Genomic DNA, 144179 nt, shown 5'->3' on the forward strand with positions numbered 1-144179 from the left:
GGCGCGAGTCACCCTTCACTTAGGTAAGGACGACGGGGAGGATGCCTTGTGCTACTTTGCCCCCCGCGCCCTCCTAGGTGTTGAGTGGCCCGACGCCCTCATGGCCATTTAACCCCTCCCCCTCAGTTCTAGCTTAGGCTGGCTGAGTGGAAGGGGCGCTGTCATGGCGCGGGTCACCCTTCACTTAGGTAAGGACGACGGGGAGGATGCCTTGTGCTACTTTGCCCCCCGCGCCCTCCTAGGTATGGTGTGGCCCGATGCCTTAATGACCATACAACCCCTCCCCCTCAGTCCTAGCTTTGGCTGGCTGAGTGGTAGGGGCGCCGTCATGGCGCGGGTCACCCTTCACTTAGGTAAGGACGACGGGGAGGATGCCTTGTGCTACTTTGCCCCCCGCGCCCTCCTAGGTGTTGAGCGGCCCGATGCCTTCATGACATTTCACCCCTTCCCCTCAGCTCTGGTTTCGGCCGTGAGCCGATGCGTGCGCACAGGGGCTACCGCTGTGCCGTTAAGGTGCACTTCCCCTCCGCCCACGGGTCGACCCACGGTGTATCGGCTGGTACAACCCCGCCCCTCTTACGCACCTTCTACTAGTGTGCAAGTAGGGAGGCGGGGGTGTCCAGCGGTGAAACCAGCACTAACGAGTCCTCGCAGTCTCTTCCGCAGGTGACTGACCCCGCGACTACCACAGCTGCCGAAGAAGAGCGACTAGAGATCCCGTTGCAGCCGACCGACCAATACCAGCCCGTTGGTACGCCTATCCGACCCCGCCCGGAACATGCAGCCGCTGTCCAGGTAAACCCCGTCGCCGGCCTATTTTCTCTCTCTCTCTCTCTGCCCTGGTTCGCGCTCCGTAGCCCACCGCCGCTGCCGTCGCACCGTCGCCCCTCTGGTGCCACCGCTGCTACGACGACCGTTGGCCGTTCGCCATCCTACCGCCGTTGAGCCGCTGTATCCGTCCCGCCGCTGCTACGACGACCGTTGGCCGTTCGCCATCCTACCGCCGTTTAGCCGCTGCATCCGTCACGCCGCTGCTACGACGACCGTTGGCCGCACGCCATCCTACCGCCGTTAAGCCGCTGCACCCGTCACGTCGCTGCTACAACGACCGTTGGCCGCTCGCCATCCTACCGCCGTTAAGCCGCTGCATCACCGTCCATCCAGTTCGCTGGTGCCGTCACTTCGTCTATACCGCTACACCCATCCGTCCGCTAATACTGTCCGCCGTCCAGCCACTGCGCTCATACTACTGTACCAATCCGTCCGCTAATACTGTCCGCCGTCCGGCCGCCGCGCTGATCCCGCCGCTGCTCCCGGACAACCGTACCATCCCGCGTGCTACTGCACCGCCGCTAAACCACCGTACCGACCCCTCCGCTACTACTACGCCTATTAGCCACCGCCTCCATCTTTGCACGGAAAGCTGCTGTCCGCCTAATATCCCCAGCCGTGTGTGCGTGCGTTCGTAACACATAAATATCGTGTATTTATTCAGTAGGGGTTTGTGGGACCTTTACTCGACTCTGGATGGACTGAGTGTTACCCCAGCCTTAGACAAAACCCACCTCATAAATGGCGCCCGAGCAGGGACCCTCCTCCGCATATGACCGTGGAAAAACAACTACAACCACCACCAACACTGCCGGGGCGGGTTCGACGAACGCACCGCTAGAAACAACACACACACACGCTCCGGAAGGCACGCTGCTGAACACCGACTCGCTCAATTGGATCTACCTACTTAGGAAGGAGAAGCTGATCGAGGAGTGTAAGGAACACCGAATCGACGTGGAAGGCCAAACCGTAGCCGAGCTGCGCCGCGCCCTGAGTACTTACGTGCGAGCGAAACGCGCCAGGAAATCCAGTGAAGACCTGTTGAAAGAGTTGGAACGAGAAGTGAACGAGGAAGAGGGGAAGTTCGCTACGCTACCCCAGCCAACAACAAAGCCGATCCCTACAATCCAGATCAACAGCCCACAGCCGCACGGAGGAAAGGGAGAGAACGCACTACCAAAACGAGACGAAATGAGCGACGGTGAACTTATGAATACCGTTCGCCGCTGGGACTTGCACTTTTCGGGGGAGGAGTCACTGCACGAATTTCTTGAGAGGATAGAGGAGCTTGCCGAATGCTACCGCATCCCCGTCGACCGACTCCTCCCAACACTGCCGGAGCTTCTACGTGGGAAAGCACTGCAATGGTACCGCGTCCGTAAGCAACACATACACCGCTGGAGCGATCTGCGGAGGGAGGTGCAAAATTTTTTTCTACCTAAGCGACACATACGACATTTGGAAGTGGCCATCCGACAACGCAAACAGCAAGGCCGAGAGAAGGCCAAGGACTACATCCTCGCACTGGAAACGCTGATCCGCCAACACCCGACGATGTGCGAAGAGAATCACCTCGAACGGATCTATGATGGTCTACGCGTGGAATACCGCCTTTTTGTCAAACGCAGCGAGTTTAGGACGATCGAGGAGCTCCTGGAGCTAACGGAAGAGTATGAGCTGTTAAGAGGCGAGGAAGCGAAACAGGGAAAAATGGTGGCCCACAGCCTATACCACCTACCCATGGAATACGACAGCAAAGAGTGCTGTTGGCGCTGCAAGGAACGCGGACACCACCGCTTCCAATGTAAGGGCCCCTGGAGGAAGTTCTGCTCCCGGTGTGGCCAAGACAACATCCTCTCCAGGGACTGCCCATGCCCTCCGACTAGCCCAACTACCGAGAACGCACCCCGAACGCCGTCCAACGCTATTAAAGGAAGCCGCCAAGCACCGTACGTCCGACCAGAGAAGCCGAAGGAACCACCCGCCAGCAAATCGACCGCAAAACCACCAGTAGATGGCCGATTCTATATACCAGTGCTCATCGAGGACATGAGCGTGCGCGCACTAGTGGACACCGGCGCCACCCTATCCTATGTAGATGACACCGTACGGAAACACCTAGAAAAGAACAACATCAAGGCGCGCCCCAACAAGCGAAGCATCCAGCTGGCAGACCAAACGTGTGTCTTTACCTCGAACTCCTACCCGGCAAGGATTGTGTATCAAGGACGAACCACAGACGCGATGCTATCCGTTATCCCAAACTTGGCCGAACAGGTAATCCTCGGAATGGACTTCCTAAGACAGAGGGGAATCATCCTCACGCTGGATGGTCAGCCGCTAGAGGCCACCGTGACCAAGAGAGCACCCGAATTGGATACGCTATGTGCATTGACGAGCCGAGAACACCTGAGCGACGAACAAAACACGGAACTGGGAAACTTCATCACCAAAAGCGGTTTGGAGAAATCATCGGACCAAGCACTGCAGCCGAGCATACGATTCGTCTCAAACACAACCGACCGCTGAAGCAACGATACTACCCCCGCAACCCGGCCATGCAACAAGTCATCAACGAAGAGGTAGACGAGCTATTAGCAGGAGGAAGGATAGAACCATCGCGAAGCGCGTACAGCTCACCAATCGTGCTAGTCCGCAAAAAACAGGGCACGTGGAGGATGTGCATCGATTACCGTCAACTCAACGCCGTCAGCGAACCAGACGCTTACCCGTTGCCGCAAATTGGAGCCATTCTCGACCAGCTGAAAGAGGCGAAATTCATCTCGACCATTGATTTGAAGAACGGCTACTGGCAAATCCCGCTCGCCAGAGCATCCCGACCATACACCGCATTTACAGTTCCTGGCAGAGGGTTGTTCCAGTGGAAAGTCATGCCATTTGGCCTACACTCTGCTCCGGCTACCTTTCAACGCGCTCTGGATTCGATACTTGGACCCGAACTCCAACCAAAAGTTTTCGCCTACCTGGACGATATCATCGTATTGGGAGATACCTTCGCAGAACACTTGGCGATCTTGAGGGAAGTGTTCGAGCGCCTACAAAGACACAGGATGCAAGTAAACTTCGAAAAATGCAGCTTCGTCCAGCAACAACTCCATTACCTAGGACATATCATCAGTTCGAAAGGAATTCACACCGATCCAGCAAAAGTATCCGCTGTACAGGAGATGCCCGCACCGAAAACGCTCAAAGAGCTCCGCCGTTTTCTTGGACTCGCGTCATGGTACCGCCGCTTCGTGGCAGACTTCTCTACGCTCGCCGCGCCGCTTAACCAACTGCTGAAAAAGGGACAAGTCTGGAAATGGGAGGCGCAACAAAATCACGCTTTCAAAGCACTCAAGGATAAGCTCTCCAGCGCGCCAATACTTTGTTGTCCGAACTTCTCTCGACCGTTTTTTCTCCAGACCGACGCGAGCGGAGAGGGCCTGGGCGTCGTGCTCTATCAACGCCATTCCGACCACGAGAATGTAGTAGCCTACGCCAGCCGAAGCCTAACCCAGCTGGAAAAGCGATACTCGGCCACCGAACAAGAATGCCTCGCCGTGCTATGGGGTATCCGTAAGATGAGATCGTACCTGGAGGGGTATCACTTCACCGTCATCACCGACCACCACACACTAAAATGGCTGCACTCACTCCAAAACCCCTCTGGACGTCTGGCAAGATGGGCACTGGAATTGCAACAATATAATTTCGAGATAGAATACCGAAAAGGAGCACAGAACGTGGTAGCCGACGCACTCTCCCGCTGCCCGCTACGACACGCCGATGACGACATTTTGTACACCATAACCAACGGAACAAACGACTGGCACGAGAGGAAAGCAAGACAGGTGCGGGAAAAACCCCAAGCACATCCAGATTACCAGATCGTCGATAACCGACTCTTCCGCCACATTTCCCCGAGAAATCAACTTTCGCGGTCACCGCAATGGAAGCTGTGCATCCCAGCCGACCGACGAAAGGACGTACTACAGGAAGTCCACGACGCCGCCGCCGCCGGACATCTCGGGGTGAAGAAGACGCTTAAGAGAGCACAACAGAACTATTACTGGCCCGGGATGTTCCGCGATGTCCTCAAACACGTACGGAAGTGTATCAGATGCGCAGAATACAAAGTCGAGCAAAGACGCCCAGCAGGATTGATGGCAACCATGCAATCATCACGACCGTGGGAAATAGTAACCGCTGACTTCGTAGGGCCACTACCCCGTTCCAAGCAAGGAAATACTTGCCTCCTCGTAATGGTGGACAAATTCTCCAAGTGGGTGGAGTTGATCCCAGTGCGCCAAGCGACAACGGCAAGCGTAATCAAAGCACTCCAAGAAAGAGTCATATACCGATTTGGCTGCCCGAAAACCCTCCTCACAGACAATGGCAAACAATTCGTCGGGAAGGCATTAGCAACGTTTTTGAACGACCACCACATCGATCACAAGTTTACGGCATCCTACGCCCCGCACGAAAACCCCACCGAGCGAACCAACCGTGTCGTGAAAACCATGATGGCTCAGCGATGCAAGGACGACCACCGCACCTGGGACCAGGAGATACCGCAAATAGCATTCACGATAAACACGGCCAGCCACGAATCTACAACAGCATCAGCAGCAGAAATCAACTTCGGTAGAGACCTTACAGCACCGCAGCAAGTGCGCACGGAGGGAGCAGTACCAGCAGAGCCACCAACCGTACCACCGTCCATCACCAAGTTGTGGGACGAGATAAAAGGGCATCTAGCCAAAGCTTCAAAGCAACAGAAAAAACACTACAACTTACGCAGACGGCAATGGAAGCCACGTATAGGTGAGCAGGTGATGAAAAGGGACCACCCACTCTCATCCGCGGCAGACAAATTCGCTCAGAAGTTAGCACCAAAATTTTCCGGCCCGTACTTGGTGATGGAATACGTTTCGACGAACACGGTAAAATTAGGCCACCCTGAGCAACCAAAGCGGCAACACGCACACGCACACTTGCAAGACTTAAAGCCGTACGAATCATAAACAACCTGTTTATCTCTCCATTCCAGGAACCAGACCATCCAACATGAGTCAAAAACACCGGCAACCCATACCACCGGACTCACCAAAACCAATACGGCCGTGGCACCCACCGTTTGAGGCAACATTATGGCCGGCAAACAAACCAAGGATACAACGCATACAAATTTTTCATGGGCCGCCAATAAACCACCTAATGGCCATCCGGGAGAAGGAGTCGGCGACAGAGCCGCAAGAACGGCGCGCCCCCGAAACCAACGAAACAACAAAAACAGCGCAAAAAAAAAATTACCGGATCCCGAGGAATTTTTTAGAGAACTAAGGCTAAAACGCCCGGCCAACCAATCCAAGAAAACCTGGACATTCCGGTGGAAAGCACAGCGGGTGAGGGTAGAAGTGATAAATGACAAACACGCAAAGGTGTCACTCATGGGAACGAAACGAATCGTACCAATCGAATAAGGCACTGAAGAAGGAAGACGAGACCAATCAAAATTTTCTATTTTTATATATATATGCACCCTCTGTTAATTTTAAGAGAAAATGAAATGTGAATTATTTTTCAAATTACAACAAAAAAAAAAAAAAAAAAAAAAAAAAACAAAAAATTAATTTTCATATATACATCTACATAACATCAAAAGGGAACGAGAGAAGTATGACAACGGATACAGTTCAGTACAACTCCACCCTCGACAAAAAAAAAAAAAAAAAAAATAATTTTTTTTTAATTAATTAGAATGATGTTTTTTGCAATTGAACCTGAAATAGTAACATTAACTCTGTTAGACTTAAGTAGAATGACTCTGTATATTTTTGGAAAAAATATTTTTTTTAAATAAAGTGCTTCGCCCACACGCACACCGGCATAATACCTAGGCCATGCCTGGAGATCCACCTTTCCCCCACCGCAGCTTTCCGTCAACCGAAGTGGGAGGGGGACTGTAACGTAACGTTACAATAACGTAACTCCCCCTGTATTTCCTTATTCACCTAAACCTGAACCTCCCTGTACTTATTTTGCTATAGCATAGCCAACAACCACTTCTTTTATAGCATATTCAACAACCAACTAAATTGCGAACCAATGAAAATCACAATAATGGTGCGTTGAATTCTCAACCAGTTTGCGTCACCACCCATATAAACACTGAATTTGCATTTTCGCAATTCAGTCCTCGCAGTTGAGCCAGCGGGAGTGGATGTCTTTTTAAAGACATATTTTTCCCTCCTGCTAGCTGGCTGAGTGGAAGGGGCGCCGTCATGGCGCGAGTCACCCTTCACTTAGGTAAGGACGACGGGGAGGATGCCTTGTGCTACTTTGCCCCCCGCGCCCTCCTAGGTGTTGAGTGGCCCGACGCCCTCATGGCCATTTAACCCCTCCCCCTCAGTTCTAGCTTAGGCTGGCTGAGTGGAAGGGGCGCTGTCATGGCGCGGGTCACCCTTCACTTAGGTAAGGACGACGGGGAGGATGCCTTGTGCTACTTTGCCCCCCGCGCCCTCCTAGGTATGGTGTGGCCCAATGCCTTAATGACCATACAACCCCTCCCCCTCAGTCCTAGCTTTGGCTGGCTGAGTGGTAGGGGCGCCGTCATGGCGCGGGTCACCCTTCACTTAGGTAAGGACGACGGGGAGGATGCCTTGTGCTACTTTGCCCCCCGCGCCCTCCTAGGTGTTGAGCGGCCCGATGCCTTCATGACATTTCACCCCTTCCCCTCAGCTCTGGTTTCGGCCGTGAGCCGATGCGTGCGCACAGGGGCTACCGCTGTGCCGTTAAGGTGCACTTCCCCTCCGCCCACGGGTCGACCCACGGTGTATCGGCTGGTACAACCCTGCCCCCCTTACGCACCTTCTACTAGTGTGCAAGTAGGGAGGCGGGGGTGTCCAGCGGTGAAACCAGCACTAACGAGTCCTCGCAGTCTCTTCCGCAGGTGACTGACCCCGCGACTACCACAGCTGCCGAAGAAGAGCGACTAGAGATCCCGTTGCAGCCGACCGACCAATACCAGCCCGTTGGTACGCCTATCCGACCCCGCCCGGAACACGCAGCCGCTGTCCAGGTAAACCCCGTCGCCGGTCTATTTTCTCTCTCTCTCTCTCTGCCCTGGTACGCGCTCCGTAGCCCACCGCCGCTGCCGTCGCACCGTCGCCCCTCTGGTGCCACCGCTGCTACAACGACCGTTGGCCGTTCGCCATCCTACCGCCGTTGAGCCGCTGTATCCGTCCCGCCGCTGCTACGACGACCGTTGGCCGTTCGCCATCCTACCGCCGTTGAGCCGCTGCATCCGTCACGCCGCTGCTACGACGACCGTTGGCCGCACGCCATCCTACCGCCGTTAAGCCGCTGCACGCGTCACGTCGCTGCTACAACGACCGTTGGCCGCTCGCCATCCTACCGCCGTTAAGCCGCTGCATCACCGTCCATCCAGTTCGCTGGTGCCGTCACTTCGTCTATACCGCTACACCCATCCGTCCGCTAATACTGTCCGCCGTCCAGCCACTGCGCTCATACTACTGTACCAATCCATCCGCTAATACTGTCCGCCATCCGGCCGCCGCGCTGATCCCGCCGCTGCTCCCGGACAACCGTACCATCCCGCCCGCTACGGCACCGCCGCTAAACCACCGTACCGACCCCTCCGCTACTACTACGCCTATTAGCCACCGCCTCCATCTTTGCACGGAAAGCTGCTGTCCGCCTAATATCCCCAGCCGTGTGTGCGTGCGTTCGTAACACATAAATATCGTGTATTTATTCAGTAGGGGTTTGTGGGACCTTTACTCGACTCTAGATGGACTGAGTGTTACCCCAGCCTTAGACAAAACCCACCTCATAACCTTTCATTTGATACACATATCGTACAAACAAATTCTAGAGTCACCCCTGGTCCATCTTTATGGCGATATCTCGAAAAGGCGTCCACCTATAGAACTTAGGCCCACTCCCTTTTAAAATTATCATTAACACATTTCATTTGATACACATATCGTACAAACAAATTCTAGAGTCACCCCTGGTCCATCTTTATGGCGATATCTCGAAAAGGCGTCCATCTATAGAACTTAGGCCCACGCCCTTTTAAAATACTTATTAATACCTTTCATGTAATACCCATATCGTACAAAATAAATTCTAGAGTCACCCCTGGTCCACTTTTATGGCGATATCTCGAAAAGGCGTCCACCTATAGAACTTAGGCCCACTCCCCTTTTAAAATTATCATTAACACATTTCATTTGATACACATATCGTACAAACAAATTCTAGAGTCAACCCTGATCCACCTTTATGGCGATATCCCTAAATGGCGTTCACCTCTAGAACTATGGCCCACTCCCTCTTAAAATACTCTTTAATACCTTTCATTTGATACACATGTCATACAAACACATTCCAGGGTTACCCTAGGTTCTTTTTACAACATGGTGATTTTCCCTTTCTTTGTCTCCACAGCTCTCAACTGAGTATGTAATGTTCGGTTACACCCGAACGTATCCTTCCTTACTTGTTTCAATTCAGATTGAAATGATTGAATATTTCTCCCAATATTTACATATTCACATGTACGAGGTGGCTCAGCGATTGCAGATGACTTATCGATTTTGTAGTGACGTTTTCATAAAAACCCAAAAACCACCGAGAACAAATCAATAGCACGCCAAGAAGAAACTGCGATATCATTCCGTTAAATTTACGATATCAACTTGATGAATTTTTTACGACAAATCAATAATTTTTCTGTAACAAATATATAAGTTTAAAATAACCAATCAAATATTTTGGTTAACAAATCGATAACACGCCGATAACGCATTGCTTACACTCCTATGATAACATATCTTTAGCTTTTCGATAGCAAAGCGTTAACTTTTGGAATGCAAGTCGATAACTTTTATATAAATATTCCATAACTGTTCGATGATAAATCGATAACTTTGCGATAATATATCGTTAACTTTTTGAGTACAACTTTTTTTTGACATATAGATAATGTTTCGATATATAATCGATAACAAATTAATAACTGTATAACAAATAAGTAAAAATAAAACGAATGCAAGGCGCAATAACCTCCGAAGCTGCTTAGGTCGAGCTCCCCTTCCAAATTTCGTCGTGCTCCTTTTAAATTTTTCTTCCAAATTGGCGAGACTGTACCGACTTCGAGTGGCATCTGTAAGGCAGATCAGTTTTCACTGAAAAGCTATTCATGGCAGAAATACACTCGGAGGGGCTGAACCCAGAATTTTCGGTGTTGTAGGCGGAGCACGTTAACTTCACACTGGAGTGGCCACCGCTCACACAAAAATCAGTAACTCATTACTTATCTTTGTTATCGATAGTAACACATCGAAACCAAATCGATCATTCGTATACAAATATAAACCAAATTGATGAAATGTCATGCGGGCCCGGCTCCGGCTTCTCTTGCTTTCTTTCTTTCCTTTCCTTCCCTTCCCTTTCCTTTCCTTTCCTTGTCTTGGCTTCGCAAAAGTGACAATAACTGCAAATATTGTTATTTTCTTTAGTCGGTTCACCTTCTTCCTTTACATATATGTAATACTCCTATACTGCTAATAGAAAATGCTCGCAATGTGTTTTGAATTCGAAATCAAAACGAGACAGCCTATACAATTTTTTAATTGTAGCACCATAAGTGTGAAAAGAAAAAATTTAAATTTAAGTGGATTCGATTATTGAATACAAAAACGAAAACGTTTGAACAGCAATATATCGGCACTCTGATGTTTGGGAATGTACCTAGCCGTTTGTAGCAATATACGAGTATTACATATATTTTCCTTTAGCATATAGCACACGTTTTATTGTAAACAGATGCAAATCAAAATTTTTATATTTGCAGATTTTATGATATTCCAATAAAAGCAAGCTGATGAGATTATGATCACATACAAAGAATACTTCAAGAGCCAAACATGACTACAATAGCTGTCTTTGAAGCTGTATGAAAAAAAAAAATTCGTTTGATTTTCAAAAAAATTTTAGTTTTGAACTATTTTTGTTTATAATATAACGTCCGATATCGTCGAAAAAAATAAATTGTTTCAATTGACAGCCCTTAGACGCTCTCAAGTTGGGTTTATCCTCTTTTACGTGTTCGCATTCATAATAGGTGCTTATACCCCATCCGAACCATTCGGTATTTAAGAATGTTAAGTAATCAGCTTAAAATTACGTTTACCACCCGTTTTGCCATCGATTTACAAAGAAACAAAAAAAAAACAAATAAGGAAGGCTAAGTTCGGGTGTAACCGAACCTTACATACTCAGCTGCCAAATTACAGTTTGCAAAACTTTTAAATTACCTTCTTTTAAAAGTAGGTGGTATCACGCCCACTATACAAAATTTTACTAATTTGCTATTCTGCATCATAAGGTGAACCCACCTACCGTCATAAGGTGGCACCGCCCACTAAACAAAATTTTACTAATTTTCTATTCTGCGTCATAAGGTGAACCCACCTACCAAGTTTCATCGCTTTATCCGTCTTTGGTAATGAATTATAGCACTTTTTCGGTTTTTCGAAATTTTCGATATCGAAAAAGTGGGCGTGGTTATAGTCCGACTTCGTTCATTTTAAATAGCGATCTGAGAAATCAAATTTCATTACGCTACCCCAAAATTTGCTTAAGTTATCATGTTTACAGACATACGGACATACGGACGGACGGACGGACAAGGATAAATTAATTTCATTTTTGTCCAGATCATTTTGATATATAGAAGTCTATATCTATCTCGATTAGTTTATGCCGTTACCGGGTACCGTTATGCGAACGAAATTAATATATACTCTGTGAGCACTGCTCAGCTGAGTATAAATATACAAATTCACAGCCAAAAGCATAAGCAGCATTATAGTGGATTAATTATATTTACGGTGAAATATATGATGCGTCTTTCAAAATTCAGAGAAAAGGGTAAAGGCAGAAATTTAAAGCCATTTAAAGCTGCGCAAACCCCAATATCAATAAAGTTGGTTCGCGTTGCTTCAACAGCGGCAGTGAACAAGAAAGAATCCCTCCTAAAGAGTCGTGAGCAGTTCATTGCTGTTTGTGAATATTAAGTGACTGCCCCAATAAAGCCAATACCAAAAATGAACTGAACACCAACAACGTAAATATTTATTTGTTGGTAATAAAATTTACGCTTTGATGAGTTATTCAAGTTTCCAAACACGTTTCGAAGCCGTTAGCATGTCCTGCATACTTTGTGTACATACAACCGTTTAACCACAAAATGTCGGCAAAGCATAACGGTACTTTATTTATTGTGCTCTTATATTTTCCTTGCGTATGCGCGCGTGAGTGTGTATGTGTGTGTGCGTGCAGGTAAAACTGGTTTCTATTTTACGTGATTGCATATAAATTAGTCGACCTGGTACAGCGTTGACACGTTTTGACTATTAATTGCTCCGTCGAGATTTACAAGCAACACAGACGCATCCAGCAACATTGACATTGCTTAATGGCCGCCTGTAGCCGATGAATGTTTACTAATCAGCTCAATTAACGTAGTTAGATGCTCATCCACTTTTATTTCGTCTATCGCATTGGAATAGCAAATGATTGAAATTATTCCTAATTAGGCAATTTTCTTTGGGAAGGTTTCTTTTGATCAGTGATTATTGGGCAAAGCTTCCGATGAGCTACAAACTGGAAGTTGTAGGAGTTAAACCAAGTAGGACCCGGTGAATATACAATACAAACTAAAAAAATTCGAAAGTTCTTCCCCCCCACCCCCCCCCCCCCCCCCCCCCCCCCCTACTTTGTAGAAAAGCTGTAATCGGAAGTATCTATGCATATCGTGACAAACTTTTATCCACGTGACATTGTAGGTGCGAGTTGGTCTCTGAAAATACTCAAGCGATTGTAATTAGATTTTATGAGCGCCTATAATTGAGCAAACTCTCTATACACAATGAATGAGTGAAGTCCGGGAATAATTATTTAGTTCTTTAAAACTTGGGGTCTATTACGTTAAGATAATTTATTGATTTTTCAAATGTGAAAACACTTTCGCTCACAACATTGGAGAGTACAGAATGTGAGCGAAAGGTAGGTGTACGCGTAACCGTAGTCTTTGGGCATGGTATACCTTATGAGGAATTTAGCATGTAAGTGTAGGTGTAGTTCCTACCCTGCAGCGAATTAGTGAATGGAATCAATTCGATTTTGGGTTTAAACTGGGAAGCGTCAGCTATCCACAGCTCAGCTAAAAATGTTTTTAGGCTTGGTTTGGTTAAAATCAAGGCTGAAGGGATGGCTTGACGCTCCACTGTTTGTGAACGTGGGAGGTTGGGCCTGTAGGATAGCTTTTGTTCTCCCAACATGAAGTGACAAATAGTTTTGAAATACATAAAACTGATTTTGTGCCTGGCGTTTAACCAAAAAATTAACATTGTTCAACAATTAATGGGATTTATATATTATAGAATAACGGAGCTACCGTGAATAACGGAGAAACATGTGAAATGAACCGTCAACCTAGAAAGACCGTTTTTCTTGAAAGACCATTTATTTTGATTTTGTACTTGGCGCGGTGGTCATAGAACCCTGCCATTAATCCCAAATCTCAAAAAAAAAAAAAAAAAAAAAAGTGAATGGAAATTAACGAAAGCGGAAAAATTAATCGGCTATAAATTAAGGAGACAGTTTAGCCACAAAAAAGAGAAGAAAATGAGGAAGAAATTGAGCTATTCTGATTATCATTATGGTAAAGAAGTCTAAGCAAGGCCAAAAAGGCAAGGAAGCCGGGACTGAAATCAGCAGACGTGTAATCAAAGTGCTAACTATCGTCCGCGGCACAGTATGCATGCAACAGGATGCTAACATATACATGGGGCCTGTCGTCCAAACTCTCTCATCTTATGTTTACGGCAGTTGTCAAGCCCATACTACACTATTTGGTTCTAGTTTGGTGGCAGCTACACAAGAAAGCCCGTGTATAAAAAAACTAGAGGTGGTATGCAGGTTATCAATGATTAGCATAACGGAAGCCCTAAAAACTTCCCCGCAATTCTGCACATTCTGCCTGCAGATATAATGGCCAGAAATATTGCTTAGGCACTGCAACAAGACTCACGGCCTCGCAGTGTGCAGGGTGCGCAATTAAATTAATGGCGAACGGACTATGTGGTCCATTGTCTGAGCTTGAAAAGAGACATTAAGGCTACAATAGAACCAGAGGGTAGGCGTAAGGTTTAAAAAATTATATAACATACTATACACGTTTATACCGATGGTTCCAAGATAGCAGAAATTGCTACGTCTGCTCTTTACTGTGACGATCTCGAAATAAGTGGAGTTTAAAAGCTGCCTTGAAGAAAGCAACAGAAATTCTGGGGGAAACGTGCTTAACCTGCAGTCACGTCTAAATAGTCAGGCGGCGATGAAGGCAATAATATTATAGAGTAATATCCTGGAATGCAAAAAAGCATTGGAGAGACTTTGACTAAGCCGGACCATACATCTATACCGGGTTTCATAGTTATAAAGAGAAATAAGGTAACGAAAAGAGAGACGAAGGTGCGGCACTCGATGAATCGATGGTAGAATTTTCAATCCGTTTGGGAGAAAATCAAAAGGAGACATATGATCCATCAAGCAGGAAGGGAATGGGCAGAAGCCCGCGGTTGCAATATTTCTAAGATTATCCTCTAGCATTAGACCCACGATGAGCACACTAACTTCACCATGCGTTCCGTTTTCATGTCCTAGGATCGGGAGATTAAGGGTCCAAACCAATGAGGCCAGCAGGGTTGCCATATCACGAGGCAGCAATTAAGTTTGGTTCCGGAAAATTCCTAGTAAATGCCAACAAACGGAGTAATTCTATAACATTTGTCCTGGTACCTAATTAGGGTTTTCCTTCAAAAAAATTATGGTTACGCTATGGACACGTTTAGTCCCTCTGAGGTCTTTATTAAAATAAAAAGCACGTTGTTTTAATGAAAGCTAATTAATCACAATACGGCCGCCGTGGTGTGATGGTAGCGTGCTCCGCCTACTACACCGAAAATCCTGGGTTCACGACCCGGGAACAGCAACATCAAAAACTTTAGAAACAAGTTTTTTCAATCAGAAGAAAATTTGTCTAAGCGGGGTGGCCGCTCGGCAGTGTTCGGCAAGCACTCCAAGTATTTCTGCCACGAAAGGCTCTCAGTGAAAACTCATCTGCCTTGCAGGTGCCGTTCGGAGTCGACATAAAACAATTAGGTCCAATCCCGTCAATTTGTAGGGAAAAAAATAGGAGGACGACGAAAATTGGAAGAGAAGCACGGCTTTAGATCTCTTCGGAGGTTATCGCGCCTTACATTTATTTTATTTAACCAATCACACGTTAACTTGTCCATATTACCTGAGGGGTGCGTATAGGCAGGTAACATTTTCATGTCTTCTCTAAAACTTTTCAAAAACAGATTAAAAGGATTTAACAATTTCTGCAAAACTCCATAAAAAAGCTAAATTCCAATTTCAAAAGAAAAACGGAGAAAAAATGCAAATCTAAGCCTAAGTTCGGGTTAAACCGAACATTATATACCCAGCTGTGCATTTGAAACGCTGCTGTTGTTTGCTTTGGGGGGTTAATAAGAAAAGTGGGCGTGGTCTTTAACCGATTTTGATTATCTTCCCTCAGTTTATATACTTTGGTAGTAGTGTCTCTGCCAAATTTCAATATAATATCTTTAACCCCTCTTGATTTACGACTTGTTAAACTTCCAAATTTTCTTTTTCTTAATGTAGATGGTGCCATGGCCATATTCCAAATTTTTTTGGAATTTATGTTTTGCGTCATAAAACCAATCCATCTACCAAATTTCATTAGCTTAGCGGTATCCGTTTTTAACATATCCCATTTTTTTCTAAATTTTCTATATCGAATATACCTATCTATTCTGCAGACAAACCCGTTTACCGGATTTGGTGAAGATATATCAATATTTGCTAAAGTTATCATGTTAATGGACGGACAGACAGAAAGACGGACGGACATGGCTTAATCAATTTTTTTTTCGATACTGATGATTTTTATACTCAGTTGAGCAGAGCTCTCAGAGTATATTAAGTTTGATTGGATAACGGTTGGTTGTACATATATAAAGGAATCGAGATAGATATAGACTTCCATATATCAAAATAATCAGGATCGAAAAAAAATTTGATTGAGCCATGTCCGTCCGTCCGCCCGTCCGTCCGTCCGTCCGTCCGTCCGTCCGTTAACACGATAACTTGAGTAAATTTTGAGGTATCTTGATGAAATTTGGTATGTAGATTCCTGGGCACTCATCTCAGATCGCTATTTAAAATGAACGATATCGGACTATAACCACGCCCACTTTTTCGATATCGAAAATTTCAAAAAACCGAAAAAATGCGATAATTCATTGCCAAAGGCGGTTAAAGCGATGAAACTTGGCAGATGGGTTGACGTTCTGACACAGAATAGAAAATTAGTAAGATTTTGGACAATGGGAGTGGCACCGTCCACTTTTACAAGAAGGTAATTTAAAAGTTTTGCAAGCTGTAATTTGGCAGTCGTTGAAGATATCATGATGAAATTTGGCAGGAACGCTACTACTATTACTATATATGTGCTAAATAAAAATTAGCGAAATTGGATGAAGAACACGCCCACTTTTTAAAAAATTTTTTTTTTAAATTCAAATTTTAACAAAAAATTTAATATCTTTTCTGTATATAAGTAAATTAAGTCAAAATTCAACTCCTGTAATGATATGATGCAACAAAATACAAAAATAAAAGAAAATTTCAAAATGGGCGTGGCTCCGCCCAGTTTCATTTAGTTTGTCTAGAATACTTTTAATGCCATAAGTCGAACAAAAATTTACCAATCCTTCTCAAATTTGGTAGGGACATAGATTCTATGACGGTAACTGTTCTCTGTGAAAATGGGCGAAATCGGTGGAAGCCACGCCCAGTTTTTATACACAGTCCACCGTCTGTCCTTCCGCTCGGCCGTTAACACAATAACTTGAGCAAACAACGATATATCTTTACTAAACTTAGTCCACCTACTTATCTGAACTCACTTTATCTTGGTATAAAAAATGGCCGAAATCCGACCATAACCACGCCCACTTTATCGATATCGAAAATTACGAAAAATGAAAAAAATGCCATAATTCTATACCAAATACGAAAAAAGGGATGAAACGTGGTAAGTGGATTGGTTTATTGACGCAAAATATAACTTTGGAAAAAACTTTGTAAAATGGGTGTGACACCTACCATATTAAGTAGAAGTAAATGAAAAAGTTCTACAAGGCGAAATCAACAGCCCTTGGAATCTTGGCAGGAATACTGTTAGTGGTATTGCATATATAAATAAATTAGCAGTACCCGACAGATGATTTTCTGGATCACCTGGTCCACATTTTGGTCGATATCGCGAGAACACCTTCACATATACATCTAAGGGCCACTCGCTTTTAAAACCCTCATTAATACCTTTAATTTGATATCCATATCGTACAAACACATTCTAGAGTCACCCCTGGCCCACCCCAATGGCGATATCTCGAAAAGGCGTCCACCTATAGACCTAATGCCCACTCCCTCTTAAAATGCTCAGTAACACCTTTCGTTTGATACCCATATCGTACAAACATTCTAGAGTCACCTCTGGCCCACCCTAATGGCGATATCTCGAAAAGGCGTCCACCTATAGACCTAATGTCCACTCCCTCTTAAAATGCTCAGTAACACCTTTCGTTTGATACCCATATCGTACAAACATTCTAGAGTCTCCCCTGGCCCACCCTATTGGCGATGTCTCGAAAAGGCCTCCACCTATAGACCTAATGCCCACTCCCTCTTAAAATGCTCAGTAACACATTTCGTTTGATACCCATATCGTACAAACATTCTAGAGTCACCCCTGGCCCACCCTAATGGCGATATCTCGAAAAGGCGTCCACCTATAGACCTAATGCCCACTCCATCTTAAAATGCTCAGTAACACCTTTCGTTTGATACCCATATCGTACAAACATTCTAGAGTCACCCTTGGTCCACCTTTATGGCGATATCTCGAAAAGGCGTCCACCTATAGAACTAAGGATTACTCCCTTTTAAAATACTCATTACCACCTTTCATTTAATACCCATATCGTACAAACACATTCTAGAGTCACCCTGGCCCACCCTAATGGCGATATCTCTAAAAGGCGTCCACCTATAGACCTAATGCCCACTCCCTCTTAAAATGCTCAGTAACACTTTCCTTTGATACCCATATCGTACAAACATTCTAGAGTCACCCTTGGTCCACCTTTATGGTGATATCTCGAAAAGGCGTCCACCTCTAGAACTAAGGATTACTCCCTTTTAAAATACTCATTACCACCTTTCATTTAATACCCATATCGTACAAACACATTCTAGAGTCACCCTGGCCCACCCTAATGGCGATATCTCTAAAAGGCGTCCACCTATAGACCTAATGCCCACTCCCTCTTAAAATGCTCAGTAACACCTTTCGTTTGATACCCATATCGTACAAACATTCTAGAGTCACCCTTGGTCCACCTTTATGGCGATATCTCGAAAAGGCGTCCACATATAGAACTAAGGATTACTCCCTTTTAAAATACTCATTACCACCTTTCATTTGATACCCATATCGTACAAACAAATTCTAGAGTCACCCTGGCCCACCCTAATGGCGATATCTCTAAAAGGCGTCCACCTATAGACCTAATGCCCACTCCCTCTTAAAATGCTCAGTAACACATTTCGTTTGATACCCATATCGTACAAACATTCTAGAGTCACCCCTGGCCCACCCTAGTGGCGATATCTCGAAAAGGCGTCCACATAGACCTACTGCCCACTCCCTCTTAAAATGCTCAGTAACACCTTTCGTTTGATACCCATATCGCGCAAACATTCTAGAGTCACCCTTGGTCCACCTTTATGGCGATATCTCGAAAAGGCGTCCACCTATAGAACTAATGCCCACTCCCTCTTAAAATGCTCAGTAACACATTTCGTTTGATACCCATATCGTACAAACATTCTAGAGTCACCCCTGGCCCACCCTAATGGCGATATCTCGAAAAGGCGTCCACCTATAGACCTAATGCCCACTCACTCTTAAAATGCTCAGTAACACCTTTCGTTTGATACCCATATCGTACAAACATTATAGAGTCACCCCTGGCCCACACTAATGGCGATATCTCGAAAAGACGTCCACCAATAGACCTAATGCCCACTCCCTCTTAAAACGCTCAGTAACACCTTTCGTTTGATACCCATATCGTACAAACACATTCTAGAGTCACCCCTGGCCCACCCTAATGACGATATCTCGAAAAGGCGTCCACTTATAGACCTAATGCCCACTCCCTCTTAAAATGCTCAGTAACACCTTTCGTTTGATACCCATATCGTGCAAACATTCTAAAGTCACCCTTGGTCCACCTTTATGGCGATATCTCGAAAAGGCGTCCACCTATAGAACTAAGGATTACTCCCTTTTAAAATACTCATTACAATCTTTCATTTGATACCCATATCATACAAACACATTCTAGAGTCACCCCTGGCCCACCCTAATGGCGACATTTCGAAAAGGCGTCCACCTATAGACCTATTGCCCACTCCCTCTTAAAATGCTCAGTAACACTTTTCGTTTGATACCCATATCGTACAAACAAATTCTAGAGTCAGCCCTGGTCCACCTTTATGGCGATATCCCTAAATGGCGTCCATCCATAGAACTATGGCCTACTCTCTCTTAAAATACTCTTTAATACCTTCCATTTGATACACATGTCATACAACCACATTCCAGGGTTCCCTAGGTTCATTTTCCTACATGGTGATTTTCCTTATTTTGTCTCCATAGCTCTCAACTGAGTATGTAATGTTCGGTTGCACCCGAACTTAGCCTTCCCTACTTGTTATAAATGGAAGTCTATATCTATCTAGATTCGTTTATACCTGTACAACCAACCGTTATCGAATCAAAGTTATAATACCCTGTGTACAAGTACAGTTGGCTATAAAAAGCTAAATGGCAACACAGCTTACGGCAATATTCAAGACGGTCACCATTTTACATACACATCTGCCACAAAACGTTATTCTTGGCATCGAAAAGATACCGGTATTTGGTAACGTAGACTGGGAAGCCTGTTTTTGTTATCTCCATAACTTTTGTCGTGTGTATAATTTGCTAACATTTCAGTGACTGGCGTGTATTGATGTACAATGCAAAAAAAAATATGCAGCAAAAGATAACATCGCAAAAGATGTGTATCCGGGAAATGGGGCAAAAGTATATCAACTTGTAATTTGTACTAAGAGCGCTCTTTTGAGTTCAATGAAAATAATGCTTTGACAAAAAAAAGTAATTTCCTTTGTAAATGGACCATCTTTACAACTTTGATAACATTCTGAGGAAGAACTTTTATTTAACTTAAAAAAAGACATCACTTTGTACATTTTCTAGTTCTCTCAAAGCAGCAACAACAACATTTGTCTATTACTAATACGAAAATAAAAGCTTAAAAGAAGAAATCATAAAATGTGGAACTAGAAGGGTTTTGTGAGTAAAACTGTGTTAGACAAAACTAAAAAAAAGTAATTGCAATTGCAATTTAATGCGAAAGCAACTCATAGGTAATTATAAAGAAACTTAATAAATAAAAAGAAAAAAATTTAATCTTTTTAGTTGCACTGCTTTCACTTTATAAATTGATATATGCATGCCAGAATATATGCAGAACATCGATGAAATTGATTGTCCTTGCGAGTGCGTTTGCTATTTCATTGGCTGCTGATGGCATCGAAGATCCAAAAAAAAAAACAAACATGTTGACTGCATTTTAATTACGGCATAAATTTAAATTAGACCGACAGATGCAAAACGAGAATATTCTCAAAACGCTTGTGTTTGTGGCATCTATCGCTGTTGACAGCTGCCTGATTGCAATATGCACTTTATAGTCGCCCTTTCCCATCCTTCTCATGGCGACAAAGTGATGTAACTAATTTCTTACTTCTGAGTACATTGTTGTTTTTGTTGTCAACACCAACAAGACACTATAAGTGCTCCGATGAAAGATGAACAAACTAAGACAAGAATGTAAATATCAACTAAGTTAATTTATCATACCTACTCTTCGTAAAAGGCAGTGGCGGGGTTGGGGAGGGGTAGAAGATCGAAAAAAAAATGTTTATAATCTTAAAACTGCTTTCTGAGCATTACTGTTATTCGGAGGTTATCGCGCCTTATTCTTATTTATTTATTTATTTTTTATTAAAAGTATAAGGGGCGCACAAAAAATGTATGGCGGTATATGGTTCTACTCGTTAACATAAGACTAAGTCGTCAACTAAAAAACTGTATAATTTCACGAAGCCGCCTATAGAAAGGTGAAAAATTCGTCACAAATTTTTTTAAATCCCCCAAGACCGATATCTCGATAAATATATTTTGCCAAATTTTTTTTAAATACCACTGTGAATTAAGAGATGACTACCGTTCACAGATTCAAAAGGTTCGACATAATCAAATTGTGCGCGAAGTGGTCGGGGCCATTATAATAATGGTGCTAATTCCCGGAAATAACCACATAAATATTTGGCAAAGGACCAAATTTAAATGTTTACTTAAAGAAGGGTTTGCAGCTCTGATTCAATGGAGATGGCGGCTTTACCGATAACAATAAAATCGCGACAAGCTTGATTGCTACACGAATCTTATATAATCGGCATTACAAACGAACATATATTTAAATCAATATATTAGCGGAGAAATAAAAATATAAATAAATGTAAGGCGCGATAACCTCCGAAGAGGTTTTAGGCCGAACTTCTCTTCCAATTTGCGTCGTGATCCTCTTGATTTTGGCCGGACTGGACCTACATGTTTTATGCCGACTCCGAACGGCATCTGCAAGGCAGATGAGTTTTCACTAAGAGCTTTTCATGGCAGAAATACACCCAGAGCGTTTGCCAAACACTACCGAGGGGCGACCCCGCTTAGAAAAATTTTCTCTAATTGAAAAACCTTATTTCTAAAATGTAAACGTATAAACAGTTGATAGGCGGAGCACGATACCATCACACCACGGTGGCCACCGAGCGGAGAAATATGACAATTTATTTGACACCTAAAGGAAAATTAAGAGAACTTTCGTATAAATGAGGTCACTACTTCAATGATTCATTGGTTAATATTGATTTTCATATAGTACCGAATTTTTGGTAATTCTGATTATTATACACATTCAGCCAACGTTCGAATCTCTGAAATGTCGAATAAATAACCCCAATATTCAGTAAGGCAAAACGGTCTTTATTAAGACTACTTTGGGAATAGTAAAATTATCGCGTACTTTACTATTATCGTATTAAAATCAAACTCATTTCTGATTCCTAAGCTTTCTCGGATATCTCGTTCGCGTTTTCTCCTAAGGTCTGGTCGTTGCACGAGCATGCCTTCTCATGCCTTCTTATTTAGCTGTACACATATATATCTGTAGTTTATGTTTTTGTCTTGTCCATATGGTCAAAAACGCGGGAACATGGAACGCGGGATAAAACAATTTTCTTTGAAACACGCCCCAATTCCAATATATTTGGATTACACACATTCTGTAGTATCTAAAAACAAAAGCTTATAGACATTCGATATATTTGGGTTTCACGAGACACGTTCATTTCAGTTGTGTCTCGCGAGCTATCAATATGGAAAAAAACGTCAATCCAAACAAGAAGGCAAATATGTTAATATCTTACTAATTTTTCGATGCTCTGAGCTCGTATTTATATTGAAAAGGCCTTAAAGAATTAAGTATAGTAGAACTCAATGTGATTCGACGCGTTTTTTGTGAGTTTGATCGTTTTAAAATTTTACTTCTATAACTGTGTAACGTTAAAGAGCAAATTAACGAAAATGTTTATTGTGAAATTTTTAAAAAACGGGAAACAACCATAAATGTATTTTTTCGTATAGATTTTAGTCTAGTTTAGAGAGACATAGTGATTGGTATTAAAACCCCTATCGTTTGGCCGCATTTCAGAATTTAGTTTGTGTAACATTAAAGACCTTCTTTCTTCCTTGCTTCGTCCAACGCATTTCTTGGATGGCGGTGATGACAGATTTTGCTTTGACGAGGATTCAACCAGCCGGGCATCTGCACCAATCCCATTTAGGGAGCGGCCGTTCCAGGTGCATGCCCTCAATTCATTGTCCTTCAAACGTTTGCCATGGTGGTCATCAATAGAGAGTGTATTTTTCCGAGGCTTGTTGGTATATTTCATTGGGGTATGGTTTTACGTGGCGAGTCCCAATCCCAACGCACTACCCGCTCAGCGGGCGTGAAAATATTACTTGCACGTTTATATAGCGAGCCGCTTGCTCCAAGACAGACGCCCGCTTGCAGCCGCAACTAGAGGTGTACAGAAGCTGCCGATCAGATCTCCCCGGCTAGCCCTTAAACCGATTATGTTAGAGTGGCCAGCCAGGTTGTCGCCTTCTCACATTAGCTCACCGCTAAACATCCGTTTGGCGACTACCCAGAGGATACTTGGCCGCAAGCGACCGGCAGTAGTGAATTGCTTGAACGGCATTCAAAAGAAACGCTCTGGCCATACCCAGGTGCAGGCATGCTTAACGAACGAAACGATATCATTTCGTTACGATAATCAACGCTAATAAACGAAACGAAGTGACTTCGTGACGTTAAGATCGTCAAATTAACGTTAATTTGACGTTCTTAACGTTAATAAACGAAACGAAATGACTTCGTTTCGTTTATTAACGTTGATTATCGTAACGAAATGATATCGTTTCGTTCGTTAAGCATGCCTGCCCAGGTGAATGGGGTCAGAAGCTTCACCCACTTTCGTGGACTTCTACACACGGCTCTACCCTCCTAAATCAAAAATTGAGACATCTATTGGAGTAGACATATGAATACGCGCAGATTCGGCGGTGGATTCGTGTTGGGAGAGAGAGTTTGTCGCAAAGTTCTGGCGTTCACGCCTGTGGACGAGCGTCTCGCCGCTATCCGAATATAAGCACAATTTTTTAATATATCATTCATCTGCGCCCATGCGCCGACAGAGGAGAAAGACGATGAGGTGGAAGACACTTTTTATGAACAATTAGATCGCACATACGAGCGCTGCCCCCGTCATGATATAAAAGTCGTGCTTGGCGACTTTAACGCCAGGGTGGGCAAAGAAGGTGTTTTTGGCCCTACAGTGGGAAAGTTCAGCCTACACAATGAATCTTCTCCTAACGGACTGAGGCTGATTGACTTTGCCGGTACATAAAAAGAAACATCAAACTACATGGCTGTCTCCTGATCGAAATACTCGCAATCAGATCGATTACGTTGTTATAGACGGGCGGCATGCCTCCAGTGTTTTAGATGTGCGCACGATCCGAGGACCTAACATCGACTCGGACCATTATCTCGTTGCAGCCAAAATACACACCCGCCTCAACGCGACTAAAACCAAGGAACAAAAAACACAAGGAAAGCTAGACGTCGAAAAGCTTCAATCACAACAGACTGCCAATGATTTCGCAACTCGACTCTCACACCTGCTCTCTGAGAGCACAACTCATCATGAAGGAATACAAGCTTCGTACTGCCGCCGAGGAAAGAAATGATTACCGGCGGCCACCAAGAAAACAACTGGTACGATGAAGAATGCCGCGTTGCAACCGAAAGAAAAGAAGCTGCCTACAGAGCTAGGTTAAAAGTGAGCGCGACAAGAGGAGTGTGTGAAAGCTATCGTGAGTTGAAAAGGGAAGCGAGACGCCTTTTCAGGAAGAAAAAAGCAGAAGCAGGAAGGCGTGAGTGCGAGGAGCTTGAGCTGCTAGCCACCAGGAATAACGCCCGAAAATTCTACCAAAAAATACGGCGCCAGCGGAAGGTTTTAAGACCGGGGCAAACTCCCGTAGGAATGAAAACGGCGACCTTGTAACTGATGTCCAGAGAGCGCTTAGATTATGGAGGGAATACTTCTCTGTTCTCCTAAATAGAGGCAGCGATTTACCGCGCAGAGATGATGTGATAGTGTGGTGACATAAGGTCAACGGCCATAAGGTCAATTGGCCTTATTACCACTTTGAATGGCCATAAGTTTGATTAAAACTTTGCATACGTATCAAAGCTCGATGACGATGCATTAATGGGATGGTGTGGTGACATAAGCTCAACGGCCATAAGGTCAATTGGCCTTATTACCACTTTGAATAGCCATAAGTTTGATTGAAACTTTGCACACGTATCAAGGCTCGATGACAATGCAATAATGTGATGGTGGGGTCACATAAGGTTAACGGACATAATGTCAATTGAACTTGTGGCCACCCAAAATGGCAATAGATTTGAAACCTTGCACATAATGCGAAAAACGCATTCCTTTATTAATGATAGGTGTGGATGCATGGTACATCTACGAAAGAGCATACTGGAGCCCTTTTTAACACGCTTTTATTAGCTTGGCCTGTATCTATGTAACGGAATCTTTGAGCTTAATTTTCACCGGTTTCTAGAAGTCTGATTAATTTGAAACTTTGCATACGAATCAAGGACCGATGACAATGCATTAATGTGATGGTGTGGTGACATAAGGTCAACGGTCATAAGGTCAATTGGCCTTACTACCATTTTGAATGGCCATGAGTTTGATTGCAACTTTGCACACGTATCACGGCTCGATGGCAATGCATTATTTTGATTGTGTGGTGACATAAGGTCAACGGCCATAGGATCAATTGGCCTTATTACCACTTTGAATGGCCATAAGTTTGATTGAAACTTTGCACACGTATCAAGACTCGATGACAATGCATTAATGTAATGGTGTGGTGACATAAGGTCAACGGTCATAAAGTCAATTAGCCTTATTACCACTTTGAATGGCCATAAGTTTGATTAAAACTTTGCACACGTATCAAGGCTCAATGACAATGCATTAATGTGATGGTGTGGTGACATAAGCTCAACGGTCATAAGGCCAATTGGCCTTATTATCACTTTGAATGGCCATAAGTTTGATTGAAACTTTGCACACGTATCAAGGCTCGATGACAATGCAATAATGTGATGGTGGGGTCACATAAGGTTAACGGACATAATGTCAATTGAACTTGTGGCCACCCAAAATGGCCATAGATTTGAAACCTTGCACATAATACGAAAAACCCATTCCTTTATTAATGATAGGTGTGGATGCATGGCACATCTACGAAAGAGCATACTGGAGCCCTTTTTAACACGCTTTATTAGCTTGGCCTGTATCTATCTATGTATCTATGTATCCATGATGTATGCAACGGAATCTGGAGTGGAGCCGATATAAGATTTGGTATGGTGGCGGTGTAAGATTTGGTACTTTGTACCTCCTCGTGTAGCGAACAAGCTCGGTTTTATCCGGGTTAACTTCCAAACTTGTGGCGGGTTGTACTCCTGGAGCAGCTCCAGAATGTCAGCTGGGTCCCTTGGCGTCACTGGAACCCAGGCTCTAGCCCTTGGTCGTGAGGGGATATCACGCGCCGCCACTACCTTGAGGCGCGCGCCCGGATATACCACCCCTATCAGCGTGACGGCGACCCTATAGAGGTTGACCGACCTGATGTCGTCACAGGTAATTAGCTTGACATTGCCCTGGAACCACCCTGCATCGGTGTAAGATGGCGGTGGACCAGGGTTGTCTTTTTAACCTAAACGGCCACCGTAGCGAGCGCGGCCTCGATCCACTTCCACTGTTGTTTCGTGATCCTGCCATCTTCGCTGCTCTCGTCTATAATGCCAATGATCTGCCGACCCTTGGCAATTTCGGCAAAAGAACGCGTCGAGCCTCCCTGCGTCTTGGCCCTTTTCGTTGCCGTTGAGTTGGATTCATCCATGGACCTCTGGCGTTTCGAGGTTTCATCACTCTCGACTAAAACTTTTAAAATTACTTGAACTAAAAAATTAAAAGTAAATAATAGTTTAAAAAAACTAAAGAAAACCGCTTTTATAGCAAACCGAACTAAAAAATTAAGAGAATAATTCAATTCACAGTAAAAAGCGTGGGGTGCTTGATATTGAATGTTACAATCATTCTATTGGCAACTATCTGAGAGGAAAGATATGAAATGTAGTCAAATACACCCCACGCTTTTTAATCTGAATTAAATTATTCTGTTAATAACTTAAATTTTATTATTATTTTATTTTGAGGTGATTAACTATAAACGATTTTTTGACCTTCTACTACTGTTATATAAAATCTTTTTAATTGAAAATTGTTTTCCATTTTTTAGTTCGGTTTGCTATAAAAGCGGTTTTCTTTAGTTTTTTTAAACTATTATTTATTGTTGTTGAGATTATTTACTAACAGCATAGTATTGCTAATATTCGCCACAATATAATGAGTATGGTTTAATTAGTAAACTGACCTGGAAAATTTTCTTTTCGCAAAATATTGTCTTAATTTCTGACCGAAATAACGAGACAAACTGGTTTGTCCTTCTTGTGTTATTCTATCTAGAAACCTGCGCCCCCATATATAGTTCCGCCTACACCCATGCTCACGGGTGAACTGCTGTCAATATATGTCGGCTGTTGCTATTAATAATTTGCGGCGATGCTGTAATTGGAGTAGTCAAATATATGTATACATGCATATATCACACTAAACAAATACAACAAAACGATGTGACTTTAAAGATAACATCTGTAATCAATATAAACCTTTAACATTTGCATTTGTCTACATAATGTCATTAGGGGCTTTTAACAACAAAACACATTGAAGCCGAGAAGTTAATAAATACATACAGACCCATAGAAACCTTCACACATATTCAAATATCGAAAAGTTTTACAATACACTCGAGAATTTATCACTTATTTGACCCAGTATACAGCTCTCTTCAACTCCAACGTGTGTTTAAGAAGCCATAGTATGAGAAGAATAACGAGCAATCAAAAGCAATGTCAATTCTTATTCGAATATACTTGGCTTAAGGTAATATATTCCATTGTTGCTCTTTTTGTGTGCCTTTCAAATGACTTTTAGTAAGCTTTACTAATTCTACATACATAAATATGAGTAACCAACAGCCTTTGAAAGGATATATACATAGGAATGTTCAAAAATACACATGTATATATATACATAATTACGATACTGTCCTTTCCTCAATCAATAAAGCCATTGTGTAAGTTTGTTCAACAATCAATGATGTTATTTTCTTGCCGCCTATTTACGATATATCTCTAAAAGTTGTGAAATAAACAACACACTTCGATGTTCAATACCAAAAACAACAAAATTTATGTTCATAAGCATTCTAATGATGCCAATCAGGCAATAAATCATTTCAGAACAAGTTATATAACACTTTTAGTTTAAGTAGAGAATTATAAGTTATTTATTTGCATCAATATTGAGATGTATACACATATATTTACATATTATCTGAACAAAATATTTGGAAAAATGTAATCTGAAATTCAAGGGAAAATCATTCATTAGTAATAATGGAATTTTATGTCAGGAAGAAAATCAAAAGTGACGGTTGAATTTCTATTTGTGGACCAAAAACACTAGAACTTGTGCACAAAACAAGTATGATACCTTATCCGTCAACTGAACGACAGGATGTTTAAGATGTTTTGGCATCATTTTGACAGGATGTTCAATATGGTGACGCACACGGTCGACTATCTTCAGCGGGTGATAAAAAGAGATACGGGATGAGATCACGGTGGTCACTTTAAAATTCAGGTGATCCATTCTATTTGCAATTTTGGCATCCATGACGAAGATATCACACTTGTTTTATTAACAATGATTCGCCCAATGATAGACATCCAATAATCATAACGGTAAACGTACCAGAAACAAAGCACAAAACAACAATAACTTAATCATATCCATAACAAGAAAAGCACAACCTAGGAGAGTGGTTGCCGCACCGAAGCATTTCCGCTTTCGATTAAAATTTTTTCCGATTATACACGAAACACCACACCTAATGCGAAAATGTATTGAATTTGAGCTCAGATAGGTCATTTTGAAACAAAGTCTGAGATAGGGCGTTCTAAAGACGCTTTTGAAGCAATTTCTGATGTGGGGCGCTTCGAAACGGCAGCATAGGGTGATACTCTACTCAGCCGTTGATCTGCTCAGGCTTAATTTGAAATCATAAGTGTATTTCTTGTTGTTTTTTTTTTTCTAGTCGCCTGTAGTATCAATTTTACTTTTCGGTTTTGCTTCCAGATTCGGGTTTGGCTCAGGTTTCAGTAACAATTTCCTCCGATTCCGATTTTGATTTTCAATGAGTTACCGTTGCGACTTCGGTTTCCATTTCAGTTACGTATGCAGATTTTACTTCATTTTCGGATCCATTTTAAGTTTTCAACTCCAGTTTGGGTTCTCGTTTTTGTTCCAGCTTCCTTTGCAGCTTGCATTTCACTTTAAATTAAAGCATTAGTTCTACTTTCGCTTCCAATTTCAGGTTTTGTTTCAATGTCAATCCTTGTTTGTGTTCCCGTTTCGCTTTCACTTTCAGTTCCAATATCAGTTTCAGTTGTGGTTCCACTTCCCCTCCAATTTTTGTTATGTTTCCAGTGTCGGACTCGATTTTGTTTTATTATAAGCTTTTATTTAACATTTTGCTGTCAACTGCCGTTGTACTTTCGGTTTCAGTACTAAATTATTGGTTTCCACTTTGGACTACGTTTCCGCATTTCCTTAAGTATAGCTTCCGAGCTTCCTATAGTTTTTTTTTTTTCGATTCCATTCTTAGCTTCGACTCCGCTTATGATTTCGATTCTATTTACGGCTTCCGTTTCGCTTTTAATATCAGTGACGAGATCGGCACTGCTTTCAGTTCCAGGTGAGATTCCAGGATCGGTTCGATATTCCCTTCGCATATCAGTTTTAGGTTTGATCTCATTTCCGGTGTCGGTTGAACTTTCAGTTGCAATATCGCCTCTTACAGTTAATATCAAGTAACGTATAGCAAAGAGGAAAATTTGACATTGAATAAGCCTTTTTAAAACTGAAACGCGACTAGCTCTGAGACTTTTGTGACATGAGCTTCACCAGATTACAAACGACGGCATTCATGCAAGGAACGGCTTTTAATTTGATTTTAAGTGCGATAAAGTGAAACAATCCAGAATTTACAATGAAGTAAATGTTCGTATTATATTCGTATAGGAAAGTTATTTTATTGTTAGTAGTATTTGAGCAAATTCATTTGAAACTAATACCACGAACCGAAAATAATAAACCCAGCAATTATAAAATATATCACATTATGAACAAAATTTAATTTAAATGCTCTTTAATAGTGTTTTTAACTCATACATTATTTATTAAATATCATTTGAAAAGATATTCAATATCTACAGGAAATAAATTAGGAATTAATATTTTTGAAAGCTCTAAAAATGTTATCTTTTACCTTAAGGGTGTCTACATCAATATATAAAAGCATTAACATATAAATGAATAATACCAACGGTTAGGCCAGGGTGCGTCTGCCCTAAGGCATCCTGCCTAATCACCAACCAATTTAGAATACACACATTCGATCTAAACATAAAAATCATGTATGAATTTTACTTCTCGTCGTAAGTATTAATTAACAACCAGCTTCTAAAGTTGGCACGAGCATATTTGCTTATGTTTTAAAGAATTTTCATTGCAGGGTACGTACTTGCGTATGAAAGCAATCGATAACGAGTTACATCAAATATTAGGTACCGCCGCCGCGGTGTGGTGGTACCGTGCTCCGCCTACCACACCGTAGATCCTGGGTTTATGTCCCAGGCAAAGCAACAGCAGAGTTTTGGAAACAAGTTTTCCAATTAGAAGAAAATTGTTCTAAGCGTGGTCGCCCCTCGGCAGTGTTTGACAAGCACTCCGAGTGTATTTTGGCCATAAAAATCTTCTCAGTGAAAACTCATCTGCCTTGCAGATGCCGTTCGGAGTCGGCGTTAGACAAGTAGGTCCCGTCCCGCCAATTTGTAGGAAAAATGGGAGAGAGAAGCTTGGCCTAAAATATCTTCTGAGGTAATCACGCCTCACATTTATTATTATTATTTTTTTTTAATATTGTATACCTTACAGTAGTGAGCCGGCCTCAGCACAGCCTTCAAATTGTACAAATATTTGCAATTTGCAATTTGTGAATACATAAATAAATTTTGGTTTCATTAAATACTGTGATGACGTATCGGATTCATTAACTGTCCTTGCTTCCTATGGCGGTAATTAAAATATCAACCGTTAACGAGAATATTGAAGATAAACAAAGTTATTTCCTTAAGGTAATAAACATTTGCTTAAGTGGATATGCTCATACTACATATTTCGATGTGTTTGATTAATAATTTTAGTTATAGATTTATTTTAGTTTCACTGGACACTGAACTGAAAATCCTTGCAATTATCATGTTACTCATAAGCTTCGTCACAATCAATATTTGTGCGCTACACGTTTCGGGGTATAAAGATTTCCCAGCATAATGATGACTGATCCCACTTTGAGACCCAAATTATGAGGTGGCATTAAAGGCAAAAAGTTAAAAAAAATTTTACATGTTAATTCACTATTTCGTTTTCATTATTAATATGTTTTTTTGATTTGTATGCCTATACAGAATTTGATTTTGGATAGTTCACTTCAACACGTTTAAATTTGGACAATACTGGGATATATATTACTAATGAGTTTATCTTTGTTAGAGGTAAATTGGCAAATAGCTTGAGAAATCAATAGTTGGACGCTGTAAGTCTTTACCGGAATCTATTCATTTCCGATTCTCAGAATTTCGTTTGTGAAAACTTCTTCTGTTCTATCCTGATGCAAAAACACTCGCATATTCATGCTCAGCGGAATGGTTGTCACGTACTGCTACCAAAACCATGACTTCAGGCATGCATTTAACGTACCCGCCCCCGTTGATTTCAGAATCACGGAAAGTCCTTGTCGAAATTCGCCCTGAAGCAGCACCATTACTCCACCAAAGCTATGGCTTTTGTTGCGCAAATCTATAAACGTTCTATCAAGTGATTCCACGTATCCAATTTGGTGAAATCGTTCTTAAGTTTAAAGCCTTTGTACAACCCCCTACTCAGTAAAAATGAATGTAGGTATATACATGTAGATAAGACAGATATTAAATAAAATTTAATATCTCAAAGAGGTTGTTACCTTCTTCAATAAACTTACAGAAGAACCACTTTCCTGTCACAAATGCAACGGGGTCATATCAATAACTAATTTCAATTTTTTCAGAAGGCTTGCAACTCTCTATATTTTTTGCTAACTGGGAACATTTTAGTACTTCAAGAAAAACATTTTTATTTAATTGAACTTATTTTTTTAAAGGTGGCAACGCTTAATTAAAAATTTTTTAAACCACCACGGAGCAACAAAGAACAAAACCTTAAAAGGAAGTATTTATGTAATTTAGTTCATTTTTGTATACGTATATAGATTTATTTTTAAAGATTTTTAAGAGTTAATGAGCCTATTTTATTCATTATTTATTTTTGTTTGTAAAAACTGAAATGAAGGAAACATTTACTGGCATATTGCGATGGTACCATTTCGAAAGCTGCCACGTCTTCTTCGTCAGGCAATTTCGTAATGTTTTTATTACTTTTTAACAGGTTTCACCGGTGATCGGACCACGGTTCTTCTTTTCAGTTTTTACCAACAAACAAAAATTATAATTTAATAAAAACTATAATTTACCGGTATTAAACTCGTTAACTCTTAAAAATCTTAAATAAATTGAACAGACCATTAAACATACAAATATGTTTCAGAAATTTTTAAAAGCAGCAAACCAAAAAAACTCAAGGCAGTTAATACCAACATTACTACATAATACATTCGCAAACAAAGGGATTGTATGAGCTAAAGTCGAGCACTTAATTTATATTTTTCCTCACAATGCGTGAATAGGCCGCGGATCTAAGCTTACCTGCGCTACACACATATGTACATAGGTAGTGATTTAAGCAGCTATTATGACTCATGTGAACTTCAAAGAAAAAATTCTACACACGAATACATCAGCAGTCTCTTCTCACGCAAGGATCTCTTGAAACAGATGTTCTTGATAGCTCTTAATTAAGTAATCCACCATAAGCAAAACACGCGAAGCTCTCACATACATTCAAGTAGGTTTAGGTGATGGGTGGCCTGATAGCAGATGCACACTGTAAGCGAGGCAGCATAGGAACAGCCCCAACACTACCAATAGGTATGACTGTGGAAGTTTGGTCACCAATGATTAAAGCAGTCTGTGCGTTTGAATAATTTCAAGAAGAAGGGTCATTAGTGAAACCGCAGAGAGATGTGTCAATAATGATTTTCTGATTTTTAAAATCTGTCACTCCCCAGTCAGCTTTAAGTCAATTTAATAAATGTATTGCCTTTCATAGCAATAAAGACCTCAATGAACAAATCAAATATAATATAAGTCCTTAAAAAGATTTTTCAAAAAAATATTAAACTTAAGAAACGTCGATTTTTTGTTTACAAATCGTTTGTAAATAAGCTCAGTATAATCGAAACGCAACCTTAGTTAAAAGCTCATAAATGAAAACTTATAAAAATAATGTTGAATAAAGTTTTTAATACCTTTTACGATTTTTTTTTTATTATTTTAATAATAATAATTTGTATGTATGTACAATACGTTAGCATATATTAACACATAAATTCCTAATCTCTTACATACATACATAAAAGGGAGTATAGTTGCAACTTTAGTTAGCGGGAAAGATGGATCCGTTCTCCGTCATGTATAAAAGATGTTGAAAAATTAGAAATTTTTAAAGTTGGAAAAGTTGCAACACCTAGTTTTTATAGCCTTTTTGTAAATATTTTCCATTTACATTCAAAGTAAAATGATTTTCAAACATTTGTTCTTAACGTTTATAAAAGGTATGGTTAAAAAAATTTAGCAATTTATTTAAAACTGAAAACGCTTATATATCGTTTTTTAAAGCAAGTTTTAAAACGTTTACAGAAATGCTTTTCGGGACACGTCTGTTTGTTTCTTTATATTCTCGTATAAGATAACATGCCTTACTATGTCTTATTGATATTAAAAGAGGTGTTCGCTTTCAAATAAAGTGCAGTTCCCATTGTGTACATCTCCACAATATATGCACTTCAAGGTTTCAACCTTTCCCATTATGTAGAGGATTTAACGGAAATACCCACGTAAAGTTGTGAAGTATGTCTTTTGTTCTCATACCTATTTGGGAACGACATTAATGTCATCATTTTTATTCTGACCTCTCGAGTCTAGTCCGAGAAGATCCCATAAATGGAAATGGTGGTCCGCCTCTTCGCGAAGACCACGATCTTCGTCTCTGGGTTTTCCTACTGAAAACCATTTTCATCCATTCATTTGCTTATGCCACACATGATCCGATTAAATCGTCTGTGAAGGCGATGATGAAAGTACTTTTCTAAGCAGAGAAGACAGTCGTTAGTAATATTTCAGTTATCTTTGGCCAGCACTGAACTTTACCCGTAACGATTTCGAAACAATTCCGGAAAAGTACTTATAAGATCCTCTAAATGTTCCGAAATGAGCAAGAAATTGTCTCGGGATAATCGAAAAGCTTTACCGAAATGGAACTTCAAATGATTCTGAAGTGACCGTGAAATTGTCCCGAAATGGGTCGAAATTATTCTGAAAATAATCTCGAAATCATCCTTAAATGATCCTGAAATGTCACTAAAGTCATCACGAAATGTTCAGGAAACAGTCTTACATTTTCAGTACATTTTCATCCCCTTCGCAACTTCATCAAAGTCCATCAGTCCACGTACCACATCGTACTTTACTTGTTATTTGTTTTCGCCTGTTTCCTGTTAAACATAATTAAGCGTTACACTTTTCCGTCTCTTCCTTTTCCCGTAACCTTCTTTCGAAGTTATATTTACGCAGCTGCAATGACCTAACGTTCACTGCTACAACCAGCAAGAATATAGTAAACAGCAACAGCAGTCGGCTGGAAAACAATACAAATGGAACACATACATACAAATAACAGGAAAACCATCGCACAGTGGCGCCTTTTGAGTTTTTTCTTTGCAAAAATCATAACCAATTCAAATCAATTGAACCAATGAAGATATTTTAAAAATTTTAAATGCAAATGAAAGCTAATTATTTGAAGTTTTATTGTGTGAAAGCTCAGAATGTCACACATATTTCTTTGAAGGCGAAATGCCTAAACTTTAAAATAAATTTGGTAAACTTTATAGAAATGCAATAACGAAAAGTATATATTTATAAATTACTAAATTAATTAATTATTTTATTTGAAATAAAAAATTTACTTGTACATAGATATTTTATTTTTCAATAAAGTAACAAAATTGATTAGTAAATCTGTTTTTCATTGTTGTGATAAGAAATGAGAAACTTATTTTATCTTAACATAGTCATCGTCACTGGAACATATACCTAACAAAGCAACCATTTCTGAGCTATACGCATCTGTAAGATCTTTTTGTGTTCATACATACCTCATAGATGATATGACTGGATCAGAAGCGATAGCTAAAATGTTGAAAAGGTATTGGTTTTTTCTAACTCGTGATACTTTGCAGGTGTTCATACATCTATATCTTTTGTAGTCCTTGTTCTTAGATTCTTGAGCTTCTTCAGACAATTCTCATAATGCTAAGCACTGGTACTCTATTAAATCTTTTCCATGTGCTAAAATTTTATGTACCGTTGGTGTAAGTTTCTTCTCAGGATACTTTAGATGCAGCAACTCTCTTGTTTTAGATGCATATTCTCCAAATTTGGGCCATTTACTAGTTCATGGCAGTTTAAAATATTTAAAATTACTCCCAATCTTTTCACAATATCTCTATCAACTCCTGTTATGCGAGTAGTCACTTCATTGTTTTCAAAAAATCTTCTTGAGGAGTCACCATCATTTTTATTTCCGTATCCATACTTTGGACAGTCAACTCTACGGCCAATCTCTTTATAGAATGCATCCTAAATTATTTTTTTTCTCCTGTTTTGTTTCTCCTTACATGTTGTATTGTCGTCGAAAACTTCTCCTTGTTGTGGTAGTGTATAAGCCAGCTTCAAAACAAATTCCATACATTTTATCCTAGCATGCAAAGCAGATATTCCATACTCATAATTTAGTTCACCAGTTATTGAATCATCAAGATTTTCAAAGTCCTTTTGGCTCTTCTTACAAATTGAACACTTCATTGTAGATGTCGTATTTGTTATTAAGTTCAAAACTTTCCATCGATCATTGTTAGAAGAAAATCATGCTTTATTGTAATAACATTCCCCTCTTCAATTTCAATTATTGTTGGTTCTAATTTGGCAATTTGATTTATTATATCACTCACTGTAGCTTTTATGAGTTCCGAAGACTCCTTCTAGTATTTAAATAATATCGGGCGGCACAATATAGTTGATGACGGACGTGGATTTTTCCAATATTCTGAATCTGATCTTTTGGTCGTAATGGAACAATAAAAGCCATAAACATATTATTATATGTAATTGGGTCATCGTCTCCATTTATTCTTTGTTTATTTGCGCTTTGTCCTGATGATCCATCACAGCCCCACTTAGTTATCAAGGCTAGCTCCTTTGGCAGTGATTTCAACTTTTCTTCAGTAAAACTTTGAAGGAGTTATGTAGACGTATGATCCATTAGGTTTTGTAGCTCAATTTCAGCTGATACTTCGGTTATTTTGGGACTTAGACGAACTGCTTCTTTCTTGGCTTGAGTATTTTTTATGTATCCAGGTAAAATATCGGCATTACATTGCAGTAATGACTTACGCAATATAATATATTTTTTCTTCGTTAAACCGAGATCTATAAAGAGCGCCAAAGCTTCTTCGGGAGTGTATTTCCTAGGTAGCGTATTTGGTGGTGTGGGAATGCTGTTTTTGATCCTCATCAGTCGCACTGGACTTGCTACCGCAACTGCTTCTGTTATATGAGACTTCACGTTTTCTTCGTTTTTTTATATTTAATAGCCAGTGCTTCTGAAAGATGAGTCGTTGCCATAGCTTTTGTGGTATCAGACAGCTTCCTTTTCCTTGCGTAGGTAGAACACTCTTCTATGGGTTTTGTTGGTCTCCCTCTGGTTGGATTGGTTGACGTGCTAGGCGTTTCTTCGTCCAAAAAAGTTTTGTCAGCTAGCCACTTTTCATGCTTACTTCGAAATTTTGAATTGTTACGATAGACGTTCTTCCATTTTCTTTCTATCATAATGTTTTGTAAACCAATTTTTTCTTCCAGGCCTTCCTTTTCTTCAATGCTTGTTTCACTCGCTAATTCTCTCATAATAGCCTCAACGAAGTCCCGTCTTGACTTTGTAGATTTAAACATCGCAAATTGTTTCGAGTTTTCTAGATACATATTAGAATTAGCTTCGAGTATATCTGACTAAATATTAAACTGTGAACTATATTTAAAAATACTATTCACTTTATTTAAGGAAACAGAATACTTAGTTCCTTAATCTCCAAAAGACGAATGATAATGTGCATTGTGTGATGGATAGCTTTATATACCTACTCAAATTATTAAAATTAATTTCAGTTATACAATTCGTAAATAAAAAAACGTATGTTGTTAACAAGTTCCAATAACAAAAACGACCTTACGGCCGTACTGAATTATATATACCTGCTCAGGCGCGTATTTATGCCCAAGGTTGTTTAACTTTATTTGATGTAAAAAGTGAAGTTGCAGCTTGACGCAGGTAGACTTTATGAATTTAGGTAAGTGAATATTTCACAAATAACTACTGCTAATTTGACGGAGCACATATTTTACCATTTTTTTATTTTTTCCATCAAAGTTTTAAAAAGGGCCTAAAATTAGGCATTTCGAAAAACAGGTATATCCGCTAACTTTTATCAAAAAAAAAACATTTTTTTGTTTCAATCCTAAATTAAATTATCTTTAATAGCTATACAAGAAAACGAGAACCGGCCGCCCTCTTTACTCACAAAACCGTTTTAAATACAACGAAAAAAAGAAAAATTTAAAATTTTGTCCAATGTTGAAAATTGGTCAACTTTGAGCGGCTCTACCTGGTAAACTAATAATAATTTTCTGTGAAAAAAAAGTTCTATATTCTTGATCCCAGGAAAATTCTCTATTAGAAACATGTATTAGATTTAGCGAACGCTTTCATGATTTTTTTTGATTTTTGCCATGTTTTAACGGCAGAGGCGCCACTGTGCATCGGCACACGCAGCGTTACTACTTACGCTTTCGACTTCAAGAACTTACAAAGAGTCGCACATATTTTCGAAATAATTAAATATAGAAAAACGGAAGTGTCTATGAGTTGTGAGAAAATAGAAAGCGACTGCGGCATTCGCAGCTGAAGTTATCAAACTAAAACAAAGCACAAACCCATTACGCATAACTCATCCGACGATAAACATACATAGATACATACATATGAATATAGAGAGCACAACAAATATCAACCTGCAGGCGTAGCTTTGTCTAATATAAGGCTGTAAAAGTGTAAACAATTAAAATTTAATTAAATTTCTGCGCGACTTGGTATTGCACACAAAATGAAGCAACTCAACGTTTGCAACGCTTCGCACCTCGCCCTTGTGTCGCCACAATTCGCAAGCATACTTGGCCTGCCGTATTCGCAGTCGTTGATGAATCCGCAGATTTGTGTGACAACCACGGAACCACTAAAAACTGTAGCTATAACAGCAGCAAGAGTGGCAGGAAGCCGCCGACGCATCTAAGAGCGCTTTTAGTTTAATTTATTATCACATTTTTTTATCAAAATATAATAAGTATTTACATATCTGCAAGATTTCGCAGAATTTTTTGGTTTAATTCTACTAAACTAATAAAATGGCTTACATTAATCATATACAATTAAAAAGTTTCTGTAAAATTGTAAAAAGTTGTAAAAGCTGTTCAATATAAGCAAACATAAAATTGTGCAAAATAAATTATGCAAAAAAATTTTTATTTTTAAAAAACTGGCAAATCACCATACGCGCTACACTTTGGCCAACAGGGCGTATGCGTAACTCAAATTTGAAATTTGAAATTGGAAATTGATAAAATGTGGTCAGCAACGAATCAGTCGAGGAAGTATTTTTAGTTTTTTGGAATATTCCTTTCGTTCTGCTTGTTAAAAAAAAAATGTCATCCATCCGTTAGATCATGAATTCACATTAGATGAGATACTGAAAAAGGTCAACTAGAGAAAGGATGATACCTACATGCATAAGTACGTAGGCACTCTCATTTCATATCGTTTTGATTTCGTAATAGATACTGAAAAAGGTCAACTAGAGAAAGGATGATACCTACATGCATAAGTACGTAGGCACTCTCATTTCATATCGTTTTGATTTCGTAATAGATACTGAAAAAGGTCAACTAGAGAAAGGATGGTACCTACAGACATAAGTACGTAGGCACTCTCATTTCATATCGTTTTGATTTCGTCGGCAGATGCGAATGTATGCAACAAAGCGGTTGGAGCCATATTTGCGGAAATCCAGGTAGAGTTCCTGTACATTTTTTTTTCGAGAGCTTGACTATATACCATACACCAACCCGCGAAGATATATACCATTTAGTTCAAAAAAATCATATCTAGGATTCAAATGCATACATTAATAAATATATGGAAACATTATGAAGTACTTGTGACCCTATCTTCTAGATAGTGGACTAGAAACCGATGCAGTAATTTTGATGTTTTCGTCCACTTTTATTTCTCTTGCCTTGACGATGTCAGAATTTCAGAGTTTTTTTTTTTTTTCAACGTACCTACTTCTCCGCAGATAGAGCTACGTCAAATAACTTCTACTATCGAGTCAGTTTACTTGCGTTCTGTAACCGTGGCCTTACGTCTCCTGGATATTAGTTTTCTCTCTATCCCTCGAATAATCTTTCTTGATTTAACTTTGTAGGCTAGGAACTAGGCCATTTTTCTAGTCTCCTTCTGATTTATCCTGATAACACCATGAGCAGCTAGCTCTCTACAGATCTATCTTCAAATTGCGCTATACACATAAAGACAGTTTGGATCAAACAGCATCAGAGTCAGGCAAAGCTTAGTTAATTTACTTATCTGCAGGGAGTAAGTTAGACTTTCCGTGTTCTCTCTTTTAGGTAATGCGGGTAGACTGCAGTTGCGTTGTTACCTTCGACTTGCTTCTCAAAAATTTCCTTAATCCTTTTCACTTTCTTTCCGTTAAGTCGCATTTATATTTGTCCGAAAATTTTACGAAAAAATTGAGAAATCTTACAATCAACCTCACGTGCATCTAGGGTGCAGAAACTTGTGACATAATTTAGAATTCCATAACAAAGCTACAAGGGGAAAAACTTTCACTAGATGGGCATGATATATTCCAAAGAAAAGTTTTAAAACTTTTCGGTCGACTTTGAAGATACTAAACGATTTAAAAAACTAAACGGCTTTAAAACCTCATGGACTTGAGTTGCATCATTTCGCATTTAATTTCAGGATCTTTAACTTAACCCTCTTCTTATCTGCTAGTGGCCTCTTCTATTTCTCATCGCAACCTTTTCGAGTACCGAGGGTTTCACGCTGCAAAGCTGCTGTTGTCAAATCGATTATGGCTCTCGTCGCTATTCTGCTCCAGCTCCCTAAGGTTAGCGCTCTGTTTGTTACCTAATTCTTATTACTATCTGTACTGAATTAGCGAGACATACTCATGTTGCTTTATACAATTGTTTTTCTTATTGATATTAGAGAAAAAATGCAAAGTTCACAGACGGCAATACTTAGAGACTAATTGCAAAACGAGCAGCGTGGCATTCACATGGCTGAGTGGATAAAGGCATCTGCTTTATCACTAGCATAAAGATTGAATCTTGGAGATTTGGAGTTCAATACTTAGCCCCCGAGAAGTTAGCAGAAGTGAAATTCCGAAACATGTCCTAGTAACCATAATTCTTACTACTCTTAACTCTTATTTTAAGGACGAGTAGTTTATGAGGTTGCTTAGAGAAGAAAAGTTTCCGTTATCCAGAAAAGGTCGGCTTATTGAATTATCTCATTTATAAAAAGCTTTCTTGGTTTTTTTTTTTCAAGATATATTTCGCTTCATCAACATTAATATATACAAACAATGAAGTGCAATTTCCGAAAAAACTTTATGCGGATGTAGAAAAGATGAAATGTCAAGATCTTAAGATGTTGGAAGTGGTCCACCTGATCACTTACTTTAAGCATCTCACACTTCGCAAACATTTAATTAATATTAATAGCTTATGCGTGAGTTATTATAAATGACCTAACGCGAATACTCATTTTTATTACTTATCAAATGGCCAATATAAATGAATTATCAACTATACAAAAATTATACAAAATTTTTGGAGTATAATTAATCAAACACCTGCTGCAGCTATAATTAATCAGGCCAATAAACACTAACACCCTACAGCAGACCATTGATCAAAAATCATAAACAGAACAAACAGAAATGACATCATTTATTGTAAATCAACATTCACTATAACACCTTGTTCAAAATGTGCACAAATATTCTTCATTTGCAGTTATTCCTCTTTTGTATTTAGCTGTGGTATTTCAGTTGCGTATACGCCATGGCTCTCAAAAAAAAATACTATACAGTTTGCCTTTTTTTGCAAAAAATTCTGATGATGACTGATGGTGCACGAGCATCCGCTTTCGTATAAATAGCACTTCATCAAAAATACCTTATCTTTTAAACTAGCAATTTGGGTATAGGAAGATGGAAATTTGTAGTTCACCATTGGCAAATGCTATATCGCTTTCATTTTTGTAGCTACCGCTGTACAACAAATATGAATGCATACGTACGTATGGAGTGGACACATACTTCACAATGCTACAATTGCGATATCAACAACAACAAGCTCAATGGCATGCATCTTGCACAATATATTGGTCAAAAGGGCAGTTCGTGAAAATCCAGCAACGCCAACAATTCCGGCAGCAGTCTTTCTAACTCCCCCCGCTCTGCTTGTGACACCAGCCAGCTATGCGCGATAATGTGTGGTCAGATGTGCGGTGCATGCCCGATAGATTGTGGCAATGCTACAGTGCAACAAAAACTTTTGCAACACACAAAAGTATTTTGCCATCATGCCACATAAAGCATTGTGCGTTTGCAAGTGAAAATATATTTCGGTGGTGCACGATTCGTGATTCGGTGTGTTTTGGTGTTGGCCGTGTACGCTTTTTGACTTTCAACATGTTTATGACCATTTTTGTTGTTGTTGTTGTTGCTGCTTTTATACTCGTTCATATACACTCACGTACAACAAAGATATATTTTTTTATATATGTAATAACCGTTATCGTTATTGCCGTCCAACTGTATCACTCATACTTCTGCAATTCATATTTATGTATTTGTACGTAGCCGTTGTGGTTGCTATCGGCGTAGCGGACATAAATTGCTTGACAGATGCAGCTATGCACCAACTGATAAGCGCCCTACAACAACAAAAACAAAAACAATCAAATGTGTATTTTTTTTTTTTTAGCATACAAAATTTAAAAAATATACATATAAAAGCGTTGAAAAATAATTTCATTGCCAACAATGCTGGCAGCCAAAGCCAACAGCGCTGTTTCCTATCACGCTATGCAAATATTTTTTACCACACAAAAGCCGTTAGCTCATACTTTTGTTAGTTATACTGTTTAAAGTTGGTTCTATGTGACCAGTTTCTATTTTTTGCAATTTTGGCAATTTTAGTGTTACGAGTTCAAAGCTCAAAGGCAAGCAAAAGCCAGAATATTAAATTATGTTGTGTTGTATAGAACAAACAAAACGTTAGAGCTCAATAAGATGTGCACCTCAGCGTGATTTGTTTAGATTGTCAGTTATATATTGCATATTTTTGCACAAATAAATTCACAAAACTCTTTTCATTCAAAGCTTTTGGATATATTACGATTTCTGCTATTTTTCAATCGCTTTTGGGACGATTTCATTTTGCTTTATTTCTTAAATGCTGCAGAAAATTGCCCAGCAACAGCCGTGCTACAGTTCAAATCGCAGTTATTTGTAAAGATTTTAAAGAATAGCGAAAATTTTGCTTTTGAAAGTATTTTACTGGTATTTGGACCTTAGAAAATTGTTTACGTTAACAGTTAGATTTACTTATCATTGATGAAAGCAGAAGCATCGTCCCAATTTATTATTATTATTTTTTGCTATAAATTTGAACATTATTTTAAATTAAATATTGTTTCAAATCTGTTGTAGTCAATTTAAAGCTATTTTCATTTAAGGAGAAAGGGTGGTGCATTCGAACATTATATACTCAGCTGAGAGTTTCTTTTGTCATTTAGTGTGATATTTTTAAAACTTTTGCCTCTTTTATTATAAATTGTTCTCTTTGTAAATCAACTAAATGCACCAAGTTTGGACAACATGGATCAAGTCTTCCATTTATGGTATCTGAAATGAAGAATAACAATTGGTAAAAAAGACTTGGTGCCACACCCATTTTTAAATTATTTTATTTTTTCCAATTTTTTAAATATAGAACGCCATTTAATGGATCAGCTAAATATATAATTGACAGATAGTTTTATTCATTCGCGCATACATACATATGTATCCGATATACATACATTTACAACGATAAAAGTTCGACTTTCCAAATGAGAAAAAGTAAAGTGAAAGACAGAATGACGTGCCAGTGTCAATGCTTGAAGCTGTGTTAATATTGACCTTTTTACTTTTAGGTATAGCTTCTTTTCTTACAAATATTTTTTTCGACTTTTCACAAACACATCTTTGGAGTTACCCCTCAACGAATCGTGTTATGACAGTGCCAAAAGGAATCCATTCAAGGAGATGACAAAGCGAATTCAACCAATTCGCCGTGCAGAAATATGTCAAATCAAAAGTAAATTTTCATTGATTTCGATTAACTGGCATATTGTTGTACAAGGCGCTGTATGGAAAATAATCAAGAAGAAGCAATCAGCTGTTGGAATAACAACACCTGGTATTTATTTCGCCTTGAACAGCGCTGTCTGAGGCAGTGCTTTTTAATGTTGTAAACAAAACGGTTTGCTAATTGTTTACTAAGGAATTAAATATATAAATTGGTTAAAAATATCAGTTTCTAACGATATAACGCCGTAATAATAGAGCAGAACTTTTAAAATGTTGTGTGCCACTCTTATTTTTTTACGTTTCGGTAGGGACTGCCATTATTCCAAACAGGGCACAAAAGTTAGTTTTAAACTAACGGCTGCAAAAAATGTTTTCCGCTATACTGAAAGAAATGGTGCTAGTAAAATCAACAAATCGATTCTGTTGTTCTTGACTTAACGGAGATTCTGTGAAATTGATCGAATCACGGTTAATTCGACCGAGTTCTTTGTCAAGCGAACAAATTAGTTTATTTATTTCAACAGAAGAGAAATTGTCGCTCTTAAGTTAACAAAGTTCTGTAAAATTGACAGATTCCTAATCAATCAATTCTGTTAACACAATATTTCAACAGCGATCAAGAGTCAATACATGAGCAAATTTCAAAGAGAATTTTACGCTCACTGCACTCTTTACTTTGTACTTATGACAATGGTGCCACTTGTTTAAAAAAACACCAAAATAAGAAAACCACCAAATCGAAAAACAAACAAAATGGAAAAAAAAAACTAGTTTTCCAGTTATCAGTACAAAACGAAAACCCCTTTTTCGAATTTACTGTGCGAAAAATTATGAGATACTGGGACACCTATTTATCGGGTCCAATTTTGCAACATCTCCTCCAAGCGAAATGCAAAATTGCGCCCTCTTGTTGCAAAAGATTTGTTTGAACGAACAGGATTTTTTCAAAGTTAGTAATATTTTGTTCAAGGTTTTACGAATTTTCACTCACGCGAACGAATTTAATTTATTTATTTATTTAAAATACACATATAAGACATAGTCTTTTACAGTGCCATATTTGTTATTATTCTTATTACTAGTACAAAGTAAGTTTAAAAGCTAGAAACAAAAATAGAAGTAACATTCAAACCATACAGCATATGTTCCATGGAGGTAAGTAAAACAGAAAAAGAAAAAGTAAAACACATAAGAATGTTCAAGAACAAAGGGTGCGATGTACAGCTAATTTGAAGCGCTTAGGATTTGATTCTAACTTTACTTTATTAGGAAAAGCATTCCACAACTGCACAGCCCTAACGAAAAACATTCTCGATGTTACTGAATACTTAAAATGCGGTACAATTAGATTGCAAGTACGGGATGATTGTGCGAAAGTAAGTTTTACAAAAAGGCATTCCGGCGTACGAGAAAAGATAATCTTATGTATAAATATTAGTAAACGACGGTCAAAGAATGCTGATAAACTGCATTCAAGAATAGTTTTTGAGAAGTTCGAAATATGATCATATTTCCGTTTAAGATAGATATATCTGGCACAATTATTAATCACTAATTGATACTTGTTCATGGAATATTTATTCAGGCAACCGTATATCAATTCATGGTAAGATATTATTGGTATTAATAGACTTTTGACATGTTTAAGTTTTATATCTTCTCGAATAAAATAAGCCGTTTTCCATAAATGCCTTAACATATAATATAACCTACTAATTGAGGAATTCACATGATCAACACAAGTTAGATGCTTATTTAAGATAAATCCAAGAGTTTTGACATTCTTCTCATATTTCACAACACTTCCATTTATAACTATCGGAGAAATGCCATTCAGATTGTAGGAAAAATGTGAAATAGCGATCGTCTGTATTTTGGATGCATTAAGGTGTAGCTTGTTCTCTTTAGACCATTGAAATATAGCTTCTAAATCCTCTATTAAGCCAAGAGGGGCAGAAAGGTATATCTGAGCATCATCCGCGTAGAGATGAATGGATACTTTACGACAGCATTTTTCTATGTCATTAATGTACAAACTAAATAAAATTGGACCGAGAACAGAACCCTGTTGAACCCCAGATTTTACTGGTAATAACCTGGATCCACGATCCCCACATATTACCCGTTGGTACCTGTTTGTCAAATAGCTCTCAAGTAGCTTCACAGCATCACTACTGAATCCAAAATATTTTTTTAGCTTATGCAGGAGAATTCTGTGGCAGATCGTGTCGAATGCCTTAGAGAAGTCCAATAACGTAAGAATTGTGAGTTCGCCATTGTCAAATTTTGGTCGTATGTCTTCTAAAACCTTGAGCATAACGGTTGAGCAACTATGTCCAATGCGATAACCTGATTGATTTTCCGAAAGCAGATTTTCTTCAGTCAGATATTTCCTAATCTGGTTCGATAAGAGCTTTTCCAAAACTTTTGATAAACAGGGAAGAATACTTATTGGCCGAAAATCACTTGGTTGGGAAGCATTACCCTTTTTTGGAATAAGTATAATATTAGCCACCTTCCAAGCATCAGGAAAACTTAGAGATGTTAAAGCAAAATTTAAAATATGCATTAATGGCGCAATCACATATGGTAATATAAGTTTAATAAATCTTAGACTTATTTTATCTTCCCCTGTTGCATTTGATTTTATTGAAAATATGGATTGTATTGTTTCAGATTTAGTAATATTAGAAAAGTTAAATTTACTGTACCAATCACACAAAGAATCGTCGCTGGAAATATTTGACTCACTCTCATTCGGTAACTTGGTAGCAAAGAATAAGATAATAAAAAACATCATTTTTTAATGTTGATCTTTCCGACAACATAAAAGTTTGAGTTGTTTTGAAATCGTTTCAAAATAAAGTGTTACGAAAATTAAACTTGCCGAATTACATGTAAAGTTACTCCAGTGGTGAGTTACTTTCTAGCGATTTGATTCTTTACTTTTCTATACCTTGCAAGTTCTCTTTTTAAAATGTTATATCAAACATTTGTCAAGTTTTGTTCGAAACAGTGAAGTGTGGCAACTACATGCGAGAGAAGAAATTGAGAATGAGCTGAGCTGCAACTGAAAGAATTGAGAATCAGTTTTGTGACTATTACTTTCATTTCTATTTGCAAATCGAAGTTCAAAACTATAAATTAAATAAATTATAAAGTATAAAATTTGGTAAAGTGCTTTTAATAAAACAAAATAATAAAGTGTATAATGTTTAATGTGTGCCAGCATATTTGATGTACGCCCAATTGAAGTTCGATTAGTAAGTGCGTACATATGTATGTATATGTAGCAAGCATGCGTATTTATATATTCACATATTTACGTATGTATATATCAACATAGTTACTTTCGTACAAAGCTGTGGCAACAACTTTTTTTGTTCATTTGACTACTAAAACGGTCAATTACGAATCAATGATTTGTGACTAGTTGATTCAACATCTTGTTGCGATGTATACAAATTTACAGAAATTTCGGTTGATTTTACCAGTCTTTTTCTTTCAGTGTAAGGACAGTACTAATATAATAACCATTGAGTTCACCAAACGTGTTTGCTTTTGTGCTGATTATGAGTTTTACGTCATCTTTGAAAAATCCAAAATAACAGAATGCTTTTTTATACCTATTTTATTTTTATTATTATACCTGCACCTTATTCAGTTTAAGTTCAGAAAACTACAATTGAAATTAGTGGATAGCTTGAGGGACTCTGCATATAGCAGATGTCCTTATAAATTTTGGGATGCATAATAAAATCTTTTTGATGAAGTAACCCTTATATAAGATGTGATTTTTTGGCGGGTGTTTACATACTTGTGTGTAAATAAATCGATAAATAAAACAAAACGAGGCACTGTGAAGGTAATTTGTACATGAACCCAGGCATCACGCCAAAAATATGAGTTCCAAGAGCCATTAAGTTACGCATGTTCTTTGTTGTTATTAATGCCGGCTTTAGTTTATTGGCGCTTGCTGATGGAAGCTTTTCGTCTTTGAATGTCACTCTTTTTCTCTTGTTTTTAAATCATATCTGTTAGTGTGCGTACATTTACTTGCGTATGCTATACATAATTACATACTTGTGTATGTGAATGTATGTAAGTGGAGTGTTGTTAGCTGTGGGCTGTTGGCGGCATGTTTACATTAAAAGTTGGCAACTTTGTTTTGATTGCATTTTAGCAACAGCATATTGACTGTGGAATATAAAAGTTAATGAAAAAAAGTTTAACAAACAATTGTGATGATAATAGTATTTCATCTGCTCGCTTGTAATACGCATTATCTGTTGTGTTGGTTTTTCAAGTTGTTTTTCTTGCTGAGTTCAATTATTGAGATGTTTGGTTTCATTTAAGATAACAACAACATTTATAACAAACATAAAAAGAAAATAATGTGTGAAGCAATTTCATAATTTAGCACACAATTCCTGAGGCGCATAAATATTTCAGATTAATATTTCGATAGTAAAAGCAATGGAGAAGGGAATAATAAAGTTGCATTTATGATTCATACATGTGCCAATTGGCACGCATCCGATGGGAAAATAAAGAAAAACAAGTAAGGAAGGCTAAGTTCGGGTGTAACCGAACGTTACATACTCAGCTGAGAGCTTTGTAGATAAAATAAGGAAAAATCACCAATTAGCAAAATGAACCTAGGGTAACCCTGTAATGTGTTTTTGTATGACATGGGTTTCAAATGGAAGGTATTAAAGAGTATTTTAAAGGGGAGTGGGCCATAGTTCTATAGGTGGACGCCTATTCGGTATATCGCTATAAAGGTAGACCAGGGGTCACTCTAGAATGTGTTTGTACGATATGGATATCAAGTGGAAAGTGTTAATGAGTATTTTAAAAGGGAGTGGGCCTTAGTTCTATAGGTGGATGCCTTTTTTCGAAATATTGCCATAAAGGTGGACCAGGGGTGACTCTAGAATGTGTTTGTACGATATGGGTATCAAATTAAAGGTATTAATGAGGGTTTTAAAAGGGAGCGGTGGTTGTTGTATATGTGAAGGCGTTTTCGAGATATCGACCAAAATGTGGACATGGGTGACCCAGAACATCATCTGTCGGGTACCGCTAATTTATTTATATATGTAACATCACGAACAGTATTCCTGTCGAGATTCCAAGGGCTTTTGATTTCGCCCTGCAGAACTTTTTCATTTTCTTCTACTTAATAATGTAGGTGTCACACCCACTTTACAAAGTTTTTTCTAAAGTTATATTTTGCGTCAATAAACCAATCCATTACTATGTTTCATCTCTTTTTTCTTTTTTGGTATAAAATAATGGCATTTTTTTCATTTGTCGTAATTTTCGATATCGAAAAAGTGGGCGTGGTCATAATCGGATTTCGTCCATATTTTATACCAAGATAAAGTGAGTTCAGATAAGTACGTGAACTAAGTTTAGTAAAGATATATCGATTTTTGCTCAAGTTATCGTGTTAAGGGCCGAGCGGGTCGACGTTGTATAAAAACTGGGCTTGGCTTCAACCGATTTTTCCCCCTTTTTCACAGAAAACAGTTACCGTCATAGAATCTATGTCCCTACCAAATTTCACAAGGATTGGCAAATTTTTGTTCGACATATGTTAATTTTCGTAATTTGCACAAACATATCGCTAATTTTAATGCAGTTACGTGTAATAAATATGTTGCCAATTTGGTGATGGATAAAACAACTTAAAAAAAAACGATAACGAATTTTCATCAGATCTATATATAATACCAAGGGCCGTTATTCTGCCAAATTGCAAAGTGATACTTACTCTCTCACAATTCCACCTACGAACATTTTTTCTACTCTGTTCCTCGGTATGTACGTTTGGGTTTTTTTTTTTTCTTTTGAAATTTTAAAAAAATATACAATCAACTCTGTTCAAGAACATTTCTTTAAATATTTCCCACATATTTTCAAGTTAGCTAAGTTGGCAGAGCACTCGAGTGTGAAACTTTGAGCCCCGCATCCCAAAATCCACTCTCGGTTAATTATGCAACAAATTTTTATAATTATTTTTATACAATTTTCTCTTTCGCTTAGAAAATTAGTACTATAACCTGTAAAAAACATATTAATTTTTGAGTGCTCTTAATTAAGGAAAGGACTTTAATTACGCATAACGATTTCCATTTTTTTATTAATTTAACAGTTTGTTTTTCTTTCTTTAGCAATATTCCGGAGGTCGGTTACCAAATAACCGGTTTTAAAATAAAGGTGTAGAAATTATCTGAAACAACGTTTCAATCCGAATTATAGTTCTTCGGATTTTATTTTTTATATGGGCGTATACTCTTTATTGTTGGACACTGCAACCGATGTTAGGTAGAGCACCCTTGGTCTCAACATTTTACGAAAGAAAGTTTCCTTCGACTTCACAACAACAAGAATTGATACAGTGAAGCTGAGTTCAAAACGGAAGGTTAAGAATGCTTAAAAAGAGGTACATCATAATAATGAGGACTTGGCTAGTTTATTTGTTTCATTTACTTAAAGTCGACGACAAACTTGAACTTCGACTACATAATATAAAAGATATATATATATATATATGGCGGTCACAGTGGTGTGATAGTAGCGTGCTCCACCTACCACATTGAATGCCCTGGGTTCACACCCCGGGCAAAGCAACATCAAAATTTTGAAATAAGGTTTTTCAATAAGAAGAAAATTTTTCTAAGCGGGGTCGCGCCTCGGCAGTGTTTGGCAAGCACTCCGAGTATATTTCTGCCATGAAAAGATCTCAGTAAAAACTCATCTGCCACGCAGGTGCCGTTCGGAGCCGGCATAAATCAAGTAGGTCCCGTCCCGCCGATTTGTAGGAAAAATTAAAAAGGAGCGTGACGCAAATTGGAAGAGAAGCTCGGCTTAAAATCTCTTCGGAGGTTATCGCGCCTTACATTTATTTTTAATTTATATATATATATACAACTAAAAATTTTAAATTTAAATATATCAAAATTTCAACAATGTTAAATTACAAACAAAGATATATTACTGAACATTACAGCTCAATTTCAGAATATAATAATAAGAAATATGACCAGAAATAAGATCTTATACTGGCGGAATGCATCAAATTCCACTCAGCATGATTTCCGAATGCACTGGATTCCAATCTTGCTGTTCGAATGCAACAAGATTCCAATCAGATTGTTGTGGGAATCCCGCAGATCTCCGAGTCGTGTTATGAGGTACGCCATCACAATGCATAAAAAAGTGACATGACTTGCGTTGTTGGAATGCGCCGGATTCCAATCAACACGATGCCTGACCCATAAAATTATACTGCCGGAATACATACGAATGGAGCAGTAGATTTAGCATCAAGTCAAATTCTCAAGAAGAGTCGTAATTGAGGTGAACCATGGACTAACAATCTACAATCATAACTCTTGTTGAATGGTTACAGTAACTATAAGGCGAATATCTTATACTCATTTTTCAAAGTTTGCTACTTTTAAAGGCTACAATTGGTTTAGCATTCAAAGTTATAAGAAATCAAATTCCGATTTCAAAAGGACATCTAAAGGAAGTATATGCAATGATACAATAAGATGGTCTCTGTTTAATTGTAACTCATTTATTGAATATGAAACAATGGTTAATGAATTTAATTTCAACTAGGAAGCAACCTAAAATTTTGATTACTAAAAAATGAAATGAATGATTTTATATAAAAGGATATAATTTAGGATGGGATGATTGATACTACTTTTAAAGGTAAAAAATAAGGTCATCTGTAAATTTATTTAGTTGAAAAAATATAAATCGGTGCATAGTGAATCCCAAAGTAGTTGAATAATGATGATGGTGAATAGATAATAACCAAAAGAAGAAAGAGAATGACTGACGGCACATCATTAGAAGGCAATTCCAGTGAAATTTAGTTTGAAGTACTGTATGACAATTTCGGTCTTTTCACCGCGCAAGTCACAGTACTGTTTAGGTGACAAAAAGCCACTCAAGGACAAGAATATTACGTCCTCTTCAAGCTACCATAACACACTCAAATAATGACTCATCAAAAAACAAGTTACAACAAAAATAAAACCAATTTCGGCTGCATTCGTAAAGAAAAAAAACCTACCCGGCAAACTCTCAACATAAACTTCAAATTAAATTCAAGTCCCCCACTTTTGCAAATTTTTTTTCGATCCAATACAGTAACCATATAGCTCACATCAGACTTCAACGCCATTTAAGCAAATTGGAACTGGAAAATGAACAAGAGACCGTAAAAGAAACGGAGTATACATTAGTAAGTCTTGAAATATATAAGACTTGTACATAAGAATTTTTGTTTTCTTTTCAATTAAATTTTGGGGAAATTGGTTTGTTTGCATATAAGCCGAAGCTCAATAATGGAACAATTCTACAGAGTTTCGTCGGAATTGGAGATAAAAAAAAGTGGGGAGAAGATACTTGGGACAATGCACCCCTTTCATAGCAGCAAGCAACTTCTCTTCGATTCGTTAACTCTTTTTCCATGAAAAATTCATGATAAGAAATGTTTGCAAATATTATCACGTCATCAGTTTGGGGTTGTTAGATTAGGCGAGAAAAATTTCTATAATATAACTGAAGAGCATACAGATTACCTTTATGCTAGGAACCACCGCCGCAACCAAGCAAAAAAAACTCAGGTCTCCCTGAGGGTGGCTCATAGCCGTAGGTTCTTTTAATACTCTGTATCGCAAATCAATAATGACAACGGTGGCACTTGTTGCCACGTGTATCAAATACAAAGCATGCCTGCAGTAAAACCCCAGCGGAGAAACGGTAACAACAGCTGATGGCAAGTACTTAACTTTTGTTGATAATTGGGAAAAAATTCGTTTGAGGCCAGTGCGCGTGATTTGTTTGCCAAATTTGTAAAATCGGTTGAGTGGGCTTAGGCGACTTACTCGAGCATGCGAGCTGGTACCATGGCGTATACGCAACAACTTAGCGAGCAGCACAATTTGTCTGATTTTATTGTTGTTTGCTCAAGCACTTCGCTAACACAGCTGCTATGAAGAAGAATGAATATTTTGCCTTTGTCCTTTGATTTCGGCATTAAATTCCAAGCAACACAATTTTAGTTTATTTGCGGGCTTGAGAATGCAAGTCAGATGTTTGGTTTGGCGAGTTTTTGCAGCGGAATTACTTCGTTTTGTTCACTCGAGTTCATTTTGCTGTTATTTTGTGGTGACCTCGTTTTGGCGGCTTTTAAGGGATTTCGTTGTAAAAGTAAAAGTCCGGGCACTCGAAACTAAACAACAAAACTGTTGCCTAATCATTGGTGCAAACATGAAAGTGAAGTCAATTCAGTAAAAGCGGCGAAAGCAGAAGAGCAACGGAAAATATCAAAGTAAATTTTGTACAATTTCTGGAAATCGAAATCTACCGTTGTGGCCTTAACGTGTGTGTGTGTGCGTGTAGCCGTTTAAAGTTCGAAGTTATTCATGCACAAAAACTAAGATATCGTGTAATATTTATTGTTGTTATATAATAACTGTGTAAGCGCATAACAACATAACTGCTCTCATGGCTGTCGTCTAAGCATACAAACAACCGTTATATTTCGGATCTATGCCGTATATTTATTTGCTGCTGTTACTTGTTTCTGATCTCAGCTACAATGTGCGCTACTATTTTTGTTGTTGTTTTCATTTGTTCTCCTTGTTAAGGTAGTTGTTTTTGGGATGCACATTAATCATGTCACGCATTCAGCAGCAGATAAGATGATTGCAGCTCTGTGCTCATTTGTGCTACTTTTGTTAATGTTAATTTTCGTTTGTTTATCTGCCTTTATGAGTTCAGCTCATCGAGAGTAATTGTTAGATTTGTTACAGTCACAACAATTGTTTGAAATTGTGCTGTAGTCATTATTGCTATCGAATATTGTTTTGTTGTATTGCCTTATTGTAAGCTCTATTTAGAATTGACTTCTTCGAATGCAAATTTTCAAAGTGCTACTTTTGATTCTAATTATGTAAATGTTTACATGTCATATGCCTTTGTAAGTTATTCATTACTTGAATGAGAAAATTTCAATTATGAACCAGAAATTCTGGTTATATTACTTTCAAAAATTAGATTATGTATCTGCAATATCAAAACAGTTGGTCTATCTTTAAATATTTCCTAGTTATTAAGATGTAAAATATATATGAAGAGTAAATTCCTGACAAAATATTCGAGAAGAAAAATTTGGTAGAAGCTAAAAAGTTTACGGTATATTTCATAAAATTTTGATATCTTTATCACGGACTAACTTAGCTAAATTTTATTGCCGAATTTGTGTCGAAATACAAAATAACTCAAGGGCAAAGCCAATAGAGCTGAAACCAAGTTGCTGGAAAATTTCATGCATAGAAATAATGATTTTGATCTATGAAACCCTTAAAGCACCAGCGTAACGCGTATTTTTCAATTTGTTAAGAAAGTGGCTTCGTTATTTTTTTTTTTGTTTAAATAATACCAAAACTTTAACTTGTAGCCGAATATAAAACAAAGCGGAAACTTGAATAAGTTATGTAAGCATTGTTCTATATTTATGTTTTCAATTTTATGTAAGCATATCAAAATAGCCAAAAACTGCAACCAAAAAGCTGAGAAACAAGGTTACTGTGGCAAAGATTGTTAAAAGATTTGGCAGCCATATTACACTGATTTACTTTTTTCCTGGCAATCGAACGAATCCAAACTTTCTTAGCGGATCACCATCCGGTAAAACACTGGCTGAATCGACGATAGACGTCCCAATCGATTTGGGAGAAGTCAAGAAGATACAGGAGTTGCATATGATGCATCAAACAGGAAAGGTATAGACAAAAGCTCGAGGCTGCAAAATTTCTAAGTACAGATGCAAAGCCTACGACTTCTCTGACTAACTCATTATTTGAGAAATTTTCCTTCCGGGGATTGTACCAAGGACTGACTTATTCTAAATAATCTTATTTTTGCTGAGAATCGCTTGAAATTGGGTACAGGGGTACCTTCTTGCTAAGATAATATTTGAGAAACTTATTATTCCGGAAAGTGGATCAAGGCCCTATCTATTCCACAAAATCTTATTTATGATGAAATTTTTGTATTGTATTAATGTATTGTTATGGCAGCCTTCCAAAAAGGAAAATAAGAGATCAGAGTGGCAATTCAAGAGAGAAAGAGAGAGAGGAGGACTGGGAGAAGGAGGAGAGTGTGAGTATAGAAGGGAGATAAAAATGAAGAAACTGCGAGGCGAAAATGGGAAGGGGACGAAGCATGTGCAAAGAAGGGGATGAAGAGGGGGAAGAATGTAGGAGTAGAAGAGAGAAAATTCGAAAAGGTAGAAGGTACGTAAGAAAAATGGGCAAGAAGTATTTTTTTTTTATGCAGAAGAGACAACATAAAAATGCCTCTGTTTACTGGTAGAGTAATAATAGCACAGGGAGGAGCATTATCGGGCAGGAGGGCTTCTCCGTTATCCATCTTCATCTTATTTATAAAATTGAATGCGATTTTAAAAATTGCGTTAGTTTCACATAATTTCGTAAAGACTTATACAAACAAAGATATTGAAATTGGTCGGCCAGGTGAGGCGGGCGTTAGGTGCTTGGTATAGAGATTCGATATATGAGGAATTTGAGGAGAGGGAATGGAAGATGGAGTTGTTGTGGTAGTGGGACTAGGACCGGAAGTGGGAACGTGAAGGTCAGTGGAAGTAAGAGTGGGTGTTGGAGTGGAATGGAAGTAGGAGTGGGGGGAGGGGCCGCAGAAAAATGGAATAAGAAATGAAAAAGAGTTATAAGAAAAATTGAAGACACAGTATAAAGGAATGGGATTGATAGTGAAGATTGGAAGCTAGACTCAATTATTAACAGCAGGCAAACCAATTTTCGGCAGAGGGTAATCTAGTATTATATAGTTAAACTAGCAGACCCGACAGACGTTGTTCTGCCCTAAATTTGGTCTATCTGCATATATTTTAATAAGCTTTTTCCGTCTAACCCTGCCCTACCCCTCTACACTTTTTCCAAATCTTTTTATTCACTCCTCCCTCCGTCTTTTTCGATTCATCTATCTCCATCTTCGTCTCATTCTATCTCTTTCTCAGTCTCATTCTCTCTTTTCTCTTCTCTCAATTTTTCTCATTCTTCTTCATCTCTTATTTCCAGTCCCAGAGGGTGGTATATATTTTGTTCCAGCCCCATTCCGAGTCTCAGTCCTAGTCCCACTCCGAGTCTAAGTCTCAGTCCCAGTCCCACTCCAAGCCTGAGTCTCAGTCCCATTCCAAGTCCTAATCCCAGTCCCAGTCCGTCTCTGGTATAAATAAATAAATAAATGTAAGGCGCGATAACCTTCGAAGAGATCTAAGGCCAAGCTCCTCTTCCAATTTGCGTCGTGCTCCTCTTGATTTTCCCTAAAAATTTGCCTGACGGGATCTACATATTTTATGCCGACTTCGAACGGCATCTGCAAAGGCGGATGAGTTTTCACTGAGAGCTTTTTATGGCAGAAATACACTCGGAGCGCTTGTCAGACACTGCCGAGGGGCGACCCCGCTTAGACAAATTGTCTTCTAATTAAAAAACCTTATTTCTAAAATTTTTATGTTGCTTTGCCCGGGCTTTGAACCCAGGGCATACGGTGTGGTAGGCGGAGCACGCTACCATCACACCACGGTGACCGTCTCTGGTATACTTCCCGGAAAAAAGCATCGTAAATACTAATATATGCAAATTTATATACGAAATTTCAGGCAAATCGAATAGGACGTATATAATAGGTATGTGGGTATTATTAATTCTTGTCTTTATTTCGGCTTCGCATGCATAAGAATCAGTTTTGCAAGGTTGATGCGACTAAATCGAATATCACAATGAACTTTAAAGTTCTCAGCAACAGCTTTCATATGATATCCATAATCCACGCACATTCTATGGGTATCCGAGTCCATGTTTTGACATATATCTCGAGACCGTAGTCACCCAGCGGTGTAAAACTTAATCTGTAATAAAGCACACGCCAGCAGCTTCAATTTGATACCCATTATGTAAAAAAACATCCTAGTGTTACCCTGATCCACGTTTTGGCCTATATCTCGAGACCCTAGTCACCAATAGGTATGAGAACTATCCTTTACTTAAGCACTCATCAACAGCTTAAACTTGATACCCGCAATGTAAGAACATTGTCTAGGCGTTCACGGGCCCACGTTTGGCCTATATCTCCAGACCATAGTCACCGAGGGGTATGAAAATTATCCTCTACTAAGTCACTCATCAACAGCTTTCATTTGATATCCATATTCTATAAACACTTCTAGGGGTACCCGGGTCCACGTTTTGATCTCAAGACCCTAGGCACGTAGCGAAAAAAAGGTAGACTTCGGCTGATTCTCAGACCTACCCAATACGCTCACAAAATTTCATGAGAATCGGTTCAGCCGTTTCGGAGGAGTTAAGCCTCTAACACCGTGACACAAAAATTTTATATATTTGATATGTATGTATATTATTTTTGTAACAAAAGCTGAGATTTGGCATTTTTTGCTCTACAGGCACGGTAAGTCAAACATCGATTTCCGAGCCCTAAAACTTTCATCATTCAATCTTAAATCATTCATAATATTCTTATTTAATTTACTTTTTCCAAAATGCTTCCTACGTCACCCAATCATTGCCACAATTTGTTACACATTTCTGTATCGTAAATAATGACTCATGTTTATACCGAAAAGACGATCGGCGGCCAATCGAGCATATCGACAAGCTTTCACAAAATATTGGCTATTGTTGCAGTGTTGTTTTTGCGCTTATTTTTTCAGCTTTTTTTTATTTTTTTAATTTTCCGGGTACTGTTTTCGACTGTCATACCGTTATTGCACTTTTTGCAACACCAACACAATTGCTGACCCAATTCAACGGTGGCAAGGCAGTCGGCCACCAACTCTCAGCAAATTTTTAGTTTAGTTTCGAACGTTCACATACAAATATTTCTGTCTTTTCACGCTTTTTCATATTTCAGCAGCGTTTTAGATTCTTTTTTCAGGATGTAGGAAATTTGTCGAAAATAGTGAGCAATTGTGGTTGGCTAGCGTACATGCATTTTATACTACTTTTATTTATTGTTTATTTTTTGCATAGATTTTATTTGGCGTTAGTTCTTTATTCTCAATCATTGGTACTATTTTACTAGTTTGGATAGTTTTTATTACATTTTATTTACACAAATTTTTTTTAAGTTTCATGTGGCCACCTAAAAGAAATGACAACCAGCACGACAACATGAGAATATATACTAGGTAGGTAGGTAGGTGAAATGGCTGCGACCCTGGTCGCCCAAGGAGCTATTTAAAGCCGTTTTGATGCCATGTAAAATCATAATGAATGTTACGGTCAATGTATTACAACCAGCCAGAGTTTTTATAAAATTAAGACTATTCGGGATTGCTATCACAGATAACCCTCTAAGGCTTCTAGAAACGGGGTTCCAAGGAACCTTTGCAGGGCTCTAACTAGAGCCGGGCATTTACACATAAAGTGTTCTACTGTCTCCCTGGCATTTTGATCTTTGCAGCTTCTGCAGTACTCTTTATACGGAATGCCCATCTTTTCCGCATGCGTACCTACTGCCCAATGACTAAAACTGCAAACTTTTTTTTGGCGAAACAGTTTCAAAAGAGTTAAACAAAATTCTCATGTTCTGTCATTATTGTTGCAGCGGTAATGAAATAAGTATTAAGTGAGAGTTCTTATTTTAGTCGAGGAACACAAAGTTGTTAATATTGCGCATTTTTCTTCAAAGAATGATATTTGTAACCTCAAATATGGTATTTGATGAGGCAGATGATGGCACTTTCCACTGCTAGAAGAACTTCATTTATAAAGATGTTTATAACAGCTAAATTCATAGACTCCAGTCATACAGATATATGTATGTATATACCCATACCACTCATTCGATTTTAAACTTTGCACTTTTAACAATAAATTTCACTTTGGAATGTCACTCATACGCCCCAGCAGCTCATTCAAGGACTTCAAAAATTCCTCATTGTGCATGACTTTATTGTAAAAACAACTCAGCAGAATAAAGCAAATCTAATTTAATACAATTCAATACAAAAAAAATCGCAAATTCATATTGTATTTAATTAGCAATAACGGCATAACAAAAGCGAGTTCGAAATGCCACAAAAGCAGTCATGCATCATCAAAGCAAAAGGCACAAATAATGGAATAAGGTATTTGAGTATGTATTTACGTATTTAAAATGATAGTGCGTGCATTTACAGTAGAGAAAGGATGAAGTAAAAAACACTTAAAGAAGCTGTTCTTGAGTTTATAAAGGGCTTTAATATTTGGCGAAATTTAAAAGTCTTGTCTTTTTACTTGGGAGGGAAAAGCGGAAATCGGGCGGAATAGGCGCCTAAAACGAAACAGAAACCGAAGCAGAAACCGGATGCGCAGACGAACACAAAAACTCAATCGAAACCCAATCAGAAACAGAACGGTGAACGAAAACGAAAACTAAACAAAAACAGAAGCCAGAGTCGAAAACGAAAATGTGATTAAGAACGAAAAGAAAGCCTGAACCAATACTGAATTGAAGCTAAAACAGAAATCGGAAACGCATAGAAACCATAATCGATAAATAAAGCTTGACCGAAAATGAAAATGAAATCTGAAGCAAAACATTATTAAGACCGAAACTGAAATTAGAACCGAAGCTGCAATAAGTACTGAAACCGGAACCAAAATAAGAGCGAAACCGAAATTTAGCATAGAATCCAAATTGATATACAAACTAAAACCGAAACCGAAATCTAAACCGAAAACGAAAAAGACGCAGTAACCGAAACCGGATCCAAAATAGAGAGATGAATTGAAACCAAAATCAAAAGCAGGCTGGGACGAAACTGAAACAAACATGAAACCTATACTAAGAGGCGAATTATATATAATGCAACGAGTCAATTTTTCTCGTGTGAACTAAAATTCCTATCCATTCATTCACTTCAGTGAGTGACAGTAAACCTGAATGCATTTATGCATTTTTTGGTATAGTGCTGATTGTGAATGTGAGTGGCTGAAATTAGACCCGTAACCACAGCGTATCTCGGATCAAAATTGTAAACGTATACGGATCAAAATAACAACGAAAACTAAAGTCGAGAGGAGAAAGTAGGACTTAACTGCAGCCAGAAGTGAAGCTGAAACTGAAATTTCTTCGAACCTGTGTACAAATTCTTACCGAGTTGTTGTTATGTACAGCAGCGAACCGAAAATTAGCAATGGCAATTTTTTTCTCGCAAACTTTTTCGAAAAAAATTTTAAAGTCGAGAAAATTTTTTGAATTTTTTTTCAGTCTTCAATTTTGTGACTTAGTCAATTTTAGTTTAAAATAGTACAAACTCAATCAGTTTTACAGTACAAATTATAGAAGTATGGAGGAAAATCTTAACACCCTTCGAAAATAAAATTGTTAAAAAACAATGCGAACTTTGAGAGACTTATAATGCGCCCTATTTTTAACTTAAATGGAATGGGCCACAAAGTTTAGAAAACTATAAATAAAAAGTTAGAAATATTCGTACAACTTTCTTAAAAAGGTTTTGGAATTGGTTAGCATATTTATAAATACAGAATTCATAAAAAATTTTTTCTTAAAATATCCCAAAAAAAAACTTAAATTAACTTAAGGAAATTTGATAAAAAATCACACTGGTATTTTTCTATTCGCTGCTTTATATATCACAATACATAACACAGAAATCATTGTATAGCTGACCAAATAATATATAAGTCGAATACAACGACCACGATTTACCAGATTCATTGTATTCAAATTGCGCTTAAGTTCTTCAGTGCTATAACAATTTTCAGGTCATTCCGACGTTAACAATACAGTCCAAAATATAAGTAAGCCCAATTGCAATGCAAACTTTAACTTTAATTTCATGATTTTCTTACAATAAACCACATTTCTCTTTGCTTTCATGAAACGAGTGTGTGCGTGCTGTGTATGTCATACATACACATACATATATGCCGGAAAAAAAGAAATATTATAGCCATATCGCAGCCGTAACTTCAGCACTGGACTTTAACCACATTGACATTGCCAATTGCACACATACGCACACACACACTTCTGCGTTGCAAGCATTTTATATTTTCTCTTTGAAATTTTTATTCGTATGAAATTTTTTTCTCAAATTCCACCATGAAAAGAAACTTGGCGATAAACTCGGTCAACTGCAACGAACTACGATTTTTGTCTGCTGCTGCTGTTGCTGTAGAAATCAGCCCAACTCAATTCATGTTGATTGCAATAGCCCATATTGAGAGAGTTAGTAAAAGTGTAGATATGTTTGTGCTTGATTTTGGATTAAAGAAAAAGTTCGAAGAAGTAAATAAGTACAATTGATCTGACTTATACTCAATAAGCAGTTATAACTCAATTCTATTCCTCTTGCGCTTAATCCAATTTTGCCTACTACATACACATTGTAAAGTTAAACTGCATACCCGTTCGATGATTACTTTTCCGGCAACACAGCTTCCTAAAATTGTTGTTGTTCGATGCCACCACAAGCCAACAGCTATACATCAGCGCAACGACAAAGAATTTTATTTTGAAATTTTCCAATTGACTCTCCGTGCCAAAAGGCAGAAAAAGTAGCAACAAAGCAAAAATGTTGACCAATTTCCGGCTACCAAAATAAAAGATTTTGAAATAATTTTTTTTTCTCTGCACATATTTCTTGTGAACTTTTACTTTTTTGGTTGAATTGTTTCCTTTTATCGTGTTGTGATATTTTCTATTAAGTGAATTTTGTTTTGTTATATATCAAGGCGAATTCAGTACCAGGTGTTTTTATCCCAACGGCTGATTGCTTCTTCTTGATTATTTTCCATACAACGCCTTGCAAAACAATATGTCAGTTAATCGAAATCAATGAAAATTTTCTTTTGACTTGGCATTCTTCTGCACGGCGAATTGGTTGAATTCACTTTGCCACCACCTGGTATGGATTCGACTTGGTTATAAATTTGATATTTACATTTATAACCGTCCTCACGAAGATTAGAAAACATTAAGATTTTTGAATAACACATTGTACATTTTCCAATTTCACCAAATACATATTAAATCTTGTGACGAAGATTAGTGACACTAAGTGATACTCACATCACTAGTCTCATGCTAAATAAATGAAGCCACAACAACAATAAAGCAGGCAGTCACTTGTATCTACATAAACGAATCAATCATTATGTCTACACATATTTACGTACACGCAGCGGAGAAGAGACGCACAAACACATGCATATATCTTATCTGAGATGCTCCCAAAAGTAGGCAATTATAATTGTGCAAGTATCACTCACATATACACGCGCATATGAGAAGCTATAAACGTAGAAATTTTATAGCTGATAACTAACTAGTAAATTTTAGAAATCGAAGCGCCTAGAAGTATGCGAACGAGAAATCGCAGAGTATAAAAGGCAGCAACAGTAGAGGCACGACAATCAGTTCGGTTTAAGCAAGCTATTAGTTGCGAAGTATAAGTGTTAATGTGAAGTACTTTAATAAAGGCCATTTTTGAATTATTCAATATTGGAGTTATTTATTCAACAGTTTAGCGATTCGAACGTTAGCAGAAGATTTGGAATAAGCGGAATTTCAGTAAATTCTTTACAATTGGTGTCAGAAAAGGAATTGTTGAATAAATTCCAGAGTTGCAGAGCACAACAAGGACATGGCGAAGTTAAGTGAATTAAGAATCCAGCAACTGAAAAAGGATTGGAAGGCCGTGGATTGAATACAACCGGCAATAAGATCGAACTTCAAGCATGACCACGAGATGCTATGGAGCCGGAAGGAATTAATGTGGACGATGATGTCTTTGATCCTGATGGGGACGAGACAACAACAGAAATTGAAGAGAAAAACGAAACATCGTAGGCAGTTACCAGCACAGACTTGAACGTGGTATTAGCTGCAATATTTACACAAACGTCGACAGTAACATCCAAGATGGAAACTCAACTGGAAGAACAGAATACATGTATGACGTCCAAGATGCAAACTCAACTGAAACAACAGAAAGCATATATGGCATCTCAACTGGAACCACAGGAGACACGTATAACATCTCAACTGGAATCGCAGGAGAAACGTATAACATCGAAGATTGAAGCACAAGAGGCACGAATATCTGAAAGTCGGCACAAATTTCAGCGCAGATCTCTGCAAAACTGGAAGAGCAAGAAGGACGTATTTCTTCGAAGATGGAGGCGCAGGACTCAAAAATTTTGCAACTCGAGAACAAGATCGATGCCGAGATTAAAACATTGCGAGGTCATATACAGGAGTTGCAACTAAATCGCCCAGCTGTTTCAGCCAGCAATCCGAAGGAAAAACTCCATCTTTTGACGGATCTGTTCCTTTCCAGGGGTTTAAGCTTCAATTTGAAAAGACATCAGCAGTGAACAGCTGGAATGCTGAGGATAAAGTTGTTGCACTGTTCGTGGCATTGAAAGGGCCTGCAGCTGAAATCTTACAGATTATTCCAGAGTACGAAAGGAACAGTCATAAAGCATTAATGGCCGCTGTCGAGAGACGTTACGGAAGTTAACATAGGAAACAGATATATCAAATTGAGTTACAAAATCGCTACCAAAAAGCGAATGAAACTTTGCAGGAATTTGCGTCGGATGTCGAAAGACTGGCCCATCTAGCAAATGCGGACGCACCCATGGAATACACCGAGAGGGTAAAAATCCAGAGCTTAATAAATGGCATACGAGATGTGGAAACGAAACGAGCTACATATGCGAATCCAAAACTAACATTTGCTGAAACGGTGTCGCATGCACTGACTTAGGAAACAGCCTCACTTTTGAGTAAGCCAGCGTACAAAGCTCATCGCTTGGAAGTGGAAATGCCAGACTGGGTAGACACAATTTTGGAAGCACTGAAGTGGTCTCAAAAGAAAAATGCTGGAGTTATGAAATGTTTCAAGTGCGGCATCCCATGTCACATTGCACGTCATTGCAGCACGAGTTCTAATAGCTCCAACAGTATGGGTGGTCGTAAACGCAGAGTTGAAGGAGATGAGCAAATCTCCAAATCTACTCAATCGTTAAACTAAAGCGAGTCAGCCGAAAGGGGCAACAGCTGGCTCCCGCAGTTGAATGCCCCATAATCTCTATTTCACAAATTGGAAGAAGGTCAATCAATCTTACTGTCGGAGGACATGTGGATGGAAAGGAACGTTTACTGACTGTAGATACGGGTGCATCTCATTCCATCATTCGAGCGGATTTATTCAACAAGAAGATAAGACCACTGCATGGAGCGAGATTGCGTACAGCCACTGGAGAAGACATCACGGTTCTAGGAGAAGTATCATGTGAAGTCGCAATTGGGAACGTCACGGTAGTGCACAATTTTATAGTGGCAGAGATTGTTGATGAAATCATAATTGGAGTGGACTTCTTAATTGACGAAGGCATCAAGATCGACATGCAAAGCAAGACGATATAATAACATGGATGTGGCACTTAATTTCGGCTACGAGAGAGACTACAGCAGTAAGCGAGTGCTGGTGGAAGAGAGTTAGCAAATTCTACCAAAATCAGAAGCAGTCATCTGGGCAAAGGTTGATGGAGATTGTGGGACAAACATATTGTGAGTTGTCGAAGCAGCAAACAAAGCAACACTGAACGTACTTGTAGGAAAAACCCTGGCTATGACAAAACAAGATGGACGTATTCCGGTAAGAGTACTCAATGAGTTCAAGTCACCACTCAAACTGACCAAAGGAGGTATATTGGGAAGATGCCAAGAGGCTGAAGTAGTTATTAACTGTGAACAGGTCCAGGAATACGTTTCAGCTAGCAAGACTGATCTTTCAAATGACATCACGGCATGGACGGAGGGGCTAGAGGAAGCCAATCAGAGTAAGGCAAAACAACTGCTCCTAAAGTACGCGAACATATTGTACAGGATGGTCCGAAACCAGGCCGCACCAATGTTGTGAAACATCAAATTGACACTGGGGACGCGAGGCCGATACGTCAAGCTCCTCGTAGTGTTCCACTGGCGAAGCGGGAAGTTGTGAGTCAAATCGTGCAAGAAATGAGCAACAGCGGCGTCACCGAACCATCAGCTAGTCCACGGAGCTCATCGGCGGTACTTGTGAAGAAGAAGGATGGGAAAATGAGGTTTTGAGTGGACTATCGCAAGTTGAACGACGTCAAGAAAAAGGATAGCTACCCATAGCCGTAATTGACGACACTCTAGTCTCGCTCTCTGGTATGAAATGGTTTTCCACACTGGAAAAGTGGCTACTGACAAGTGGAGGTGAAGTAGGAAGACAAAGTAAAAACAGCCTTCAGCGTCGGAGATGGTCTTTGGCAATTTACAGTAATGCCTGTTAGACTTTGTAATGCACCAGCTACTTTTGAAAGACTCATGGATCAGGTATTGAAAGGACTACATTGGAAAACATGCTTGGTATACCTGGACGACATCATCGTATTGGGCAAGAACTTTGACGAACATTTTAAAAACTTTGGAGAAAGTTTTCCAGAGAATAGCTGGCGCTGGTCTGAAACTAAGTCCCAAAAAGGGTGCGCTGTTTAAAAAGGAAGTAAATTATTTGGGTCACAAGGTAACGACAGAATGAAAAGATAGAGGTTGTAAAGGATTGGCCAAGACCACAGAACCTGCATGAATTGAGAAGCTTCCTTGGGCTGTGCACATATTACCGCCGATTTGTACCAAACTTTTCCAGCGTAGCCCATAGCCTCCATTAGCTTACAAGAAAAAATAAAGCTTTTGAATTGAAAAAGGAGCAAGAAGTGGCTTCCCAAACATTGAAGTAGCGTTTGTGCACTGCCCCAATGTTGGCATATCCGATTCCAGGAGCAACATTTATTCTAGATACCGATGCGAGTGGATATGCTACAGGAGACGTTTTATCACAACAGGTCGATGGACAGGAGAAGGTAGTTGCATATTACAACTGTTCAATTGGAAAACGAGAGAGGAACTATTGCGTTACACGGCGAGAGCTGTTGGCACTGGTAGAGTGCATTAAACATTTTCACAAGTACCACTATGGCCAGCGATTCCGCGTCAGGACGGATCACGCAGCGTTAAAATGGCTCTTGCAGTTCCGTAATCCAGAAGGACAATTGGCACGGTGGATCGAGCGACTGCAAAGCTACGACTTTTCCATTGAGCATCGAAAAGGTAGTACCCATGTAAAAGCTGATGCAATGTCATGAAGACCATGTAGTTTGGAATGCAAGCACTGTTCAAAAGCCGAGGCTAGAGAAGACATTATAGATGTCCGGCTAATGACTATAACATGTATAGATGAATGGGACAAGGAACAGCTAAGGGAGTGTCAACTAGAAGATATAGATCTGCCACATGTTATGCAAGGGCTCGAACGAAACGAGACCAAATAGAGAGTAGATGTCAGCAGAGAGTCCCATTCCGAAGTCACATTGGGCATAGTGGAACAGTTTAGGGTTGATATCCGGTTGCTTGCATCGAGTATGAGAGAGTGGGGATCGTCAAAGTAAGAAGAAACTGATAGTTGTTCAAAGGAAAAGGATTTTCGACGTTCTCAGTGAACTACATAACGTTCGAAGTGGAGGTCATCTTGGAATCACGAAGACGCTCGAAAAAATTAAGCAGACATTCTATTGGGTTCGTTGCCGTCAGTCGGTCACGGAGTGAATTGCGAACTGCGTGGTTTGCAGCAGAGCGAAAGGGCCCAAAACCCGAAGTCATGGCCAGATGAAGCAATAAAACTCAGGTGCACCATTTTAAAGGATCGCCATGGATGTCGCAGGTCCATTTCCTATTAACAACCGCGGAAACAAATACGTACTGGTGGTAATGGATTATTTCAGTAAATGACCAGAGGTATACCCAATCACAAACCAAGAAGCGGAAACAGTAGCAGAAATGGTTACAAACGATTGGGTTGCAAGGTATGGTGTACCAATGGAGTTACATTCTGACCAAGGCAGGAATTTTAAATCAGCTGTGTTTCAAGAAATGTGTAAGAAGTTGGGCATTCGAAAAACTCGGACAACTGCATTTCATCCTCAGTCCGATGGTATGGTGGAACGTTTCAATTGAACCTTGGAGGAGCATTTAAGGAAAGTAGTAGACAAGTACCATAAGGAGTGGGATACACACATATCATTATTCTTGATGGCTTACCGCTAGGCTGTGCATGGGACAACGGGCCAAACTCCCGCAAAGGTAATTTTTGGCAATGACCTTCGACTGCCAGCTGATTTCAAGTTTGGGATAGATGCCGATGCGGAGAGAAATGTCAAGAAATCCACTGGTGTCTTGGAAGAAGAGCTGAGAGAGATAGACGATCTGGTAAGGCAACGATCAAATATTATGAGTGACAATATGAAAGCCAGATACGATAAAGCTATTAATTCGGAAGGTTTTCAGAAATGAGATTTGGTGCTGTTATACAACCCAAAAAGAAAAAAAGGTTTGTCCCCGAAATTGCAGTGTAATTGGGAAGGCCCATACAAAGTTATAAAACGGATCGACGATGTAGTGTACCGCATACAAACCGTTGGCAAACCACGAACCAAAATGAAAGTGGTTCATTTCGAAAGGCTGGCAGCGTTTAGATAGCGAGATTTGTCTGATCGGGATGATGAGACTCAGGTGGAGGGCAGTGTGACGAAGATTAGTGACACTAAGTGATACTCACATCACTAGTCTGATGCTAAGTAAATGAAGCCACAACAACAATAAAGCAGGCAGTCACTTGTATCTACATAAACGGATCAATCATTATGTCTACACATATGTACGTACACGCAGCGGAGAAGAGACGCACAAACACATGCATATATCTTATATGAGATGCTCCCAAAAATAGGCAATTATAATTGTGCAAGTATCACTCACATATACACGCGCATATGAGAAGCTATAAACGTGGTAATTTTATAGCTGATAACTTACTAGTAAATTCTAGAAATGGAAGTGCCTACAATCAGTTTGGTTTAAGCAAGCTATTAGTTGCGAAGTATAAGTGTAATTGTGAAGTACTTTAATAAAGGCCACTTTTGAATTATTCAATATTGGAGTTATTTATTCAACAGTTTAGCGATTCGAATGTTAGCAGAAGATTTGGAATAAGCGGAATTTCAGTAAATTCGTTACAATATTATTTGTCCAGTTCAAATTGATTCAGAGTAACCGCAGCCAGAAAAAAAATTTCGTCACACTACCTTCTGGCGTCTAAGGCTTATTAGTTAGGCCCGTTCCATAACAGCAGTTATAGGAAGTGCGAGCTGCAGAAAGAAACGGTTGAGTTTATTCTGTGTTCGTGTTCTGCGCTCGCCAGGTCAAGGCTATAGCTTTAAGGGGCGGCAGAGCTGCCAGATTTCAAGTCAATAACTAACTAAGATCCTCGAAAATGTCTGGTATTTTCCAAGAGGACGGAGTTATTCTATAACATAAATCCTGGCACCTGATTGGAGTTCTCCGTTTGGTCGTCCAACAAATTCTGGTAACACTATGGTCAGGTCAATCTAACCTTACCCGTTACAATCCACAATTACAACTAAAATATTATCGAAATACTACATCCATAAGTAAACTAAACAAAAACAATTAGTGGTATTAAACTGAATATAATTAAAAAATAATTCCGAAATATTCCTGATATGATCCTGAAAAAAGTCTGATAGTTACTTTGAAATTACAATGAAATTTTCATAAATGTTTTCATAAATTTTCATAAACTCCCGCAATAAGCGGGAAAAATGGGCAAGAGATAGTCATGAAAAGATCATGAAAATAATTTCTTAATAAACTACAGTAAGCCTAAAATTACTAAATGATTCTTAGATAGGCTCCGGAATTAAACGACACATACCGCCATAAGACAGCCTCAGAAATTATATGGAAATGATGAGGAATTATTCTGCAAGTGATCTCGAAAACAAATCTAAAAGTATTTCAAAATGGTCCAAGAACTCGCGAAACAATCTAAGTAGCACTAGATAGGGTCCCAAAAACGATACCAATAATCGGTAGATATAGGGTTCATGTTTGGTTCAAGCTAAGCTTTGACTTTCTTACTAGCTTTTGATTAATTAAAAAGCGTGAAAATCTGCATTCTAACTAAACCTCGCAAAAGATTATATATAATTCAATAACACCATTCCTTACACTTTATTCACTTCTTTCATTTGCAACTCAAACGTTCTTTCCAAATAATTTCTGTTGATTTGTGATTAAGGCAAAAAATATGACTTTCATCTTTCCACTAATTGTTTGTTTTTTTCTGACAATCACTTATTGATTTGCGGCAAAAGATTAGGGACGGAAATAAATAAAAATTATTAAAACAAATCATAACAAACCAAAAGATTGTGGTGTGAGACTATTTTCTTTCAAGTTCAATAAATAAAGCAATATCATAGCAAACAGAAATAAATTGTGATTGGAAAAGTTCAGAGATCCCCTAAGTAATAAAATGTGTGCAGATTTTTTTACGTGTCAATTTCAACAAAGCGAGCTAAATTTTTTTTCTCGACATTTTTATCTGGTCAGTATTTTCTTTATATTTGCTTGCTATGTCTTGATTTATCAAAACTCTAATTTCACTTCAGTTTTTGCTATGTTTGAATCGAATGACGCAAACTCTTTTCCAAGTAATTGAAGACACGAAAAACATTTGCTTCTTATGAAGAGTCAATTTTATAAAAAGCATACACCAGAATAAAAACAAAACTAAATGCAACAACAACTCTATACATACTTAACTGGAATGAAATAAATCCGAAATACGCAAATACGTGACATATTTTTATATTTTTCTGCTCTGGTGAAGCGTTTAGTTTTCTGCGTAATTGGCACAAATATATAGAATTAGACGAAACTAAAGCAATCATCATCGAAGTACATCAAATAAAGCAATTTATCTTGTGCAGTGTTGTTGTGTATGAAGCGGCTTTGTCATCATTTTTCTTTTAAGGTCTGAGTGATATGCAATATTTGCTTAGCAGAAGGTGCCCTTGGAAATATGCGATAAACATCACAAGCCTACAAAAGACGTGAAACTATTTCAAAGTCAATTCGGGTAGAGGATACAACCTAAAATTATCGATTTTTATAAGCTTATATCTACATATTGTAACGAATTTTGCGAAACTCCGCTTATTTTACACCTTCTGCAAACGTTCGAATCGCTAAAATATTGAATAAATAACTCCAATATTCAATAATGGAAAAGTGCATGAGAATAATTCACAATAACTCTTACTTCACAACTAATTGCGTGTTTAATTCAAACTTCTTAGCCATGCCTCAGCTTGCGCTGCTTTTATACTCTCGGTTTCCTCGTTCACCCATTTCTCCTACGGTCTAGTAATTTCGCAAACTTCATACTTGGTTACCAGCCATATACATGTATATTTGTAGTTTGTAGCCATATGCGTGTGTATATGTGAGTACTACTTCGGCTGATGATTACATATGTTTAGGAGTATCTCTCCGTTGCCTTGTATGGGTGTGTATAAATGATGATTAATATTTAGAGTGGCAGCTTGCTTTATTTTTGTTGTGCTTTAAGTTACTTAGTATCAGCTTAGTGATACTAATATTTGTCACAATATGTATGTACGTAATTTTTCTATACTGACAGTAAAATCTTTGTACCTACGAAAACATTAGAAACAAACTTCCGATATACAACAGCGAACAAAAAAATAGAAGTAGCATTTTTTCCAAATTTCGTCAATTAAATCCTTTTTTCGATATCTTAAGAAAAAAGTCTACGAATATTGTAAATGAAACTTTTCTTAACACAATTTCGAAAAAACCCGGAAAATTGAGAAAATTTTACGAAATATGATGAAAATATCGAAAAAAAAAAACTTTTATTTTGTTTACTGCTGCACATACTATATATTTTGTTTGCTCTTTAAAATTATTATGTTTATAGACGAAGCTTTTCTAAAGGCAACAACATAATTGAGGCATCCACGTGACCCTGCCTCTTGGCTTATCTGCTTATGTGGTTATATTTTTTGAACACATTTTACAAAAACAAAATACTATTTAGCCATAGTATGCAAGCAGTTCCCAATAGTCTAGAATTGTTCTCTAAGTCAATTACAAAATGGTTTCGAAATAGTCACGACTCGTTTTATGAAAGAGCTCCAAAATGTTCTGTAAATTCGCCCTAAATAGATTTATCTGAAATCCATTCAGAAATGATCATGAAAATAGTCCGTGAATTATAAAAAAAAATAGTGTCAAAATTATCCAGAATATATCAAAAATATCCAGAAAATAATTTCGAATACACCCCTAGGTAGTCAAGCAATTATACTAAGATAATCCAGAAATCTTTAGAAAACGTCTTAAAGTGCTCCAAATGTAGTCCGTAAATTATCCCGAAAACATTCTTGAATTTTTCCGAAAATATTCAGCAAAGATCCAAAATAATACCGAAATATTACAAACAATATCCTAAAACTTCACTATCTTTCCTAATGATTCGTAAGTATTCATTTGGGCACTTTTGCAGAGATATTCTTAAAGTAATCTCTAAATCATCTCTCACAGAATCCTAATATAATCAAGAAGATATTCGATTGAAATGCTGAAGTTTTTCAAGGATAGTCGATGATCTTTGCCGGCTATAGATTCTTCACACTTCAGTAACAAGCACCTTAATAGCCCCACCTCCCATCTCAGGAACAATTTAATATGGACAAGTTGAACCTTATATTCCATCTTGCCCCACCCGCAAGTTCCATGATGAGCTTGGGATCGCCAGAGCCTCGCCTAATTAATATGTGTATGACACATTTCAGTTTGTTGCACTTTGCGTAAGTGAGGTTGACAATTGGGTTCCAGAGTTGTGAATTGCGCTTATCAACCCCTGAATACCTTCAATCAAAACTCTATAGCCGCTGTATCGTGATGGAGTCGGATAGCAAGGCATCCAAACATTTCCATAAGCTCGAGAGATACCTGCTGATCGAAAGAAAATAAGCTCAATATAAGTGATTTTTTAGGAATGCCTACGATGCTACACTAGTCTGCAAACTTTCCTGCATACATGTCAAATTTTTATAAATTTATGCGCAAACTTTTCTCTTTCACGAAATTGTTTCACCTTACCATTGAAGGTTCATATTCCGCTGAGTTGCTCAGAATCCAACCGAATATACAGGGTTACATTAAATAGGAATACGTGACAATGAAAATGTAAGAGTATCTGGAATAAGGCCAGCTGGAAAGAGAGTATTAAGAATCTGGCTTAATTCAACGTCTTCAAATCAGCTCATAAATATAAAGATAACTAAATATATGTCAAATTGGATACTTGGTATTATTATTATTTTCGCGTGTCCCTTCAAACTTCATTGCTTGTTGTAAAAGATTACAGATTATCTATGGACTCCGATAAAGCTTGATAGGAAAATATTACATGTGCCTATTCATATATAACTTACTTTACGATTAATGAGACGAAAGTAAATACAATTTTTGTTAAGCTTAAAAACGCGCACAATTATTTGACATGTCGCACAATTTTATTTCCATTTTTATTTCTCATGCTAATCTTAATTCGCTCCAATTACTTTGAATGCTTATTAATAGAATGAGGTATTTGTATATAACTTTTATTTTCCATAACGGGTACACAATAAGGTACATCAATGTCGAAAGTAAACTCATAAGAGCAAAGAGACGCGAAGTCTTTCACCAACAAACGTGCGCTGACTTCTAAACGCATCCGGAATGCTATGAATAAGTCAAGTTATGAATCAGCGTAACTTTCATTTGTATTATGACCAATTTACTTCCCGCTATGCTCATCTTCGATTGCGATTAAATGTTCCCTGCAAAAAAATGTCACCTCCGAACTACTGACTGGCTACCTCCGAACTGGTGTTAATCAAATGCACAACGAAGCAATTGGCAGCTACATTTGCAACAACAGCCCTGAAGTCTGAGATTTCAATTAAACATAAAGCAACTAGTATTTTAGAGTCTCCTACAACACAATATTAAAATAGTCAGTTCAAGTAGTGCTGAATCTTACTGCAATAGCATTTCGGTATATTTCCTTTTGCCCAGGGACCCAACATAGATAAAAACTTCTACCTATCCAGAAGTGAAAATGAATAAACGAAAGAGCTAGTTAAAAAGGGCTCATCCTTCGAAGCTTGTACCGATGATACTCCAATCAGATTGGGCGAGATTAAAATAAGGCCAGAGTTGCACATAATTCCATTCGAATTTGCAATAAAAAGAAAAGGCTGTAGGCTCATGATGGGCATTCTGACCAGACATTGCATTTTAGGAAATGCGGTTGGTTTTATGCTCATGCACAAGTTGTTTTATAACATATGTCCTGGTTTTTGATAAGATTTCTTAATTTGATCCTCATTCAGTCAAAGTGAGGTCCTCACGAACTAGCTGGTTTCCAAAACAGCCTGACTCATGGAAATTGCTCTTGAATGGCACTTATTTAAGTCCTCCCTTAAATGGAGGAAAATAGCTTAGGTTGTCCATGTTCCGGGGCAGCCGGTCATTCGCTCTGAGCGATAAAAATCTATAATTTTTAGCAAATCTATATCTTTTTGATAGCACATCGATAACTTTTTTATAAATAATCGATAACTTTCCAATAACAAATCAAAATTTTTTTTAATAAATCGTAACGCTTTTGAAACTTTTTAACAACAAAGCGATACATTTTCGATAACAAACCAATAACACGCAGATAACAAAAACGATAACTTTTCGATAACAAATTTATAACTTTTTGGTAACTCGTCGATAACTCTTCTATACATAATAGAAAACAAATCCAAAATTTATTAAAAAATAATCCATAACTTTTCTATAGTTATTCGGTAGCGAATCGATAACTTTCCGATAACACTTTCAATAAATAATGGACAACACAATCTTCAGTTTTGATTCTTATATTTCTGTTTCTTTCCTTTCCTTTCATTCTCTGATTATTTGTTTTATTTCTTATAAAATTTTTTGCCGGGTATATTCATTTGCTTTGGCGTATGAAAGACATCAAATTTTCCACTTACTCGCTTTGGTCATATGTCCAGTTGTGGACGCGGAGGAGAAATAATATATGAAAATTAAATGATTTCCATAGTTGTGTACTTGCAAATATAAATATTTAAGCAAAATACTAATTTCAGTAAATACATTATCCGCTCCAATAATTTGCTACTAACGGCATCAGAAGAAGAAATGGCTTTCAAACGATATTGGGCAAAAGTCTGACGCAGATTCGGCACTCCACCATTTAACTTGAACTTCGAAATGGTGATATTCCAAACAAAGAGGAAATGAAAATAAACATCGAAATGGAAGAGTGAAATAATCGTTTTTTTATCATTCCCACAATCTCTACGTGTTTGCAGAGAAAAAAGTTCATGGTTAAACATTTTGTTATTTCAAATGTATTCCCTCTGCGGCCAATATTCGTTCACTTTTTTATTGGCGGCAAAAATAAGTTCTTTCACAAATGAATTTGTAAATTGGGTCACATTAAAAATTTAATTGTAAATTTGCTTGCGTTAATGGTCAAATGGATTTATTTTTGTTAGTTGCAAGCACATACACATATACAGTTACAAATTGATGTTTTTAAACGGTTTTATTTAGCTTGAGTTGACAGGCAGGCCGCATCGCATGCACGGCCGCACGGCCGCTGTGAACGAATCTTGCAATTGAAATTTAAGTAACTTCCCGATAAGCTACAAGCTTGAAACTTGGAATATATTTCAGAACCCGATGACAATGCAATAATAAGAAAAAAATCGCCGCTAGGCGGCGCAAGGATCGAGATATTCGCAACATTCGCATTTGTGGGCCGATTTGGCTCATATTTGGAACACACAATACATGCAAGAAAAAAATACATGTGAAAAAAAATCGCCGCTAGGTGGCGGAAGGATCGAGATATTTGCAAAATTCGCATTTGTGGTCCGATTTGGCTCATATTTGGAACACATCATACATACAAGAATAGAAAGCGACCTATCAAAAAAATCGCCGCTAGGTGGCGCAAGGATCGAGATATTCACAAAAATCGTATTTGTGGTCCGATTTGATTTGGTCCATATTTGGAACACATAATACATACATGAATAGAAAGCGACCTATGATGCCCGATTTGGCTCATATTTGGAACAAATATTGCATACAGTCCAGTAGAAGTGACATCAAAATATTTTGGAGTTGGAGGAGGGACAAACATACGTGGTGCAGAGTCGAGTAAAGTCTTTGGAAGGATAATGTATTGAGGACTTGTAATAATAACTCACTAAATGAACTAAATAGAATGAGAAATATTAGGCAATTAAATAAAGACTAAAAACTTGAAAATAAAATAATTTAAAAAAAAATTTTAAGTTAAACGTTTTTATTGAAAACAATACTTACATGAAATAATAATAATAGGAAAAGCTAGAAAATAATTAGGTAGGTCCTAGGTACTAGTCATTACACTCCTTATAAATAAAAGGGTTGGATATATAGGGTCCTCATTTATATTGATATAGGGTCCTCATTTATATTGAATGGCAATAACAGCTAACTTAAACTTTTCAGTACTTTATTTTAACGCCAAAAAGAGAGCTAATTCAGAACGTTTTTAATTTTTCGTCGCTGGCTGAAGAAATAGGTTTATGAAACGAATAAAAATTTGTTAACGATAAATTTGATATAAATATTCAATCACTAAATCGAGTTTAAACCCATCGATTTTCGGCTTGAAAATTTTCGAATAACGACTCTTGCCGACTCGAATACCGACTTTTCCCCGCTTTGCTCATTGATCAACATTCTCAGCTCCGAACTTTTGGAGTTCTTTTCCATATGTAATTAGTTTCCTGATTCCTTAAATACCAACGAACATGCCTCTCGGAAGTCTATATCCATTTAAACGATTTTTTTTATTGCTAATTTATTAAGATATACATTAAGATGGCGGCCGCCTTGGTGTGATTGTAGAGTGTTCAAGTGCAGAGAAAAGCAACATCAAAATTTGGAAAAAAATTGTTTCAATTAGAAAAAAGGGGTGGACACACACCCCTTTTTGAGTGTATTTCTGCAATGAAAAGCTTCTTGTTAAAAACTCATCTGCCTTGTAGATGCCGTTTGGAGTCGGCGTAAAACATGGAACCTACCTACCGCCAATTTGTAGGAAAAATTAAAAGGATCACGACGCAAATTGGAAGAGAAGCTCGGCCTTAATTTCCTCGCATGTGAATCGCGCCTAGAATTTTGTTTAAGAAAATCTAATATGTCTCTAATGGTATTTATATTTAATGCCCAGAGTCGAAAAGGCTAATTAAAAATAAGACCTCATATCATATTAAGGAATTACTGAAAAATTGTGTCTCTTTTTCATTTTGTCCTTTCTTTGCATTGTCTTGTTCCCAAGAACTACATATTTGCGAAGTAGCAGTTTTGAATGCATTTGCATCGAGTTCTCAACAACGTATGAGGTATTAAGGAGGTAGCTCAAGGGTAGTCTCTCAAAAATTGATGGCGAAATTTTATCTGATCAGTACGATTTTTCCAAAATTTTTGACCAGTGAAACCGTGAGTGAACATCTAAATAAATGATCCCATACATAATGCGATTCATAAACAAAGCAATTTTTAAACCAAAAAGGTGCAAATTTCTGTGGGAATTGCATGCAATATTGACAATTTGACATTAGTTGCACCCCACCCGCCACAAATCCTTTCCTTCATATTGCTAGAGTTTCATGTTAATTGCGCATTCTAGCCACACAGGAATTCTTGCTCCACCCACGTCAATTAAAAATACAAACCAACAATCATAAGCATTTTACCGGGTGTTTTCGTATGTTAATAGATCACCACGATAGGGCTTACTGGGCTTGTCATGGCTAACGGCTTCAATGATTGAGACACCAATAATGAAATGTCTGAAACACTAGCGCATGATGTTACAAACATGTACTGTTATTATTTTCCTTTCATCTCTCTTTTTTCGTGTTATACAAAATACGTTAGATACAATAACGATGATGCGGATGTATGTATGTTCGTATCCATATTTGTATGCAAAACGTGTATACAAGTCGGTTAGTGTTAGGGGCTGCCTTTGAGCCTTGTGGCGAAGTTGACAAAGCAAGCTGCACAAATCTACCGCGCAACATTAATTATTGAAATTGGCAGTAAGCAGCGGTAAGTGAAAATTGGTATGGCGTTGATACATTTTGGACGTGCTGTAGTTTTGAGTTTACAAGGTAATACTAAATGCGCAAAACTGGTTAAATGGTAGCATGGAAATCAGTCTTCCATGGTGGCATTAATGTGGTATAAAGAACTAAGCAGTGATAAAAATAAAGTGCGAGGGTCGATGGAGAGGTAGAAGGAGAGGAGTAGATAGAAGGAAAGGCAGAAGAACAGGAAGAGGGAGGGGGAGAGGGATAAGGAGTGGGAGAAGCAGAGTGAGAAGGGGAGGGAGAGGGGAAGCGAGAAAGAAACCACTTTTTACTGGCAAGCAAATACTTTCCAAATTATGTTTTAACACTTTCGAACCGTCAAAAAAGAATGCGGTTTAGCAGGAGTTGTTTTCAAACTTTTATTTGATATTAGGGTATCCGGCAGACGTTATTCTGAACTGTATTTGAAAAATGGACTTCTTTTCCCCCTATCATTCTCTATGTCATCGAACAGGCCACAATTTCACTACTTTTTCTTCTACTTCTTCCACTTCTCCTTCTTATTCCTGTCATTTCCTTACTGCCTTATCTACATTCCCTTCTCATTCTAATACTCTCTCCCACTCCCAAGCCCATTCCCTCTTCCAGCTCCACTCCCAGTCTTATTTTCACTCCCTCTCTCATTCCCATTCCCAAACTTACTTCTTCTTCCACTCTTTATCTCTCCCATATAAATTAATTCATATTGTTACGAATTACTTACAAATCCTCTTATTTGCCCTTTTGCTAAGTTCGAATCACTAAACTGTTGAATAAATAACTCCAATATTGAAGAATGGAAAAAATGGCCTTTATTAAAGTAATTCACAATTACACGTATACTTTGCTACTCGCTGGCTTAATAACCAAACTGATTGATAACTCAAATGAAACTCTACTACTACTGCTGATTGATATCTCAACTCAAACGAATTACATTTTACTCGCTTGTGCCGCTTTTACGCTGCATACATCTAGGCTCTTCTATTTCCAGAACTTACCAACTATTTCGAGTGTTTATAGTTCTCATATAGTTTCTACTTGTTTACAATTTTCTACTTTTCAGCGTCTCTCAGATGTATGTGAGTTTGTAGTTTACAGTCTCTCGCACACACATAGGCGTATAAGTAAATGCATCTGTGTGTGACATCTCTCGGCTGCCTTATATATGTGTATACATGATTTGATTATTGACGTGAACATCGCTTAGCATCGCCTTAGTGATGGTATAGCTTAGGGATGCTAATATCCGTGACACTGCCCTCCACCTAAGTCTGATCGTCCCGATCAGACAAATCTCTCGATCTAAACGCTGCTAGCATCGCCAAATGTACCACTCTTCTACTCCGTGGTTTCTCAATGCTTTGTATGCGGTAGATAGTATCACTGATCTTCTTCACAACCTTGTACGGGCCTTCCCCACTGCACCGAAATTTGGATGGAACACCTTTCCGCCGGTGAGGGTTGTATAACAGTACCAAATCTCCCGCCAAGAAACCTTTCGAATTATTTTCCTTGTCGTACCTGTGTTTCATCTTACTACTCATTATCCTGAATCATTCCCTCGCACTCTGTTGCTTGACCAATGAAGAACTACTTCGCAGAGCTTGCGCTGGACGGATTTCCTTTGCATAATCAGTATCGTTCCGACGCTTCACAACAGTAGTGTGCCTTGGCTTGAAACCACCCTTGCATTCTTTCTTCGTTTCAGTACGTCCGTTAGGGCTTTTTAATGCCAGTGTTTCTCTCACAGGTACCTTCGGTTTTGATTTGTTTGGCCCATTTGTTCCATCAACCTTTACCTTTGAATTTCGTGGCCTTCGTCGAGTCTTCTCCACCAGTACCCGATTACTGCTGAACCCTTTTTCCAAACTAAAGTTAAGTGGTATGTCCTGGTTCTTATAGCGCATAATTTTTCTCCGCATATCGATCCTGACGTCATGGTCAACCAAGAAGTCCACTCCCAATATGACTTCATCAACGATCTCCGCCACAACGAATTTGTGTAGAACCATGACTTTTCCAATTAATACCTCACATACCACTTCGCCTTGGACTTGATTATATTCGCCTGTTACCGTACGCAACCTTGCTCCAGGTAATGACTTTACTCTCCTGTAGACCAAATCAGATCGAATCAAGGAATGAGATGCCCCCGTATCTACAGTCAGTACACGCTCTTTACCATCCACATTCCCTCTGACGGTAAGACTGCTTGATTTCCTTCCAATTTGCGACACAGATATCACAGGACATTCAACAGCCGGGGCAAGTTTTCGTTCTTTACATTCGACACGCTCTTGCTCATTTCCGCCAGCTTTGCGTTTACGGCCACCCACATTGTTGGAACTATTAGGACCAAGATCGCAATGACGTGCAATGTGACCTGGGTTGCCGCACTTGAAACATTTAATAACTCCGGCATTCTTCTGTTGAGATCCCTTCAGTGCTTCCAAAATTGTGTCTACCCAATCTGGCCTTTCTACTTCCACACGGCGTGCTTTGAAAACTGGCTTGCACAGACGCGACGCTGTTTCCTGAATCAGAGCATGCGATACCGTTTCAGCAAATGTTAGTTTTGGAGTCGCATATGTAGCCCGCTTCGTTTCCACATCTCGTATGCCATTTATAAAGCTCTGAATCTTTACCATTTCAGTGTATTCCACGGGTGCGTCCGCATTTGCGAGATGAGCCAACCTTTCGACATCCGAGGCAAACTCCTGCAAAGTCTCATTCGCTCTTTGGTGACGGTGTTGCAACTCAATTTGGAATATCTGTTTCCTATGCTCGCTTCCGTAACGTCTCTCTAAAGCGCTCATCAATGTTTCGTAGTGGTTCCGCTCGTACTCTGGGATGGTCTGTAAGATTTCCGCGGCAGGCCCTTTCAGTGCCACGAACAGAGCTGCAACTTTATCTTCAGCATTCCATTGGTTCACTGCTGCGGTCTTCTCAAACTGTAGCTTAAAGACCTGAAAAGGAACAGAACCGTCAAAGGATGGTGTCTTTACCTTTGGATTACTCGCTGAAACAGCTGGGCGGTTTAGTTGTAACTGCTCCATACGACCTTTTAACGCTTCTATTTCGGCATCAATTTTGTCCTCGAGTTGTAAAATTTTTGCATCCTGCTCTTCCAGTTTTACAAAGAACTGCGATGATACCTGTTCCGAAATTTGTGCCGACATTTCAGATATACGTGCCTCTTGCGCTTCCAGTTGAGATGCCAAATATGTCTTCTGTTCTTCCAATTGTGATGTTATACGGGTTTCCTGCGATTCCAGTTGGGATACCATATACGTCTTCTGTTCTTCAAGTTGTGAAGAAATTTGTGTCGACATTTCTGAAATACGTGTTTCTTGTGCTTCAATTTTCGATGTTACTGTCGACGTTTGTGCAGATATTGCAGCCAATATCACGTTCAAGTCTGTGCTGGTAACCGTTTGCGATGTTTCGTTCTTCTCTTCAATTTTTGTTGTCTCCTCGCCATCAAGATGAAAGACATACTCTTCCACATCAATTCCTTCTGCTTCCATTGCCTCTCGTAGCCGTGCCTGAAGTTCAAGTTTAACGCCGCTTGTATTCAATCCACGGGTCTCCAACTCCTTCTTTAGTTGCTGGATCTTCAATTCACTGAACTTTGCCATGTCCTTGTTGTCCTTTGGAATTTATTCAACAATTCCTCTTCTGACACCAATTGTTACGAATTACTTGCAAATCCTCTTATTTGCCCTTTTGCTAAGTTCGAATCACTAAACTGTTGAATAAATAACTCCAATATTGAAGAATGGAAAAAATGGCCTTTATTAAAGTAATTCACAATTACACGTATACTTTGCTACTCGCTGGCTTAATAACCAAACTGATTGATAACTCAAATGAAACTCTACTACTACTACCGATTGATATCTCAACTCAAACGAATTACATTTTACTCGCTTGTGCCGCTTTTACGCTGCATACATCTAGGCTCTTCTATTTCCAGAACTTACCAACTATTTCAAGTGTTTATAGTTCTCATATAGTTTCTACTTGTTTACAATTTTCTACTTTTCAGCGTCTCTCAGATGTATGTGAGTTTGTAGTTTACAGTCTCTCGCACACACATAGGCGTATAAGTAAATGCATCTGTGTGTGACATCTCTCGGCTGCCTTGTATATGTGTATACATGATTTGATTATTGACGTGAACATCGCTTAGCATCGCCTTAGTGATGGTATAGCTTAGGGATGCTAATATCCGTGACAATATATAGAATATATATACTAAATATTCAATACCCCGTTCAAAAAATTACGGAGGCATTGAGATAAAATTTTAAGTTTAATTCACACTCTCACTCTTGTTCCCACTTACACGGCATCTTCCTCTTCCACAAAGTTACCTCATATATAGAATCTTTATACCTAATATTGGGTACACGCTTCAAAAAGTTATGGAGATATCAAAAAATACACAAAACATAACTTCATGTGCTATTATAAATTAGTGTAGTTGTAATTCGCAATTTGAATTTGTCGATTAATGCGAATCTAGTTTAATGGGCTTTGCATATGCACTCTCGACTCTCATGCACACACACATGCAAACGTCATATTGTAATCGATTCTACCATGAATTTTTGATTGGGATGTATGTATGTATGTATGTCGTTGCCTACATAGCATTTCGATGAATTGACGGTATGATTACAAATTCCTCATATCTTCACCTATTCACAGTTAAGTATGCCCTATATATTCACAAAATGTACATTTGTTTATACATAGACTCATGATAATGAGAATAAGACTAAGAGCTATTCCGATATTGGGGAGTCATTCTACGGCATTGAATATTCATGAATCGTGTGTGAAATTTGAAATGGCATAACCCGTTGAAAAAAAAGTTTACCTTATATAGGGCGATTTTGTTTCTTTAGGTTACCAGACAAGATATGTATCATAAGGATAGTATTCTTTATATACTTGAAACGTCTACTTAAGTAAGGTTCATATAATAGGTTATCTGAAGGATAACCTTATGTGAGGCTATCAGTGCACAAATAGTGTAACTCACAGTTTAAGGAGCATATTGAATATTGAATTCCTCGATAGTCAAAGCGACGACTACCATCGCATACACCTGATCCCCAAAAGCTGTGATCAGAGTCGGAAAGACGCTGGATTAGTCAGTCATCCAGAACTCCGGATAAAACCTTGCTCCCAACGATATACTCTGCACCTTCCTCCCCTCCCAACCCTTTCATTCGTGAACAGGTTCGCCGTACGCCACACCCCATATCTTCGTAAACAACCATATTAGTAGTTAACCTAGAAACGCCGAAGCAGGCGCACACTAGTCTATCCCAGTAGGGATGAAGTCGAAGGTGTACAGAATACTTTGTAACCTTAATTCATAAGCTTATACTCCGCTTCTCTTATTGCTGCCTGGGTTGGAGCAATTCAACAATGATATCATTTCGGTAGGAGTTTTGCGAAGGGTGCCGCTTAATCTTGACCATCCAAAAAATTCCAGTGCTTTTCACAAGGGCCATAACTCCGTATAAAAGAATCAACTTGACAATCATTTTATACAGCCAATGCAGCACCCTAGATGAGAACTGTCAGCGTTTGCAACTTGTCACTCTACACCAGGCAAACTCAAGCTTTACTAACCATGTAACACACACTAATATTCATTAAACCCTGCTGCGCGGAGGTTTTTGGGGGTCTTATCGATGTTGGTAGTCCTTTGTCGGGTATGAATCCGGTACATTTCAGAAAAAAGCACCATTAAGGTATTTGTCTGACAATCGCGAGAACGATTTGATATTACCACGTTGACCCTTGTATCATCAAACGCGCTCCTTCCGCGAGGAAGTTTTGATTCCCAGAGCATCGCCTGCTAACTACATAGGATTCGCCAAGGGTAGTGGAGGCTGAAATATTACTTGATCATGCTATAAAGTGCACTGGCAAGCTCAAGGGTTGGATGACATAATATCAACGGCCAAAAGGTCTATTAAATGTATGATAACTTCAAGGGGCCATAAGAGCAAATCACTTATGACCACTTAAAACGGTCACAAAGTCGATTGAGTGTATGCATGACCCTCCTTATTTGACTTAGTTTAATTTTCGTTTGACCTGGTGACCATTCCGGGATAAGGATCTTAACCATATACGGCAATTTAAGATCAGCACAAAAGCAAACACTTTTGGAGGATTGCTTAGATATTTAGATGAATAAGCTCTTAAGCTTTTAATCCGATTTGCTATTTAATGAAATCATAATTAGGAATCGTTGGCAGGAGAACATGTGAAATAAAAAATCGATCGATTTTGTATTCCACAATTTTCTGTACTTTTAGTTAAACGAGTTATTCTCATCTCATAAAAGACCCCATTTGACCAGTTTCTTATCCGAGTTTTCCCTAGAATGGGACCAAAAATATAGAAGAAGGAGTGCAGCGGACGAAAATTTTAAATAAAAAAGTTTCACACAAGAAACACTCAAAGCCGCGGGAAAGAGCGGGAAAGCCCTTCCCAACTTTCTCAGAGAACTTGCTCCAACCCACAAAGGTGAGTTATATTTATGTTGAGATACTTCTTAAGAGTCATTATCATCAATAAGTACGAAATTCATTTCAAAAAAATTTTCCCGAAATATTTGGTAGAGTCAACTCTGTGGTTTTTGAAGTATTTACTACGTAGTTTGCCAGAAGAACTTAAAGTATAACGTCTTCCGTTGGGAAAGAGCTTGACAAAACATGTTTAAGTCAGGCTGACATAATCCTTTAAATCAAAACAAATATAGCGAGTATATTGTTTTATATTACCACAGCATACAATTTTTCTGTCATACCATCAAGCCGCACAGTTGCCTCACATTTAAAATCCTTATGCCATATTTGTTGGGTATCCATGATTGCAAATATGTTTGGTAGTGCCTATGAGTATGAAAGCTTTGCTAATGGGTAATGTTACATTTCAATTCAAGACCTTAGAATTAACATTTTCACAAAGCAAAATTACGTTTCAATATTGGTATTTATTATACTCAGCATATTTACACACAAGCCACAAGATTTCGAAATGAATAAGCACTTAGTAAACGTGCGTTTCTTAAGTGCCAACATTTTGAGAAGTCATTAATAAGTGACGTAACACTCACGGCATATTAACTAGAAGAGAAGAGAACTGAGTGAAGAGCGAAATCTTCATGAGAAATCATTACAAAGCAAATCTTGAAACGTCTTTATGAAATGAGTTAAGTCGAAACAAATTTCCTAACGTCATCATCCCATAAATTCTTCTCTTAATTGCTTTTGTTATTTGTGGCTGCAATGTTTAAGCTTTACTGTCTATTGCACACCCACATACTTTACATATTAACGAATTTTCAATTTGCGGTCATAGTAAATATTGTGGTTGTAACCTGACAAAGTGATTGATTGACTGGCGTAATTCGTTATATGAAATTCGAGCGCTCTCAATTAGTAAAATCCGACCACAATTTTAAAACTTAATCTTGCATACCTAACCATTCAATAATGTTGATTTTAAGGGGTTAAAAAGCAATTAACGAATAGATAATTTATGTTACCAAATTTAATATTTTATCATCGGTCAGCGAAAGGTTGGCTCGCTCATTCCCGCTCATCGCTTTTCGAAAATTTCTGTCTAAAAGCGTTTTATGCATTAAGCGACCGCGTCATATCAATTTACATAGTTTTTTTATTCGCTCCAATGAAGCTATTTATCATATTTAGTTTAGTGGCGTCAGTTTGTGATGGGAAGACGTTACCGTTAGGAGTTGTATTGTTGAATTGATATGCAAGAATGCTTTTAACTAATTTTGTTCGTCCAGATATGGGTGGCACTTAACTAAGTGGAAGATTAATTACTAAAGTGGTTGCTGAGGCATACAACTTTGGTGAATAAAACTTTTGCTTATTACATTTATAAAAAGCCTGGAAGAAGAAAAGGTCAACGTCAGTGCTGGTATTTGGCTTTAAATTTGGTCTTACCCTTTTTTTTTTTTGGAATATCAATTGTTCTTTCTTGTACTTAAGTAGATTTTTAAAGTCCTTGCAATTTACATTAGAACTTGCAAACATTCTTTGTGATTTTTTCACAGTGACTGGAACTGCAATATTCAGTGCAGTTATAGCTTCAAATAAGCTGCCTTTCAATCGCGTTACGAAATAATGAAAATCATAGACATAATTAAAGCTCTCGCTAAAGAATAAGCAATGTGCCTGTGATTTGTGCTGCTACTAAGTAACTGTAGATGTTACAGAAAACCGCATATACCGCTACATCGTCGGTCTTCTTCTTCCTTTGTTGGGAAAAAGGGCACTCGCCGAAAAATTCGGGAAGTATTATTGATGATGACGGTGATTTTCTAGATATTAAGGTACTAGTTCGACCATCTCGGGAACGACTTGATGTTGTCATGCCGGACCTTGAAGGCCTGTGGATTTTAGTTGCCTCTCATGACAGACACGCCTACAGCGGGAATAAGCGGCCGCCATGGTGTGCCGGTAGCATGCTCCGTCTACCACACCGATGATCCTGGGTTCACTCCCCGGGCAAAGCAACATCAAAATTTTTGAAATAAGTTTTTTCAATTCGAAGAAAATTTTTTTAAGTGTTTGAAAAGCACTCCGAGCGCATTTCTGTCATGAAAAGCTTCTCGGTGAAAACTCATCTGCCTTGCAGATGTCGTTCGGAGTCGGCATAAGATAAGTAGGCCCCGTCCCTCCAATTTGTAGGAAAAACTATAAGGAGCACGACGCAAATTGGAAGAGAAGCTCGACTTAAAATCTCCTCGGTGGTTATCGCGCCTTACTATTATTTTTATTTAGATTTATAAAAGAGCCAGGCGTATCGGGTGAGCTACCGCTGAGATGAGCTACATATATAAAATGGTAAAAGAAGCTCTGAGCTGGTATACTAAACTACGCGAGAAGCATGAGAACCGAGTAACGACATATCGCCAAAGAAGATTAGGGTCGAAATGTCGATGACGAGGTTATATGTAGTAAAGACCCGCTTACTTGACGTGAATCCACTCTTTACCACAATAGAGTAACAACACAGCAAGGGGCTCGAAAAATAATAAAAAAAATTATATGAGCCAGAACTGGAAACTGTCACATAAAAAAACACTGCTAGAAGTAGATATCGAAGATGATCTACGAATGTAGAACCATAAAAGAGGCTATTCGAATCAATGCCGATATTAAGGGCAAACAAAACAGAAAAAAAGAAGCCGTTAATTGGCATAACACTCTACAGTTCTCAGTATTTTTTCGAAGAAAATCTGTAAGCCCGTATCAATTGCTTAACAAACAACAACTCAGCAAGTATCTTCTGTTTCCCGATCCGCATTGTAACCAGTCGGATAGCAGATATCAGAAACGATCCACATCGGTCTACTCACTGTGCAGGGAAATTTATGTGAAACGGATGGACAAAGAGAATATATTAGCCATGAAGTCAGAGAGCCTATTTTTGAGCTCCTATTATGGGAACACAGAAAATTTAGAGTTAGACGCTGGGGGATCACAGGTGTAAATACCTATAGCATTAGAATCTTTGGCGCGGTAAATTACCAGTTCCCTAAAAGCTTTGTGGGCACTGGTACTTAAAATATTGATTTAAAATTGAGAAAAATCAAGAAACGAATTGCTTGTACGGAGGTGGAGCCAAATTCGATGCTGAATACACGTCTTCTTAATTTTCCTAATGAAAAAGGGAACTACTAATTCTCAAGCAACAAATCGCTCAAACGTTGACAGTTCTATAAAAAAAAAAAACAAATTGGCGGTACCACCATATAGGCGTAACAGAAGGATTGCAATAAATGACGAATATGAAAGGCCATCCTGAAACAATACTAAACCGGTTTGAGAGGGGCGGGCGATGAATGAAAAAATTTAGTGTACTTGGCAAATGGTCCCGGGGCAGTTCTGGTTTTACTTCTGACCAAATTTAAGATTTAGCAAGGCATTGCTTCATTTATTACGACAGACATATTTGGATTCCAATTCTTAAAAAATTAAAATTCCTCCTACCTTTTCTGCTATTGAGTATTATAACCATATACATACGTAATCTATATATATAAAATTCAAATTATGTATGTATGTATGTAGGTATAGATCGAGTTGCGTCCTAAACGGATCGACCGATCACAACGAAATTTGCCCAACCCACTACAAACCTTCCAAGAATGGTCATAGGCTATCAATAATATCGATATATAAAAGGGGCGTAGCACCTACCATGCAGAATGAATATTTGTTAATACATAACTCTGAAGGTGTCCATGATAGAACATTGAAATTCGGTAAAGAGTTATATGAGGTCAATCCCTAACACCACCAAGAAAATGTGGGGTGGGGGAGAAGGGGGTGAGGTACCTCCCATATAAATGGAGTTTATCATACTGCATATCTCCGGATGTAGTAATGGTAGGATAATGAAAATTGGTAAGGAGCTATATGAGGTTAAGTCCAAATACCTCCAGTAAAATGTGGAATTGGAGAAAGGAGGGCGTGGCACCTTCCCTACAAACGGGATTTTTCAGAACTATGGCTGCCGTGCAAACTTAGGTTATTATAACAGCTAAAGTTTGACTACAGAGTTGTTTGGCTGTTATTCCTTTTGGATGTTTAATAATCTTCCGCCATTAAAATTTTTTGTTAACTTCAGTCTATCCACATTTTCTATCTATATATATATAAAGTTAAAATTACGAATGTTTGTATGTAGGTATAAATCGGGTTGCACCGTACACGGATCGGCCGATCACAACTAAATTTGAATCATCAACTAGAAACCTTCCAAAGATTGTCATAGGCTAATCATAACTTCAATATAAAACAAGTAAGGAAGGCTAAGTTCGGATTTAACAGAACATTACATACTCAGTTGAGAGCTGTGGAGACAAATTAAGGGAAAATCACCATGTTGTAAAAGGAACCTAGGGTAACCCTGGAATGTGTTTGTATAATATGTGTATCAAATGGAAGGTATTAAAGGGTATTTTAAGACGAAGATGGACGCCATTTAGGGATATCGCCATAAAGGTGGACCAGGCCTGACTCTAGAATTTGTTTGTACGATATGGGTATCAAATGAAATGTGTTAATGATAATTTTAAAAGGGAGTGGGCCTAAGTTCTATAGGTGGACGCCTTTTCGAGATATCGCCATAAAGGTGGACCAGGGGTGACTCTAGAATTTATTTTGTACGATATGGGTATCAAATGAAAGGTATTAATGAGTATTTTAAAAGAGCTTGGGCCTAAGTTCTATAGATGGACGCCTTTTCGAGATATCGCCATAAAGATGGACCAGGGGTGACTCTTGAATTTGTTTGTACAATATGGGTATCAAATGAAAGGTGTTAATGAGTATCTTAAAAGGGCGTGGGTCTTAGTTCTATAGGTGGACGCCTTTTCGAGATATCTCCATAAAGGTAGACCAGGGGTGGCTATAGAATTTGTTTGTACGATATGGGTATCAAATGAAAGGTGTTAATGAGTATTTTAAAAGGGTGTGGGCCTTAGTTCTATAGGTGGACGCCTTTTCGAGATATCGCCCATAAAGGTGGACCAGGGGTGACTCTAGAATTTGTTTGTACGATATGGGTATCATATGAAAGGTGTTAATGAGTATTTTAAAAGGGAGTGGGCCTTAGTTCTATAGGTGGATGCCTTTTCGAGATATCGCCATAAAGGTAGACCAGGGGTGACTATAGAATTTGTTTGTACGATATGGGTATCAAATGAAAGGTGTTAATGAGTATTTTAAAAGGGAGTGGGCCTTAGTTCTATAGGTGGATGCCTTTTCGAGATATCGCCATAAAGGTAGACCAGGGGTGACTATAGAATTTGTTTGTACGATATTGTTATCAAATGAAAGGTGTTAATGAGTATTTTAAAAGGGAGTGGGCCTTAGTTCTATAGGTGGATGCCTTTTCGAGATATCGCCATAAAGGTGGACCAGGGGTGACTCTAGAATTTGTTTGTACGATATGGGTATCAAATGAAAGGTGCTGCTGAGTATTTTAAAAGGGAGTGGGCCTTAGTTCTATAGGTGGATGCCTTTTCGAGATATCGCCATAAAGGTGGACCAGGGGTGACTCTAGAATTTGTTTGTACGATATGGGTATCAAATGAAAGGTGTTAATGAGTATTTTGAAAGGGCGTGGGTCTTACTTAGTTCTATAGGTGGACGCCTTTTCGAGATATCGCCATAAAGGTAGACCAGGGGTGACTATAGAATTTGTTTGTACGATATGGGTATCAAATGAAAGGTGTTAATGAGTATTTTAAAAGGGAGTGGGCCTTAGTTCTATAGGTGGATGCCTTTTCGAGATATCGCCATAAAGGTGGACCAGGGGTGACTATAGAATTTGTTTGTACGATATGGGTATCAAATGAAAGGTGCTGCTGAGTATTTTAAAAGGGAGTGGGCCTTAGTTCTATAGGTGGATGCCTTTTCGAAATATCGCCATAAAGGTGGGCCAGGGGTGACTCTAGAATTTTTGTGTACGATATTGTTATCAAATGAAAGGTGTTTATGAGTATTTTAAAAGGGAGTGGGCCTTTGTTTTATGGGTAGACGCCTTTTCGGGATATCGCCATAAACGTGGACCAGGGGTGACTCTAGAATGTGTTTGTATGATATGGGTATCAAATTAAATGTGTTAATGATAATTTTAAAAGGGAGTGGTTCTTAGTTCTATAGGTGGACGCCTTTTCGAGATATCGCCATAAAGGTGGGCCAGGGGTGACTCTAGAATTTTTGTGTACGATATGGGTATCAAATGAAAGGTGCTGCTGAGTATTTTAAAAGGGAGTGGGCCTTAGTTCTATAGGTGGATGCCTTTTCGAGATATCGCCATAAAGGTGGGCCAGGGGTGACTCTAGAATTTTTGTGTACGATATTGTTATCAAATGAAAGGTGTTTATGAGTATTTTAAAAGGGAGTGGGCCTTTGTTTTATGGGTAGACGCCTTTTCGGGATATCGCCATAAACGTGGACCAGGGGTGACTCTAGAATGTGTTTGTATTATATGGGTATCAAATTAAGGTATTAATGAGGGTTTTAAAAGGGAGTGGCCCTTAGTTGTATATGTGAAGGCGTTTTCGAGATATCTACCAAAATGTGGACCAGGGTGATCCAGAACATCATCTGTCGGGTACCGCTAATTGATTTATATATGTAATACCACGTACAGTATTCCTTTCAAGATTCCAAGGGCTTTTGATTTCGCCCTGCAAAACTTTTTCATTTTCTTCTACTTAATATGGTAGGTGTCACACCCATTTTACAAAGTTTTTTCCAAAGTTATATTTTGCGTCAATAAACCAATCCAGTTACCATGTTTCATCACTTTTTTCGTATTTGGTATATAATTATGGCATTTTTTTCATTTTTCGTAATTTTCGATATCGAAAAAGTGGGCGTGGTCATAGTCGGATTTCGACCATTTTTTACACCAATACAAAGTGAGTTCAGATAAGTATGTGAACTGAGTTTAGTAAAGATATATCGATTTTTGCTCAAGTTATCGTGTTAACGGCCGAGCGCAAGGACAGACGGTCGACTGTGTATAAAAACTGGGCGTGGCTTCCACCGATTTCGCCCATTTTCACAGAGAACAGTTAGCGTCATAGAATCTATGCCCCTACCAAATTTGAGAAGGATTGATAAATTTTTGTTCGACTTATGGCATTAAAAGCATCCTAGACAAATTAAATGAAAAAGGGCGGAGCCACGCCCATTTTGAAATTTTCTTTTATTTTTGTATTTTGTTGCACCATATCATTAGTGGAGTTGAATGTTGGCATAATTTACTTATATACTATAAAGCTATTAACTTTTCTTTTAAAATTTGAATTTAAAAAAAATTTTTTTTAAAAAGTGGGCGTGGTCGTTCTCCGATTCTGCTAATTTTTATTAAGCAGACATATAGTAATAAGAGTAACGTTCCTGCCAAATTTCATCATGATATCTTCAACGACTGCCAAATTACAGCTTGCAAAACTACTAAATTACCTTCATTTAAAAGTGGGCAGTGCCACGCCCGTTGTCCAAAATTTTACTAGTTTTTAATTCCGCGTCATAAGCTCAACTCACCTACCAAATATCATCGCTTAATCCGTATTTTGTAATGAATTATCGCACTTTTTCGATTTTTCGAAATTTTCGATATCGAAAAAGTGGGCGTGGTTAATGTCCGATATCGTTCATTTTAAATAGCGATCTGAGATGAGTGCCCAGAAACCCACATACCAAATTTCATCAAGATACGTCAAAAGTTACTCAAGTTATCGGTTTAACGGACAGACGGACGGACGGACATGGCTCAATCGAATTTTTGTTCGATGCTGATGATTTTGATATATGGAAGTCTATATCTATCTCGAATCCTTTATACCTGTACAACCAACCGTTATGCAATCAAAGTTAATATACTCTGTGAGCTCTGCTCAACTGAGTATAACAAGAGAGTGGCACCTACCATACAAATGGAATAATGAAAATTGGTAAGGAGCTATAAGACGTTAAGTCCTAACAGCACCAGTAATATATGGAATTGAAAAAAAACCAAGACAAATGGGACTATCAGAACTATGGCTGCCTTAAAAATTAGCTTATTTCAACACGTAAAGTTTGATTCCAGAGTTGGGTTTGGCCGTTATTCCTTTAGTATTATTTTGTGTTATCTTTAGGTTTGGTATTTTTGGATTCGCCTGGAGGAACCGGAAAAAAACATTTCTGTTTAATTTGATTAATTGATGTAAGAGCAACAAGATAAATCACTATGGCAGTTGTTTTCTCAGATATCGAGGATACCCTTTGTGTGGTGGACGTACAACTCCGCATTTAATGACCATTGTCTGCAAACATCTGATACACCGATGTGCGACATAAGCAAACGGTCAGGCCAAAGTGAGGGTGTGCGATATGCGCAGCATGACTCATAAACAGTCGCTGCAAGTTTTAGACCGAACCCTTAAGAATTTAAGGTTTAATTATCATCCCAAAAGTGGTGCTGTTACTTGCTGGAGCAGCCGCAGTTGAAGTAAATGCGTGCTTTTTCGTCTATAGATGCCTTTTTACAAAAATTTACTCTCTGTGGAAATACGAGAGGACATTTGGCGAAAACACTTCAGCAGTAGGTTTTGCTAAACAACTTCTTGAAATTAACTAAGGCAAAATTCCTATTTCTTTACTAACAGATTTGATTTCTTTTCCTGCAAAGTTTTTGAGAAATTATGACATCACCTGAAGCTTTAATAGCTAATGTTTCTTCCAAATATTGAATCTATCTTAACAAACTATAAGCGACTTTGAGAAATGCATTTTAGGCACCTTAAAATGAGGACGTTAATATCACTAGAACCAAGACAACTTATCACTCTATTAACACAGTCGTGGAAGAGTCCCGAGCTGTGCATATCCGATTGAGTTTATTAGCTCGTTTGAGCCATCAGAAATTTCTCCTCATCGATTAATCCTTAAAAAAGGGCCCATAATATTACAATATTTATGCTTCGTTATTTCGATTCTCCACGCTTATGTAGTGGGACAAGGCTTTTCATCACAAAACCTTAACGAAAGTCATTGAAGCAATTCATTTTATCGGAAAATTTCGAAAACAAAAATGTTTAAAACCAAGGATTCCACTGATATCGATAGATTTGTCTTTTCAATTTTAAATGCCTCAAATTTCCTATCCCTATCAATGCAGCTCAAGGACGATCATTAGCTGCGAATCAAGGGATTGATGAGCGCAATAAAAACCTTTATAGTTTCAGAGCTTCTGCAACTCAATTGTCAACCTCACCTACTCGAGGGGAATCCTGTTACAAATATGATTATATCATACAACAACAGTCATTAGCTGTAGCAGAAGTCAATCCTACCAACTAATGTTTTACCCATGACCAGTTACGCGTAACTTGCAAATTTTTATAGAAACGTGGGGTAAAACCCACGGGCATAAGCTTGTACTCCTATATTGCTAAAGCATATATGATACTACTTTATTTTTGCTTAGATTTCAAGCTAAAAAAGCTGACGAAACTTTATCGGAACTTCAAACACAAAAACAATTTCTATCATGAAAAAGCGAGACCACTATTCCCCCAAAATTAGTGAGTTTGACATGTTTTTGTTTATGTTTTACATTTTATTTTTACATTAACACTTTGTTTAAGCGACTTAAACTATGAACATTTTTCGTTCGTTTGTTTCAGTAGCCATTGAGTGTGCTTGTAATTCTCAACTGGTTAGTGAAATATTCTAAAGACATAGTTTGAGTTTTTTAATTAAAAGCGAGGTTCTTCGGATGGTGTGCTAATACATCAGAGCCCAGTGCTCGCCTCCATATCACACTTTGAAGGGGTTCTTCAAATAGAAGTTGAGGTGGCTCATTAGAGCGAAACCTCAGAGTGCCCAACGCTCGCCCCAAATTAAATAAATAGAGGTTTTTCTTGTAGAAAATGGGGTGCCAATACCTCAGAGCCGTCCCGTGCTCGCCTCCATATCACATTTTAAAGGGTTCTTCAAATAGAGGATGAGGTGGCTCAGTAGAGCGAAGCCTCAGAGCCCCCAGTGCTCGCCCCCACATTAAATAAATAAAAGGTGTACTGATGCTATGCATCCTCCCATGACTTAAACACACCAATAACACTAAAACTACCCAACTCAATAAATGGAATACATTAAATCAAAAACCCCATAAACTCAATACAGTCCATTAATAATAATAATTTATAAATTTAAAAAAAGGAATGCTTGGTGGGAGTTGAACCCGCAACCCCCGGCGTTTGGTCGGGTACGTCAGCCACTGTGCCACGACTCATACGCTTACAAGCACATAAAATTACTCATTTATAACTCTTATTAAACTGCTCGCCCTCAACTGCCCAAAGCCTAGACACACTTTTAACAATAAAAAAAATGCAAATAACGCGCGAAAATTATATCGGTCTCTAATGGTTCACTTTTTTCACAAGAAAGTTGATTTTAATTGTGTTTTTATGCACCAAACTTTCAAACTAAAAACAAAATTTTCATGTGTCAGAAAAAATTAAAGAAAAACGGCCGAATGTCAAAAAAACCTATCGAAATACAAACTAGCTCGTTTGTTTTTAATTAACTAGATTGTATTTTCCTTGTATTTCGTTAGTTTTTTGAAGTATAGTTTACACACTTACACCTGCACTGAAGCCGTATTATGAGGGAGTGCGACAAAAATTTTAAGATAAAATACAAGAAAAACAAGTAAGGAAGGCTAAGTTCGGGTGTAACCGAACATAACATACTCAGTTGAGAGCTATGGAGACAAAATAAGGAAAATCAATCTGGAGTAACCCTGGAATGTGGTTGTATAACATGTGTATCAAATGAAAGGTATTAAAGAGTATTTTAAGAGAGAGTAGGCCATAGTTCTATGGATGAACGCCATTTAGGGATATCGCCATAAAGGTAGACCAGGGCTGACTCTAGAATTTGTTTGTACGATATGGGTATCAAATGAAAGGTGTTACTGAGCATTTTAAGAGGGAGTGTGCCTTAGGTCTATCGGTGGACGCCTTTTCGAGATGTCCCCATTAAGGTAAACCAGGGGTGATTCTATAATGTGTTTGTACGATATGGGTATCAAATGAAAGCTGCTAATGAGTATTTTGAAAAGGAGTGATCCTTAGTTCCATAGGTGGACGCCGTTTCGAGATATCGCCATAAAGGTGGACCAGGGGTGTCTCTAGAATGTGTTTGTACGATATGGGAATCAAATGAAAGGTGTTACTGAGCATTTTAAGAGGGAGTGGGCATTAGGTCTATAGGTGGACGCCTTTTCGAGATATCGCCATTAGGGTGGGCCAGGGGTGACTCTAGAATGTTTGTACGGTATGGGTATCAAACGAAAGGTGTTACTGAGCATTTTAAGAGGGAGTGGGCATGAGGTCTATAGGTGGACGCCTTTTCGAGATATCGTCATTAGGGTGGGCCAGGGGTGACTCTAGAATGTGTTTGTACGATGTGTGCATCAAACGAAAGGTGTTACTGAGCATTTTAAGAGGGAGTGGGCATTAGGTCTATAGGTGGACGCCCTTTCGAGATATCGCCATTAGGGTGGGCTAGGGGTGACTCTAGAATGTTTGTACGATATGGGTATCAAACGAAAGGTGTTACTGAGCATTTTAAGAGGGAGTGGGCATTAGGTCTATAGGTGGACGCCTTTTCGAGATATCGCCATTAGGGTGGGCCAGGGGTGACTCTAGAATGTGTTTGTACGATATGGGTATCAAATGAAAGGTGGTAAGGAGTATTTTAAAAGGGAGTAATCCTTAGTTCTATAGGTGGACGCCTTTTTGAGATATCGCCATAAAGGTGGACCAAGGGTGACTCTAGAATGTTTGTACGATATGGGTATCAAACGAAAGGTGTTACTGAGCATTTTAAGAGGGAGTGGGCATTAGGTCTATAGGTGGACGCCTTTTCGAGATATCGCCATTAGGATGGGCCAGGGTGACTCTAGAATGTGTTTGTACGATATGGGTATCAAATGAAAGGTGGTAATGAGTATTTTAAAAGGGAGTAATCCTTAGTTCTATAGGTGGACGCCTTTTCGAGATATCGCCATAAAGCTGGACCAAGGGTGACTCTAGAATGTTTGTACGGTATGGGTATCAAACGAAAGGTGTTACTGAGCATTTTAAGAGGGAGTGGGCATTAGGTCTATATGTGGACGCCTTTTCGAGATATCGCCATTAGGGTGCGACAGGGGTGACTCTAGAATGTTTGTACGATATGGGTATCAAACGAAAGGTGTTACTGAGCATTTTAAGAGGGAGTGGACATTAGGTCTATAGGTGGACGCCTTTTCGAGATATCGCCATTAGGGTGGGCCAGGGGTGACTCTAGAATGTTTGTACGATATGGGTATCAAACGAAAGGTGTTACTGAGCATTTTAAGAGGGAGTGGACATTAGGTCTATAGGTGTACGCCTTTTCGAGATATCGCCATTAGGGTGGGCCAGGGTGACTCTAGAATGTGTTTGTACGATATGGGTATCAAATGAAAGGTGGTAATGAGTATTTTAAAAGGGAGTAATCCTTAGTTCTATAGGTGGACGCCTTTTCGAGATATCGCCATTAGGGTGGGCCAGGTGTGACTCTAGAATGTTTGTACGATATGGGTATCAAACGAAAGGTGTTACTGAGCATTTTAAGAGGGAGTGGGCATTAGGTCTATAGGTGGACGCCTTTTCGAGATATCGCCATTAGGGTGCGACAGGGGTGACTCTAGAATGTTTGTACGATATGGGTATCAAACGAAAGGTGTTACTGAGCATTTTAAGAGGGAGTGGACATTAGGTCTATAGGTGGACGCCTTTTCGAGATATCGCCATTAGGGTGGGCCAGGGGTGACTCTAGAATGTTTGTACGATATGGGTATCAAACGAAAGGTGTTACTGAGCATTTTAAGAGGGAGTGGACATTAGGTCTATAGGTGTACGCCTTTTCGAGATATCGCCATTAGGGTGGGCCAGGGTGACTCTAGAATGTGTTTGTACGATATGGGTATCAAATGAAAGGTGGTAATGAGTATTTCAAAAGGGAGTAATCCTTAGTTCTATAGGTGGACGCCTTTTCGAAATATCGCCATTAGGGTGGGCCAGGTATGACTCTAGAATGTTTGTACGATATGGGTATCAAACGAAAGCTGTTACTGAGCATTTTAAGAGGGAGTGGGCATTAGGTCTATAGGTGGACGCCTTTTCGAGATATCGCCATTAGGGTGGGCCAGGGGTGACTCTAGAATGTTTGTACGATATGGGTATCAAACGAAAGGTGTTACTGAGCATTTTAAGAGGGAGTGGACACTAGGTCTATAGGTGGACGCCTTTTCGAGATATCGCCATTAGGGTGGGCCAGGGGTGACTCTAGAATGTTTGTACGATATGGGTATCAAACGAAAGGTGTTACTGAGAATTTTAAGAGGGAGGGGGCATTAGGTCTATAGGTGGACGCCTTTTCGAGATATCGCCATTAGGGTGGGACAGGGGTGACTCTGGTATGTTTTTGTACGATATGGATATCAAATTAAAGGTATTAATGAGGGTTTTAAAAGCGAGTGGCCCTTAGATGTATATGTGAAGGCGTTCTCGCGATATCGACCAAAATGTGGACCAGGTGATCCAGAAAATCATCTGTCGGGTACTGCTAATTTATTTATATATGCAATACCACTAACAGTATTCCTGCCAAGATTCCAAGGGCTGTTGATTTCGCCTTGTAGAACTTTTTCATTTTCTTCTACTTAATATGGTAGGTGTCACACCCATTTTACAAAGTTTTTTCCAAAGTTATATTTTGCGTCAATAAACCAATCCAGTTACCATGTTTCATCACTTTTTTCGTATTTGGTATAGAATTATGGCATTTTTTTCATTTTTCGTAATTTTCGATATCGATAAAGTGGGCGTGGTTATTGTCAGATTTCGCCCATTTTTTATACCAAGAAAAAGTGAGCTCAGGTAAGTACGTGGGCTAAGTTTAGTAAAGATATATCGGATTTTGCTCAAGTTATTGTGTTAATGGCCGAGCGGAAGGACAGACGGTGGGCTGTGTATAAAAACTGGGCGTGGCTTCCACCGATTTCGCCCATTTTCACAGAGAACAGTTACCGTCATAGAATCTATGCTCCTACCAAATTTGAGAAGGATTGGTAAATTTTTGTTCGACTTATGGCAATAAAAGTATTCTAGACAAACTAAATGAAAATGGGCGGAGCCACGCCCATTTTGAAATTTTCTTTTATTTTTGTATTTTGTTGCATCATATCATTACTGGAGTTGAATTTTGACTTAATTTACTTATATACAGTAAAGATATTAAATTTTTTGTTAAAATTTGAATTTAAAAAATTTTTTTTTTAAAAAGTGGGCGTGTTCTTCATCCAATTTTGCTAATTTTTATTTAGCACATATAGACTAATAGTAGTAACGTTCCTGCCAAATTTCATCATGATATCTTCAACGACTGCCAAATTACAGCTTGCAAAACTTTTAAATTACTTTCTTGTAACAGTGGGCGGTGCCACGCCCATTGTCCAAAATCTTACTAATTTTATATTCTACGTCATAACGTCAACCCATCTACCAAGTTTCGTCGCTTTATCTGTCTTTTGTAATGAGTTATCGCACTTTTTCGGTTTTTCGAAATTTTCGATATCGAAAAAGTGGGCGTGGTTATAGTCCATATCGTTCATTTTAAATAGCGATCTGAGATGAGTGCTCAGTAACCTACATACCAAATTTCATTAAGATACCTCAAAATTTACTCAAGTTATCGTGTTAACGGACGGACGGACGGACGGACGGACGGACGGACATGGCTCAATCAAATTTTTTTTCGATCCTGATTATTTTAATATATGGAAGTCTATATCTATCTCGATTCCTTTATATATGTACAACCAACCGTTATCCAATCAAACTTAATATACTCTGTGAGCTCTGCTCAACTGAGTATAAATATACGAAAGTAAAGTAATGTCATATAGGTATAATAGAAAATGCTCCCAATGTGTTTTGAATTCGAAATCAAAAGAAGACAGCTTATAAAATTTTTGTGATTGGAGCAGCATAAGCGTAACAAAAAAAATTAAATTTAGGTACATTCGATTATTGAATACAAAAACAAAAACGTTTAAACAGCAATATATTGGCACTCTGATGTTTGGAAATGTACCTGACCTTTTCTAGCAATATAGGAGTATTACATATATAATTATAGCCCTAACTTTAGTGTCAAACAAGCAAATCACAAAATAATGAATGCAGACATTTCCTTGAAATTTTTAATTATTTATTTTTTTGAAAGTGATTATTAGACTGCGTCGAAAAAAAGCAACATCGCTACATCGCAAAATTTCAAGATTTCGTTAATATAAGGGGGGTTTAGATTATTTTGGGCTAAGGTTCCTATCCTACTTTCATTTTAATCTAAACGGACTTTAGCTTGTAAGCTTAAGCTATCCATACGCCCTGTATGCCCAAAAAAGCAGACAAATTTTTCATTGCTTGTACAAAATCGTTGATGACCACAAATGGCTATGTTAAAATTGCAAATTACACTCATTTATAACGGGACAACACGAAAGCACTGCCAGCCTTGAAAAAGCACTCAAAAAGAGCAACAACAGCATTACAAATCAAGCAACGGTTATCAAGTCAATTTTGAAAATAACAACGACATAACCAACAGCAGACAAGTGCAAATTACCATAGACGCTCAAAGAAAATGTAATGAATAAATGCTTAAATTTGTTTGTACGCGTATGTGTATGAGTGTCTCTGCTTATGGAAGGAAAGGGACGGAGCACATAATATCTGCGGGCACATTTTGTGTAAATCAGATTAGTTGATGTCACACCTTATGTTAAAGATATTTTGCTTCAAGGTAATTAGATTCACCTATCCGTCCAAAGTGAAAAAAAAGATATTTGCTGTTGGATTTGCTTACAGAAGCCATACTGTTTCCAATAAAAAAAACACTTGTTAGTCAAATGCTGCAGGAGTCAAGATATATAATCAACGATTTCTAAAGACGAAATGTATAAAGGCATGTGTTTTCTTGAGTGTGCTTGTTCGCACAGATGGATTAATTTAGTAAATTGTCAAAGGCAGGGGGAAAAGGGGGCACAACGAACGTCGATTGCTTTCAAAAAAATTCAAAACCAAGTAACAAAACGCGTTGGTAGTAATGATAATTGGCTTTAATCTTATGCCTTTAAAGAACACCATCGAAACTAAGTCCAATTGGTGGAAATGCGCTAGGATACAAGCGAAGAAATAATAATGGCCAAGCAAAAAAATTGCTTTGACATATGGCAGGCAATAAAATTGGACGCACAATGAACTCAGGTGAGTTTCTAAGAAGGCAAGCAAGCAAAACAATGCCACAAATAAATGTTGAAAAACAAATGTTGCCGGTACACGCAAAATGAAAATGGACGCACCCGCACGCAGCTATTCGTTAGCACAAATATGGAAGAGTGGAGTAGTCATAATTCACAATCATCATAAGTTATGCGAATTAACATAGCGCAAAGGATGATGCGTAATTTTGTTTGTCAGCAATGAATTATTTACTGCTGAATTATGGTCTTCCCGAGGAATAATATGTACGACGGAGATAGATGAGACGTTGGTACAAAATCTCGTACATGCATTTGTTTAGTTCGAATCAATTTAAGAGTTCAAATGTTTGAGGTTTGAATTACCCAAAAAACTTACATACCAAATTCTTCAAGATGATAGGAATGATATTAAGCAAGCCGTTTACCAACAGTTCAGTGACAACATTCAAAATTTGCATCTGTGTGTATTCGATCCACCCGAATTGCTCGACCTTACCTAAGGTTGACCTTTTGAAATGCAACCGCTGATATAACTTTACGTAACAGGTTTTTATTCTGTCTTAGTTTCCACGTCGATGTTGATTTACAAAGCAGTAACAGCAGATCGTGTAATCAAATAACTACTGCTGTCCTGTTTTCTCAGTGGAAGCATATATTTAGCTTGCCCTTTTGAAATTGATGATATCATGAACTTCTTTTACCTGCATCTTCCAGTTTCTATATGTGGCTACATTGGCCGATCAAAGATTTTCTTAAACATTGTGCACAACCAATAGTGCTTGCCATACTACTCAAAAGAAAGTTGGAAACAAAAATGGTTGTAAACTAATCATAACTGTCCAGTATAGCAAGTTACACAGGCATATCCTTAAAAATTCTCTGGAATTATCACGAAATTACCCCTAATGGACATTTTTTATTGCTATCGCTCCGTTTTAGGTTATATTTTGATACATTTACCGCTCTAAAACATGACGTAATTTATAGCAAAGCCAGAGAAATTCGATGAAATTTTATGCGCTAGAGCAGAGTAAACTCCAAAATATAAAGTATTGCATTTTCATCCACTGGGTTATAACTAAGCCTCGATGCACTGTGTTATTTAGTGGAACCTATTGTGCTTGACATTTCACTTTATTACTGTAAATACGCTTTAAATGTATTTAACACATTGCTTTTTACCCCATAGGAGAGTATATGCCTTTCCAGGGCGACGCTTTCGAAGAGAATGTGAACCAGATCTCTTCTTCTATCTCACAAAAGCACACATTACATTCGGTTCAAACAAAATTCTAAAGGACACTTATCAAGGTAATAAACCTTCCTGTAATATATAAGAGCAATGGAACAAGCTCATGACTGTGAAGTGTCGGAAATGCTAACTCATGAACAGGTTTTGATTGACAGATACGATGTCTTAGCAACCATCGCCATGTGAAAGTTTTGTAATTTTTATACTCAGTTGAGCAGAGCTCACAGGGTATATGAACTTTAATTGGATAACGGTTGGTTGTACAGGTATAAAGGAATCGACATTGATATAGACTTCCATATATCAAAATCATCAGTATGGAAAAAAAAATTTGATTGAGCCATGTCCGTCCGTCCGTTCGTCTGTCAATTAACACGATAACTTGAGTAAATTTTGAGGTATCTTGATGAAATTTGGTATCTAGGCTCCTGGGCACTCATCGCAGATCGCTATTTAAAATGAACGATATCGCACTATAACCACGCCCACTTTTTCGATATCGAAAATTTCGAAAAACAGAAAAAGTGCGATAATTCATTACCAAAGAAAGATAAAGCGATGAAACTTGGTAGGTGAGTTGAAATTATGATATAGATAATTAGTAAAATTTTGAAAAAAGGGCGTGGCACCTCCCACTTTTTAAAGAAGGTAATTTAAAAGTTTTGCAAGCTGTAATTTGGCAGTCGTTGAAGATATCATGATGAAATTTGGCAGGCACGTTTTTCCTATTACTATATATATGCTTAATAAAAATTAGCAAAATCGGAGAACGACCACGCCCACTTAAAAAAAAAAATTTTTTAAAGTCAAATTTCAACAAAAAATTTAATATCTTTACAGTATATAAGTAAATTATGTCAACATTCGACTCCACTAATGATATGGTGCAACAAAATACAAAAATAAAAGAAAATTTCAAAATGGGCGTGGCTCCGCCCTTTTTCATTTAATTTGTTTAGGATACTTTTAATGCCATAAGTCGAACAAAAATTTACCAATCCTTGTGAAATTTGGTAGGTGCTTAGATTCTAGGACGATAACTGTTTTCTGTGAAAAAGGGCGAAATCGGTTGAAGCCACTCCCAGTTTTTATACACAGTCGGCCGTCTGTCCGTCCGCTCGGCCGTTAACACGATAACTTGAGCAAAAATCGATATATCTTTACTAAACTCAGTTCAGGTACTTATCTGAACTCACTTTGTATTGGTGTAAAAAATGACCGAAATTCGACTATGACCACGCCCACTTTTACGGTTTCGAAAATTTCGAAAAATTAAAAAAAATCCATAATTCTTTACCACATACGAAAAAAGGGATGAAACATGATAATTGGATTGGTTTATTGACGCAAAATATAACTTTAGAAAAAAACTTTGCAAAACGGGCGTGACACCTAATATGTTAAATAGTAGAAATTGAAAAAGTTCTGCAGGGCGAAATCAAAAGCTCTTGGGATCTTGGCAGGAATACTGTCCGTAGTTTTCCATATATAAATAAATTAGCGGTACCCGACAGATGACGTTCTGGGTCACCCATGTGCACATTTTGGTCAATATCTCGAAAACGCCTTCACATATACAACTACCACCACTCCCTTTTAAAATACTCATTAACACCTTTCATTTAATACCCATATCTTACAAACAAATTCTAGAGTCACCCCTGGTCCAGCTTTATGGCGACATCTCGAAAAGGCGTCCACCTATAGAACTATGGCCCACGCCCTTTTAAAGTACTCATTAACACCTTTCATTTGATACCCATATCGTACAAACAAATTCTAGAGTCACCCCTGGTCCACCTTTATGGCGATATCTCGAAAAGGCGTCCACCCATAGAACTAAGGCCCACGCCCTTTTAAAATACTCTTTAACACCTTTCATTTGATATCCATATGGTACAAACAAATTCTAGAGTCACCCCTGGTCCACCTTTATGGCGATATCTCGAAAAGGCGTCCACCTATAGAACTAGGGCCCACGCCCTTTTAAAATACTCATTAATACCTTTCATTTGATACCCATATCTTACAAACAAATTCTAGAGTCACTCCTGGTCCACCTTTATGGCGATATCTCGAAAAGGCGTCCACCTATAGAACTAAGGCCCAAGCCCTTTTAAAATACTCATTAACACCTTTCATTTGATACCCATATCGTACAAACAAATTCTAGAGTCACCCCTTTACCAACTTTATGGCGATATCTCGAAAAGGCGTCCACCTATAGAACTAAGGCCCACGCCCTTTTAAAATACTCATTAACACCTTTCATTTGATACCCATATCTTACAAACAAATTCTAGAGTCACACCTAGAGTCACCCCTGGTCCACCTTTATGGCGATATCTCGAAAAGGCGTTCACCTATAGAACTAAGGCCCACGCCCTTTTAAAATACCCTTTAACACCTTTCATTTGATATCCATATGGTACAAACAAATTCTAGAGTCACCCCTGGTTCACCTTTATGGCGATATCTCGAAAAGGCGTCCACCTATAGAACTAAGGCCCACGCCCTTTTAAAATACTCATTAATACCTTTCATTTGATACCCATATCGTACAAACAAATTCTAGAGTCACCCCTGGTCCACCTTTATGGCGATATCTCGAAAAGGCGTCCACCTATAGAACTAAGGCCCACGCCCTTTTAAAATACTCATTAATACCTTTCATTTGATACCCATATCGTACAAACAAATTCTAGAGTCACCCCTGGTCCACCTTTATGGCGATATCTCGAAAAGGCGTCCACCTATAGAACTAAGGTCCACACCCTTTTAAAATACTCATTAACACCTTTCATTTGATACCCATATCTTACAAACAAATTCTAGAGTCACTCCTGGTCCACCTTTGTGGCGATATCTCGAAAAGGCGTCCACCTATAGAACTTAGGCCCATACCCTTTTAAAATACTCATTAACACCTTTCATTTGATACCCATATCGTACAAACAAATTCTAGAGTCACTCCTGGTCCACCTTTATCTCGAAAAGGCGTCCACCTATAGAACTAAGGTCCACACCCTTTTAAAATACTCATTAATACCTTTCATTTGATACCCATATCTTACAAACAAATTCTAGAGTCACTCCTGGTCCACCTTTATGGCGATATCTCGAAAAGGTGTCCACCTATAGAACTTAGGCCTACGCCCTTTTAAAATACTCATTAATACCTTTCATTTGATACTCATATCTTACAAACAAATTCTAGAGTCACTCCTGGTCCACCTTTGTGGCGATATCTCGAAAAGGCGTCCACCTATAGAACTTAGGCCCATACCCTTTTAAAATACTCATTAACACCTTTCATTTGATACCCATATCGTACAAACAAATTCTAGAGTCACTCCTGGTCCACCTTTATCTCGAAAAGGCGTCCACCTATAGAACTAAGGTCCACACCCTTTTAAAATACTCATTAATACCTTTCATTTGATACCCATATCTTACAAACAAATTCTAGAGTCACTCCTGGTCCACCTTTATGGCGATATCTCGAAAAGGTGTCCACCAATAGAACTTAGGCCTACGCCCTTTTAAAATACTCATTAATACCTTTCATTTGATACTCATATCTTACAAACAAATTCTAGAGTCACTCCTGGTCCACCTTTATGGCGATATCTCGAAAAGGTGTCCACCTATAGAACTTAGGCCTACGCCCTTTTAAAATACTCATTAATACCTTTCATTTGATACTCATATCTTACAAACAAATTCTAGAGTCACTCCTGGTCCACCTTTATGGCGATATCTCGAAAAGGCGTCCACCTATAGAACTAAGGTCCACACCCTTTTAAAATACTCATTAATACCTTTCATTTGATACTCATATCTTACAAACAAATTCTAGAGTCACTCCTGGTCCACCTTTATGGCGATATCTCGAAAAGGTGTCCACCTATAGAACTAAGGCCCACGCCCTTTTAAAATACTCATTAACACCTTTCATTTGATACCCATATCTTACAAACAAATTCTAGAGTCACTCCTGGTCCACCTTTATGGCGATATCTCGAAAAGGCGTCCACCTATAGAACTTAGGCCCACACCCTTTTAAAATACTCATTAATACCTTTCATTTGATACCCAAATCGTACAAACAAATTCTAGAGTCAGGCCTGGTCCACCTTTATGGCGATATCCCTAAATGGCGTCCATCTATAGAACTATGGCCTACTCCCTCTTAAAATACTCTTTAATACCTTCCATTTGATACACATGTCATATAAACACATTCCAGGGTTACCCTAAGTTCATTTTCCTATATTATGATTTTCCCTTATTTTGTCTCCATAGCTCCCAGCTGAGTATGTAATGTTCGGTTACACCCGAACTTAGCCTTCCTTACTTGTTTCAATATAAAATTCCACAAACAACAAGGTTTGTCCAACGTTTGTAATTAACACAGCTACCAACGGAGTATCTGAAATACATTGCAAAATACTTTAGTTTCTTGAGCTTACATACCGAAGAAATATCAAAGAGCACTCTGCACATTTTCATATTCATGACTCAGGAGATATTAAACTGTGCTTGCATTTTATTTGAAAACAGTTTCATTCACCTTTTCTCATTTCCTACATTATCAAAATTTTTAAAAATATATTATATTTTCAAAATTGAGCTCAACTTAACTTATCAAAATATTGATAATTATGGTAAAGTTTGTTTTGTAATAATCGCTTATATATGGGACAGAGGAAAGCACATACATACAAACATAAAGTTTTAATTTACATAAGAAGCTAAAATGAAAAGTGGACATAAGCAGAAAACTTTCCAGACGCGACCGCTGATTCACTTCACAAATTTTGTTTTAAAAGCAAAAGAAAAATATGAAAAAAATGTTTCCTACTTTCAACCCTCTTCAAACTTTGCCCTCAAACTGGTCACGTGGTATGGGCTAACGGCATCTAAAGGACATACAATTTAAATTTTGCATATATATACGAATAATGCTGATAAAAAAATGTATTAAGGAATGAAATTATTAAGCACGGACACTTTTCAAACTTTATTTTTAAGCCAACGAATGTAATGAAAGCAATTTCCAGTATTTCACTAACATTCACAATTCAAATAAACAACAATTTTTACTTAACAACAGTGCAGAACTGACACGCGCTAAAATTTTTTTCAATACACACGCTAATGTAAAAATTTACAATCTAAATGCAAAACATTATTTAAAAGCAAGTAACCGCAGACATTTTTAAAGCAAAAACAAGTAAAGGTGTCTAAGTTCGGGTGTAAACGAACATTGTATACTCAGCGTGAGCTTCAGTTGCACATTTCATTTCAGATAACCCCAGAGTGCCCCATCCATTTCAAAAAATTTTACTGTTTTCCAATTTAATGTTATAATTCAATTTAAGAATGAAAATTCTATTCTTTTTCGCTAAGATATAGCTTATTATTTTCATCTACGACCATTTTAAAAATCTTTTATATAAAAGTGGGCGTGGTCTTTAAACGATCTCGTCCATTTTTCCTAGAAATATTTCCTGCCATAGGGAAAATTTGTGGACCCAATTTTATTACGATCCGTTAATTTTTCTTTGAGTTATGGCTCCCGAAACATAGAAAATTGCTTAGTCAGGGCGTAGCACCGCCCATTTTTTTTACTTTGAAGTTTTTCTTATTTGTTGTTATAAATCCACTTGGGAAATGAAATACCATTGATGTAAAGCTCTTTTTTGCAAAGATATAATTTATTTTATTCGGTCACGAGATATCAAATTTCAACATTGTAGGTCAGCGATGGGCAAAACGGGCACGCTTGGCACATTTAAGTGCTAGGTGAGGGACGATCAAGTGCATGTATGTGGGGCGAAGAACACAGGAAGAGAACAATATACAAACACACATAAGATTGCTAAACAGAGAGTATTTGGCCTTATACATATGTGGAAAATAGAGCTGCCACCGCTCTTATTATGTTCAAATTATTAATCGTTTTATGATAAACTAGCCTTTATTTACCGGCGGCTTCGCTGACACTAAAGCCCATGAATATGTAATGTCGCTTTTGTGTTTCACATCTCGAATTGAATTTTCAGTTGTAATTTTAAAAGTTCCTTTATGATTCAAATCATAAACAAAGCAAATTTCAAGATTATAAAAATGGTCGACGTAAATTTAACGCACATGGACACATGCTCCAACAATTTTTGCAGTGTGGATTTAACGATATATGTATGTGAGCTGAAGAAATTTTAAAATTCCTTCATAATTTGAAATTTATAAATGAAAGCAGTTATGTTTATAATAAAACTGGTAAAATTAGTCGTTGTTTATGCGATTGGTACCTTTTTTTATTTGTAAATTAATACATTTCTTTCTAGGCTCACGGAAACACTGCCAACAAGTCTGAAGAGGGTTTCCTTTTACCACGATTGTATACGAAGCGTACATTAGTAGGTTTTTCTACTACTACTTTCTCTAATGCTACTAATTTAAAAATACTTTTTTAAATACTTTTATGTATATATTGCAAAATGAATCGGTTTGCATATAATTAAATGTATGTGAAGGCGGAATGAATGTCAATAATGCGCTGCTTAACAGTCTACGGTTTCGTATTTCTTGCCAAAAAATGTATGTTTTTGTTTTCGTGCTATTGCAACACAGTTTGGGAATTGGTTTTCGAGGTTGAGAGAGAATATTTTCATTTCAGTTTTTTAGTGTTTCCGCAACCTTCTTGCAATGAATATCGTTTGAGACGAAGCCTGCGATATTTTCAATGTTTTTTTTTACTCGCCTAACACCCAAAACACACAACCGTCTCACCTAGCACTCGCTGGCACTGAAACTGATTTTGGAGCCGAAAATAGGCCCATCCCTGTTCTAGGGGTATTATTTACTAAATTATATTTGTGTTTTCCAAAATGTTATATATAAAAAAGTGGGCGTGGGTCCAGATAAGCTCGTGTACCGAATTTGGTGAAGATATCTCAATACTTACTCAAGTTATCGTGTTAACGGACGGACGGGCATGGCTCAATAAAATTTTTTTCGATGCTGCTGATTTTGATATGGAAGTCTATATCTATCTCGATTCCTTTATACTTGTACAACCAACCGTTATCCAATCTAAGTTAATATACTCTGTGTGGAAAGCACGCTGAGTATAACAATGCGTTTAATATATATATGTTCATAAATTGGTTTTTAAAACTGTTCCGCCTCTTTGAACTAAGTATGTCTGTACGGATGGGCACCATGGCGTATGAGTAACGTGAGTCGTGTGGGTGATTCAAGTCTCTAAATTTACATTGCTTTATAAGCTACGGCTTTGTACAACATGGAACACAAAACTAATGCAAGGTAATTATGGCGGAGTGCGTAATTTATTGAACAATGATGATGTAAAAAATTCAAATAATTTTCTGTTCTACGCGTAGAAGTCAATTCAACGCTCCACCGCTTTTTTCCCTTATCTACGTAAACCAATTTCAGAAAAATTCTACAGGAGCTTGATCAAATTTTTGCGCGTAGGCCTATCAGCTCTTTTATTCATGCACTCTAAAACATTTGTACATATATATGTATCTATTTATAGTACATATTTACGTACATATATTCTTTTATTTATTTTTTTGAGAAATTCAAGCTTTTACCCAATTTCATTAGTTTTTGGTGGTTTGGTTATTGTTGTAATTGCTGTTTGCTTGGGTGTCTCTATGTTTGTGGCTTGCGTTTTACGTTGTTAGTTTTTTTCACAAAAATGCGTCTTTGTAATATTTGACAACTTTGTGTAGTAAATATATACAAAATTGTTGGTAAGAAATTTTAAATAAGAAATGAAAATGCTGTAAATAATGTCATTATCGAATCAATAAAAAGCTCCAAATGAATGCAACGAAAACTCGTTTACCGGACTTATCTCTTTGAGTATACTTTATATGGTATAGTTTTTCTTCTAACTCAGGTTTTAACTCCTCCCTAATGAAAATCAAAATATCTCTCCCACACTGCGGCGGCCGCCAAGATAACTTCGATATCGTTTCTAAACTCTTTGAGGATCACCTCTGTATTATTTCACTTTTGTTGCTGGCATAGTTTGTCTTAAAAGGAAATTAAAATTCACACACTAAAAGGTTCTAGAGTTCAAAACATCGATCCCGTTGTAGTCGGGCTAGTACCACAAGGTTTTAAAATAATAGCAACAGCAAAAACAACAAGTGTTGAGGAAATACTTTTTTGAACTGGAGTATCTTGCTTAGTTTGTACAATACGACCTAGTAAGCGGAGCACTATGTCATTTCTTCATGAAGCTCGTACTGCTCATCACCAATAATAATTATTGGCATTAACGACTCTCCGTTTTTTCGTCATTAAAAGCCTACGGTGTTTGTTGATGCGGAATAGGACGGCAGCTAGCACAGAAGATTTAACATATATGACCCGGTCTATGAAAAGGTGGCTTATGACTAAAAAAAAAAACAGCTGTTAACAGCTGTTTCTCGCAATTTCGGGTCACATATTTCGTTGCATAATAGTTATATCGGGATTGTGCTCCCCTCAGGGAAATCTACTGTTAAAACACACAAGCCTCCTTGCTTAGTCTTTCATCTAAACTATAACTTTCCTTCTTTTACTTCTCAATTTACTTTAGTGGCACACGCGCATTAACTCATGTAAAGAATATTAAATTTTTCTTATTAAGCTCAACAAATTTCCAGCAGCACAACACACACATACACATATACTTAGTGTATAAGCTTATAGGCCCTTAAAAAATATTTGAATGAAAAGCTGCTAAATTAAACACATCGTTGCATATGCACAGGCGCCTGAACTCAAATTCATACTTACAACCTCGCCTGTCGGTGATGCCCTCAACACAAGCTAATTATGCTAATGCAACGCTTCCACTCATTCACTCAAATACTAACAATCACACATACACTGAATTTCCATTATATTATTGCAAACATAATATTTATTGTTAATGTTGTTGTTGTCCTCGTCGTAGTGGTTGCATTGTGTAACTAAATTGTTAGCACTTACCCGAATAGAGAACTTAAATTTCAAATGAAAACCCTGCAATTCAATATCGTAGTGGGTACTGTGAATATAATATACCCAAATTTGGTATGAAGGAGGGTTTGTATATATGTATGTATGGTTACACCCATACCACCACGTTACATACATGTGAGTATGCATTTTGTATAGGTACTTATTGTGAATTCAACTGCAACGAAGAGTGTAAGAGTTCGACAAAGCTCTTTTATATACAAAGCTTCAGAAAATTTATAGAATCATCGAGCATACTCGCACATATGCGGGCACCACAACGCACAACCCATTTCAGGTGACCCCGCCACAATAGCCGCAGAGCAGAGACGTGCAATTAGTTGAATGCAATTGTGCAAGGTTTCACAGTTTGTATGAGTACGTGCACGGTGTCTGTACTGCATAATTGGAGCTGAGTAGTATTACAAGCTAATTTTCTATACAACAAATATCCTTTTTGGTCGTACACATATAGCGCCTCATTCGCTCGAAAAGAAATTCGAGCGCATCCCAAACTTAATATAACAAAATGGGACCTACACATCTTATTGCAATCCATACGGACGGCTCAAAAATTTTAAAGCAAACGGAACTAATGCTACCAATAAGTCGCATCGACTTTCTAAGCCTTTCAGTGTCCTCCATTGCGACAGAAAGATGTTCTAAATGGACAAAAAGGAGGCTTGCAGTCTAAAGACATTGAAGGAATGCATCACTAGGGCAATGAACATTTTGTGATTTAGTGCTGATAAATGTGAGGTTAAATGATCATTTTTGTATAGGCAAAAAGATAATTTTTACCGCTAACTATAAGAACCAACAATAATTGGCTTGATGACGGCTTTAGCATAGCTTAGTCGCTGGCTAATGATGAAGGAGGATCGGCGAAGGAGTGACGGATACAGAACCGGTGATAGAAGTGCTGGGCAGTGAGTCGGTTAACACATGCCCTAAAATTACCCTGGGTGATGTCCAAACAAGTAGTGGAGTAATGATGGAACTGTATATGAACAAATAGTTACAACTACTTAAGAGCCACTGGGATTGGTGAACGATGGGCCATCAGGCGAGTATCTACGTAATATAGGGTATGTCATCTGGCGAACAGTAAACCAATTTTGCATAACCGTTGGATTGGTAAGCGATGCAGCCATGTTCAAAACGACCGATGTCTCGACGCCAAGTATCAGGCGGATTTATGAACGGTGAGCCTTTTTGAATAACCTATGGATCGATAAGCTGGTGGCCAGACTCCGTAGATATTCTAGCGTCGAACGCATCAACACCTTGGTTTCATTGGTTTCGGAGCCTTGTGTAGGATAAGCAAGTTAAGATTTTACGACAACTTTACTTAAACCCCGCGCCTTTTCATGCTTTGTTGAGTGCAATAATGTTTACTGAAAGCTTTAGTCATTACAAACTAATTGAGAACTTTACGAGCTCGCGGTAGATGATTGTGTTCTGAATGAGATGTCTCAAATTGCTCTCTTGTGTAGTGTCTATGCCTTTCATTTACATATATATCGTTTTTAGCATTGCGGAAGTGCGTAGTGGTAACTATAGGTGTGACTGTGACGCTGACAACTGATTACTGGGTATGTAAGTATTACTCCCCGTTTCCCCTTCCTCCTTCCACTTACAAGCATTAGAAACAATAAATTACAGTATGCAGGTTTATTTACTTCTCCTCCTTGCACTCTTTATGATAAGCACGCCTTCCATATCATTTTTGTATTTGCCAATAACGGCTCATAAAAGGCAATAAAAGTCAATGACATGGCCAACTCATAACAAATACAAAAAGCGATTAAATCGAATTGCCGAAACAGGCGAATTGCTATTTCGAAACTCGTTAAGTATAATTGCAGCTCAATTGGTATTAATACTCAATATTTGCACATTTGTCGGGCTCCAAATTTGCTAGCCAAAAATAAAATCGACGAATATAAGTCAAATTGGATTTGGATGTACATAATGCGTACGCACTTATATATGCACACTCAGCACATAAATACATTCAAATATACATATATTCATACTTAACAGTATTTCCTAGTTTCAGTCTAACTATGCACATACTCACATATTTATTTACTACTTCAGGTGAGCATGAATATAATAAAAAAGCTCATTATTACCATTATTCCCAGAGAAAATTTATTCATTGCTCGCGGCGTTGGCCTCCATATGCCAAATAACGCCACTCCTTGCTTGTCAAATACCTCCTTACATTCCAACATATTAACTCACTTATTTGGCTAGTTTAGTTTGGACAGCGACCGCCAATTAGAGCATTTGAGTATTTATTTTCATATTTATTTACATAATTATTATGACAACAAGGCAAGCAATATGCGAAGCGAGAATTAGCAGCAAATTGTTTTACAACAACACCTTTAATGCTTGTCAAATTAATTAATTTTGGAATTAACTCTAATTTTATTGTAATTGGGCTATTACTTAAATAATTTATAATAATTAGGGTTATACAAATGATGAATAATAAATCATAACACAATTTTTTTTCGCAGCATATAAGTTCATTTATTTGTTTTTTTTTTTTTTTTAATTTCTAGTTATTTAAAAGTTATTTAGAAACATGATAATTGGTTAATTAAACGTGCAAAACTCGGTTTAAGTTTTCAGTTACTTTCAAACATTCATTTTGGGTGACATGTAATAGTGTCAATGGGACTAACATCAACAATTGACTTAGTTCGCTTTGCCGTCGACGTTAATTCCAAACTCGAAAGAGAATCAATGTTAGAACTTGTTAAGGACACCATCACCGTACGTTGGACCAAAAATGCGCACAAACTTTAATTCCAAGTATAAGTCATCTATTACGATATGATGTTAACGGTTTTAATAGCATTAATTTACAAAGTAAAAAAAGCACCAAATGGGAAGATGATGCAGCATGACGCACGGACTTTTTTTCTGCCGAGTTGTTGATAGGCGGAGGTTTGTTAAGCGTTGAGATCTGGAACTGCTCAGCTATAGAATAAATATCATCAGCTGAGTATTATACATAACAGTTGGAAATAATACATAGTTAAATAAGTGAACATTTTATCAATTTTTTTCTTTTTTGTTACGAGTTAAGATAGGATAGGACAGTTTTCTTTATAGTAAAAAGAGAATCTGTTATATCAAACGAGTTCGAATGAGAGTTAAAATCATGACACAAACACCGAAAAGGTTCATTTAATTCGAAATAAGTTCTGCACTGCCTCAAAAGAAGACGTTTGTAATGTCTTGACGCTCGCGATTGGACATTGAAGTTTACTTCGTTCAAAAGAGAGGGGCTAGAAATCAGTCCATTCAGTAGTTTAGCCAACATTTCTCTACTTGCGAGAGTTGGAAGATCGATAAGCTTTAACCGACTAGTATAAGGTGGAAGATTATACCCAGAGTCCCAATGAAAATTCCTTAAAGAAAAAAGTAAAAATTGCTTCTGTATTGACTCTAGTCTATCTGCATGAACTTGATATCGCGGATTCCAGACTATTGATCCGTATTCTAGTATCGGTATAACTAATGTGGTAAAAAGTGCTTTAGTTACATAAGGGTCACTAAATTTTTTTAGACCATCGAATGATAGAACACATCTAGCCTTATTGAAAGTAGCCATAATATGATGGTTGAAACTAAGTTTAGCATCCATCGTAACTCCCAAGTCAACAAAATAATTTACTGATGCAAGACAAAAATTATTAATTAGGTAAGAGGCTGCTGGCAAAGATCTTCGATAGAGGCACAAGAATTTACATTTATTGAGGTTCAGAGGCATTGAATTTGCGTTACACCAAGCAACTAAGCAGTTTAAATCCATTTGAATCAAGGGACTTTCATCAATAGATAGAAAATTTGTAATTAAAAATCGCGCGTTTTTTTAATAAAAAATTTCGCCTTCAGCGCATATTAAAAGCTTTGGAGTTCTTATGCAAATAAATTTCTCAAAATCGTGCCCCAATAAAAAATTTAAATTTGGCAAATTCAAACCCGTACACCCAACGGTTTAACAACCACAACGTACTTCACAGTCTTATTACTGCCAGCTCCTTTTTGCGTAAAGCGCAATAACGTCAATTGACATTAGTTCACTCTCCCCTTCCAAGAACAATTTTTGTCAATAGGCGTTATTTCTATTTATTATTACACGTCACCTCATTTCAACCCGTTGTTGAATCATCTTTTAGAGAGCAAATATGACATCTTATATACATATATGCTATCATTCCAATTCAATGACAGGTTGTTTCAGTGTTGTTTGACATTTTTAAGGAACGTTCAATGTAGTGACGCATGAAATTAACATACGCGGAATGCCACCACGATAACAACTACAAAGCAGAAGTGTCAAAGGTTAATTGTTATTTTGACGTCTATGCCCTAAATGTCACGCAAGAAAGCCAATGTGTACAAAATGTTATATATCTTTAAAAAGTGAGTTTAATAAAGAACGTAACCTTGTGTGATAATTCAGTACCTGACTAACGGCGTGAGTGATTTAGCTTTGTCCAAAAACTATTTTGCTTATGTTTAAGTGGCAACCCTACCCAAATATATTTTTATAGAATAAGTTTGTGAAGTGACTTTTGTTTTATATCAAAATTAGATTTTCCTCAACTTTTTTTAACCCTTTTAAATTTTTCATTTTTAAGGGCACGTTTGTTGGGTTTTTTTTAATTCGTATTTTAAAAGTTTTTCCATATTATATTTTGCATTTTTTAATTTAAAATACATGGAAATCTTTTATAAATATCTTAGCAAAATCTCAAAATGATTTCTTAAGCCGCAGTACATTCATTATTTCAGCGAGCACGAAGAGAGCTGGGGCAATACCCAGCGGGCTAGGGGGTTTTATAATTTACCCACCGCAAGTATGCCTCTGGTAATAGGCGACTAAAATACCTAAATGATTCAAAGGGTTGTGTAGTGCAACCCTATCAAGGGGCTTCCAGTTTATAACTTCTCCGTTCTAATTTCGAACCTCACCTACCCGTGGAAAATCCTCTTTCTTTAACAGATGCGGTCCTAGCGACCGCAATTTCCTCGTGGAAGTTGGGGGTGGGAGGACGGTATAGTCAAAACCTTCGAAAAAAAAAAACCTTTATGGATTTTGTGATTGAAAGTATGCGAATCAGTCTCAAAAATTATTTCGAAAAAGAGTAAATATTTCGCTGTAGTTCACCTAAAATGAATTACTAGCAAAGTAATCATCATGCGTTGGCTTGGCGTCGCCTGCTAGGGTGCTAGATTTTCCTCGCAAGTTAACGACTACGAACATTTCAGTTATTTCATAGTACTTCTCTGATATGTCATCAGCATTTCCATACTCTCGTTATTGCCCCAGTTTTCCACACTCGCCCAAGAAACCCGCGCAACCATCAGGAGTAGACCATCTCCATTAGCACAGAACTGGCAAAGAGGCTCCATCGTCATGTTCCATATGAGCTACAGACAGATCCCTGTCCCTAACCTCGAGCCACGTCCAACTCCACACTCTCACTCACATATAACTCCTCCTTAAGGATAGTTCAGGGCATCCAAACTCCACCAACCTTTCTATTACTCTGTCCTAACGCAAGTAGTCTTTGTATCCATCTTCACCATAACTTCTGACTTCGTTTTTGGGTCATGAGTATGCAAAAATTTTGTTACCTTGTACTTAAGTACTCATGTGAATATAGAGTCGTTAGTTTATTAAGGCCCGAACACATTCGGCTTCTGCGTCGTTTTAGCGCTGGCGTCACTTTGAATGAACGCACGTTGAAATTTTTTCTTGCTACAGTGAACGCAAAAGGAAACCTCAAATTTCGATTTTTGTCATTCATAACATACAAATAATAAACTTTTTATTTCAAAAGAAAGGAGCACGGCGCAAATTGGAAGAGAAGATCTGCCTAAAACTTCTTCGGAGGCTACCGCGCCTTACATTTATTTTTTTAAATTTAATATACAATAAACGAGCCGGACCCGTGAGCATCTTGCGCAACAAATATAAAAGTATCATATGAAATATCAACAGAAATCAGCTGTTCTATCAATCAAACCTCTATAAACTTACATGCACTTCCGCTGCCACCTAGCGAATATTAGCACATGCCGGTAATGCAGTGCTAGTTCTAATCAAATATTCACAATAGTGCCATAGTACAAATAGATTTCTTTGTGTGCTCACAACCGTTTATTTTTAACATATTATTTTAATAAAATAAAGTTAAACAAAAGCACTACGACTAATAATACCCAAAGCTCGCTAATAGCACGAATCCCCATCTTTACAACCAAAACTTTATTTATAGATTTGGATTTCAAATAAGAGCGAAAAAGGGACCTGTACATAAAAACAGCAATTAGAAATAATATATAAGATTTGAAAAAAATCTAAAAGCTGCAGAGAAAGGAACTCAAAAGTCTAATGTGCATAAGCCTTTAGTGGCAGCAGTATTGAAGTTGCATAGTGCTGTGATTTACCTTCACAATACTTTTTCATCGGCTACTAGAACTGCACGGAGCTTGTAATACATCTGGGTAAAGCTAACTTACGCGCCGTCATCTTGTTTAGAAAATTAAGTTAATTTCCTTTTTATATAACCCTCACTGCAATATTTTCTTACCTAATTTGATCTTTTATATTCTTGATATCAAACAAATCAGCTTAAATCCTTCACAGTTTACTATTCGCAACCAAAGCAAAGTTACTTCATACCCACAACTCAAGTTTGTGCAAAAATTTATTATACAAAAGAAACCAAATTTTAAGCAAAGAAAGATCTAAAATTCCAGCAACCCATTTCGGTAACATTCAATATAAAATAATTTGCGGCAAAAGCAGTAAAGTGAGACAATTCTGTAAAGCTTTGCGGATTCTCACATTTGATGCTGTGGGTGGCGCTTTTGTGGTACGCACTCAATTGAACATAAAGTTAAATATGTATGTATGTGTGTAGTACACTTTTATACGAGCATTTCATGTAATTGCAAGTAAGTAAGGTGACATTTTATGTTAGAAAATCCAGAGCTATAAGTGTCCGCTTTACGTTCATTTGCGTTTGACATTTTTAGTACTCAATTAAATGTGTTTGACTTAAGTGTGCTAATATAAATTAAAGTGCGAAACATTTAAATCTTTTCGAAAAACGTTAAAGAAGCGGAAATAGGGCATCGTATTGCTGAGGAATGAGTTCTTTGCAGTGACTAGTGCAGGATCTGTGTTAGTGGTGCATAGCTTGAGTGTTGCTATAAGAATAAATTTTGTGCAAGTCGATAAACAGTGAAACTTAATTAAAGTAATTTGAATTCGGAAGTAATTGTTCGCTCCAGTTGTTGTTTAAGTGAGAATAATTGTAAAGGAGAGCTGGTAGCCGGATCGAGCAATATTGATAACGATATAGGGTGATTTAGTTTCGAGAATATTTTGTGGATTTTTTTCCTCCTGTTCATTTTTCTCAGCTCTCTCGGAAGTTTGTACCCTGATCTCTCATTTTGCTGAGCGTCCAGGCGTCTGGTTTAAAGCGTGTTTTCTTCATTTTCGGCACCGCTTAAAGATTTATGTCAGCCCCATTATTGTAATGTAATTGCAGGTAACATTTTTTTGTGAAATGTAACCTTTTCCAAGTCAAATGAAACTTTTTTCAAATCAAATGAAACTTTTTTCAAGTCACATGAAACTTTTTTCAAACCAAGTGGAAATTTTAATATATCAAATTAGGATTATTTTATTTCAAAAAAATGTTTTTGGGCTTATGAGATCGACAAATTTTTAGCCGTGCTTTTACACATAAAAACTACTGTGCTATGAAAATATTAACTGGTACCCTCATATATCGACTTCTTTCTACATAATACTTTATTTTGGTTGAAGAGCAAATTACATCAGACTTTTATTTAAAATCGCTAGGTCTGACAATTTGTTTCAAAATCGTGCTATCTGAGCATAAAACCAGTAATTTTCAACGTAAGGTAGGGCGATTATGAAAGAAATTCTGAGATAGGTCGTTTCCGAACTTACAGCCCGAATAAAAAGTTATCCTTTGGCACGTTTTTTAGTCTGACCAATTCCAATTACTTTCTTTGGGGGAGTTTTTCCTTATCTCGATACGATCTATATGGAAATGGGGAAAATATCCATGGAAAAAACTATTTAGAATTGGGCTATATATTATTTTGTAATTAAAAGTTATGTAAACATGTCACATGTTCTGAGGTTTTATTTTGTAAGCATAAACTTTGACCTAACAAATTCCAAATATAAAATAAATAATAAATATGCAAATAAGCAGAATTGAACTTTTGCACTTTATTTCAAAATATAAAATCTATTAATCAAATAATTCATTCGAATTGCAATTACATGTTTGCACATAAAAGCATTGATTCATACATATTAATTGTATTTTTAATCATTGAACTGGAAATGCATACAAGATAGAAAGGGGGGCTGTGTGTGTGCGCGATAGTAGTAGAACGTATATTTGTATGTACAGTAGTTGGTCCTACTTATGGATGTGTGTGAATTAGATTTGGTCGGTTGACATACAATCAAATTTCGCTGCTACCGAAATTCCATTTACCATCAGCGGCCTGTGAGGTTGGCTGCCAAATTTTTAACACTATGGAGCAAAGAGGGGCGGAAAATGTGTCCTTAAACACAGACACAGTGTATTAAATTTTGATTTTGAAGTTTCAACAAATGCTCGTTGTAAACAAAAATGAAATTATGTGAAAACAAGAACTTTTTAATTTCCTCCGCTGCAAAATTTCCGCTCATTTCAATTCATTTATATAAAGGTAGTGTTAAAAAATTGTATACCTCCTTTTGATTGTCTACTTTTTGGCGCTGCTCTTGAAACTTAGATACATTGTTTTCTTTCAAAATGCTAATGCGATCAGATAAATATTTTTCCAATAAAATCGAGACAAAAATATTTTCAATGCATCAAAATGGATGCCAAAACGCATCGAAAGTTCAAAACATTTTTTTTATTTACTTACTTACTTACTTAATTGGGGCTTAACCGTCTAAACGGTTATGGCCGTCCATCAAGGCGCGCCAGTCGCTCCTTCGCTCCGCCAACCCGCGCCAATTGGTCACACTAAGAGAGTTTAAATCGTTTTACACCTGGTCCTTCCAACTGAGTGGGCGCCGCCCTCTACCCCTGCTGCCATAGGCGGTTTCCCATAGAAACACTTTCTTGGCCGGACCATCATCATTTCATTCGCATAACATGGCCTAGCCAGCGCAGCCGCTGCGTTTTAATTCGCTGGACTATGTGGATGTCGCCGTATAGCTCGTACAGCTCATCATTTAATCTTCTTCGGTACTCGCCATCGCTAACGCGTAGAGGTCCATAAATCTTTCGAAGAACTTTTCTCTCGAACACCCCCAAAGCCGCTTCATCTGTTGTTGTCAGGGTCCATGCTTCTGCCCCATATAGCAGGACGGGTGCGATAAGTGACTTGTAGAGTATGATTTTCGTTCGCCAAGAGAGGACTTTACTTTTCAATTGCCTACCTAGTCCAAAGTAGCATTTATTGGCAAGATTGATTCTTCGCTGGTTTATTTTTGCTAGTGTTGATTCTGATTCCCAAATAAACGAAGTCTTTTACTATTTCGAAATTATGGCTGCCAACAGTAGCGTGGGTGCCAAAGCTCGTACGCGCTGACTGTTTGCTCGATGACAATAGGTACATTGTTTTGTCCTCATTCACCATCAAACCCATCTTTACTGCTCATTTTTCCAGTTTAGAGTAAGCAGAACTAACAGCGCGGGTGGTTAGGCCGATGATATCAATGTCATCAGCATATGTCAGTAATTGCACGCTTTTCTAGAATATTGTTCCAGTGCGGTTAAGTTCTGCAGCTAGTATAATTTTATCCAGCATCAAATTAAAGAAATCGCACGATAGGGGTTCACCCTGTCTGAAACCTCGTTTAGTTTCGAACGGCTGGCAGAGTCCTTCCCAATTCTGATTGAGCTGATGGTGTTGCTTAACGTCATTTTGCACAGCCGTATAAGTTTTGCGGGGAAACCAAATTCAGACATAGCGGCATATAGGCAGATCCTTTTCGAGCTGCCGAAGGCGGCTTTAAAGTCGACGAAGAGGTGATGTGTGTCCATTCTCTTTTCACGGGTTTTTTCCAAGATTTGGCGCATTGTGAAAATCTGGTCGATGGTAGATTTTCCAGGTCTGAAGCCGCTCTGATAAGGTCCATTCAGCCGATTCACGGTGGGCTTCAATCTTTCGCGCAATACACTTGAAAGGACCTTATATGCGATATTAAGGCTAATTCCACGATAGTTGGTGAATTTTGCAGTATCCCCCTTCTTGCGGACTGGGCAAAGAATACTTAAATTCCAACCGTCAGGCATTCACTCGTCCGCCCATATTTTGCTAAGAAGCTGTTGCATGCGCCTTACCAACTCCTCGCCGCCGTTCTTGAATAGCTCCGCAGGCAATCCATCAGCGCCCACGGCTTTCTTGTTTTTAAACTCAGTTGAGCAGAGCTCACAGTATATTAACTTTGATTGCATAACGGTTAGTTGTACAGGTATAAAGGAATCGAGATAGATATAGACTTCCATATATCAAAATCATCAGGATCGAAAAAAAATTTGATTGAGCCATGTCCGTCCGTCCGTCCGTCTGTCCGTTAACACGATAACTTGAGTAAATTTTGAGGTATCTTGATGAAATTTGGTATGTAGGTTCCTGAGCACTCATCTCAGATCTCTATTTAAAATGAACAATATCGGACTATAACCACGCCCACTTTTTCGATATCGAAAATTTCGAAAAACCGAAAAAGTGAATGAATTACCAAAGACGAATAAAGCGATGAAACTTGGTAAGTGAGTTGAATTATGACGCAGAATAGAAAATTAGTAAAATTTTGGACAACGGGCGTGGCACCGCCCACTTTTAAAAGAAGGTAATTTAAAAGTTTTACAAGCTGTAATTTGGCAGTCGTTGAAGATATCATGATGAAATTTGGCAGGAAAGTTACTCCAATTACTATATGTATGCTCAATAAAAATTAGGAAAATCGGAGAACGACCACGCCCACTTTTAAAAAAAATTTTTTTTTTAAGTCAAATTTTAACAAAAAATTTAATATCTTTACAGTATATAAGTAAATTATGTCAACATTCAACTCCGGTAATGATATGGTGAAACAAAATGCAAAAATAAAAGAGAAGTTCAAAATGGGCGTGACTCCGCCCTTTTTCATTTAATTTGTCTAGGATACTTTTAATGCCATAAGTCGAACAAAAATTTAACAATCCTTGTGAAATCTGATAGGGGCTTAGATTCTGGGACGATAACTTATTTCTGTTAAAAAGGGCGAAATCGGTTGAAGCCACGCCCAGTTTTTATACACAGTCGACCGTCTATCCTTCCGCTCGGCCCTTAACACGATAACTTGAGCAAAATCGATATATCTTTACTAAACTCAGATCACGTACTTATCTGAACTCACTTTGTATTGGTATAAAAATTGGCCGAAATCGGACTATAACCATGCCCACTTTTTCGATATCGAAAATTACGAAAAACGAAAAAATGCCATAATTCTATACCAAATACGAAAAAAGGAATGAAACATGGTATTTGGATTAGTTTATTGACGCAAAATATAACTTTAGAAAAAACTTTGTAAAATGGGTGTGACACCTACCATATTAAGTAGAATGTAATGAAAAAGTTCTGCAGGGCGAAATAAAAAAAACCCTTGAGATTTTGGCAGCAATACTGTTCGCGGTATTATATATATAAATAAATTAGCGGTATCCAACAGATGATGTTCTGGGTCACGCTGGTCCACATTTTGGTCGATATCTGGAAAACGCCTATACAACTACAACCACTCCCTTTTAAAGGGCTCACTAATACCTCTAATTTGATACCCATATCATACAAACACATTCTAGAGTCACCCCTGATCCACCTTTATGGCGATATCTCGAAAAGGCGGCCACCTATAGAACTAAGGCCCACTCCCTTTTAAAATGTTCATTAACCCCTTTCATTTGATACCCATATCGTACAAACAAATTCTAGGGTCACCCCTGGTCCACCTTTATGGCGATATCTCGAAAAGGCGGCCACCTATAGAACTAAGGCCCACTCCCTTTTAAAATGTTCATTAACACCTTTCGTTTGATACCCATATCGTACAAACATTCTAGAGTCAACCCTGATCCACCTTTATGGCGATATCCCTAAATGGCGTTCACCTCTAGAACTATGGCCCACTCCCTCTTAAAATACTCTTTAATACCTTTCATTTGATACACATGTCATACAAACACATTCCAGGGTTACCCTCGGTTCATTTTCCTACATGGTTATTTTCCCTTATGTTGCCACCATAGCTCTCAACTGAGTATGTAATGTTCGGTAACACCCGAACTTAACCTTCCTTACTTGTTCAATCTGGTTTTTTATACTCAGTTGAGCAGAGCTCACAGAGTATATTAACTTTGATTGGATAACGGTTGGTTGTACAGGTATAAAGGAATCGAGATAGATATAGACTTCCATATATCAAAATCATCAGTATCGAAAAAAAATTTGATTGAGCCATGTCCGTCCGTCCGTCCGTCCGTCTGTCCGTTAACACTATAACTTGAGTAAATTTTGAGGCATCTTAATGAAATTTGGTATGTAGATTCCTGGGAACTCATCTCAGATCGCTATTTAAAATGAACGATATCGGACTATAACCACGCCCACTTTTTCGATATCGAAAATTTCGAAAAACCGAAAAAGTGCGATAATTCATTACCAAAGACGAACAAAGCGATGAAACTTGGTAGGTGAGTTGAACTTATGACGCAGAATAGGAAATTAGTAAAATTTTGGACAACGGGCGTGGTACCGCCCACTTTTACAAGAAGGTAATTTAAAAGTTTTGCAAGCTGTAATTTGGCAGTCGTTAAAGATATCATGATGAAATTTGGCAGGGACGTTACTACTGCTACTATATATGTGTTAAATAAAAATTAGCAAAATCGGATGAAGAACAAGCCCACTTTTTAAAAAAAAATTTTTTTAAAGTCAAATTTTAACAAAAAATTTAATATCTTTACTGTATATAAGCAAATTAAGTCAAAATTCAACTCCAGTAATGATATGATGCAGCAAAATACAAAAATAAAAGAAAATTTCAAAATGGGCGTGGCTCCGCTCATTTTCATTTAGTTTGTCTAGAATACTTTTAATGCCATAAGTCGAACAAAAAATTACTAATCCTTCTTAAATTTGGTAAGGGCATAGATTCTATGACGGTAACTGCTTTCTGTGAAAATGGGCGAAATCGGTGGAAGCCACGCCCAGTTTTTATACACAGTCCTCCGTCTTTCCTTCCGCTATAACACAATAACTTGAGCAAAAACCGACATATCTTTACTAAACTTAGTCCACGTACTTATCTGAACTCACTTTATCTTGGTATTAAAAATGGCCGAAATCCGACTATAACCACGCCCACTTTATAGATATCAAAAATTACGAAAAATGAAAAAAATGCCATAATTCTATACCAAATACGAAAAAAGGATGAAACATGGTAGTTGGATTGGTTTATTGACGAAAAATATAACTTTAGAAAAAACTTTGTAAAATGAGTGTGACAGCAACCATATTAAGTAGAAAAAAATGAAAAAGTTCTACAAGGCGAAATCAACAGCCCTTGGAATCTTGGCAGGAATACTGTTCGTGGTATTGCATATATAAATAAATTAGCAGTACCCGACAGATGATTTTCTGGATCACCCTGGTCCACATTTTGATCGATATCGCGAAAACGCCTTCACATATACATCTAAGGGTCACTCGCTTTTAAAACCCTCATTAATACCTTTAATTTGATATCCATATCGTACAAACACATTCTAGAGTCACCCCTGGCCCACCGTAATGCCGATATCTCGAAAAGGCGTCCACCTATAGACCAAATGCCCACTCCCTCTTAAAATGCTCAATAACACCTTCCGTTTGATACCCATATCGTACAAACATTCTAGAGTCACCCCTGGCCCACCCTAATGGCGATATCTCGAAAAGGCGTCCACCTATAGACCTAATGCCCACTCCCTCTTAAAATGCTCAGTAACACCTTTCGTTTGATACCCATATCGTACAAACATTCTAGAGTCACCCATGGTCCACCTTTATGGCGATATCTAGAAAAGGCGTCCACCTATAGAACTAAGGATTACTCCCTTTTAAAATACTCATTACCACCTTTCATTTGATACCCATATCGTACAAACACATTCTAGAGTCACCCCCGGCCCACCCTAATGGCGATATCTCGAAAAGGCGTCCACCTATAGACCTAATGCCCACTCCCTCTTAAAATGCTCAGTAACACCTTTCGTTTGATACCCATATCGTACAAACATTCTAGAGTCACCCCTGGCCCACCCTAATGGCGATATCTCGAAAAGGCGTCCACCTATAGACCTAATGCCCACTCCCTCCTAAAATGCTCAGTAACACCTTTCGTTTGATACCCATATCGTACAAACATTCTAGAGTCACCCGTGGTCCACCTTTGTGGCGATATCTCGAAAAGGCATCCACCTATAGAACTAAGGATTACTCCCTTTTAAAATACTCATTACCACCTTTCATTTGATACCCATATCGGACAAACACATTCTAGAGTCACCCCTGGCCCACCCTAATGGCGATATTTCGAAAAGGCGTCCACATAGACCTAATGCCCACTCTCTCTTAAAATGCTCAGTAACACCTTTCGTTTGATACCCATATCGTACAAACATTCTAGAGTCACCCCTGGACCACCCTAATGGCGATATCTCGAAAAGGCGTGCACCTATAGACCTAATGCCCACTCCCTCTTAAAATGCTCAGTAACACCCTTCATTTGATTCCCATATCGTACAAACACATTCTAGAGCCACCCCTGGTCCACCTTTATGGCGATATCTCGAAAAGGCGTCCACCTATAGACCTAATGCCCACTCCCTTTTAAAATACTCATTAACACCTTTCATTTGATACCCATATCGTACAAACATATTCTAGAGTCAGCCCTGGTCCGCCTTTATGGCGATTTCTCGAAAAGGCGTTCACCTATAGAACTAAAGCCCATTCCCTTTTAAAATACTCATTACACCCTTTCATTTGATACCCATATCGTACAAACAAATTCTAGAGTCAGCCCTGGTCCACCTTTATGTCGATATCCCTAAATGGCGTCCATCCATAGAACTATGTCCTACTCTCTCTTAAAATACTCTTTAATACCTTCCTTTTGATACATATGTCATACAACCACATTCCAGGGTTACCCTAGGTTCATTTTCCTACATGGTGATTTTCCTTATTTTGTCTCCATAGCTCTCAACTGAGTATGAAATGTTCGGTTACACCCGAACTTAGCCTTCCTTACTTGTTTTATACTCAGTTGAGCAGAGCTCACAGAGTATATTAACTTTGATTGGATAACGGTTAGTTTTACAGGTATAAAGGAATCGAGATAGATATAGACTTCCATATATCAAAATCATCAGGATCGAAAAAAAATTTGATTGATCCATGTCCGTCCGTCTGTCCGTTAACACGATAACTTGAGTAAATTTTGAGGTATCTTGCTAAAATTTGGTATGTAGGTTCCTGAGCACTCATCTCAGATCGCTATTTAAAATGAACAATATCGGACTATAACCACGCCCACTTTTTCGATATCGAAAATTTCGAAAAACCGAAAAAGTGCGATAATTCATTACCAAAGACGAACAAAGCGATCAAACTTGGTAGGTGAGTTGAACTTATGACGCAGAATAGGAAATTAGTAAAATTTTGGACAACGGGCGTGGTACCGCCCACTTTTAACAGAAGGTAATTTAAAAGTTTTACAAGCTGTAATTTGGCAGTCGTTGAAGATATCATGATGAAGTTTGGCAGGAACGTTACTCCTATTACTATATGTATGCTCAATAAAAATTAGGAAAATCGGAGAACGACCACGCCCACTTTTAAAAAAAAAATTGTTTTTAAAGTCAAATTTTAACAAAAAATTTAATATCTTTACCGTATATAAGTAAATTGTGTCAACATTCAACTCCAGTAATGATATGGTGAAACAAAATGCAAAAATAAAAGAAAATTTCAGAATGGGCGTGGCTCCGCCCTTTTTCATTTAATTTGTCTAGGATACTTTTAATGCCATAAGTCGAACAAAAATTTACCAATCCTTGTAAAATCTGATAGGGGCTTAGATTCTGGGACGATAACTTATTTCTGTGAAAAAGGGCGAAATCGGTTGAAGCCACGCCCAGTTTTTATACACAGTCGACCGTCTGTCCTTCCGCTCGGCCCTTAACACGATAACTTGAGCAAAAATCGATATATCTTTACTAAACTCAGATCACATACTTATATGAACTCACTTTGTATTGGTATAAAAAATGGCCGAAATCCGACTATGACCACGCCCACTTTTTCGATATCGAAAATTACGAATAATGAAAAAAATTACATAATTCTATACCAAATACGAAAAAGGGATGAAACATGGTAATTGGATTAGTTTACTGACGCAAAATATAACTTTAGAAAAAAACTTTGTAAAACGGGTGTGACACCTACCATATTAAGTAGAAGAAAATTAAATGTTCTGCAGGGCGAAATCAAAAGCCCTTGGAATCTTGGCAGGAATACTGTTCGTGGTATTATATATATAAATAAATTAGCGGTACCCGGTAGATGATGATCTGGGTCACCCTGGTCCACATTTAAGTCGATATCTCGAAAACGCCTTCACATATACAACTACCACCACTCCCTTTTAAACCCCTCATTAATACCTTTAATTTTATACCCATATCGTACAAACAAATTCTAGAGTCACCCCTGGTCCACCTTTATGGCGATATCTCGAAAAGGGGTCCACCCATAGAACTAAGGCCCACTCCATTTTAAAATACTCTTTAATACCTTCCATTTGATACACATGTCATACAAACACATTCCAGCGTTACCCTAGGTTTATTTTCCTATATGGTGATTTTCCCTTATTTTGTCTCCAAAGCTCTCAGCTGAGTATGTAATGTTCGGTTACACCCGAACTTAGCCTTCCTTACTTGTTTTTATTTATATAAGTAAAAACTATCCACAAAAAATTTGTTTCCTTTCAATGGGCTTACTTTTTTCATGACTTATAGCGTAATTAAAAACAATTACTTATATCATTTTCTCTATTTTCTTGTGCCGCTTGTATATATGTATGTACATATGTATCTGAAGTTTCTGTATAAAATCAGAGTATTTGTATCATTTAATTATGTGCAATATGTAAATATTTAATGCTGATAAATTATTTGGATAGCACTGATTTGATTAAGCAACTTATGTTGTAAATTTCTATTGAATTTGTAGGCTGCCAATTACTCAAGGGACAATCCAATTTGAATATACGTATGTGCATGATAACGTATTAATTATTGATATTTGAGAAAAATTGCAAAGTTTACAAACGGCGATGGTTACTAGGACATGTTTCTGAATTTCACTTCTTCGTCAGCTAGCTTCTCGGGAGCTGAGTATTAGAAATTGTATAAAAGCAATATGAGCATGTGTCGCTATGTAAATACAGAGAGCGTATTAATTAAAGAAAAATTACTTACCACATTATTTATTAAAAACAAAATAAATTAACAAAGCTAAATTTAATAGAAAATTTTTTTGTGAAAATATTATTTTATAGAACTTTATAAACCAACCTCAAAAACTTTTTCAAAAAAATTAAAAATTAGATAAAAAGTAGAGCTTACGGTTTCTTCTCGAATACAAGCGAGAATTCCGAGACCCGAGAAATCGAGAACTCGGCTTCTCGCGAGATTCTCGTATCTCGAAATACTTGTATATCTCACGAGCTACTGGGCATTCAACTTAGTTGCTGTTTTGACAGTATTAATACTCTGTTTTTTTTTTTTTACTTATAGTTTTTTTGTTGATTAAATTTCCTTTCCAATGATACTTCACTCAAAACATATTTTTATATGTATTTTTGTTCATAATATTTAAATTTTTTATCCAGAAAACGAGAACTTGGCTTCTGGCGAGATTGTCGAACCTCGAGTTAGTCGTATTGCTCGCGAGTTTCTCGAAATTCAATTAAGTTGCTACAATGACAGTACTCTACGCATTTCGGCGTTTTTTTATTGTGGTATTGTCGAAATTTTCGCTTGTGCTCCAGAATAAATTGTAAGCTCTATATAAAACAGCCATTGCATCGATTAAATATAATTTCGAGAAGCTCGCAAGCTTTATGAGTATGTCGAGATTCGAGAATCTCGATAGAAGGCGGGACTAGCGAGAATTCTCTTCTCGAGCAAGTTCGAGAAATCCTAGACTCTAATAAAAACAAATTTTCAGTTTTTAATCTCGTTTTTTATCTTACCTGGAATGGTGATTTTTGTTAAACGTGGATAAAAGTTGTACAACAACAAATCAATCATTGAAACCATTGGTCAATTAGAGTAGTTAACGAAAAAACCAAAGCTAACAGTTTTTTTATTGTAAATCCACACTATTTTTTCAAATTCGTATCGGGGCATATTTTTTCATTATACTCTCTAATGTACATACATATAGATCTGTATAAAGTTGCTACTTCAATATAAGGCATAACTTTTGTACGAATAAATACAGTTATACGAATAAAAATCGACTAAGCACATAATGTATTTATATAAATATACAAAATTTGGTAAATTTGGTTAAAAGAACTTAGTTAAAGTCGTCCACTTCAAAGTATTTTAGGTGAAGTCGAATCAACAAGAACTCGCCTAGTGGTTTAATATAAACAACATAAGGGGTAACTATACCAGAAACAAATAGTTTCGGATATTTTGTGAAAATCCTTTTCGACTTCTTATCGGTACCAACTGACTCTTCCCTACACTTTGATTGGATAACGGTTGGCTGTACAGGTATAAAGGATTCGAGATAGATATAGACTTCCATATATCAAAATCATCAGTATCGAAAAAAAATTAGATTGAGCCATGTCCGTCCGTCCGTCCGACCGTCTGCCCGGTAACACGATAACTTGATTAAATATTGAGATATCTTCACAAAATTTGGTACACGAGATTACCTGGACCCAGAATAGATTGGTATTGAAAATAAGCGAAAACGGATGATAACCACGCCCACTTTTTATATATATAACATTTTGGAAAACACAAAAAACCTGATTATTTAGTAAATAATACACCTAGAATGTTGAAATTTGACATGTGGACTGATATTGAGGCTCGTGGTAAAAATAAAAATAAAAATTTTAAATGGGCGTGTCACCGCCCACTTGTGATAAGATCAATTTTGCAAATATTATTAATCAGAAATCAAAAATCGTTAAGCCTATCGTAACAAAATTCGGCAGAGAGGTTGCCTTTACTATAAGGAATGCTTTGAAAAAAAAATTGACGAAATCGGTTAAGGGCCACGCCAACTTTTATATAAAAGGTTAAGGGTCGTGCACGAATAAAATAAGCTATATCTTTGCAAAAAAGTGCGTTATATCAATGCTATTTCATTTCCCAAGTGGATTTATAACAATAAATAGGAAACACTTAAAATTTGAAAAAACGGGCGTGGCCCGCCTTTTTATGACTAAGAAATTTTCTATGTTTCGGGAGCCATAACTCTAAGAAAAATTAATGGGTCGTAATAAAATTGGGTACACAAATTTTACCTATAGCAGGAAATATTTCTAGAAAAAATAGACGAGATCGATTAAAGACCACGCCCACTTTTATATAAAAGCTTTTAAAAGGGTCGTAGATGAAAATATAAGCTATATCTTAGCGAAAAAGAGCTTTGTATCAATAGAATTTTACTCTCTAAATTGAATTACAACATTAAATTAGAAAACACTAGAATTTTTTAAAATGGGTGTGGCACCGCTTTTTTTTTTTTTTCACTAAGCAATTTTCTATGTTTCGGGAGCCATAACTCGAAGAAAAATTAGCATATCGTAATGAAATTGTGTACACATATTTTCCTTATAGCATCAAATATTTCTAGTAAAAATGGACGGGATCGGTTAAAGACCACGGCAACTTAGATATAAAACAGGTTTTAAAGGGTCGTAGACTAGAATAATAAGCTATAACTTAGCAAAAATAGTTTTGAATAAATGATATTTCACTTATGAAGTTTTAATGTAAGAGGAAATGCGCAACATTTTTTTTTTTTAAACGGGCGGTGCCACGTGTTATCTGAAGTGAAATGTGCAATTGAAGCCCACGCTGAGTATATAATGTTCGGTTACACCCGAACTTAGACACCTTTACTTGTTTTCGTAATACTTTAAGCTGAAACGATTCCAAAACAACTCAAACTTTTATGTTGTCGGAAAGATCAACATTAAAAAATGATGTTTTTTATTATCTTATTAAATTCGTTCGCGTGAGTGAAAATTCGTAAAAACTTGAACCAAATGTTACTAACTTTAAAAAAATCCTGTTCGTTCAAACAAATCAGGAGAAGTTGAAAAATTGTACCTGATAAATAGGTGTCCCGGTATCTCATAATTTTTTGCACAGTAAATTCAAAAAAGGGGTTTCGTTTTGTACTGATAACTGAAAAACTATTTTTTGTTGTTTTCCCATTTTGTTTGTTTTTTCGGTTTGGTGGTTTTCTTATTTTGGTGTTTTTTTAACAAGTGGCACCATTGTCATATGTACAAAGTAGAGAGCGCAGTGAGCGTAAAATTCTCTTTGAAATTTGCTCATGTATTGACTGTTGATCGCTGTTGAAATGTCCAGTGAGATCAGTTGTGTTAACAAAAAATCAGTTAGAATGATTAGGAATCTGTCAATTTTACAGAATTTTGTTAACTTAAGAGCAACAATTTCTCATCTGTTGACATGACTAAACAAATTTTTTCGCTTGACAAAGAACTCGGTCGAATTAACAGTAATTCGATCAATTTCACCGAATCTCCGTTAAGTCAAGAACAACGAAACAGTTTTTTTATTTTACTATCACCATTTCTTTCAGTGTATCGTAATGAAATTGCGTACACATATTTTCTTATAGCAGAAAACATTTCTAGTAAAAATGGACGGGATCGGTTAAACACCACGGCAACTTCGATATAAAACAACCTTAAAACGGTCGTGGACTAGAATAACAAGCTATAACTTAGCAAAAAATATTTTTGAATCAATGATACTTCACTTATCAAGTTTTATTGTAAGAGGAAATTGGGAGACATTTTTTTTTAAAGGGGAGGTGCCACGTGTTATGTAGAAAAGTAATTTATCTGAAATGAAATGTACAATTGAAGCTCACGCTGAGTATGTAATGTTCGATTACACCCGAACTTAGACATCTTTACTTATTTTCTTGTCTTTCCGAGCCTTGCTTAGATTCGTTGTCTATTTCACTCATTGTTCCCACATTACGTTACAGTGTAGTACCGCACACTCCACCTACATTTACATTCTATATTAACCGATACATAATACCATTTGAAGAGATCTCGCTTATGCTCACCAAAAATGTATTTAGCCTTGGATGATGTCGAGCAACACCACCAGATCCGCAGGGTTTGGTAAGAATTCTTCCGTCAGATTCGAAACCGAATTAGGCTTTATAAAAGGCGACTTCCTATGTGCGATTTCTTTTTTCTGATACCAGAAAGACTATTCTAACACATCTTAACAGAAATGTTAAAATTTATTATAAGAGCTTACAACAACAAACGCGTTTTAAGTACCTAGTTTCTGTGATTGGATAAAGCAGGAGAACTGGTACAATCTCACCTTGGCATCCGTTTCACTGTTAATGGCTATAACTCAAAAACTATGAAAAGTTCCGTTTATGATGCAAACTTGAATAACCGCGAAAATACTGTGCGCTTAGAAATCAACGGGAGAATCACTCTTGGCAACAAGCACTACTGAGGGCTGAGTGGGCAATTGAAAAGTAAAGTTCTCCTTAGACTAGTGTACACCAAATTTAAAACTGGTTCTGTATTGATAAGAGTAAACTTATCGTATTGGTAGTGCTTTAGTTGTTGATTAGCTAGCAACGAAGCAAGACGTATGCACGCTTGTTTGTTAACACCACGTAATAAACAGTAGTTACCCTGCTTATTCAGCGTCTACTAAACGAAAGACAATAAAATATGTGTGAAGTGACCTCACATAATTAATTAATTAGCTGACGAAATCTACTCTTAAAAAAATAAAATAAATGTAAGGCAAGATAACTTCCACAGAGATTTTAGGCCGAGCTTCTGTTCCAATTTAATTCATGCTCCTTTTCAATTTTTCATACAAATGGGGGGGACGGGACCTACTTGTTTTATGCCGACACCGAACGGCATCTGCAAGGCATATGAGTTTTCTTTGAGAGCTTTTCATGACAGAAATACACTTAGAATGCTAGCCGAACACTGCCGAGGGGCGACCCCGCTTAGAAAAATTTTCTTCTAATTGAAAAAACGTGTTTCTAAAATTTTGACGTTGCTTTGCCCGGGCGTGAAACAGGACCTTCGGTGTGGTAGGCGGAGCACGCTACAATCACACCACCGCAACCTCTACTCTAGGCCCACCAAAATCACTCTCCGTAAGTCTCTCATCCTATCTGTCTTGATGTGGCACTAACACAATTCATAAGATTACTGTTTCTGAAAAATGTATAAGATGGATTATCATGTAGAAGTAAACTCTATAATTCATTCTATGTATCTTTTTATGCTGACGCAGCACTTATTTGGGTTGCATTTATATTAATAATAAGTTTACGTAAGTATACAAATAAAAACATTTACTTTATTATACTTCTTCAACTATAAATGCATTTACTTATAGTTTAGTCAGTACGCTTACATTTTGCATACATTCGACTGTATGTATGAAAAAAAAACTTTATAAATAACGATAAGATTCTTTCTTTTATATTTCATCATTTTTGTAGAGTATTCCTTACGGGCAGTTAGTTGGTTGATTGCTTTAGCAGTTCCGGGGTCCACCTAGCGCGGATGTGAAGCTTTGAGAGTGAATCAATGGGCACCCTATTCAGAGAGATGCAAGAACCCTGAATAGCGAATATTCCGGTTATAAAGCCGCTTGCAGTGCCCGAGTGATGCAAACCTACGAACGTGGCCGTAATAGTTGCATAGATTGAAGAACCTCTGCGTGAGGTTCTCATCTCTACAACCTTTCCCAGTAAGAAAGAAATTGATATATTTGGTTTAAATTTAGCATAAAACGTGCCCAGATGTACAATTTTTCCATATTGGCAACTTCTGGAACCTAGGGGAATCCCACCTTATCTTTCCTTCATAAAGAGGCTCGTCGAGTAAATGATTGATATCCCCCATTAGAGCCTCTATAGAGGATGTATTTTGGAACGATCTTGCGTCATTACTTGTAGAATTTGGGTTGAAGACAACCTAGTTACGGCGTTGAGTCATCTTCAGGGTATTTTTTTCGTTTTTTTCTAATTATCACTATGATGGTGGCGCAAGCAGGTCGTTTAGCTTTTCCTCGCTTGTTATTCACATGGCTCATAAGGCTGCATATCACCGCACCATAGGTATTTATTGTTGATCTCAAACGACTCCAGGAAGACTTAATCCTAGAGTCACTGCCTTTAAATCGCCTTCAGAAACAATAAAAAAGAGTTGTGATCGTCTTAAAAAGGGTAATGCATGCAGGGCATATGGAGAACGCTAAGAGGCAAATTATGTACACGCCGCGAAAGCGGTCGCTTTTCTCTCGTGAACAAAAATTGTATAGTAAAATAGATTTCTGTGAGTGGCAGTAGCCCTAAGTGCTTTTATAGTATATTTGCTATTGTGAAGTGAACGGCTTAGTTTTTAGTCAACGAAACGTTAAACATTACGGCGACTTACATATTTACCCCTTAATAATAAAATTCATGTCGATACTCGAAATATTTATTAGATTAAGGAGGTTTATCTACAAAGAAAAGTAATTAATTTTAATTGAACTGTCTAACATTCAGACATGGGTATATACATAATTAGCAAGTTTCAAGTGTTTGCTAAAACCACTCTATTTCGACTTATTCCAACCAATTTTAGTTGTAGCACATTTTAAGTGCAGAAACTTTATTTTCGCTCAGTGGCTTAAAAGGCAAAATAAACTATGTATAGTTGTGTTCTTCTTCTTCTTCCTACTTCCACTGCACGAATAATTAAACAAAACAAAATTCCATTTCCACCCCCCCCCCCCCCCTCTTAACAATGTTGATTCGATGCTGTTTTAGAAAATAAAAACCAACACAATCAACTTCTATGCACTCAGCGCTTCGAAAGCTCAACAGCCACGAAAGTTGCGGCGGCAATAAAAGCACACAAATTATTGCACAAAAAATAAACACAAAAATAAAACTAGAAACAACAAAAGTGGGTGTATTAGAATTTGTGGAAAGCTATTTCTTTTGTTGCTACACAAAACAAGCATACAAGCAGCAACAGCAACAGTAACGTTGCCAACAATAGCAGTGGCAGCGGCAGCATCAGTTGCTGCACTTTATTCGTTCATTTTTTCTTTGTTGTTTTTGTTATTCATTTCATTCACTTCGTTCACTTCGTTTGTTGCGCAATTTATGCATATCCTTGTTGCAGTTTTTGTGGTTTTTTAAATCGCAATTTAAGCATTTTTTATTTGTGTAATTTTTTTTTTCTAACCAATGTTTTACGAAAACTACTCTTTTCGAGTCGCTACGCAATTGTTGTATATTTGCTTTAATTTAATTTCACTATGTTTTTTAATAGAATTGCAACAAAATATTCGTAAAATTTCAAATATATGTATAAATAACAATACAAATTTTCACACATATGTATGTTGATAAAGGCAAGGTATATGGTGAATTTGAATTTTTGTTCTATCTTTCGGGGCACTATCCTAAAATATGTTAATAGATCAGAAAATTATTATTGCAAAGTTTCACGCCAATCCGATAATGTTAAAAGGTGCCTCATTGAGGTCAAAGTTAGGAAAAACGGCGATTTTTCCGAAAACATTTTAGTGTTTCGTCAGTAAAAGTGAAACCATTTATGCCAGGAACTTGACTCGTATTCCATTTAATATCATAATGCCCATAGACGTTTGCATGGAAATTAAAAATTAGGGATATCCACTATGACCTGATCTGATAAATGCTAAATACTAAAAATAACCGTTTTATAAAAATATTAATCAAATCAAAATCAATACAAATAAAATTACATATCGAATGGTGTACGAGTCAAGTTCTTGGCATAAACGGTTTCACTTTTACTGACGAAACACAAACAATTTTTTCTGAAAAATCGCTGTATTTCCTAAATTTGACCTCAATGAGGCACGTGTTAATATTATCGGATTGGCCTGAAACTTTGTATATATCATTTTCTAATCAATTGACATATTTTATGGGGGTGCCCCAGCGGAAAATCTAAAATTTATTTCTTGTGGCCACCCTAATGTACATATATGTATGTATAGACTTGCATGACTTTCCACACTCAGCATTTAGGTGAATAAATTTTGAATTTCCCTACATATCAATACAGTTTGATTACTCTTTCTGACTAATTAATGAGTTATCGTACAATTAACAAAAGAAATAATCAAATATGAACACTTTTGATGATCAAAAACTGAAAATAATTTTTCGATCACTTTTTGGAATCATTTTTGAAGTCCTTTGAAGATTAAATTTTAATATTTCATAAATATCAACAAAAAGAATATTCAAATTTCGATGAACAAAAACTGAATATAATTTTTCAATCGCAAACATCAATCAAACATTTAAAGTCATTTTTAATTCAGCTTTTTGAATCTTTTATGAATATATTTGTTGTCTGAATAATGAATTTTATACTTGTTTATTAGGGCGGGTCGATTTAAAAATCGCTCATTGCTCTTTGAAAATCATATTCTAGGGATCAAAATAAGAAACTTTGCCGAAGGAACCATACCTCTAAAACGAATTTTGGTGTCCCCCCCTTTGGGTCGAACTTTTGGGTAGGGGCAATTTCAATTCTACCTGCTGTGTCTTGTGGTGGCTTAAAAAAAACAACACAAGCAATTTTACGATCTGCAATTGTGTCACAGTGATACCTTCATTTTTTAAAAGGGTATAATAAAAACCCACACAACTATGTTTACGACATGCAAATGCATCAAAGTGATGCCTTGGTTTTAAAAGGGGGTTGTAAAAACGCTAATTTCTAATAATTTTTTTAATTTCTTTTCTACTACTAAGTTGAATTAATTTTTTCATTTACATATGTTCTAACTAAATAAATTTCTAAAGAGAAAAATAAACTCCAAAAAGAAAAAATACAGGCATTTCAAAGTGGGATTTTTCAAAATTTGCCCCTACCATCCAAAGGGGGGGACATCAGAATTCGTTTTAGAGGTATGGTTCCTTCGGCAAAGTTTCTTATTTTGATCCCTAGAATATGATTTTCACAGAGCAATAGGCGATTTTTTTGCCTCCCCACAAATCGACCCGGCCTATTGTTTATATTTTACTTTTCATTAAAAGACTTGTTTTTTTTTTTCATACACATATTTTTTCAATCATGAAGCTAAGCCCAGCCAGCATTTTTTGAAAATTTTGATCAAAAAATATTTAAATATCATACCCCAAGGTGATTAAAAACGTTCAAATTTAAAAGCATTTTCTGTTCGAAAATTAACGTATCGTCGGGAGAAAAATGTACCATAAATGTGATTATTCTTGAATAATCGTTTATGATTCCTATTTCGAAAAGCTTTTTATTCATATTTCATATAATTGTAAAATTGAGCTTTAATAGTTTTAGAGTAATATTTGTCATTTTCTGATCATATTCGTGAATATATTTCAATCGTTTTGGTTGAGATTTTTGAATCATTTTTGAATGCCATTATAATGCATTTATTCTTCATATCTCATTCAAAATAGGATACTACATAATAATCTTATTTCATCAGAGGAAGAAAGCATGCGAAAGTGAGCTATTCGAACCACAGCTAACTCGCAAACAAACTTGACCGATATACACCTGCTACCACAACATCCAACATCAGCATTATCGTCTACATCTTAAAATACGGATACGACACCGGATGTTGAAGCCGTATCCAGGTATGTCAAGATAGTTTCACTTACCTGGGGTTCAGATAGCTCACAACCTTTGTATTGTCCAATCATTATGTATTTTGTGGGAAGCCGAAGATGGAGAAATGGTTGGGGAAATCTTCGGTCACATTTACATTATTTACATCTTGAAGAATATCTTTTGTAAAAAAAATAATAAAATTTTTATATATATATTTTCTTATTTATATATATTTTTTCTTAGCTTAGCTCTATCATGATTGAAAAAATATGTGTATGTAAAAAAAAAAAAAACAAGATTTTTAATGAAAGTAAAATATAAACAAGTATAAAATTCATTATTCAATAAACAAATATATTCATAAAAGATTCAGAAAGCTGACTGAAAAATGATTATAAATTTTTGATCACCTAAAGTAAACACATTTGATTCAAATATGATTCCAAAATGTGATTAGAAAACTATATTCAGTTTTTGATCATCAAAGGTAAGCATATTTTATTATACTTTTTGTTGGTTTTTATGAAATATTAAAATTTATTCATTAAAGGACTTCAAAAATTATTCCAAAAAGTGATCGAAAAATGCTTTTTAGTTTTTCATCATTAAAAGTATTCATATTTGATTATTTCTTTTGTTCAATTGTATGATAACTCATTATTTAGTCAGAAAGAGTAATCAAATTGTATTGATATGTAGGGAAATTCAAAATTTAATCACCTAAATGCTGAGTGGGTAAACAAAATAAATAATCAAATATGAATACTTTTGATGATCAAAAACTGAATATAGTTTTTCAATCACATTTTGGAGTTATATTTGAATCAAATGTGTTTACTTTAGGTGATCAAAAATTTATAATCATTTTGAATTCAGCTTTCTGAATCTTTTATGAATATATTTGTTGACTGAATAATGAATTTTATACTTGTTAAAATTTTACTTTTTAATGAAAATCTTATTTTTTTAATATACACATATTTTTTCATTCATGAAGCTCAGAAAAAATATATAAAATGTTTATTATTTATACAATTATACATATTCTTAAAGACAAGAAATAATGTAAACGCTGCTCGTGACCGAAGATTTCCCAAACCATTTCTCCACCTTCGGCTTCCCCGAAAATACATATGTAATAGTTGGACAATAAAAAGGTTGTGAGCTATCTGAACCCCAGGTAAGTGAAACTATCTTGACATACCTGGATACGGCTTCGACATCCCATACCGTATCGTATTTTAAGATGTTGACGATCATAGCTGATTTTGGATGTTGTAGTCGCAGGTGTATATCGGTCAAGTTTGTTTGCGAGTGACCTGTGATTCAAATAGCTCACTCCCGGCCAGATCGTCACCATGCGCAAGAACCTGGAGAAGACTCACGATAAGAGAATTGGCGCTCACCAGACATTCGAAACCAAAGAAAGCTTCAGGCAAGGTGACTCCCTTTCGTGCGATTAACATAAGGCTGGAAAAGATAATTCTAACAGCAGAAGTAAACCGTGATGGCACAATCTATTATACGAGCGTACTACTGGTGTATGCTAATGATATTGATATTATTGGCCTGAACAAACGCATTGTGAATTCTGCCTTCCGGGGATTAGATAAAGAAGCAGCAAAGTGGTTCTGCAGTAAATAACGACAAGGCGAAGTACTTGTTGCCATCCAAGAAAGAATCGGTGCATTCGGGCCTTGGCAGTCACGTCACTGTTTATGGATATAAATCGGGACTGTGAAGGATTTCATCTATTTAAGAACCAGCATTAACAGCAAAACAATTCCAGCTTAGATATACAACGGAGAATAACTCTTTTGACTGAGTGAGCAATTGTAAAGTATAGTCCTTTCTCGACGAACAAAACTCACGCTCTATAAGTCGCTCATTACACCTGTCCTGATGTGTGACCGGAATGATTGACGGTGTCGAAAGAAGAGGTGAAGGCTCTTGGAGTCTTCGACAGAAAATGTCTCCGGAAGATTTGTGGTACCGACGGCGAGTATCGAAGGAAATATAATGATGAGCTATATGAGCTTTACGCAGATATGCGAATATTGCAGCGAATAAAAACCAAAATGCTTCGCTGGCTAGATTCTATTATGCGAATGGACGAAAAAGCTGCGGCCAAGAAAGTATTTCAGTCGACACCACAGTTTGTAAGCAGAGAAAGGGGAGACGTCTACTGTGTTATTAGAGGCACCAATTGGCATCATCTACCGAGAAACAGGGATGCTGGTGTGACTTGTTACGAAATGGACAAAATCACTAAGACGGTTAAGTGCCAATTAATTATGATGCTGGTGCTGTTTATATTCAGGGGGGAAAGTTAACGAGCTAGTATACCAGAAACAAATAGTTTAGGGTTTTTTGATAAAAAATTACACACTAGTCATCAATTTTATATTGAAGTTGTTTCGTTATCTGATCCATAACAAACCGATGAGTCGTCGTTAATGAATCGATAACACGCCGATAACAAAGAGGTAAAACTCCGCTAAGGCAAGGATAACTATTACCAAATCAAAAAAAAATTATTAGCAAACTGATAACTTTTTGATAAAAAAAAACGATAACAAACTAGATAACACATCGAATACTTTTTGATAACAAATCGATAAGTTTTTCATAAAAATCGATGACATTCAATAACAGCAATTCGATAAATCGTCCAAGCCACATTATCTATGGATAAATCCCTATCAAACTATGTATTTATATTCGAAAACAACTCGAAATCATCCCATCCGGGTTGAGTTCCGGCTTCACCTTCCATTTTCCCCCTCTTCCATTCCTTTCCTTACCTTTCGTTGAATTTCTGCTATTTTGCTCACATCAACTGTAAGTGATATTGGAGCAACATGACTACACTTACGCTTGCATTCGGTGTTCCCCCATATAGTTTGCCAATGCCACTCGTTACGTCTATACTGACATAAATTCTATGTTCCCCCGTGTAGGTAAGTTGCTCTGGGAGACAATAGCGCAAAGCACCTGTTTCACACGACAAGTTTAATGTTTACCTCCGAACTGGAGCTAATTGCAAGAAGAGCGGCACAGTTGGTAGCCACACTTGTAACAACAGCCGCCCGTTAATCTGAGCGATATGAATTTAAACCAATTACTTAAAGGCGGCGACTATTTCAGAATCACCTACCACTGAACCAAGGAAAAACTGCAGAGAGGAACAACTAATATTTTATAGGGCATCACAATGCTAAACGTATAATTTTAAAACATTGCGACGAGACAGAATTATTCCTAGTACCGTCTTTTAATAAGATAGTTCTGCGCTAGTTGGGAATTAATGCAATTCGCTGCATACTCAGTAGCTATATTAAGCAAGCCCACCATCTTAACCTGATATTTGCATGTCAATGCACAAGTTTTCTGCTATTTTGAAGCAAAATCCCTAAGAATAAGTTTATGCTTATAATAAGCTCTTTGTAATAAGCTCAATTTATCCTTTTTCGAATCAACGTTGATGCCCAGCCCGTTTGCTATCGGGTAACTGGTTCATTGCCTTTATCTTATCACTTATAATTTTCTTTTTAATTTTCCATTTAATTAAAGGAGCGAAAGTTTTGCATTTCTGCCTATTTAGCAAATAAAAAGCGAACGCCTACCCTTCTCGCTACCCTGCTCCCAACATCCTCACAAGACCAACAAATATTTACATCAAAGCAACAATTTTCATCAGCAAAATATGTGAGGCGGATGCCAATTACATCTTTTATAACATATTTTTCTACATTATTCTTCTCAATTATCCTCACAGATTTTGTTTCTAATAATCGCTCCTTCCCTCGTTACGACTTTTTGCCTTTTCTATGCCCAAACAATTCCATAAATTTTGTTCCTTTTTATACTCAGTTGAGCAGAGCTCACAGAGTATATTAACTTTGATTGCATAACGGTTGGTTGTACAGATATAAAGGAATCGAGATAGATATAGACTTCCATATATCAAAATCATCAGTATCGAAAAAAAATTCGATTGAGCCATGTCCGTCCGTCTGTCTGTCCGTTAACACGATAACTTGAGTAAATTTTGAGGTATCTTGATGAAATTTGGTATGTAGGTTCCTGGGCACTCATCTCAGATCGCTGTTTAAAATGAACGATATCGGACAATAACCACGCCCACTTTTTCGATATCGAAAATTTCGAAAAATCGAAAAAGTGCGATAATTCATTACCAAATACGCATTAAGCGATGAAACTTGGTAGGTGAATTGAGCTTATGACGCAGAATAGAAAACTAGTAAAATTTGGACAATGGGCGTGACACCGCCCACTTTTAAATGAAGGTAATTTAGAAGTTTTGAAAGCTGTAATTTGGCAGTCGTTGAGGATATCATGATGAAATTTGGCAGGAACGTTGCTCTTATTACTTTATGTCTGCTTAATAAAAATTAGCAAAATCGGAGAACGACCACGCCCACTTTTTAAAAAAAAATTTTTTTTAATTCAAATTTTAAAATAAAAGTTAATATATTTACAGCATATAAGTAAATTATGCCAACATTCAACTTCAGTAAGGATATGGTGCAACAAAATACAAAAATAAAAGAAAATTTCAAAATGGGCGTGGCTCCGCCCTTTTTCATTTAATTTGTCTAGGGTGCTTTTAATGCCATAAGTCGAACAAAAATTAACCAATCCTTGTGAAATTTGGTAGAGGCTTAGCTCCTAGGACGATAACTGTTTTCTGTGAAAAAGGGCAAAATCGGTTGAAGCCACGCCCAGTTTTTATACACAGTCGACCGTCTGTCCTTCCGCTCGGCCGTTAACACGATAACTTGAGCAAAAATCGATATATATTTACTAAACTCAGTTCACGTACTTATCTGAACTCACTTTGTATTGGTGTAAAAAATGGCCGAAATCCGACTATGACCACACCCACTTTTTCGATATCGAAAATTACGAAAAATGAAAAAATGCCATAATTCTATACCAAATATGAAAAAAGGAATGAAACATGGTAATTGTATTGGTCTATTGACGCAAAATATAACTTCAGAAAAAAACTTGGTAAAATGGGTGTGACACCTACCATATTAAGTAGAAGAAAATGAAAAAGTTTTGCAGGACGAAATCAAAATCCCTTGGAATCTTGGAAGGAATACTGTACGTGGTATTACATATATAAATAAATTAGCGGTACCTGACAGATGATGTTCTGGATCACCCTGGTACACATTTTGGTAGATATCTCGAAAACGCCTTCACATATACAACTAAGGGCCACTCCCTTTTAAAACCCTCATTAATACCTTTAATTTGATACCCATATCGTACAAAAAAATTCTAGAGTCACCCCTGGCCCACCTTTATGGCGATATCTCGAAAAGGTATTCACCTATAGAACTAAGGCCTACTCCCTTTTAAAATACTCATTAACACCTTTCATTTGATACTCATATCGTACAAACAAATTCTAGAGTCACCCCTGGTCCATCTTCATGGCGATATCTCGAAAAGGCGTACATCTATAGAACTTAGGCCCACGCTCTTTTAAAATACTCATTAAAACCTTTTATTTGATACTCATATCGTACAAAATAAATTCTAGAGTCACCCCTGGTCCACCTTTATGGCGATATCCCTAAATGGCGTCCATCTATAGATCTATGGCCCACTTCCTCTTAAAATACTCTTTAATACCTTCCATTTGATACACATGTCATACAAACACATGCCAGGGTTACCCTAGGTTCCTTTTGCAACATGGTGATTTCCCTTACTTTGTCTCCACAGCTCTCAAATGAGTATGTAATGTTCGGTTACACCCGAACTTAGCCTTCCTTACTTGTTTGTATTCCTTTTTTTTTTTTACTTCGGTAATTCTGCCTGCCGTTTTGTTATTCGATAAGTCAATGATTTTTCTAACAATTTACATTTATATATTGTACTCGTATCATCGCAAAACTTGAGAAAATTTGGTTGGAGCTTTAGTGAGTTTATGTACTCAGTAAGGAAGACATTGATGTGAATAACCAATAAACCAAATACAAGGAACTACTAAAATTCAGCAACGCAATTTAATACATTAAAAAGTTGAAATTAAGCCCATTTAGGATGTTGTTCTGAATTTTATCCTTTTCTTCGATTTGTAATAGCTCTTTCACCTTTCTCTCATTTTTTTAACTTGTTTTAAACTCAGTGCTTTTTTCGTCTGAAGCTAACACACTTTGTTAATTGTATGCATTTTATTTCCATTGCAAATGAAATCACAGTTTCAGTGTTTCAATGACGGTCTGGTCGAACTTTCTAGAAATAGGCATGACCATAAAAATTAATGCTCATCCCATTAGAATAAATATAACATTATTTTTATAACATTACTTTACTATCACCGGTTTGCACATTGAGCGACACCGTCGCATTATGGGACATTTTGAAGAAACGTGCCCTATAATCAAATATGTTAGTACGGAAGCTCAAGAACGTTTTAAATGCATTACTTGAATCTTAGCAATAAATGGATGTTTCGATGTCTCAACATCTATATGTTTTCCTTTTGAATTAATATCCTCAGAACGGATTTGACAGATTTGGATTAAAGGTTATAGCAGATTTTATATGATGAGCGTGTTCTAGATTGAAGCCCATATCTGAGCCTATAATGCAGAAGCTACTCGTTCCACAAACTCGATACGTTTACCCTTCAGGATCGATGGT

Source organism: Eurosta solidaginis, chromosome 4 (genome assembly GCF_040869045.1).
Source record: "Eurosta solidaginis isolate ZX-2024a chromosome 4, ASM4086904v1, whole genome shotgun sequence".
Lineage (NCBI taxonomy): Eukaryota > Metazoa > Arthropoda > Insecta > Diptera > Tephritidae > Eurosta > Eurosta solidaginis.